The sequence below is a fragment of the Ictalurus furcatus genome, chromosome 16, assembly GCF_023375685.1.
Source record: "Ictalurus furcatus strain D&B chromosome 16, Billie_1.0, whole genome shotgun sequence".
Classification (NCBI taxonomy): Eukaryota; Metazoa; Chordata; class Actinopteri; order Siluriformes; family Ictaluridae; genus Ictalurus; species Ictalurus furcatus.
The window spans coordinates 3,895,953-4,014,385 of NC_071270.1; the positions used below are offsets into that span (position 1 = coordinate 3,895,953).

General features: G+C 39.4%; 9 protein-coding genes across 19 annotated transcripts; 8 read left to right on the plus strand and 1 right to left on the minus strand.

The window, feature by feature from the left end:
- Nucleotides 1–5,691: 5,691 nt before the first annotated feature.
- Nucleotides 5,692–14,810, minus strand: fgf18b (fibroblast growth factor 18b). The gene is made up of 5 exons (XM_053645857.1): nt 8,818–14,810; nt 7,836–7,875; nt 7,548–7,725; nt 6,685–6,791; nt 5,692–5,976 (listed from the first exon to the last, which is right to left on the minus strand). Exons 1-5 carry the CDS (start codon nt 8,847–8,849, stop codon nt 5,692–5,694), a joined length of 642 nt encoding a protein of 213 aa, XP_053501832.1. The 5' UTR covers nt 8,850–14,810.
- A 6,939-nt stretch (nt 14,811–21,749) lies between these two features.
- LOC128620847 (protocadherin alpha-C2) lies at nt 21,750–26,623 on the plus strand. The gene is made up of 2 exons (XM_053646183.1): nt 21,750–24,817; nt 25,800–26,623. Exons 1-2 carry the CDS (start codon nt 22,400–22,402, stop codon nt 25,821–25,823), a joined length of 2,442 nt encoding a protein of 813 aa, XP_053502158.1. The 5' UTR covers nt 21,750–22,399; the 3' UTR covers nt 25,824–26,623.
- Nucleotides 26,624–30,130: 3,507 nt separating this feature from the next.
- On the plus strand, nt 30,131–32,996 carry LOC128620846 (protocadherin alpha-8-like). The gene has a single exon (XM_053646182.1). The coding sequence runs from the start codon at nt 30,171–30,173 to the stop codon at nt 32,670–32,672; it is 2,502 nt and encodes an 833-aa protein (XP_053502157.1). The 5' UTR covers nt 30,131–30,170; the 3' UTR covers nt 32,673–32,996.
- Nucleotides 32,997–33,682: 686 nt separating this feature from the next.
- Nucleotides 33,683–117,291, plus strand: LOC128620531 (protocadherin alpha-C2). Of its 11 annotated transcripts, none has more exons than XM_053645668.1 (4): nt 33,683–36,353; nt 108,043–108,101; nt 110,920–111,008; nt 114,693–117,291. In XM_053645668.1, exons 1-4 carry the CDS (start codon nt 34,002–34,004, stop codon nt 115,001–115,003), a joined length of 2,811 nt encoding a protein of 936 aa, XP_053501643.1. In that variant the 5' UTR covers nt 33,683–34,001; the 3' UTR covers nt 115,004–117,291. The 11 variants fall into 11 exon arrangements, with proteins under 11 accessions (XP_053501643.1, XP_053501641.1, XP_053501638.1 ...); XM_053645666.1 differs by lacking the exon at nt 33,683–36,353 and adding an exon at nt 40,120–42,674; XM_053645663.1 differs by lacking the exon at nt 33,683–36,353 and adding an exon at nt 43,396–46,211.
- On the plus strand, nt 36,365–37,821 carry zgc:123181 (uncharacterized protein LOC735300 homolog). Its single transcript, XM_053645685.1, is given in 2 exon segments — nt 36,365–37,686; nt 37,688–37,821. Coding segments are annotated over 2 exon segments (660 nt in total). The 5' UTR covers nt 36,365–37,069; the 3' UTR covers nt 37,731–37,821.
- On the plus strand, nt 50,539–54,658 carry LOC128620548 (protocadherin alpha-2-like). The gene has a single exon (XM_053645683.1). The coding sequence runs from the start codon at nt 51,318–51,320 to the stop codon at nt 53,694–53,696; it is 2,379 nt and encodes a 792-aa protein (XP_053501658.1). The 5' UTR covers nt 50,539–51,317; the 3' UTR covers nt 53,697–54,658.
- LOC128620542 (protocadherin alpha-2-like) lies at nt 56,031–59,150 on the plus strand. Its single transcript, XM_053645679.1, has one exon. It carries the CDS (start codon nt 56,732–56,734, stop codon nt 59,141–59,143), a length of 2,412 nt encoding a protein of 803 aa, XP_053501654.1. The 5' UTR covers nt 56,031–56,731; the 3' UTR covers nt 59,144–59,150.
- LOC128620547 (protocadherin alpha-2-like) lies at nt 60,440–62,852 on the plus strand. The gene has a single exon (XM_053645682.1). It carries the CDS (start codon nt 60,459–60,461, stop codon nt 62,835–62,837), a length of 2,379 nt encoding a protein of 792 aa, XP_053501657.1. The 5' UTR covers nt 60,440–60,458; the 3' UTR covers nt 62,838–62,852.
- Nucleotides 74,392–78,114, plus strand: LOC128620549 (protocadherin alpha-2-like). The gene has a single exon (XM_053645684.1). It carries the CDS (start codon nt 74,768–74,770, stop codon nt 77,135–77,137), a length of 2,370 nt encoding a protein of 789 aa, XP_053501659.1. The 5' UTR covers nt 74,392–74,767; the 3' UTR covers nt 77,138–78,114.
- Nucleotides 117,292–118,433: the final 1,142 nt, after the last annotated feature.

Genomic DNA, 118,433 nt, shown 5'->3' on the forward strand with positions numbered 1-118,433 from the left:
ACAAATCGCATTGTTTGTTTTCTGTTAAACGAGGTAAAATTATAACCAAATAAAATCTGTATGCTTATTACAGATGCAAAGACACTTTTAAACGATTACAAAGCCCCAGCTTTAAACTTGCTAAATGTTTAAGGCTGTATCCGATGACACGTAATGCATCTTTAATCTGTGTAAGGAAATATGTATTTTATTTATTAACTGAAATCAGTTATGTCAGTGTAACATGACTCGTCAATGTCTAATTATGTTGATATCGTTATGAAATGAGAATATCAGTGTTTCAAAGGAAGAATCAAACTAGAGACACTAGACAGAAAATGCTGCCTGATCTGACAGGAATGCGGTGCGAGAAACGAACCGTAGAGAGAGAGACAGTTTCTCAGACAATTTCAGGCTCATATTAAACCCAGTCCTGTAATAAAAAGCCTTTCCCACTGTTGTGTGTAATTGAATTTAAGAATAATCTAATATAAGTCTTGGAAATCTGTTTTTCTACACCTGTATGTGTTTCATCTGATCTTTATCACATATTGGTTTCTCCCTTAAAGCTACAGTAAGATATTTTTCCGGATTTGGTACTTTGAAGACTTCGTTATCGTAAGAAATTGGTGGAAGACCATACTGTAAGGTGAGTTGTGCTGTGTTTCCATACCGTGCATAGATTAATCTTGATCGCCATGTATGAAAACTCGATATGCCTGAAAGACTTCCAACCTGACATTTTAAATTCATTTCTAAGAGGTTTTGATTTATGTTTAAGATTTATTTTTTTATTATTGGCATGATGAATAAATGGATGATTGGCTCTACAGAGGTGCCAACATTTATGCTTTAACTATAGCATTTGCTGAGGAGATACAGAGGATATCTGAAAATGACATTTTTCATGTTTCTCAGACCAAATTACTCCAAGAAGAAACACCGCTTCACCGAAAGGGAAAAGGATGCAGGGTGTGAAACAGGCATGTGTTTGATATGTGACAGCATCCTCAGTGCCAACAGCCTTTTATATTAGAATAGACAAGCTGATGTCTAATGATGTAGTGTTTAGTAGAAACTTTGGGTTGAAAATGCTCTAAATGTCCTCTAATCCTGTGTTCCTTCACATCACCAGGTCAGAGCTCATCTTCAGACCACTGAGCCATCAGATTATTCTGTATAAAAGGGATTATTTATAGGTGTTTAACTTTACATCACACACAGTGTGTTTTTTTTTATTTTATTTTATTTTATTTTTTAAACATTTTGTTTATTAAAAAAAAAAGAATTGCTTGAAGATTTGAACCATAATCCATATGTTAAAGCGCACACACATTTATCCACTGAGGCACTGGAGCAGACAGAGTGTTGGAGGTACGGGTCACACCTGGATAAAATGAGGGTGTAGTGTGTCAGTATTAACTATTGTAAAAACAAGCAATTTAATAGCTGATCCTTGGTGTTGTGGTTAAGTATGTGTCTCTTATCGCTGAGATTGATGGTTCAAAGCCAGCCATCTTCCTTTAGTCTCTCTTTAGTTTAGTCAGTAGTGTTGGCTCAGTTGGTTAGAAATGGTTTAAGATGGTTTAAATCCATCCTTGTTTCTTTTTTACCCCCATGGCTGAGCAAACATCAGAGCATATTTAAGGTAGTTTATCTTTCACTTTACATCGCCTATAAGCCAAGACTTTTAAACTACGATCCTCACACTGGATTTACCTGCGTACCTGTCACTTTCTGTCTGTAGAACTGTATACAGGTGAATTTTATACCAGCTATTCGGCTGAAGAGCAAGCTTAAATCTCTGTGGTGTAGTGTTACCGGTTTGACTCTCATCCAGGATTTAAGGAGCAATATATAACACTCATAGTAGCACAGCAAGTTGAGTTGTTGGAGCTTCTAATGATTCAAACTACTACTGTTGATTAGTGAGCATCTAAAATATCTCTCATGTTTACTAAACACTAAACATAAAGAATGATCTTGTTATTCACACTTATTATAGTCACTTTCATTTTTAACAGCAAAAACAAAACAAACAACAAAAAAAAAACACCAAATTACCTAGTGGAGCTTTAATGACTAATAACCGTTGTCAATAATAGTGAAAGTCAGAGCCTGTTGGTGTCCTCAAAGCCTACTTTTAGACTTGATCTCTGTCTGTTTTATATTTAGAAAGATGATGAAAGGAAAGCAGAGCAGAATTTATAAACTGTGCTGATGAAAATCCTCGTCATGAGCAGATAAATACGACGAACGCATTTGAGCTGATGGAGAGAATCTCAGGAATGTCTGAATTAGGGGTGTAACGGAACGCCGTGATAAGGAAATCTGAAATAGATTTATTGCTAACGTTATCTCCAGGTGCTGTTTTTCATTTTCATTTTCAAACAGAGAGAAAATGCTATTTCTATGCTATTTTGAGAAAGCCGCAGTGTTATATAATGTTCAACGTCGTGTTTTTTTTTTATCGGCGATGAAGTAAGCAGATAGACGTTCTGTCACGCCAGGAGCATGTAACTTCTCTGGAATGATAAAATTCTGAGTACAAAATGCAGTGAGTACATCAAGAAAATAAATATTTTTTTAATAGCATCCTGTATCAAAATATTTCATCTTTCAGTTTTAGCCCCAGTAACATTGGGACAAAAAAACAAAACAAAAAAAAAACTGTACATTGACTTTTATACTATACATTGAACACGTAGATCCAGGGTGGTACCCGTGTCAGTTTTATTAACTCGTACACGTTCAGATATGTGAAACAGATGCAAGGTTACTCTGCGGTAGGGTGGGCGATATTATATGATATATGATACTGCGATATAAATTACATCAAAATACACCTTTCTGTTCAAAAATCAATGTTATGAGAGTCTTTAAATATTGCAAAGTTTTCTATTTTTGCTTTACGCCACAGTGCTTCTGAATTCTGATTGGTCAGAAGGTGCAATAACAGAAGCTCTGACAGTAGTACAGCTGGATTTCTGCGAGGAGACATTTATTGAAGATTTATGGAAGGAGTCTCCAGTGTCAGTGCTTTGTAACAGTCGGAGATAAAGCTGTAACGTTTGCAATGTTTTCTGCTTTGAGGTTTCTTTGTAACATGACAAGCTGCGTCTTTTATTTTTTTATTTTTCTAAAAACAGTACGACAGACGGTGTTTTATTGCTTGCATATTAATTGAAAAGCGTCAACATTGTTAATGGAAGTTTCATTCAAGCTAGTGAGAATGACAGAAATTGGATTAAACCTAATGGTTCCCATTTTTATGTAGGAAAAAAAAAATTATGATGATGTTCCTGTAACATATCGTCCACCTTTATGCGCTTGCGGTTATTTCACAAGGTTGGAATAAGACCTAATGAACAGTGAGGGTGAATTCATAAAATACTAGTGACCGTTAGTGTATATTGAGTTAGTCTTAGGTACCACACTGCAGTTCTAAAACTGTGGACAATCTGTGAAGCTGTGAATATTTCCATAATGTCAGGGCCACATGCCTTTAAAAATGGGCTAGGTTTCCCAATATAATCCCTCCACGATAGTACAATACTCTTTCTTGCTTGGTTCAGGTTGTTTTAGGAGCTGAGAACAGAGAAAAAGTGGAAAAATGTGGATAATTTGGAGGTCAATGATTCTGAGGTTTGGACAACGAGAACGAGTCCAAGTCGAGTGTAAGCCATCTTATCCTCAAGGTTCAAGTCCATAAGCTGCTACAGGAGTTGAAGTTTAAGGCATTATCCAGGACAAATCCTTTATTATTTCATCTGCACTTTCTTTGAACTGGTTGTTGCATTACTTCTTATTATTTACAGATTCAGATTTGACCTTTTTATTTATTTATTTTTTTTTGCCACCACCTTCAGAGAAACCGCTCTAACACTTTACAGCCCAGCATTTGTGTCTAATTCTCGAATACTGCTGTGCTTTCGGGCTGTTTTGTAACTTTCCCCGGAGAAGAGCATCTGGCAAACGACTGAATGTAAATGTCAAATCACAAATGTTGTCACGGCGGGGGTACGTTGCCACCACTGATGATTTAATTTTTCAGCAGAACTCTGGGTTTGTTTAATGAATTGCAGTCAGCTGTGGTAGCATACTTTGACTAGCGTTATTTAAATGCTGAAGAAACAATTACTAACAGAGATGTTTTTGAACCTTTGGGCTCAAAAAATAATAATACCTCTCTAGTTTCAAGGGTGCCCCCTGCCAAAGCCTGAACCATTGTCTTTTACCACCAAAGGATATTAGAAAAACATATAACTTCTTTTTTTTTTTTTTTTTTTTTTTTTTACTCTGCATTTTACGGGGCCCCCTGGTGGCTCAGGGCCCATAAGCAGCTGATTAAATGTGGATAAAGCTCTGATTACTAACAACAGACAAGTTGAAGAGTCGAGCACTTGGAGAGTCTTATCATCTCAAGTCCAGATTGAGACTCAAGTCATAGTTAAGTGTGTCCAAGTCATGCACCAAATTCTGACTTAACTCCATGTCCAGGACTAGAGCAATACATTATGAGACTAAAATGTCTCAATATCATTCCAACAATGGTCCATAGACCAACAAACTCCAACAATTTTGCCAGAATGCAGATATTTTAAAAGGTCCAGAAACGAGGAGCTGAGTTTAAAAGAGGTTATAATTCAACGTATTTTTTCATCTGTACGTTTAAGCGTATTCATTTCCGCACCGTAATGTTAGTTGCAATGCAAAGTGCACTCCAAAGGATCTCCAAGGGTTCTCTGGATCGTTATTTGCTCAACTTGGAAGCTTTGTATAAAGAAAAACCTTGTGTCCTTGGGTTTGTCATAGAACATTTAAGGGTTCCCTCAGAAGAACCCTTAAAGTAGGGTTCTCAAGGTATTTTCCAGAGACACTCAGGGGTTTCTGAAGCATTATCCAGGGGTCCTTCGTTACAATTCTGGAAACCACAACCCATTGTAATTATTAGTCTCCTGTATATTTGAGTCACTAATCAAAAGTCGGACCAAATGCGTCCTGTCGGCAAATAAAATGCTGCATCGATGCAATAAATAGGCCAAATATTATCATACACATTTCAATGCAATTTCAATAGTAATAGGGTTATGCTCAGAGCAGAAATTATTTGATTGCTGGAGAACCCTTGCTTTAAGGTGCTAGATGTATGTTTTTTTCCCCCTAAGAGTGTTTACTCCATACTGAGCTGTATGAGCTCATTCCAACACGTTGCTGATAAACTACATTTTTATCTTGTCACGAATTTTCGCTACGATTCTTGTTCCATAATTCACTATATTAGCTACATTTGGCTGTCTGTTTTATTTCACATGCCTACGCATTTGTCCTACTGGTTAACATTTCAAGCGGGATTATTTTAACCCATGAAGGTCCTGTATGTGATTGGAATAATGTACACACGAGCCCTCCACAGAGTTTTGTATATCCGCGAAACTCACTGTCTATCGAGACTTGCTAAAAGCAGTGGATGCTGGAGAGGCTTTTCTCTCGACTTGCAGTGCTCTGTGTGCCCTTGTCACGAGTCATGAGTCTCCGAGTTCATTTCCTGGACTCATGCCCAGCCATCTTTGATTACACAGCATTTGTATTTGGTCTGATTTTGACCTCCGTCTGGAAGTGAAGTGACCTACACCTGGCTGGTTTGGTAAGGGTGACTCCTATCCAAGCATCCTCCGTGTCAGCATCTTTTATAGAAGCGTGTGATGCATGTTATGATTGTGCGTCAGGACTAGCGCTGGTCTCCTGCGTCCTCCTGTTCCTCTTGCTGACGGTGGTGAAGCTGCTGTGCTGCAGGTTCGGCTGCTCGCCGGGCGGAAAGCGTTTCATGAAGTGCACCTCTTGCTGGTTCGGGAGAGTCTGTGGCCCTCTGCGAGGTCGACCCTTTTTGGTGAAGCCAATGTACCAGCCAGTGTAACGTGCTGACATCCAGGCGGTGTAGTTGTTCTCCAGAACCATCTCAATGAAGACACACTCATCATTTGCACTGTTGGCTTTCTGTAGAGAAAACATGATGTAACACTTAATAAACTAAATAAAACGCTGTTGTGTTGTGCTGTTATAGGAAAATAATCAACGATGGGGTGGCGTGATGAAGTGGAGTTACAGTTACCATCAATTATTTTCCTACAGTACAACGGCACATCCCAAAGTCATTTATTCCTCTTATACCACAGCAATTTGTTTTGTTTTTGTTAGTTTTTTGTTTTTAATTTATGATAAGAAGGACACATAGTACTTTTAACCGTTTATAGTTACATTTATCGTTGTTGAATGTCCATGAAACAAGTTAGTTCCTGTTCCCAAGTAGGTTACAGCAGCTATAAACAGTCATTCTCTCACCAGTCTCTTTTTTCTCTCTCTTGAAGTTAATAAGACAAAACACTGCAGCGTGTCGAGTTACCGAGAAACCGCAAAAAGTATCGTAAACTCCTCTGTCCTGAAGATGTTCGAAAACTTACTGAAGCTGGAGGCTCCTTCCATAAACATCAAATAAACATCTCCTTATGCATGCATTTTTAAAAATATGTTTATGTGGAACATCTGCCCATGAGAGTCCATGTGAATTAGTTGTTACTATAGAAACGAGACCGTATCAGAACGAGCACATTAACATAAACGTGTGATTTGCACTACTTTCTGACCGATCACAATCTAGAGCTCAAATGTTTGTATTGTGTGTATTGTAACGTCAAACAAACTCACCCTGCCCACCAGTTTCCCCCGGCGGTTCATGCACAGGTAGAAGTTGGTCTCTTTGCCCCGAATTCGCACCTGACTCCCGAAGGTGTCGGCCTCCACCACGAGCTGGGCTTGTGAAGAGACACACATACAGACAGGCAGGAATATAGACAGACCAAGGATGTGCTAGATATGCTTGATTTTTTTTTTTGGGGGGGGGGATAATGTCTGCCAGAGAAAATATTGCCAGAGAATTTTTCTTGTTCTAGGCCAAGACACGGGCAACTCCCTATCTGCAACTATTCATCGCAACAGGGATCTGAGATAATCGACATTTGGTCCTTTACTGGATGCTGCCATCTTGACAAGTTCAGTCCTCACTGGCCAATACTGCCTTCTTTCTCTACTATCGTTCGATTCGGCTGACTGATAAGACTTTAATCCTCTTTGAGCTTTTCGGCGGCGTTTAAACCGTACTCTAGATGCATCTGATCACTCGAATTGTCCTTGGATGACGTCAAGGTCAGTTAGGATCAACTCCCCCACCCACATTTCTCGGTCTCATTTGTCTAACAGTCTTTGCCCTTGTATTTAGAGCAGGTAAGACAAAACAGGGCAAATGGAAATCCATAAAGGGGTCGATGAAATGGACGGTCATCCTCGACTGCTTTCTTTATCAACCATTTCTCTTTAATACGTCATTAAAATTTTGCTCCAGCTATACCTGTGTGTGTGTGTGTGTGTGTGTGTGTGTGTGTGCATGTAATATATATATATATATATATATATGTATATATAATGTACACACACACACACATATACATACAGTATATCCACATATATATTACATGACCTTGTTCATGTATTATAATACAAAATGCTCTTACCATATTTATTCCCATCTTCTCCAGTGGCGATGATTTTCCTTCCCAGCACCTGCACGTGTTTTCCGCTGGTCCTGCTGTACAGCTGGTACACCCGGTGATGCTTCCTGCTGAGACTGTCTCTCGCGCCTGTCTGAGTCTCCACGTGCTCTCCGAAATCAACATTATCCACCGCTAGCGCCTAAACCCCAATTCATATCATAGCCAATAATTCATCAGTATCAGTACACTTTGGGTGTGTGTTTGTGTGTGTGTGTGTGCAATACGTCATTACATCATAACCAATTTTACCTGCAGGAAGCTACACAGCAGCAATGCAATCTGAACACATCTGGAGGAAGACACAAACACAAAACTGATCAGATATTAAACCTTACATTGTGCTTAAGATGTCTTCCTCGTGAAGTGAGCATTAAGCAACTGGACTTCATCGGTGAACTTCAGTATTTATTTGCATTTGGGGGTATTTATACTTAACCTGAATTTGTTAATGAACATGAATTCTCCAAGAAAAAAAAAAAACTTTACATAGGGATTTTTTTTTTTCAGTTTTCTGTTCTCAGCTGCAGTAATTTCTAATTTCAGTGAGACTTCTACAATATTAAGCTTGTGTCAGTCCCACATTCACACAAAACACAAATTCCCAACAATAAACAAAACTTTTCTACTTTTTTGAATGAGAGATCTATCATCCAGAAATGCATGTTGTGAATCTGTTTGGTCTATGATCTCAGCTGTTACCTGAATACATTGAGTACAATGAGTACATTAAGTACATTAAACACACACACACACACACACACACACACACACACAAACTAATTGGGTGTATTAGGATATTAGGAACGCGGCATCTGCTGGCTCTTAATGTTCGACGTGAATGTGAAACACATGTAGTTCTACCCAAAGCCGCCAACCTTGAGAGCTCAGAAACAGGGAGATTTTCCAAACCCAAAGCTGGCAGACTCGCCTGTTTCTCGTCCAACGAAAGTTTTTTAGCCATGTTCACAAAACTCTAATGACTTTTCATTCATAAAAGTTACAAAATAATAAGCCAAGGCAAGCAAATGTGTCCCCCCACCCCCCCATCTTTTATTTTCTTTTGAGACAAGCTCGTGCCACCTGTCACATTCCCACGAGCCAGGTCAGATCAGATCCCGCAACTTTTCTTTTTTTTCTTTCTTTCTTTTTTTTTTTTTGCCCCTTCCTGGTTTACAGTGAGAACATTTCCTTGTGAAATTCTGTGTGAGAAAAACCGAAAAGCTGAACTTACGCGAGGAGAAGTGGAGGGAGGACGGAGCGCATCGCCGCGGTCGCTCCAAAAGCTGATTGTTTCCAGAAACGGAGCCTCCAGTTGCATCGATCCGGTTCGTAGCGCGTCCGTCTTCATGACATGGAGAACCGAAAACAAGCTGCGGGTTTAGATATGTGCGGAGGAACGCGGGAGATGCCAACCTGACAACCTGCAGTGGATGGAAGGAGAAGGACTAGGGGCGGGGCGCGCGCACGGCCGGATGAGGGATGAGGGGCGGGGCGTGTCCCGACAAGGGTGATGCGATATACCGTGAATACCGGTATCATCACTGAGGAGCAGACTGCAACAACACAAATTCTACTAGGAAACCCAGTTCTAACAGAGGCTGAGATTAAACACGATCTTCTCTAGGAGTTACTTTCCTTCTTCATTTTAAACATTTAAAGCAATTTCAAGAAAGAACGAAAGAAAAAAAAATAAATCAAGACACTGACTGCTCAGAAAGAATCAAGGACAAGTGAAAAGAAGACACCCTGTGTCCTAAAAAATAAAGGTAAAAATGAATGAAAGAAAAATAAATAAGAAAGAATGAAAAATTCAAGACAATACCTGCTCCATGAAAGAAAGAAAGAAAGAAAAAAAGAAAAAAGAATCAAGACAAAACCTGCTCCATGAAAGAAAGAAAGAAAGAAAGAAAGAAAGAAAAAAGAATCAAGACAATGCCTGCCTGAAGAACGAAAGTTAGAAAGAAAGAAAAATAAATAAAGAAAAAAAATAAGGCAATGCTTGCTCCATGAAAGAAAGAAAGAAAAAAGAATCAAGACAATGTCTGCTTGAAGAAAGAAAGTTAGAAAGAAAGGAAAATAAATAAGACAATGCCTGCTAGATGAAAGAAAGAAAGAAAGAAAAAAAGAAAGAAAGAAATGAAGAAAAAATAATCAAGACAATGTCTGCTTGAAGAAAGAAAGAAAGAAAGATAGAAAGAAAGAAAAAGAAAGAAAGAAAGAAAAAAAATAATCAAGACAATGCCTGCTCCATGAAAGAAAGAAGGAAAGAAAGAAAGAAAGAAAAAAAGAAAGAAAGAAAGAAAGAAAAAAGAATCAAGACAATGCCTGCTTAAAGGAAGAAAGAAAGCTTGAAAGAAAGAAAAAGAAAAAGAAAGAAAGAACGAATCAAGACAAGGCCTGCTTCAAGAAAGAAAGAAAGAAAGAAAAAAAGAAAGAAAGAATCAAGACAATGCCTGCTTCAAGAAAGAAATAAATAATATGAATTTCAAAAGAAAGAAAGAATGAAAGAAAGAAAGAAAGAATCAAGACAATGCCTGCTTCAAGAAAGAAAGAAAGAAAGAACAAATCAAGACAATGCCTGCTTCAAGAAAGAAAGAAAGAAAGAAAGGAAGAAGGAAAGAAACTGTAGTAAGAAGGCCCATTAGGACGGTGTTTTTGTGCATGAGATTAAGGCTAACAGAGACAGAGATTAAGCGTGATTATCTGTATGAGTTACTTTCCTTCTCTTTTTAAACACATCTTGAAAGCAGTTTTTCGCAGTGAGGGAGTGAGAAAGGTGAAACTCTATTAAAATAATGGCAAAATAGGAAAGAGAGTATGAGGGAGGTATGTAAGCAAAGAGCAATTCCAAAATGAACATTTGTCTGGGACTTTGGCAACGCTGTCGTTTCGGCCTTCTCTGAATTCTGCAGAACCGCAGACAGGCAGTGTAACCTTCCCTTGTACCCCACATCCAGAGCAGAGTGTGTGTGTGTGTGTGTGTGTGTGTGTGTGTGTGTGTGTATGTGAGAGAGAGAGAGAGAGAGAGAGAGAGAAAGAGGGAGAGAGAGAGGTGCACATTAATGGAGCTCCATCTTGCTTGCCAGCACTGAAAGGCCTAAATGCGCCATGTCACATTTCCTCTTTGGTCGTATTGTATTGTGGATCGTCCCCTGGACCTCACTGCAACATAAACATTCTATAGGATCCAGAGACAAACTCTAATCTCTGTGGTATTTCAGTGAAGCAGACTCGAGATAACTGCACAGTTACAGAGTCATAACATTCCTGCACAAATGTAATACTCTAAAGACAAGGTGCTGTGAAAAGATATATCGAGGGGAGGAGAAAGCTGTCAGACACTTTGAGACACTGGGAGAAACTAAGACAACTGTGAGACATTGAGAGAGCTGTGAGATACCGTGAGCCACTATGAGACACTGTGAGACACTGTGAGATGATGTGAGACACTGGAAAAGCTGTGAGACACTGTGAGATGATGTGAGACACTGCAAAAGCTGTGAGACACTGTGAAACACTAAGACAACTGTAAGATATTGAGAGAGCTGTGAGAGACTGTGAGACAGTGTGCGACACTGAGAGAGCAGTGAGACAGTGTGAGACAATGTAAGACATTGTGAGATAGTGAGCGAGCTATGAGAGCTGTAAGACACTGTTAGACACTCTGAGTTACTGTCACACACGGACAGCATTGAGACACTGTGAGGTACTGTTAGACACAGTGAGAGCTTTGAAACAATGTTAGACACTCTGAGATAATCAGATACTGTTAGACACTAAGAGCTGTTAGACACTCTGAGATAATCAGATACTGTTAGACACTGAGAGCTGTTAGACATTCTGAGATAATCAGATTCTGTTAGACATTGAGAGCTGTTAGACAATGAGATACAATGAGTCACTGAGAGATACTGTGAGAGCACTGAGACACTGAGATACAGTGAGACACTGTTAGACACTCTGAGATTCTGTGAGATACTGGGTGATACTGAGAGCTGTGAGACACTATGAGACACTATGAGACACAAGAAAGAAAGAAACTGACATCCTTCCCTTTTTTGTATCAAAGAAAATACAAAGACAAAAAGAAATTATAACACTCCCTATCTTGGGATGGAAGGAAAGAAAGAAAGAAAGAAAGAAAGAAAAACTGACACTCCTCTTCATAAAAAGAAAGAAAGAAAGAAAGAAAGAACTCATGACATTCCCTCTCCCAAAAAAGAAAGAAAAAAGAAAGGAAGAAAGAGAAAAAGGTAATTACGACACTCTGTCTCCAGAAAAAGAATAAAAGAAAGAACACATTTTACTTTTAATGTGTCATGTCTGAATCACTTTTTTTTTTTTTATTTGATTTTTTGTTGCTTCTTTGATCTGTAACTGAGATTGGTACTGCTGCACCAAAGCAGTGCTGTTGTGCAGGTCTGAATGAAGTGTGTGAGAGAGAGCGAGAGAGCGCAAGAGAGAGAGAGAGAGGGGGAGAGAGAGAGCAGTCGTGTTCTCTGCATAGTTTACCTTTTCTCTCAATGGAGTCAGTCTCACCTCTCGTGTCTCAAGTATGCACACTCATTTTTCTCCGGTCATTTCTCACTGAGACGTGTCCAAGTCGAGAGGTTTCAGACAAAATAGGAGTGTCTCCCCCTTCTGTTTGTCTCCCTCTGTCTCGCTCGCCCTCTTCCTCTTGGCTCATCTTCCCTCTTTCCAGACTTTGAAGGGAGCTCAGGCTTCTAATATAAGACAGGTCCCTACCACAACAAAGGAGGCAACGTTGACTTTGAATAAACACTTTCTCCTTTTTTTTATCCCTCCTCCCTGTCTGTCCCCCTCCACTCCCATTTTTCCCCTCTCTATGTTATTTTGCTTTTGGCTCTGTTGCGAAGTATGTGCACTTGTTATGTGTTCTCCATGGTAGCCAGGCTTCTGGAATAGATTAGGCCGGGAAAGAACGGGGGAAGCGGGGTAGGGGTAGGGGTGGAGGGGTGGAGGAGTGGAGGGATGGATGAGGGGAGGGAGAGCAGAGTGCTGAACTCGGTAGAGGGAGACAAAGGTGTGGAAGGGATGGAAGAAAGTGTGAAAAGAAGAGATAAATATAGACAGATGGGTGGAAGAAATAATGTGAACAGCTGAATAAACGCGTGGAAAAGTGTAGGCATGGTGGATGGAAGGATTGAGAGAGAGACAGAGATAGATAGAGAGAGAGAGAGAGAGAGAGAGAGAGAGAGAGAGAGAGAGAGAGAGCAGATCAGTGTAGGAGCAGCTCAGCATCATTACTAGGAGTTTGACCATCAAACCATCAAGAGAACCCATTTAGGAAGCTCAGAACTATCCAAAGAAGCCTTAAAGAACCCATGGATGATTTTTTTAAAATAGCTACATCTAGATGTCAATTTTTATTGTAGAAATGCCAAACAAGCCGAATTTAATCATAAACAGATATACAGGTTAGAAAAAAAGAAATAAAGAAAAAAAAGAGAAAGAATTGATACCTCGACACATGAAAAAGGAAGTAAGAAAGAAAGTAAAAAAGAATTGACATTTCTACTCCTAACACAGGAACAAAGAAAGAAACAAAGAAGGAAAATTTAAAGTAAGAAAGAAATAAAGAAAGCAAAAAAGAAGAATTTAGACATTCCCACTCCTGACAGAATGAAAGATATATATATACATATATATATATAAACATTGAAGAAAAATGTAAGGAAAGAGTCGATACTCGCTTTCTTGAAAAAGAAGAGAAGAGACTCGCTTTCCAGAGAAAGAAAAAAATGAAGACAACCCACTTCTAAGAGAGGAAGAAAGAAAGAACGAAAGAAAGAATGAAAGAAAGAAAGAATTAAGACATTCCCACTCCTAAGACAGAAGAAAGAAAGCAGCAATGAAGAAAAATTGAAAGAGAGAAAGACAACATTAAGAAAGAGAGAGAGACAATCTTACTCCTGAGACTGAAAAAAGAAAGAAAGACAGAAAAGGGAAACAAACAGAAAAAACCAAGGCAGCCCAGTTTAAGAAAGAAAGAAACAATTGACACTCCCTTTCCTGAACAAGAAGAGAAGAGAGGAGATGAGAAGAGACGAGATGAGACAAGACAAGATTAGAAGAGACTCCCTCTACAGAGAAAGAGAGAAACAAAAAAGGAAAATGAAAACACCCCAACTGTTCAGAAAGAAAGAAAGAAGTTAGATACATCATCAGCTTCCAAACAAGACAGAAAGAAGAAAAGTTACATGAAAATGTTTAAGTGTTGATGTGTGTGTGTGTGTGTGTGCTCTGCCGATGAATTCCATTCATTAGATGTAAGACATATTGTTCTTTGCTGTTCTGTGAGAGTACGTAAGTGGATTATTTCTACACTCTGTACACTGCTTTTTGTCAGAGTGTGTGTGATATTAAGGTTTAGACTCGATGCTTCTGTCTGTAATCTCCCAAATCCTATTGCACTCTCCGGGTTGTGGCTGTGCGCTTGGCCACTTCCTCAGCGCGCAACAGAACATGGTGAGCTGTCATCGCCCTCCACCCCGCTGCCCTTTTACTCTCCTCTGTGATGGCTGGCTTTAAAAAAAAAAACAACAAACCCACAAGTCTCCTTCCTCTCAGCTGGCAGGAGAGCGTTACCTCAGCCAGACAACTCACAAGTACATAAAAGGGCATTCTCGGTGCCTTTTTCTATTCGTTGTTGCGGTATTCTCGCGCGCGTGTGTGTGTGTGTGTAGTGTGCAAATCGCAAGCGTTCAGTAGCTGCACGGTGATGACTCACGCGCGCGCGCTCTGCGGCATCTCATGAGCGGTTCATGCGCGAGAATGACGCCGCTGTTGGGGAATCCGTTCTTCCATGCGAGCCATGATTCTGGGGGTTTAATTTATTCTTCCGAAAGTTTTCATCCTTATGAAATTCACATGAAGAAGCTGGCTTGGACTTTGTGAGTGTGTGTGTGTGTGTGTGTGTGTGTGTAGTCAAAGTGTGCACATAAGGGACCTGCACCAGAATGTGATCCTGGCAACTACTTTTTCTGTCATGTGAAAAGCAAATGGTTCCACTTTTGCATGACTAATAGTCAGTAATGTTCCTTTGTGGAAAGAAAAAAAAAGAAAGAAAAAAAGAGTTAAACATTCAAGCTGGATTGGCGTGAGTTCCTCAAAGCTCCTGACGCGCCAGCCAACTGTCATTCAAGTCCAATTTGGCCTGAGGACTAATGGCACATACACACATTGTTCACGAGGTGAAACGACGTCCAGATCCAAATCAAATTCGTATTAATAAGAATAATAATATGCATAATAATAAATATGGAGTGCAGTTGGACCCAGGAAAGCCGCCAAAAGAATAATTAGCATAGGATTGAATAATTATTGACTGATTTGATTAAGAAGTTAGCGAGAATGGAACATGGAGACACTGTTCAGCGTAGTCACGTGCTCTGTAACGCACATCTGGATTTCTGTAAAAGATAATACAAAACAAAACAACAAAACAAGGGGTGAAACAGAACATAAAGAAACCGGGAAATGGGGAAAAAATAAGTGGACTAACTTTTTTTTTTTTTTTAGATAATCAAATACGAATGAGCTCATGTGTTTTTATCACTAGATCATCCTGGAACACAACACAACCACCTGCACTTGACAAAACAACACATGTGCACTGCATTACAGAGAGAAATGATTTGTTTCTTTCTCTTTATAAACTTTTAAATAAGCTTTTATGAACTGTTAAAGGGTACAATGGGTGATTTCACTGTCTGATATGATTCGCTGATATTAAAAGACATTTTAAACACAAGTATCTAAGTTTCCTTTTCAACAACTTCAGAAAAAAAACATCTTTCCATCGGAGCTCACTATAACTCCACTTTACCTTCCTTTTCCACACGTCCCCCATTACAGGTTATGAATAAAATTAAATAAAAAACGTATTCATTCATTCATTCATTCATTCACCCCTGTGACCTCAAACTCATTCACCCCTGTGAAATATTTGAAACATTCCACGAGTCACATGTTCAACAGGAAGTTGCATCATCTGAACTTCACGTCGATTGTGGGAAGAAGAAAATTCATTCTTTCATTCTTTATTCTTTACTTCCAGAGATATTGTGATAATCGCTAAATGATTAGAGATTGGAAGTAAAGTATTAATAAAAAAGAAAAAGAAAAAGATATTTAATTATTTTAAGTCAATCATTAGACTGCCCTAAATGTCCACATGTGTGGATGTTAAGCACAGGAATCCTCGTCCTAGTCTGTCTTGTCTGCAGAACCTTTTCAGATGGCTCGAATTCATGTTTTCTTACGTTCTTAGATGATGAAAAATAATATCGAAGAAATACAAGGGATACATGGCATCACAATCATGAAATCGCCCAAGGGTCACCGTCTTTAGGCTTCAACTTACACTAATACACCAAACCCTCTCACATGACAGCATCAATCACTGTCTATTCTGTATAAACGCCCCATTACCAAGCCACTTCTTGAAGTAAACAAACCCCAAATGGTGGTGTTATTTTGTTAGATGAAGTGAGATGACTGAAAATGATAAATCAACACAAAATCTGCCATGTCACTCAAGCAGACTACCAATGTCATTTAATCTCAGCTTCTAAAATGGCCCTCAAATGACCAGGATCACTCCAATAAGACACACACACACACACACACACACACACACACACACACACACACCGTTTTAAAGTGAATGGTGCATTTTTGTGGTAAGATGCACTGAATTTACATAATTGCCTGTTAATATTGATGCTTCTTGAGCGTAACATTACATTTAGAGGAATTAAACAAGGCTGTTAGCTGCATACCTCAGTGGCTTCTGCTTATTTGAAAAAGCAGAACCACAGGACTGGTGGGTCCAAACACAGAGCAGAGGCAAGTGTGAGGCAAATGTGCTAACCACTAAGCCACCATTCCCCCCAAATAATAAAGCCTCCCTAATAATTATGACACTAGTATCAGATTGTATTTATTTAATTCATTTATTATTTAATCATTATCAACCCATCATCAGATGATAATTGTACTATATAGATTACTACCTTTGCATTTTTGTTTGTTACTTTATTATTATTATTATTACTGAGTAATGTTGTCTCCTCAGAGTTTCAGCGTTTCTGGTTCCATCCTGAGTTCAGGTTATTGTCTGTATGTAGTCACATATTTTTTCCTGTTGAATGTACACAGTTTCCTCCGTGTTCTCTGGTTTCCTTCTACTGTTCAAAACCATGCAGATTAAGTATGGTCATGCTAAATTGTCCCTAGGTGTGAAACAGTGTGTGAATGTGTGTGTACTGTACAGGATATCCTGTAATGGACTGGTGTTCCAATTCTCCTGCCTTGTGCACAGTGTTACTGGGATTGACTTCAGATCCACCGCGACCCCGACCAGGATAAAGCACTTCCTGGTGATGAACAGATTCATTGTTATTGTTGTTGCTGTAGTCGTTTAATTTCACCTACACAATTCATATAAAATCTCAGGTAAACAGAGAAGAAATAAACCCCTATCTCGCTAAGTTTGGTCCAGGAGATAAGAACATCACTGATATGACAAGTTATAAATAGCCCATGCTTTAAAATTCCTGATAAGATAATGACCTTCTAGTGGTGTTTGAATTGACCTCATAAATCTCCCTCTCTCTTTTATCGCAATCTTTCAGTTGATCAGATGGAGCGTTGGTGAGAGTTGGAATTTATCCTCATCATCTCTTCCACTCATCCACATTCACCTCTTCAGCTCAGTGTTATCTCTCACATTCCTCTTTTAATGTGTCTGTGTACCCCTGCTTTCACTCATCTCACAGGGAAACGTGTGTGTGTGCGTGTGTGTGTGTGTGTGTGTGTGTGTGTGTGTGTGTGTGTGTGTGTGTTTAAACCTTCACTTATGCCAGGAAATCAAAAATAATATCTCACATTTTATCGTCATAATGTCTTTGACCAAGCCTCCCCCCACTTTTCTCTCTCTGTCACTATGTGAGAGGTTACATGATCCGTGTGTGTGTGTGTGTGTGTGTGTGTGTGTGTGTGTGTGTGTGTGTGTGGTGTGTGTTGAGGGCAGTGCCTACATTCCTCTGGCATACTTCACATTCTCCATCAGTCTGTGGCACTCTGCCCCATCTCTGCATTAGAGCAGGATTAAATGATTGGCTCCCATAACACTGCAGGCAAGAGAGCCGTGACTAAACAGCTGAGCAAAAGTATTTGCCTCCTCCTAGTGGTGGAAGAAAACAAATGCAATTACTCCTAAACTCTCAGAATAAAACGGTACTACTCAAGTGACAAGGAAAGGTACAGTTTACAGTTCACCCCTGAGAGTGTAGCTAAATTATTAATTGTTTATCTGTTTGTGTCTGTTGTTTTATATTCTAAATGTTTTATTACAATATAATCAATAAAACTATACCAAATATGCACTTCCAAATATCTTCTTCTTCTGTATAACATTTAGAAGCTACACTATATGGTGGTCCAAAAGTATGTGGACACATGACCATCGCATCCATATGTTGTTCTTCCCCAAAACTGTTGCCCCAAAGTTGGAAGCACACAGTTGTCCAGAATGTCTTTGTGTGCTGTACCATTGTAATTTCCATTCACTGGAACTAAGAGGCCCAAACCTGTTCCAGCATGACAATGCCCCTGTGCACAAAGCAAGCTCCATGAAAACATGGGATGAACTGTAACTGGAGCCTCCTCGACGTCCCAACATCAGCGCCTGACCTCAACCTCATTAACACTCTTGTAGCTGAACAAACACAAATCCCTACAGCCACGCCTACAAAATCTAGTGGAAAGCCTTCCCAGAAGAGTGGAGCTCATTATAATAGTAAAGGGGGAATATATCTGAAATGAGATGTTCAATAAGCACATACAGTGATGCTTGAATGTGTGTGAACTGGTTAGAATTTTCGACATTTCTGCATAAATATGACCTAAAACATAATCAGATTTTCACAAGTCCTAAAAGTAGATATAGAGAACACAAATAGATGTAATGGTCAGTGAAAAGTAAAATATCTGTACTTGGTTCATATATAGAAATTTTGTCAGATGTCCTACACATAAATATACAGTATATACACTGTAAAACCGGATAGTTCATTTAACTAAAAAAATATGAGGAAACTAATTACCTCAAAATTTTTAAGTTGACAATCAATTTCTTTAAGCCAAATACACTCAAATGTAACAAAAATTTAACTCAAACTTTGTAATTTAAAATTATTTTTTGTTATATTTAAGTGTATTTGGCTTAAAGAAATTGATTTATCAACTTAAAATTTTGAGGTAATTAGTTTCCTCATATTTTTTGAGTTAAATGAATTTATCCGGTTTTACAGTGTAAACTACTATTTGTGTATACTGTACATATTAATTCCATGATTTGCTGTAGTATAAGAGGAATAAAACACAGTGAGATCGTTGTTATTGGAAAATACACCAAATAAATGTATATATCTTGTGTCTCAGTGTTTTATGATTATGGAAATATTTTTGATATCTTAGATATAGAATATAAATAAATCACATGTTTCAGGGATATGTTTAATTATGAAACACAAGAGCAAAGAAAAAAGTACAGGTATACTAACAATGCATGGTACAGTTTACTACCCTTTTTTCCTGAGAGAGTGATTGTACTGTATCTTCTGTGGCCTTGCATTTTGACTGTCCTGTCTACAAACATTTGTTTCTTGAAAAAAATAAAGATAACAAACAAACAAAACATAAAAAGAAACATTACTTACATTTGTGACCATTGTCTTGCATGGGATCCATGTAACTTTTTTCTTTCCTTTCCTTTTCTTTTGTTTTCTTTTCCTTTCCCGCTCAACTCATGGCATTTGCATCCTGCTGAATTTAAACCCTGTGGGTGCACACTTATCTAAGCACACTTGTAACCCATTTTGATAGCATTGTGTTTTTGTACACTCGTCCTCTCAGTTTGACATTTTTTAAATCAAATACCTAAATTAAGAATTTTAATATAAAGTCTGTCAGTTTTACCACGTTGTCGCTCTCAAGTGATGCCAACATGATGCTGTCCACGGTGCTGAAACTGGCACAGCATGGATGACCGAGTGGTACTGGGCAGGGCTGCTCAACATTTTTGTAGCTAGGGACCCCTTAAACGTAAAATACATAAATATCCAATAACCCGTTTAGATTTATTTCATTAAAAATATTTAAATGTGTGCAGCAATTGCAGCAAACAGCAAACATACTATTTATATGTGTCATGTACCATCAGATAAGGAACTCTGGACTACAGTTCCCAGCAGCCACCCGCACCACACCAGCATGTCACATGATCAACTGCACTTGAACTTCATTCATGTTAATCAGCACTTACGGGTATTTATAGCCACAGTTTGCACTACACTGGTTGTCTTATTTTGCCGTTGTTGTGTTATCTCGTTTCTCTGCCTGGATTCCATAGTTTGTGTATTAAATCATTTGTGTTCGTACTTTTGTTTTATTTCTATTAAATCTGCACTTGCATCCTACTAGCATCTTGTTGCGTGACAATATGGCTACTTGTGTTTTTGAGTTATTGAGGTGTGGAATAAACCCACTGAGTTTGAGGGACTAGTCAAACAGGTTAATATATATATATATATTATACACATGGAAACATTAAAAAGAGAAAAGCTCATTTATCCAAATTCAAGCTTTGAAGCATGAAGGCAAAATGGACTGTATGTACTTTCACGGAAAAATAGGTATGGGGTGGGCAATCTTATCCGGAAAGGGCCGGTGTGGGTGCAGGTTTTCAGTCCAACCAAGCAGGAGGCACACCTGATTCCACCTGTTTAATCAGTTGATCTTGGCTTTCAATAGATTCAGGTGTGGCTTCTGCTTGGTTGGAATGAAAACCTGCACCCACACCCGCCCTTTCCGGATGGGACACCCCTGATGGGACGACCCGGAACACCCCTGTGTACCATTCATTGTCACAGGTGGTACCATCAAACATGGGGAAGTGTACTCTAAATGTTAATTACAATCCAATTATACCTTAAATCTTTTTTAAAGGTCACCATAATCCACATTTCAAGGTAAAAGATGCATATTTAAATGTAGAAAAACATAACAGTAGCACTCCAAAGACAAGGGAAGGTAACATTTAGTACCCTTTTTCCAAAGAGGGTGAATCTGACCAATAGGCTTAATGAGGTCTCACAACTTGTATGCATACAGGTCCTCAAAAAAAAAGAACATCAATCCTCTCACTAATTTGCTCCACTGAATGCATTACCATAAATATTATAGTAAAATCTGCAAATGAGCATTAAAACTGATCTGGCTTAGGTACTTTTTCACTAATTCATTATCTATATCAGCTTGTAGGGAGAATTTAAGGTGAGTAATATATTGGGACATTTTTGGAATATCTAGGTTATCAAAGCCTTCTTTTCATTATTGAAACAACCTAAACACACTGCACATACCCCAATCAGCCATAGCATTAAAATCATCTGCCTAATAGTGTGTAGGTTCCCATAAGGAATCGACGCTCACGCACCCAGCCGTCCACACGATGTAAAAGAACACGTGATTCATCAGACCAGGCCACCTTCTTCCACTGCTCCATGGTCCAGTTCTGATGCTCACGTGCCCATTGTAGGCGCTTTCGACAGTGGACAGGGGTCAGCATGGGCACTCTGCAGCTACACAGCGCCCCATATGCAGCAAGCTCTGATGCACTGTGTGTTCTGACTCCTTTCTATCAGAGCCAGCATGAACTTTTTCAGCAATTTGTGCTACAGTAGCTCTTCTGTGGGAATGGACCAGACGAGCTAGCCTTTGCTCACCACGGGCATCAGTGAGCCATGGGCGCCCATGACCCTGTTGCCGGTTCACCGGTTATCCTTCCTTGGACCACTTTTGGTAGGTACTAACAACTGCATACCGGGATCACCCACAAGACCTATTGTTTTGGACATGCTCTGATCCAGTCGTCTAGACATCACAATTTGGCCCTTGTCAAAGTCGCTCAGACCCTTACACTTGCCCATTTTTCCTGCTTCCAGCATGTCAACTTGGAGAACTGACTGTTCACATGCTGCCTAATAAATATATCCCTCTTCTTGGCAGGTTCCCTTGTAACTATATAATCAATGTTATTCACGTCACCTGTCAGTGTTTTAATGTTATGGCTGATCGGTGTATCTGAAATTCTCACGGAGTTGACAAATATGGAAAGGAATAATATTGTTTGCATTTTGTTCTGCCTGTATACGTGCATATATATTTTTTCGTTTGCAGTTATATTTGATCAAAATGTCTTGATTTATTACACATCAGTTACAATCCGCTGTGTCGTTAGTTAAAGGTACTTAAAGAGCAGCATAATTGTTTAGCAATTATTTACAAGTTGCAGTATTTTGTTCGCACGGTGTCGCTGCTCTGTGAAAAAGCTCTCTTCTGAGATATAAATATAAAAGGGGATTGTGGAAGATTTTTTTCTCTCATACTGTTTGGAGACCAGCTTTTATTTTTCCTTCACATGGACAGAAACAGAGGATGTTAGAGAGGGTACTGTTCCTAGCTCAGCTCTAATGGGTCGTTATTATCCATCAGGGGGAGGAGTATGTGTGTGTGTGTGTGTGTGTGTGTGTGTATTGTTGAGGAAGCCATGACAGTCGTGGATGCTCTGCAGACAGACACACACCCTTTAAGGATTATGCAGGGTTATTTTTTTGTAAACACAGTAGGATTATATCATACTTATATTTTAATTGCGCATTGAACGCAGTTAGTTTGCAGGTCGTGTTTATTCGAATCGCTAATCTGCGCATTTTCTGTTCGCAATGGATCCGCGAGCTTTCGCCTTTTGCAGGAGGTCATGGCACGTCAGATTTGTTATGTTTTCCGCGCTATGGGGCTCAGCTTTCACCGTGACGCGGTACTCCATCCCGGAGGAAACAGCAGAACGAACTGTGGTGGCACATTTAGCCGCAGATTTGGGTCTGGAAGCGCGCAGCCTCGCGGAGCGCAACGTGAAGCTCGACTACATCCACAGCAAAAAATACCTGGACATTAACAAAGAGACCGGAGAAATGTTAATCACCGAAAAGATCGACAGAGAGCACCTCTGTCCCGCAAAGACGTCCTCATCGTGCTTCCTTAAAATGGATGTTGTGATCGAGAATCCGTTACGCATATTCAACCTCGAACTGGAAATCATGGACATAAACGATAACGCCCCTCAGTTCAGGAGAGAGCGCATACCGCTGGATATCTCGGAATCAGCGAGGCCTGGGGAGAAATTTTCTTTAACCAACGCAGTCGATGCTGATGTTGGAGAAAACTCTATCAAGACTTACTTCCTGAGCCAAAGTGACGAGTTCACTATTGAGATCCAGACAGGAAGCGACGGCACGAAATACGTGGACCTCGTTCTCGAAGCACCTCTGGACAGAGAGAAGCAGACTGTGCATAGTCTCATCCTCACAGCCGTGGACGGTGGCACACCGGCGCGGACTGGCACTGCCACCGTCATCGTGAAAGTACTAGACACCAATGACAACGCTCCTCAGTTTGACAGGCAGGTGTATTCAGTCGATCTGGTTGAAAATGCCCCGGTTGGTACGCTGGTCATGCAGCTCAATGCAACAGACATAGATGAAGGCACCAATGCTGAGGTTGCTTACTCATACACGCTGTACACGTCTGAAAAAACACAGGAAAAATTCTCGCTGAATCCCAAAAGTGGAGAAATCCGAGTGAAAGGTGTGATCGATTATGAGGAGATGAGAAGTTTTGAAATGTATGTCGAAGCCAAAGACAAAGCGATAACTCCACTTTCGGCACAATGCAAAATATTGGTTTTTATCGCGGACTTAAATGATAATTATCCTGACATCACGGTTAAATCATTCAAAAGCTCAGTTAAGGAGAATGCACCCATGGGAACGGTGATAGCCGTGGTCAGTGTGAGTGACAGAGACTCTGGAGACAATGGCAAAGTTTTTCTTTCGTTACGCGACGCTGAGGAGTTGCCTTTCCTTCTAAACAAATCATCCGAGGATTACTTCGAACTAACTGTCAAAGATCCATTAGACCGCGAGAAAAACTCTAGTTATGAGATCACACTCCATGTTACGGATAGAGGAACGCCTCCACTCACTGACAGCGAGACTATTAGCTTGGAGATCCTGGATGTGAATGACAATGCTCCTGTGTTTCCTCAGTCCTTTTACACGATTCATCTGCCTGAAAACAATGAGCCAGGTGAGCTTCTCTGCTCTCTCACTGCACACGACCCGGACCTGAATGAAAACCAGTATCTGGTCTATTTCATAGTGGAGAAAGAGATCTCCAACACCTCTGTGTCTATGTTGTTCTCAGTGAACCCGGAAAATGGGAACCTGCATGCACTGCGTGCCTTCGACTATGAGCGTGAGAAGGAGTTTCTCTTTCACATAGAAGCTCGAGACTCTGGTGTCCCACCTCTCAGTAGCAATGCCACGGTACGTGTGATCATTCTTGACCAGAATGACAACGCGCCTCAAATCGTGTCACCGTGGAGGGCTCATGACTCTGTCGTCGACCAGGTGATCTCAAGGGCTGCTGATCAGGGCTCGCTGGTGGCGAAGGTAATCGCACTGGATGCGGACTCAGCGCAGAACTCGCGTGTCACCTACCAGTTCCTCCAGGTCACCGATTCGTCGCTGTTCACTTTGGACCACTACAATGGTGAGGTGCGGACAGCTCGCATGTTCACCTACCGAGATCCCAAACACCAACGGCTCGTGATTGTAGCCAAAGATAATGGAGATCCACCACGCTCTGCCACGGTCACCATCAAAGTTTCCACTGTGGAGCAAGTAGTGGTCACGCAGTTAACAGAGACAACTGAGATGCCGATGGAATTTGACCTGTTCACAGATTTGAACCTGTATCTCTTGCTCAGTCTGGGGTCCGTGTCTTTTCTGCTGCTCATCACCATTTTAGTCATCATTGTTCTGAAGTGCCAGAAGCCCAAACCCTCCAAAGCAGCTGTTCACGGTCGAAACAGTGTTACCAGCCAGAGGAACTCAACGATCGGTGACTCCACCCTCATCTCCAGTGACGCTTACTGGTACAGTCTGTTTTTAGCTGAAACAAGGAAAGGAAAGGTCGTGGTTCGCCAGCCATTGCCCAATGGCAGTGGCTTCATCGTGTCCAGTATACCACGGAGTGTAGCTCTCACGACCACCAGTGAATCCAGATCTTCCACACTGCAGGTACATCATTCAAATACAAATAATTATTAAACACATACTGTAAGAATGTCAATATTGGAAACTTCTAACTATTAGCATCGTTATGAGGCCGAGTTACGGGTTTGATTAGAGATGATAGAAAGAGAGCAAGCCAAGAAAGTTCCAAGAAACATTGTATAACTCTTATTGTGGAAGGCAAAGGCACAAAACGTTGCTACATTGATATTTGCTACATAAATTTGGGCCTGCTAATAGGATAATGCTGTGAATTATAAATGTGAATACCATTAACATTTACATTCTAGCCAAAAAAAGGTTTTAAATATAGGTAGTTTGAGAATCCTGATGCCTGAATGATGTTTTAACACTCCAGTGCTTGTTTTCCCACCTACAAAAATATGACTGCAACAGTACCTGAAGACGTTTTGGTTTCAGAAGTGCTGAGGTGATTCTGAGGTGTTTTGTATTTTGCACTAATTCTACATAAACATAACACTAGTGTGAGTATAAATGTGCACTTTTAGAAGAATTAAAAAAAAGGGCTCGGGCTCATTGGGGGTTCGTTGGATGATTGGGTTGTTTTGGAACCCTTTCTCATAGACACATTATTCACATCAGTACACAACAAACACTTGATTGAGTTAGCTGTGATAGTGAAATGTATTCTGGATATATTCAAATAAAGCTGTTGTAACTGTACTGGGTTTAGACTTAAGGCTAAATCAGGGCTGAGTTAAGTGTACCGATAGAGAGAGTACCGTTCAGTGTGATGCTCTTAATGCATTTACTGATGGTCTTGGTGCTATGATGCTTTTGTGACACTCCACCAAGATCTATAATGCTAATAAATCTATTGACCAGTATGATCCCACCACCAGTAAGAGTACTATCAGAGTACATAAAATACTTGTGTTTTGGCCAAAACAAACAGTCTGAATATTGCACTAATTATGACAGTGTGTTTTCTTTATTTTGACTGACCATCCTTTCTGTTTCCTGACAGGAATCCAGTAGTGATCTACCTTGATCCTGAGTCTTCCGAAACAGATCCACATTCTGGGAGAACGCTTATCTTGATCTAGTTGGAGAGGTCATGAGAATTCAGTTCTGATGAACTCTTATGACACATGAAATCCCTCATCTTATTGACCCGCCGTATTTCTCGTCAACCTGTAACCGCAACAGCGACTTTGCTTGGCTAAGACTTTGTGTGACTTAAATAAGTCATGAAAGGACTCTGAATATCAAGAGGAAGAAAGAAGATGGTCGAAATATACCATACACCCTGGATTTGTGACAGGACGAGGAAAGATACTCATTCAAAAAATATTTTTGACTTTTTTTTGTTTACTTGGAAAACGACTTGATCTATTATGCATGCTAAACCAGTGCTACTCTGGTCAAGCACTCTGAACTGGACAAAAATTAATTTCATGTAAAATATAATCTGAAGAGCACAATTTCCTGAACCAGGCATGTGGCTTTTTGTTTGATTATATGATAAACAGAACATGATCTATGGATCATACAAACATACAAATTCAAACAAGGAAATGAAGTTGGATTTTATTCGATTTTCAATGACAGATACAGTCGAAAAAGACGGTATAAACTTTAACCCTACCCCTAACCTTAATATTGTAACTTCTCATGCAAAACATGATACGTGAATTGTTATAAATTTGTGTGTCATATGCAAATTGATCCAATAGGCTGATTTTTTTTTTTAAATAATAAGGCTAGATATTGACTATGAATTTATAAAACTATAAAATATAATTATAAATTGAACTATAAAAAACATTATTATTATTATTATTATTATTATTATTATTATTATTATTAGTAGTAGTATTGTATTACCACAATTATTATACAAGCAGTCCAGTGACAAACTCCTGTAATCCTCCTCTGTTGGCATAAAAAAAACAACACCATTCGAACAGTGTTTGTAGCATATAATTATGATGAAAGCCTGGAATATATACACATATAGCTCAGGTCAAATAAATGCTAACACTACCTGTCAGTATACAATACTTTCTACCTGCGTCTGCTTCAGATCTGCTGCTCTTAAGACTATTTTAGTTTACATTACAAGACCTTAATCGAATTTTTCAAACTCTGCTGCTTCCGATGCATCGAGACTACCCAACAAATCTGTGCAGCTAATGTGAAGAAATAACACATCCAGCCATGCACAGGTATGTGTGTAGCTCCAAAGCTTTAAAGAAGCAATAAGTAGCATTAGAATATTAGCTAAAGTAAAACAAAAAACCTCCAGAGAACGAGAGAGAGAGAGAGAGAGAGAGAGAGAGAGAGAGAAAGAATATTCGGAATGCTGAGTTTACTCTAAATACATTTCTTTCCAAATCAGAAGCATAAAAACCATGTTAAATTATTTCCTAGAATCCTACTCAGTATTTATCAGGAAGTTACAGATTTGTTTACTTCTGAAACGAGCGGAATAGTTAAGCACGTCTTTATTGGCACAATTAATCAAAACGTCCTGCAATAATGTCTGAAATGTATACCAAACATTCAAAACATATTGAATATGCTTACAGCAGAATGTGTTGTACATGGTTAGTCATGTGATCAGCAAACAGCCAATAATATGACACTAGTTGTGACTAAAATACTACTTACTGCTTCTTTAGATATTGTATGATCAGACTGTTTTTGTATAAAGAGCTGTATCGCTTTGGAATTTTTTGGCAACATGTAAGCGGGTTTTTGACATTTTTTAAATGTTTTATAGATGTACGAAGGGCAAACACTTGTGTACATATGTATTATTAAGCTAAGAAGTGTATTGTGTATGCTACTGCTTTGTGTTAAGTGCATTATGTTCCACATTGTATTCATGCTGCAGTGTTCAAAAATGCCAAAATGATAAAAACGCCAGCTGTGTTTCATAAATGAAAAGATGAGACGTGGAGGACAGGAAATGAAGAGTGACTGGAAAAGAGAAAGTACAACGTGTATTAGAAATGTGGGCCATGTGTTGCAGTTAAATCCACATTGCATCTCAATGAACAGGAAACCCGCCTTATAATTAAAAAGTATGGATATACTGTATATGTGAATGAAATTGTCTGTATACAGTATATGGCACAATGTTAACAATAATACATTTGGTGCAAGCGCTTGTGCTGTGGCATTTTACACAAAATTCTATATATAATTCTATATATAAAAACATTGTTATTTAATCAGTGATATAGTTTGATGGGGAACTGTACACTGAAACAATCGGTTTCCAAATAAAAGCATCCAAGTGGCCAGACGTGGAAAAGGAAAAGGTTACAGTGAAATGTAAGAAAGACAAAACTGTGCCTTTTTTTTTTTTTTAGGTTCTGTGCTTTGCGAATGAGCACAGAAGTGGTTGGTGCCTAATGTTGGATGTGTGACTAAAATCTGAACAGTGTGTAAAGCGTGCCATCTGGACCAAGTGAAAATGATATGAACAAGAGTTTCCTAAACGTATTTGTATTTAAAACAAATTTATGACAAAAAAGCCTCTGGTTATTGTTATTGTTCCCAGAATTATTAGTGTATGCTCTCAAAATTCAGTATTTATTTACATTTTTATGGCCTAAGTGCAGATCCTGAGTTCACTTTGTCATTGGATAGTGAGATGTTTGCCAGTGGATGTATGGACATAATATTTCCTTTCAAAATCATCGGTATTAGAATGTTATTTCTTCTTTAAAGTTGCTCGTGTAAATACAGGAAAATAAATAAAGCAACATTTATAAATTGCTTTAGTTTTCTCTTGTCCTGGTTATTTTATTTTATCTTTATAGTTTGATTCATAAATATATTCTAAATGATCCAAATGTAAATCTCATTTCATTTTACTGATACAATTATAAATATGAACGCCTATATTTCCTACATCACATGATAACAACTGCAGTGTGCATTCAGTGGGCTAAAGTCAGGACCTACCACTCTCACCATGGCAACAGTCACCATGACAACCCCTCTGTCTCTCCTGATTTAGAGCAACATACCTTTTACCTTCTTTATTTAGTCATTCAGTGTGAACACACGCACACACACACACACACACACACACACACACACACACACACACACACACACACACACACAGAGCTCAGTTTCTTCTGTATTGCTCCTCGTTTTTTCTTTTTTCCAAGTGTGTGTGTGTGTGTGTGTGTGTGTGTGTGTGTGAGATGGAGAGAGAGAGAGAGAGAGAGAGGGTTACACCACTAGGCGGAACTGTTGGACAAGTTTAGACGAATTGACGCAGCAAAAAATATAGGCTATAAATAAAAAATAAACAATAAAAAAACTGGGAAATTAACTGAAAAAGCTCACATTAAATGCAAATCTTTAAAGAAAATTCACCCTCTTTTTATTTTCACCGATGATTAACCAGATTTATTATTCATCCAGAAATGAATTCTATATGCTATAAATGCTCAGAAGTGTTTCATTAAACTAAGTAATCTCAAGACCTGCTTTGGAGTTATTAGAAACATATCGAATAAGACAAACTGAAACTTTTTTCAGGGATGACAGGCAAATTGTATTGTAACATGTATCTATGCATTTATATGTAGACAAGATGAAGAATGGATCCATTTTAATCTTAAATGGTCTCTTTAATCGGAGAATAAAGTACCAAATATAACAAGTATCAAATATTTCACACACTGTGTGAAACCTGAGTTTCCTGTGTTAGACCTGGTACAAACACCAGTATTTAAAATGAATTTTAAAAAAAGCAAATCATACTCAGGTATTTTAATAATTAAAAATATTTTTTTTATTAGAAAATATTTTCACAAAGAAAACGTTTGTAACTAATAGAATATAAAATATAATATAAAGAATTCACTTTTAAAAGTTGGACAAAAAATTGATTGTTAAAGGAGATTTATAAATTAGGCTAATCATCAATTTTCCTGAAATCTTGTCCTAAAATCACCCAAGAACTGGAGCCTATGTAAAAAAAAAAAAAATTCAGACAGACAGATAGATAGATAGATAGATAGATAGATAGATAGATAGATAGATAGATAGATAGGAACTATCCGTGGTGCTGAACTTGTTTGCAGGCTTTGAACTTGCATTGATTCATGAATTCACGCATACTTTATTTATGGAAACACATCCACGAGAGAAATTAGTAATAATTCTAGTCAGTGAAATAACCATACGATGGCACTGTCTACTAAGAAATCAGAAGGCTGTTCTCTTTTGGGCTTCTCCTCTTATTATGAACGAATGCACGCCCAGTTACAGCTCAGTCAGGGGTGATAGAATCGTCTTATGTTTATCTGAACTGAGCCAGAAATTTATTTTAAATATTTAAACTTAATATACAACGAAAACGTTGTAGATGATGGCTTCATCTCATGAGGTTGGACGTTTCTGGATTGTCTCTGCGTATTTACTGGCCTTTTGTGCACGGTATGGCTTTTCCCGACAGATCCTTTACGCCGTGTCTGAAGAGGTGAGTCCGGGGACGTTTGTCGGAAATTTAGCCAGGGATTTAAACCTAAAAGTGGACGAGCTCGAGTCTCGCATGCTGCGAATCGTTTCGGGATCAACAAAGAAACATTTTGATGTGAATACAAAAACCGGTGCTTTGTACGTCCTGGACACGATAGACAGAGAGGAGCTATGTCCGAATAGCAACGCGTGCACGGAAAGCTTGGAAGCCATACTTAACAATCCTTTAAATGTTTATAGCATTGAGGTGAAGATTCTGGACATTAACGACAACAAACCTGCTTTTTCCGTAAAATCGCAAAATATCCGGATATCTGAGCTTACAATTCCAGGGGCTAAATTTGCTCTTCTTGCAGCGGAAGATCCAGATGTAGGAAGCAATTCTGTTTCCACATACAAGCTCTCAACAAACCCGTTTTTTAACTTGGAGGTGAATGCCGAGGCAGACAGTGCACCATATCCAGAGCTGGTGCTGCAAAAAGCGCTAGACAGAGAAAAACAAGCCGAACTCCAGCTCGTCCTGACCGCACTGGATGGTGGAAAGCCACAGAGATCTGGCACCACAAACATTATCATCACCATTTTAGACGCGAACGACAACGCGCCGGTTTTTGCAAAGCAATTGTTTAAAGCTCAGGTTTTAGAGAACACAGCTGTGGGTGCAGTGATATTAAAGCTCAATGCTACCGATCCTGACGAGGGCGTCAATGGAGAAATTATTTACACATTTAAACAAGGTCAGAAAGGGATTGCGGACAAATTCGCTCTGAACAGCAACACTGGAGAGATAACAGTCGCAGGAATTTTGGATTATGAAGAAGCAAACGCGTATGAGATTCTCGTCGAGGCCCGGGATAGGGGACAAAGTCCACTGGCGTCGCACTGTAAAGTGTTAGTGGAGATACTGGATCTCAATGACCACGCACCGGATATTAAGCTCTCGTCTCTTTTGGACAACGTGAGAGAAGACACCAAGAAAGGCACCGTGATTGCGTTTATCACCGTGCAAGACAAGGATGGAGGTAAAAATGGAAAAGTGCACTGTTTCGTATCTCAGAATTCTCCATTTGTATTAGAGTCCACACAGGGGAAATATTATTCACTGGTCCTCAATGGCGCTCTTGACAGGGAAGAAAACACACTGTATAATGTCTCAATAACAGCCACAGATGAAGGAGTCCCTCCTCTCTCCAGCACCGCTGTCCTGACTGTCCATATTTCGGATGTAAATGATAACGCACCTCGTTTCCCTGAATCTTCCCTGAATGTTTATGTTGAAGAGAACAGTCCAGCAGGTGCTCTAATAGCAAGTGTCTCTGCACAAGATATTGACTTTGGTGAAAATGCTCAAATAAGTTATTCATTACTTAGCAACGCTAACATGCCTTTGTCTTCAGCTGTCAGCATCAACTCTGTCACTGGAGAAATGTACAGCATGCAGTCTTTCAACTTTGAGGAGATAAAAACCTTCCAGTTTAAAGTTCAAGCCACTGACTCTGGTGTCCCTCCACTAAGTAGTAACATCACTGTAAATGTTTTTATCCTGGATGACAATGACAACAGTCCAGTTTTTCTCCCTCCTTATTCTGAACCTGGATCAGTAAACAGTGAGAACATTCCCTACTCTGCCGAAGCGGGGTATTTTGTGGCTAAAGTCAGAGCTGTAGACGCTGATTCAGGTTATAATGCACTATTATCTTATCACATCACCGAACCAAAGGGAACGAATCTCTTCCGAATCGGAACCAGTACAGGAGAAATAAGGACTAAAAGACGAATGAGTGACAATGACTTAAAAGCTCACCCGCTTATTATTACTGTCTCAGATAATGGAGAACCTTCACTGTCCACAACTATGAGTATTGAAGTTGTGGTTGTGGAAAATATGGACAGCGTGCAGCCTTCACTAAGACAAGTGCCAGTAAAGGAGGAGAATTTTTCTAATCTGAATCTCTGTCTGCTCATCGCTATCGTCTCAGTGTCAGTGATATTTTTACTGAGCCTCATCGCTTTAATAGCAGCTAAATGCTACGGGACAGACGGCGGTTTCAGCAGCTCCAGCGCTCCAGTGGTCACTACACACCCTGACGGGAGCTGGTCTTACTCTAAATCCACTCAGCAGTATGATGTGTGTTTTAGCTCAGACACACTGAAGAGTGACGTAGTGGTTTTCCCGTCACCGTTTCCGCCTGCAGACGCAGAGCTGATCAGCATTAATGGAGGAGACACATTTAACACCACACAAACTCTTCCGAGTACTACAAAGGTAAGCGATTTATATATGTATATTTTTGCCTATAGGCAGCAGACTTTTGTAAAATGTGTTAATAAGGTTTTGACACCTTATTCACCTTATGACTTTGTAATGCGGAATTGTGCACATTTTTAGGAGCTCACCCGAAACAACTAATATGAAACATACAGCTAAGAGTAGGGGACGTACTGGCAGTTTGTCTTAGGACCTTATTTGATTATAAAGCAAATTAAATAGTTCTCACTTGATATATTTTCTTTGCAAGAAATCGTTTCGGAGGAAATCAAGAGTATTTCAGCACTATTTGCTGGTCAGCGACAGTCACCAACAACTACTAAAGTCAACTCTTTCTTTCTTTCTTTCTTTCTTTCCCCTATGATTTTACAATATAACCTGTTTTACACACAATTAGGACATTTGTATTTTTAATCTCAGTACGACTTAGTCTTCAAATACACATTTTGCTTTTTGCAGTTTTAACTTCGCTTTTTCTGCCTTACAAATATCTAACAAACCATGTTAACCCCCCCCCCCCCCACACCCCACACACACACACCCGCCTCCGACTGGGTGTTAAGTTAGGGTTGACAGCTGTATTGCCGGTGTTGCTATAGCATGCTAATCGCTTTGTGAAAGGTTCGTTTTCAGTGTTTCTGACCAAGTTAAATGGTTTCCTAAACTTGCCTTTCATGAACAAAATGTGTGACTGATACGATTCCAAATTTGTAAACGATTCGTATAACTTTGTTAACTCCATGCACCAATGTGTACATTATATAATGACATCTATAATGGGCCTTAACACTAAGTTAAAGGCAGTATTATAGACCTCCGAAAATTATTTTCACGTTTAATTGATACTTTTTCTGTATGCAAATATTTTGTATGTTACTCATGCAACTTAGTTTTCTTTGGTTGATATAATCTATGACTAATGACTTTGATAAATTTTTCTTAATATATTTGTTCGAATTATATTGATTAAAACTGAAAACAAGCTTATGCCAACTTCTGGAATTGTTTAATTTTTCTATTTATTACATTTCGTTTATTTTAAAATGAAATGATGTCAGATTTTAGTTTTTTTAACAAACAGTAACCGCTGTGTATGATGCAACTGCTATTTTGTTTCTGATAAGGAATGTCAGACTTTGTAAGATTATTTCTCTTGTTTAAAGCTTGCAGAATGTCTTGTTCATATCTCGCGTGTCCACACGATGGCACTGTCTATCTGCAAATCCAGTTTAGAGCTCTCCGAGCTGTACTGTTATTCCAGGAGAACAAAATGTTAATAACTGTCTTGCTCGGTTGCACTACAGCCATTCTCGTCACAGCTCGGCCTAACGTGGATTACAGTCAGTTTTTTCCCCCATTCTATTCGTTTTCTTGCTGTTTCTCAGCTGTTGTTGCGGAGCAGTTTATTTATTTTGAAGGACAGATAAAAAAAATATAAACGTGTTTAAGATGAAGGAACGGTTTTGGATAGTATATCTGCTCTGGACGTTGCTTTGTATTCAGGGCGTTTCATCCGGCCATGTTGCGTATTCCATTTCCGAGGAGGTGAGTCCAGGGACAGTTGTTGGTAATTTGGCCAAGGACCTGAGTCTTAATGTTGCTGATTTGGAGTCGCGTCGCCTTCATATCGTATCCGGAGCGTCGAACAAACATTTCGATGTAGATATAAGAACCGGGGCTCTGTTCGTGTTGGAGGCGATAGACAGAGAGCAGATGTGTCCAAACAGTGACACTTGTACAGAGTCTCTGGAAGCGATTGTTAATAATCCTTTACAGATGCACAGCGTGGAGGTAAAAATACTTGATATTAACGATCACTCGCCGGTATTTCCCGGGAAATCACAGACGATTAATATTGCAGAGTCTGTGATGATAGGAGCTAAATTTCCCCTGCTTGGTGCTGAAGATCCAGACATTGAAAGCAACTCCATCAGTTCATACAAACTGTCTCAGAATGTTTTTTTCAGCTTGGAAGTGCACACAGATGCCGACCAAGGTCCTTCAGCCGAACTGGTGCTGATGAAAAATCTTGACCGAGAAAAACAATCCATCGTCCGGCTTGTGCTGACTGCAGTTGACGGAGGCAAACCACCACGATCTGGTACAGCAGAAATTATTGTGAATATTTTGGATGCTAATGACAACGCGCCTGTGTTTTCTAAAACTGTGTACAAAGTTTTGGTTCAAGAAAATGTTATTGCCGGGACGTCCATTTTAAAGCTAAATGCTACCGATATCGATGAAGGAGTCAATAGTGATCTTACATATTCATTTAAACAAGGTCAAAAAGGAATATCTGATAAATTCGCTATTGATGCAAGCACAGGGGACATCTCAGTAATAGGAACATTAGATTACGAGACCACAAACGCGTACGAAATTCGTGTTGAAGCCCGAGATGGAGGTCATACACCCCTCGCATCTCATTCTAAAGTCCTAGTGGAGGTAGTGGATGTGAACGATAACGCACCGGATATTAAGCTCTCGTCTCTTTTGGACAACGTGAGAGAAGACGCCAAGAAAGGCACCGTGATTGCATTAATCACAGTTCAGGACAAGGATGGAGGTAAAAATGGAAAAGTGCGCTGTTTCGTATCTCAGAATTCTCCATTTGTATTAGAGTCCACACAGGGGAAATATTATTCACTGGTCCTCAATGGCGCTCTTGACAGGGAAGAAAACACACTGTATAATGTCTCAATAACAGCCACAGATGAAGGAGTCCCTCCTCTCTCCAGCACCGCTGTCCTGACTGTCCATATTTCAGATGTAAATGATAACGCACCTCGTTTCCCTGAATCTTCTATGAATGTTTATGTTAAAGAGAACAGTCCAGCAGGTGCTTTAATAGCAAGTGTCTATGCACAAGATATTGACTTTGGTGAAAATGCTCAAATAACTTATTCAGTTAGCAGCATTTTTTTATATTCAACTGTCAGCATCAACTCTGTCACTGGAGAAATGTACAGCATGCAGTCTTTCAACTTTGAGGAGATAAAAACCTTCCAGTTTAAGGTTCAAGCCACTGACTCTGGTGTCCCTCCACTAAGTAGTAACATCACTGTAAATGTTTTTATCCTGGATGAGAATGACAATAGTCCTGTTATTTTGCCACCTTACGCTGAAACTGGATCAGTAAAAACTGAGAACATTCCCTACTCTGCTGAAGCGGGGTATTTTGTGGCTAAAGTCAGAGCTGTAGACGCTGATTCAGGTTATAATGCACTATTATCTTATCACATAACTGAACCAAAGGGAACGAATCTCTTCCGAATCGGAACCAGCACAGGAGAAATAAGGACTAAAAGACGAATGAGTGACAATGACTTAAAAGCTCACCCGCTTATCATTACTGTCTCGGATAATGGAGAACCTTCACTATCAGCAACACTGACTATTGATGTAGTAGTTGTGGAAAGTTTAGATGATGTGCGACCGTCTCTAAGACAAGTGCCAGTAAAGGAGGAGAATTTTTCTAATCTGAATCTGTATCTGCTCATCGCTATTGTCTCAGTGTCAGTGATATTTTTACTGAGCCTCATCGCTTTAATAGTAGCTAAATGCTATGGGGCAGACGTCGGTTTCAGCAGCTCCAGCGCTCCAGTGGTCACTACACACCCTGACGGGAGCTGGTCTTACTCTAAATCCACTCAGCAGTATGATGTGTGTTTTAGCTCAGACACACTGAAGAGTGACGTAGTGGTTTTCCCCTCGCCGTTTCCGCCTGCAGACGCAGAGCTGATCAGCATTAATGGAGGAGACACTTTTAACACCACACAAACTCTTCCGAGTACTACAAAGGTAATGGATTTATATTTTACTTGGCCTTTTCCCCATTTTATTTATTTGCATTCAGCTCTCTTTTTTACCGTCTTGATACGCGGTTGTCATTGTGTAGCAAGCTATTTCCAGCCCATTTCAGAAAGGACTGAACTTGAAATACATGTGGTACTGCTGCTATTTCACTCTTTAAATATAGATGATAGCGTCATACTGATTGTTAAAAGGTAACCACGACAAGCAGTTCATCCAAATTCCCGCGAGCATTTTGCTTTCTCAGATGAGGAATGATTGTTCTGCTGTTTCTGTGGACTACATTAAACTATGTTATTATTACTAAAGTACACATAAAATATACATACCCTATAAAAGTATATATAGTTGGTATTTAGGTTTTCTTTCTTTCCTTCTTCTTCTTCATCTTCTAGCTTTTTCTTTTTCTAACCCTTCATTCGACAATACTAAGTGTTTATCTTAAAAAACAAAACAAAAAAAGAAGCAGATTGTAAACCTACCTGGATGGACCACGTGGGGTCGCTGTAGACCGTAAAGTGTAGTTTACATATTATTTAATGCAGGTCATTTTACTAACCCGTCCCTACGAATGCTTCACAGAACCTCCTGGCAGGAGTGAAATGTCTGCGTTTGGTTATGCTTTTATTGCAAACGGCGTCTTTACATCTTTGTTGTTGTTGTTTTTTTAAACATACAATTTGAAGTCGTCCTTCTGCTTTAGGATGGATGCTATTTTTGTGTCTCGGTCCACTTGGATTCTGCTCTCTGTTCTTTTGTTGGATTTATCTTCTGGTCAGATCGTGTATTCGGTCTCGGAGGAAGTAAACGAGGGAACCGTTGTTGGGAATGTAGCAAAGGATCTGCACATCAGCGTTCAGGATCTTGAGACTCGAATGTTTCAGATGATTTCCGCATCTAACAAAAAGTATTTTGAGGTCAATCTGAAGACCGGGACGTTGTTTGTTAATGAAAGGATTGATCGAGAGGCGTTGTGCTCCCCAGCTCGCAAATGTTCCGTCCATATAGAGGCTATGGTTCACAACCCGCTAAGGATGTTTCGTATTGAGGTAAATATATTAGACATAAACGATAATGCTCCGTCTTTTCCTAGCAGTAGCCAGATACTGAACATAACGGAGGTTTCTGCACCTGGAGAGAAATTCGCATTGTCTTTGGCTGAGGATCCAGACACGGAAAGCAATACAGTGAAAACCTATAAATTAACCCCTAATGAACACTTTTCTTTAGATGTACAAAATGGGGAGGAGATGATCTCCGTCGAGCTAGTGTTACAGAAAGCTTTAGATCGAGAAACGCAGCCAGTGATTCATATGGCCCTAACTGCTTTTGATGGAGGAAAACCTCCGATGTCTGGGACATTAGAGATCGTTGTAAATGTTTTGGATTTTAACGATAACCCCCCAGTTTTCAGTCAACCGCTTTACAAAGTTAAAGTGAATGAGAATTCCGCTTTTGGCACGCAGGTCATTTCCCTTTCAGCAACAGATTTAGATGAGGGAGTTAACAGTGAAATTGCGTATGCTATAGTCAGGCAAGGCAATCTTAAAGGCTCGGATCTGTTTTCAATCCACCCTGAAAGTGGAATTATAACAGTCAAAGGTGAAATCGATTATGAGGAAAACGCTGCTGTTGAATTGAGAGTTGAAGCTAAGGATAAGGGCCAACCTCCTAAAAGTTCTCAATGCAAAGTGTTAGTTGAAATTATTGATATGAATGACAATCCACCTGAAATAGTGATGACCTCACTCACGAGTAATGTCAGAGAGGACTCTAAAGACGGCACAGCGGTGGCTGTATTTACAGTTTCTGATAAAGATGGAGGCAAAAATGGAGTGGTGCATTGCAACATTTTAAGCCCTGTTCCTTTTAAAATAGAGTCTTCCTATAGAAATTATTATTCATTAGTTGTAAACGGACCATTGGACAGGGAGAAAGTTGCTGCGTATAATATTACGATAAAAGCCACAGATGAAGGAAGTCCATCACTGTCTAGCATCAGTGTCTTAAGAGTTCATATTGGTGATGTCAATGATCATGCTCCTGTCTTTTCAAAACCCGTCATCAATGTTTATATTAAGGAAAACAGTCCAGCTGGGATTGTAATAGCGCAAGTAAGCGCACACGATGCGGATGTGAACGAAAACGCGCATATATCATATGTGTTTCTTGGTACAGGGAAAGCCGACATTCCCTTAGAGATAAACTCGGAAAATGGCGATATATACAGCAAACGATCGTTTAATTATGAGGAGATCAAAATGTTCCAAGTTCGAGTTCAGGCCAGTGACTCCGGAGCTCCACCTCTGAGCAGCAATCTGACCGTGAAAGTTTTTATAATTGACGAAAATGACAACGCCCCGGCGGTTCTACCGCCTTACTCCGAGTCAGGTTCCGTCAACACTGAGAACATTCCCTATTCTGCTGAAGCGGGGCATTTTGTGGCTAAAGTCAGAGCTGTAGACGCTGATTCAGGTTATAATGCACTATTATCTTATCACATGACCGAACCAAAGGGAACGAATCTCTTCCGAATCGGAACCAGCACAGGAGAAATAAGGACTAAAAGACGAATGAGTGACAATGACTTAAAAGCTCACCCGCTTATCATTACTGTCTCGGATAATGGAGAACCTTCACTGTCCACAACTATGAGTGTTGAAGTTGTGGTTATGGAAAATATGGACAGCGTGCAGCCTTCACTAAGACAAGTGCCAGTAAAGGAGGATCATTTTTCTAATCTGAATCTCTATCTGCTCATCGCTATCGTCTCAGTGTCAGTGATATTTTTACTGAGCCTCCTCGCTTTAATAGCAGTTAAATGCTATGGGGCAGACGTCGGTTTCAGCAGCTCCAGCGCTCTACACACTACACACCCTGACGGGAGCTGGTCTTACTCTAAATCCACTCAGCAGTATGATGTGTGTTTTAGCTCAGACACACTGAAGAGTGACGTAGTGGTTTTCCCCTCGCCGTTTCCGCCTGCAGACGCAGAGCTGATCAGCATTAATGGAGGACACACTTTTAACAGCACACAAACTCTTCCAAGTACTACAAAGGTAGGATTTTTAAAATATATATTTATATACTGTTTAGGGAGACTTTATGTAGGCAGCAGATTTATGTACAATTCTTTGTCACTTTGTTTTGTACAATTCTTTATGTACAATTTATGTACAATTCTTTGTCACTTTGTTTTGCGGAACGACATGGCTTCACTTTAGCAACTTGCGAAAGAATCGTACGAATCAACTCCAATATCTATCTATAACATATTTTTTTGTGTATTAATTTATTTTGGATTTGAAAACACATTTTCTTTCAATTCGCGTTTTAAAGAATTATTTTCAACACTTCAGCTATGGACAGCGTTCATTAGGATAGAGTGTGGTTGTACATCTTTTATTTACACCACTAGGCTAAAAATAAATGACAAAAATAATTAACTAGGGTAAAATAATACTTCAACAGCCTTTATACATGCGTCAGTCAAGACAATTATCTTCCGACAGCATTTTGAACTTTTTTGTTCTTGTTGTCTTTGTTGCTAACTATATCTAATTATATCTAATTATAATAGGATGTCATAACATGAGATTATGCAGAATTTCTGGATGTTATAATTCAATTTTACTGCAAAAAAAATAAAAAATCATGAAGTGATAACTAAAGCAAAGCAAAAGCATTTAATGTAGGCTTTAAAGAGAATCTGGTTTTAAATGGACACAAGAGGCCGGTGTTGACCGTGACACTGATAGTGAACACGTTCCCATTCAGACTCCACCTGTATTTACATGCACCAGAAAGGGGGAAGGCCAGGCAGACACCCTTCTGTAACCGAGCACAGGAAGACGTTTTTACTCTCCTAATTTCGAGCTTAACTGCACTGTAGCCGTGCGCAGAATTGAATTTTTATGTTTTATATGTCTACACGCTATTACTAATTGAACTATGGATGTCCTCTTTTACAAATCGCATATGTTTTTTCGGATTGTCCTGCCTCTTTGTTTGTGGGATTTGTCCTCCGCTCAGATTGTCTATTCCGTGACAGAGGAGGTAAATAAGGGCACCATTGTTGGAAATATGGCGAAGGATCTTAACCTGAATGTCCGGGAATTGGAATCGCGCATGTTTCAGATTGTTGCTGGGTCCAACAAGAAGTATTTTGATGTCAATTCAAAGACGGGTGAGTTATATGTAGACGAGAGAATCGATCGAGAGGATCTTTGTCCTGCGAGTCAGACGTGTTCTTTACACCTTGAAGCAATTGCGCAGAATCCTTTAAGGCTGTTCAGTGTTAGTGTTAATATATTGGATGTAAACGATAACGCTCCATCGTTTCCATATAAAATATACAATCTAAACATTACAGAACATGCATTTCCTGGGGATAGATACCCTTTGCCGAGGGCGAGCGATGCAGATGTCGGTGTTAACTCGATTAAAACCTATAAACTGAGCTCGAATGAATATTTTTCCCTAAACATTCAGAGCGGCACAGAACAGAATATGTCCCCACAGTTAATTTTACAGAAAGCCTTAGACAGGGAGAAGCAGACGATGGTTAAACTCGTGCTCACTGCCATGGATGGAGGAAAACCAGCTAGGTCTGGCACTCTTGATGTAACTGTTAGTGTAATCGATGTAAACGACAACACTCCAACATTCAGCAAGGAGCTGTATAAAGTCAGTGTCCCTGAAAACACGGTGTTGGGAAGCCAGATTATAAAACTCAACGCCAGTGACACAGACGCGGGAATGAATGGAGAAATCGATTATTCACTGATAAGCCACGGAAAAGAAAAGTCGAGCGACATTTTTCAAATAAACCCAGTCACGGGTGAAATCTCACTGAAAGGACATTTGGACAGAGAGGACACTGCTGCGTTTGAGCTTCACGCACAGGCTCAGGACAAGGGCTCTTCACCTCGGGCTTCTCACTGCAAAGTTTTAGTCGAAGTGCTCGACGTGAACGACAACGCACCTGCCATTTCCCTCACATCTCTCTCCAGCACTGTGAGAGAAGACGCGACTTCTGGCACCGTGGTTGGACTGATAACGATTGCTGATAACGACGTAGGCCAGAACGGAGATATCAGTGCTGGGATTAAAGGATCCAGTCCATTTATTCTACAACCATCTTACAAAAACTATTATTCGTTAGTAGTGGGTGGACCTCTGGACAGAGAAAAGATGCCTGAATATAACATCACTGTTACGGCTACTGATAAAGGCTCCCCGCCGCTTCGCAGCAATATGTTTCTTACTATTCACATTTCTGATGTAAACGACAATGCGCCTCGTTTTCCAGACAAAACCATGGATTTCTACGTGAAGGAAAACAGTCCTGCTGGAAATATCATAGCAACCGTGACAGCGAAGGATGCAGATATGAACGAAAACGCTCAACTTGTATACACTTTAATATCTAGGAACTATTTAACTTCTATGGTAGACGTTAATTCTGCAAATGGTGATATATATAGTAAACAGTCATTTGATTATGAGGCGATTAAGTCATTTCAGTTTCAAATTCAGGCCACTGACTCTGGTGTCCCAGCTCTCACCAGCAACGCAACTGTGAACATTTTTATACTGGATGAAAATGACAACAATCCTCTTATTTTACCTCCTTATTCTGAACTTGGATCAGTAAATACTGAGAACATTCCCTACTCTGCTGAAGCGGGGTATTTTGTGGCTAAAGTCAGAGCTGTAGACGCTGATTCAGGTTATAATGCACTATTATCTTATCACATGACCGAACCAAAGGGAACGAATCTCTTCCGAATCGGAACCAGCACAGGAGAAATAAGGACTAAAAGACGAATGAGTGACAATGACTTAAAAGCTCACCCGCTTATCATTACTGTCTCGGATAATGGAGACCCAATCCTGTCAACGACTCTGTCTATGGAAGTTGTAGTCATGGAAATTACAGATGAACTTCAGACAAACATTAGAAGAGTGCCAGTAAAGGAGGAGAATTTTTCTAATCTGAATCTCTATCTGCTCATCGCTATTGTCTCAGTGTCAGCGATATTTCTACTGAGCCTCATGGCTTTAATAGTAGCTAAATGCTACGGGACACATTACAGCTCCAGCGCTCCAGTGGTCACTACACACCCTGACGGGAGCTGGTCTTACTCTAAATCCACTCAGCAGTATGATGTGTGTTTTAGCTCAGACACACTGAAGAGTGATGTAGTGGTTTTCCCCTCACCGTTTCCGCCTGCAGACGCAGAGCTGATCAGCATTAATGGAGGAGACACTTTTAACAGCACACAAACTCTTCCGAGTACTACAAAGGTAAGAAGAGCGTTTGAACTTAATTCGAAATGAACAACTAATCTCCCATCATAATACACCAAAATACTGCGAAATAGCTTTTATATAGTGTAGATACGATATATGCTTTCTACTTGCAAATATATTTTGTTGTTCGTCCTTAATTACGTGTCTTTTATTGATTTTATGACTTAATAGTCACTTCAGTACAATGGACAGCGACTGGAGTAACAAAGGGACAGATAACTTTGATAGTTAAACTCAGTTAAATTCTATTGCTACTATACTAGCACAAAATAGTGTAACGAAGAACCTACTCACTAACTCCACATGTGCAACATCAAAACAAAATAAATAAATAAAAATCACGGAATACAATGTACATAAACAACAGAGACACAATTCAGAATTAATGAAGAATGCTGCTAATTGCATTTTCTGGTAGCACAATAAGAATATTAACTATACTTAACAGACCATAGATATTACATCTATACGGAAATTAAATAAGAAACAGTAGAGTTGCAACCAAGAGTAAACACTGAAAAAAGTAAGAATATTTTCTGACATTTCAGTAATGGCGTTGTATGAACAGCAATACTGCAACATTATGTATGTATATATATATATATATATATATATATATATATATATATATATATATATATATATATATATATATAATTTGCATAAATTGGCTTCATCCTACGTGTTACTTGAGGTGCTGTTGCATAACTTTGAATTTCAATACGGCAGTAATTTTCTTCTCACGTTTTCTCACTGTACCTGATGAAAGGAGACTGGTGCTGCTTATGGTTTATTTATTTATTTATTTATTTATTTATGTAATTATTTACCGTGGTTAACTGATTTCAGTGCTTTTAAAATACTACGTTTGATGTGCATGAAATTAGTGAACAAAAACTTAAAAAAAAAGAAGAAGAAGAAGAAGAAGAAGCAGAAGAAAAAGGCTAGATAATTCTCCGTTGCACCACATGGGGTCGCTGCAGACCGCGACATGGCAATATTATTCCACCTTTTCTTCATTGCACCACCCTAAAAAAATCAGGGATTCTATAAAACGCATTTGCAGATGGGACACGACATCTCTAGGGGTTTATTGTGTTGTTGAATCTGAACGCTCGTGTAATTATTTCATTTAATTCTTTTTAAGACAGCGAGGGACACATCGCTATGCATTTCTCAGGATGTTTCATATCGGTCATTTTAACGCTTCTTTGTTTATGGGAGGTGTCATCTGGTCAGATTGTGTATTCCGTTTCAGAGGAAGTGAAAAAAGGGACGGTTGTCGGGAACATCGCTAAAGATTTGAACATTAATGTGCAAGACTTGGAATCTCGACTGTTTCAGATCGTGTCTGGATCTAATAAGAAGTATTTCGATGTGAATCTGAAGACGGGAGCGCTGTTCGTAAGTGAGCGAATTGACCGTGAGGAATTTTGCACTTTAGACCAGAAATGCGTCTTGAATCTCGAGGCCCTTGCTCAGAACCCTCATCATCTTTATAGGATTGAGATAACGATCGTAGACATAAATGATAACGCACCTCATTTCCCACTGCACACGTTCAAGCTGAATATTACCGAAAACGCTAGCCCTGGAGAGAGATTTCTTCTTCCGGTAGCTGAGGATGACGATATAGGTAGTAATGCGCTGAAAGATTACCGGCTGAGTACAAATGAGTTCTTCTCTATAGATGTACAGAATGATGAGCAGAGTATGTCGGCTGAGTTGGTGCTGCAAAAGGTTCTAGATAGAGAAAAACAGTCATCTCTTCGCTTGCTGCTTAGCGCTCTGGATGGAGGAAAACCTCCCAAGTCAGGGACCTTGAATATAATTATAGATGTCATAGATGTCAACGACAACAGTCCAGTTTTTAGCGTGCCTCTTTATAAAGTAAAAGTGAAAGAAAATGTTTCATTAGGGACTAAAATTCTCTCTGTCTCCGCCTCTGATTTAGATGAGGGCATACACAGTGACATAGTGTACTCGATTTTAGGACACGGAAAGTCAAAAAAACATTTGTTCACCATAATCCCCGAAACTGGTCAGATTGTAGTAAATGGACAACTTGATTATGAAGAAAATCGAGCCGTTGAGTTGAGAGTTCAAGCAAGAGATAAAGGCATTCCTCCGCAGAGTTCACAGTGTAAAGTTTTAGTAGAAGTTTTAGATGAAAATGACAATCCTCCGGAAATTAAAACGACTCCATTACTAGACAGCGTAAAAGAGAACACTAAACTTGGGACTGCTGTTGCTTTAGTTACAGTCTCTGATAATGATGGAGGCAAAAATGGCATTGTGCACGTGTCTATCAAGGGCTCTTTTCCTTTTAAATTAGAACTATCGTATAAAAACCATTACTCTTTGCTGGTAGACGGGCCTTTGGACAGAGAAAATATTTCTCAGTATAACATTCCTCTTGCGGCTGTAGATGAAGGAACTCCGCCTCTTTCCAGCAGCGCTATAATAACTATCAACATTGCTGATGTTAATGATAACGCTCCACGTTTCCCCACACCACTTGTAAACGCTTACATAAGAGAAAACGGACAAGTTGGAGATCGTGTGGTGAGAGTTTCGGCAGAGGATTCAGATCTTGGTAAAAACGCTGAAGTTTCATACTCACTGTTAGAGAATTCCAGCGACGGTGTTCGGGTATCACTGATGATAAACGTCAATTCTGTGAATGGTGAAATATATACCACGCAGTCTTTTAACTACGAAGGAATAAAACGACTTCAGTTTATAGTAGTGGCTACAGACTCGGGAGTCCCTCCACTAAGTAGTAACGTGACTGTGAACATTTTTATCCTGGATGAGAATGACAACAGTCCAGTTTTTCTCCCTCCTTATTCTGAACCTGGATCAGTAAACACCGAGAACATTCCCTACTCTGCTGAAGCGGGGTATTTTGTGGCTAAAGTCAGAGCTGTAGACGCTGATTCAGGTTATAATGCACTATTATCTTATCACATCACCGAACCAAAGGGAACGAATCTCTTCCGAATCGGAACCAGTACAGGAGAAATAAGGACTAAAAGACGAATGAGTGACAATGACTTAAAAGCTCACCCGCTTATCATTACTGTCTCGGATAATGGAGAACCTTCACTGTCCACAACTATGAGTATTGAAGTTGTGGTTATGGAAAATATGGACAGCCTGCAGACTTCACTAAGACAAGTGCCAGTAAAGGAGGAGAATTTTTCTAATCTGAATCTTTACCTGCTCATCGCTATCGTCTCAGTGTCAGTGATATTTTTACTGAGCCTCGTCGCTTTAATAGCAGCTAAATGCTATGGGACAGACGGCGGTTTCAGCATCTCCAGCGCTCCAGTGGTCACTACACACCCTGACGGGAGCTGGTCTTACTCTAAATCCACTCAGCAGTATGATGTGTGTTTTAGCTCAGACACACTGAAGAGTGACGTAGTGGTTTTCCCCTCGCCGTTTCCGCCTGCAGACGCAGAGCTGATCAGCATTAATGGAGGAGACACTTTTAACACCACACAAACTCTTCCGAGTACGACAAAGGTAAGTTCAACTTCCTTTTGAATTTACGTGATCTTACTTATTTATTTATTTTTTTTTTTATCAAAAAAGTTTCCTTGACATCACAACCTTTAAGAGCGTTCGGGCTATCTATCTATTTTTGTTTGCTCTTTTGCGCGACGTCACTGTTTAAACAATTCAGTTGTGTGTTGCACTGTGTAGGGAGGGCTTTTGAATTTGTAAGAATTCTGTATGTTTCGTTTTAATTTTTTATGTCTTGGTCTGGTACAATCCTTTGTTTCATTTGTTTCAGTTACAGCTATTAAGATTGTTACTTCGTGGTTTAGAAATAATTTTGAATGTAGAAAATAAAAACTTTTACATTTGGAAAGAGTCAGTGAGTGATCTTGATATTTTCTTGAATTAGCCACGACAGACAATATATTCGAACACACACACACACACACACACACACACACACACACACACACACAACACACACACAGTATGTTTTAGCCTTTAGCCTTCTGGTGGCTATTATAAACAATGTTGAAACATATCCATGTGACATAACGTATCTTGTACAATCATGCAAAGAGCAGTGGGTAAACTAAATAACCGCTTTACCTATTCACTTACATAAACTAAATCATGCCAAAGAAGTTTGTGTTTTTGCTTTTCACAATTAACTAGAAAAAAACTAAAATATTTTTGCATCAATAAAATATTATTAAAATATAAAATATATTATTGCATATTTAAAAAGACGTTTGGATAGTCAACTAAACTGCTGTAGGGGAAATGATATTTTGAAATTGTTTATTTGAATCAGCATATTTAAATGTTAAATTTTAAATACCACGAACAACAATAATGATTTTACTTATGCACAGACTCTTTGAACGAGAAATGGGATATTAGAAGAAATTCGGTTTTATAACTTTACAAGCAAATAAATATTATTAAAACTACTAGGCCTACGTAAAAAATAAGAAGGATCTTAAAGTAAGGAAAAGACGTAAGTATTTTCCCCTGAAATTACTCTATTCTTAAAATTAGAAAGCTCTCAATTATGGGTTTTAAGGTACTCATATATTTCACATTTCTTTTGTCGAGCATCTGTTTTGCATTAACACTCCTAAAACCAACTTCAGCCTCAAGGAGTCGCTGGTGACCGTGACATTGAAAGCTCACATCTCATTAGCAGCTCCCCACCTTCTCTGCTGCATAATCACTAAGAGGTGGAGTGTAAAGCAAGCTAACACTAGAGACAATAGTCGAAAGGAAGTATCTGGATCGGCACACGACCCGTCTATATGGATTAAGAATAGCACGTCATTTAATAGTCGATGAGAATGATACCGTGTAAACACCACGAAGCCATGAGTTTTCTATCTGGCGGACCATCTGCGTGGATTAGGGCGCTGCCGCTGCTGCTGTTTTGTTTATCGGGTTTGTCTCACGGTCAGATTTCTTACTCCATCTCGGAGGAGGTGAAGAAAGGAACCGTGGTTGGAAATATAGCCAAGGACCTCAGCATTGACGTTCAGGAGCTGCAATCACGCGGGTTTCAGCTTGTGGCTGGATCAAATAAGAAGCATTTTGATTTAAATCCTAAAACTGGCGCTCTGGTTGTCCACGACAGAATCGACAGAGAGGGGCTGTGTGAGAGCAAGCAGAAATGCTCCCTTAACATTGAGCTAATGGCACAAAATCCTGTAAAGCTTTACCGCGTTGAGGTAAGCATTACAGACATTAACGACAACTCGCCGAAGTTTCCACTGCAAAAGCTAGTGAAGAATATCACAGAGAACGTTATAACTGGAGATCGGTTTGCTCTGTCTGCGGCCCGTGACATAGATGTCGGTATAAACGCAGTGAAAAGCTACACTCTGAGCCCCAATGAACATTTTTCTCTGGAGGTTCAAACCTACGGACAGCAGAGTCTTTCTCCGGAATTAGTGTTGCAAAAACCTTTAGACAGAGAGAAGCAGTCTGTGATTAATCTCATACTGACTGCTGTAGATGGGGGGAAACCTCCAAGATCCGGGACACTTGATATAAAAATTTATGTTTTGGATATAAATGATAATAATCCCATATTTAGTAAACCTCTGTATAAAGTTAAGACAAAAGAAAATGCGTCTTTCGGAACGAACATTTTGACTGTCACTGCAACCGACTCTGATGAAGGTGTAAACGGAGAAATTATTTATTCACTTGTAGGTCAAAACGAAAATTCAGCATCGGATTTATTTTCTATAAATAACATAACAGGAGAGATACAAGTTAAAGGAAATATTGATTACGAAGAAACCCCTGCGATTGAATTGAGAATACAAGCGCAGGACAAAAGCGTCTCACCAAGACACACTAACTGTAAAGTGTTAATTGAAGTAGTGGATGTGAATGACAATGCACCAGAGATATCAGTCACTCTTCTCATGAGCTCTGTAAGCGAGGACATCAAACCTGGTACAGATGTTGCATTAATCACTGTATCAGATAAAGACAGTGGAACGAATGGTAAAGTAGATTGTAAAATTCTAGCACCGAGTCCTTTTAAATTACAGTCATCATACAAGAACTACTATTCTCTTGTTGTGAATGAAGCTCTGGACAGAGAGCGGGTCTCCCAGTATGATGTCACAGTTCTAGCTAATGATGAGGGAACTCCTTCCCTCTCCAGCAGTAACGTTATAACAGTTCATGTCTCTGATGTGAATGATAACGCGCCTTTATTTCCTGCACCGGTGATAAATATTAGCGTGAAAGAGAATAGTCCAGTTGGAGGGCTGATGGCATCACTAACGGCACGAGACTTAGACATCGGTGAAAATGCCCTAGTTTCGTATTCTTTAATTAATGCAGAGGGCAGCAGAGTGTCAAATCTGATGAACATTAACTCACACACCGGTGAACTGTACAGCCTGAAGTCTTTCGATTACGAAGAAACCAAACGACTTCAGTTTAAAGTTCAAGCCACTGACTCTGGTGTCCCTCCACTAAGTAGTAACGTGACTGTGAACATTTTTATCCTGGATGAGAATGACAACAGTCCAGTTTTTCTCCCTCCTTATTCTGAACCTGGATCAGTAAACACTGAGAACATTCCCTACTCTGCTGAAGCGGGGTATTTTGTGGCTAAAGTCAGAGCTGTAGACGCTGATTCAGGTTATAATGCACTATTGTCTTATCACATGACCGAACCAAAGGGAACGAATCTCTTCCGAATCGGAACCAGCACAGGAGAAATAAGGACTAAAAGACGAATGAGTGACAATGACTTAAAAGCTCACCCGCTTATCATTACTGTCTCGGATAATGGAGAACCTTCACTGTCCACAACTATGAGTATTGAAGTTGTGGTTGTGGAAAATATGGACAGCGTGCAGCCTTCACTAAGACAAGTGCCAGTAAAGGAGGAGAATTTTTCTAATCTGAATCTCTATCTGCTCATCGCTATTGTCTCACTGTCAGTGATATTTTTACTGAGCCTCATCGCTTTAATAGCAGCTAAATGCTACGGGACAGACGGCAGTTTCAGCAGCTCCAGCGCTCCAGAGGTCACTACACACCCTGACGGGAGCTGGTCTTACTCTAAATCCACTCAGCAGTATGATGTGTGTTTTAGCTCAGACACACTGAAGAGTGACGTAGTGGTTTTCCCCTCACCGTTTCCGCCTGCAGACGCAGAGCTGATCAGCATTAATGGAGGAGACACTTTTACTCAAAATCAAACTCTTCCCAGCACTGGGAAGGTAAGACCATGCTTATTTTAGCCTCTTTCTATTTTTTTTAGAGAGCTTAGAGTTTATTGTAAACTCTGTTCCCATGCTGTTTTGTGTGTCATTACATGGTTGTGGGTTTGAAGTACACAAACATTTCCAATTCACCTTCCAACTCGGGTAATTCCATTTCCCATTGCTTAACATGTTTCCGAATTTTTCCAACGTAGATGAAGGGTTCTGTCTAGTCTTCTACAGTAAATATCTACAAGGTCTATATCCATAAAGTTGTTTTTCTGGATCACTACGGTAGTCCTCATATATTTATTTTGACAGGTTCCCTTTTTGTCAGCAGTTGTTTGTCGTGATAATATAAATGGGAGGGTTTTTTTAAATAAAAAAAAATAAAATAATAATATCTGTATCTAGCGTCAGTTATTTCGGTGTAAATATGTTTTGTTCAATTTAATATACCGTAAATATTACAGAACGTTTATCGTGTTTCTTACAGTTTTGGAGTAAAATCAGCACCACAAAGTTGGACAGCGATGTGTTTCGCTTTCATAAACCGAATTTGGAAATGTTCATATAAGCCGTAACTGTAGGAGAAAAAAGAAAAATAGAACACAAGAAAGAAAAAACACACACTTTTTTATATTTTCTTACCCATTATAGGCAGAGCGTTTTGTCATTATTTTTAATTACTTGGTCTTTCAATGGTTTTCTAATACACACAAAAATGTGTGACTAACAAACACGTAGTAAATTGTTAAATAATTGTTTCCATGTTTTTTTCTGAATTTGTTGAAAAACAACTCATGCTAGGTTTATGCTTAAACACGCTCAACTTATATTTGAAATTACAGTTATAAAATATTACAGAAAAATATTTTATAAGAAAAGTCTAGAGTTATATAGCAAATGTTTTAATAAATGTTTAAATAAACCAACTTATTCCAAAAGGGTTAACAATAGCAAGGCATTTTTAGTAATGACACGTCAAATTATCTTGTGAAGATTATAAAATTGTATAATAATACAAGCTCTAATACACTTCCGAAAAACTACAAACGTTTATTTTTTTGTAACTAAGGGTTGATATCTCTTATATTTTCTTAAAAGTACAAGGCGTTAACAGTGATATACACTTCGAATTTCTGGTATTTCAATGTAGTATTCATTAAAATAGTTTTCTCAGTTGAAATGTCAGATTGTTATTTCCACACAAGATGTCGCTGTAGACCGTGAGTTGGAGATATTGGCATATTATTAATACTCCGCCTAACGCAGAACAGGACAACAGAGCGTCACATACTTCTGAGTTCAGCAGGCCTCGAGTATTTTCCGTTTTATTTCCGGCATTGGATTAAATAAAAGCACTCTTTCAACTTATTTTTTGAATTTCCAGTAAAAAGAAGTGATGGTTGTATCGGAAAATGCTCGCTCTGCCTGGATGAAGGCTCTGATGCTGCTTTGTTTATGGGATTTGTGTTACGGTCAGATTTCCTACACGGTTTCAGAGGAGGCCAAGAAGGGAACCGTTGTTGGAAATCTAGCGAAGGATCTCAATCTCAGTGTGCAGGAACTGGAATCTCGCATGTTTCAGCTTGTGACTGGATCTAACGCCAAGTATTTCGAGGTAAATCGGAAAACCGGAATATTATTAGTTAATGACAGAATAGACCGAGAGGAGCTGTGTGAAAGCAAAATGAAATGCCTACTGAATGTCGAAGCGATGATCCACAATCCTCACAAGCTCTACCGTCTTGAAATTAATATACTAGACATTAATGATAACTCTCCGGTGTTTCCTCGTCAATCAGTTGCTTTGAATATTACTGAAAATATGCTTCCTGGAGATCGTTTTTCAGTACCCACGGCGCGTGACATGGACATCGGTAGTAATTCAGTGAAAACTTATAAAATGAATTCTAATGAATATTTTTCACTGGACATGCAGAGTGATTCGGCTGAGCTCGTGCTTCAGAAATCTTTGGACCGAGAGAGAGAATCGGTGATCAAGCTCGTGTTGACTGCTGTAGACGGCGGGACTCCTCCCAGATCTGGAACTATGCAGATAGTTATCAATGTGCTGGATATAAACGACAACAGCCCTGTTTTTACGAAGCCTCTTTACAAAGTAAAGGTCCATGAGAATGTAGCTGTAGGAATTAAAATCCTGATGGTTTCCGCAGAAGATGCTGACGAAGGGGTTAATGGTGAAGTGTCATACTTGATTATCGGTGATGAGGAAAACTCAGCAATAGACTTATTCTCCATAAATCGTGTTTCTGGAGACATTACTGTTGAAGCTAATATTGATTATGAGGAACATCCTGCAGTTGAACTGCGAATTCAGGCTCAGGACAAAGGACATTCTCCAAGAATGTCGAGATGTAAAGTGTTAATTGAAGTAGTGGATGTGAATGACAATGCACCAGAGATATCAGTCACTCTTCTTATGAGCTCTGTAAGCGAGGACATCAAACCTGGTACAGATGTTGCATTAATCACTGTATCAGATAAAGACAGTGGAACGAATGGTAAAATAGATTGTAAAATTCTAGCACCGAGTCCTTTTAAATTACAACTATCATATAAAAACTCTTACGCTCTTGTTGTGAATGAAGCTCTGGACAGAGAGCGGGTCTCCCAATATAATGTCACAGTTCTAGCTAATGATGAGGGAACTCCTTCCCTCTCGAGCAGTAACGTTATAACAGTTCATGTCTCTGATGTGAATGATAACGCGCCTTTATTCCCTGCACCGGTGATAAATTTTAGCGTGAAAGAGAATAGTCCAGTAGGAGTGCTGATGGCATCACTAACGGCACTAGATTTAGACATCGGTGAAAATGCCCTTGTTTCGTATTCATTAATTCACGCAGAGGGCAGCAGAGTGTCAAATCTGATGAACATTAACTTACACACCGGTGAACTGTACAGCCTGAAGTCTTTCGATTACGAAGAAACCAAACGACTTCAGTTTAAAGTTCAAGCCACTGACTCTGGTGTCCCTCCACTAAGTAGTAACGTGACTGTGAACATTTTTATCCTGGATGAAAATGACAACAGTCCAGTTTTTCTCCCTCCTTATTCTGAACCTGGATCAGTAAACAGTGAGAACATTCCCTACTCTGCTGAAGCGGGGCATTTTGTGGCTAAAGTCAGAGCTGTAGACGCTGATTCAGGTTATAATGCACTATTATCTTATCACATGACCGAACCAAAGGGAACGAATCTCTTCCGAATCGGAACCAGCACAGGAGAAATAAGGACTAAAAGACGAATGAGTGACAATGACTTAAAAGCTCACCCGCTTATCATTACTGTCTCGGATAATGGAGAACCTTCACTGTCCACAACTATGAGTATTGAAGTTGTGGTTGTGGAAAATATGGACAGCGTGCAGCCTTCACTAAGACAAGTGCCAGTAAAGGAGGAGAATTTTTCTAATCTGAATCTCTATCTGCTCATCGCTATCGTCTCAGTGTCAGTGATATTTTTACTGAGCCTCATCGCTTTAATAGTAGCTAAATGCTACGGGACAGACGGCGGTTTCAGCAGCTCCAGCGCTCCAGTGGTCACTACACACCCTGACGGGAGCTGGTCTTACTCTAAATCCACTCAGCAGTATGATGTGTGTTTTAGTTCAGACACACTGAAGAGTGACGTAGTGGTTTTCCCTTCGCCGTTTCCGCCTGCAGACGCAGAGCTGATCAGCATTAATGGAGGAGACACTTTTACTCGAAATCAAACTCTTCCCAGCACTGGGAAGGTAAGACCATGCTTAATTTAGCCTCTTTCTAATTTTTAAGCGTTTTAGTCTCTTGTTTACTCTGTTTTTTTTTGTTGTTGTTGTGTGTCATTAAACCACTTGTGGCTTTGATAGTAGCCTGCACAAAGTTTTCCAATGGCACGTCCATCTCACCTGAATTTCATCTGCTTTTACTCATAATTGTACGAGTTCTCTTAAAATAGATGAAGCTTGCTATTTAGTTCTGCACAGTATTGTTGTCGATCTTCTGCGGCTCTGAAGTCAGTTGTCTAATTCATTATGTCAGTTCTTATATGTTAATTTTGACGGAGAGAAGTTTTTCCACAGGGTTTGTTGGGGTGATAGTGTTGAAGTCATGTATTCATGTCGGATTTGCTTTTAAAATAAATATAAGCAGAGTTTTAAAGAACGTTTGTCGGGTTTCTTCCTGTTTTGAATTGAAATCAGCACCACAGAGTTGGACAGCGACACGTGTCATGACTTTACACGGTACTATATGGGAAATATTGCTGAGAAAAAGCTTCAAAATAGAGCAAATGAAGCAAAAGCAAGCGACACACAACGTAGCAATTTAGGAACTTTTTTACTGACTTGGTGAAAGATTTTTAATATTTATAAGACAGTGTCCTGATAGTGCAGGACATTTTTGGCTTCTTCAGCCTGCACTGGCCCTGACAGCTAACAAACTTAAACTATGAACTTAATTAAGCAATCTGTCTTGTATTTTTAGAGAGATTACATAGCAGAACTCACGGAGACTGGATTCAGAAGAAGCAGGTTTATTCAGCAATCAGCAAGACAGCAAAATGAACCCAGCTGGACCCAGTCGGGCCCAGGGGTACACGCCATATGGAAATATAGCATGCACCAAAATACAAAACGTTTACAATGTGTCTTATATAGAATTAAAGCATCCATGTACATTAGGGTGTGCCCTTATCTTAATTCTGCACACCTTTTTTTCACTTACGTCTTTCTAATCGGCCTCGAGTTTTTAGTGAGACTTTTTTGCCTGCATCTGCTCTTCTCTTTCAAGCGGACGTCATGAGTGCATGCGGTCCTTATCTATTCCTGTGCAATGGCATCTCTCTTTTTTTCTCGACTGTGTTCTGGGCGGGTGCTTTATATGTTTCATTTGTTTAATGTCTTTTAATGTTATCCTTGCATCTAAATGTACAATCCAAAACCATCTACACTGGTTTTTCTAGGCAGAACCCTGGACCTCCTATTAAAAGGAAAAAAGATAAATACTTTTTCCCAAACATACTTTACTGTGCTTTTCATAAAGAAAAGATACGCATATATCAAATGGTACACAGACTCCCAGTAGCCCCTGGACAGTGAACTGTAAAATTATGTATCTCCCAAGATCTTATGTAAAACGCATGATCGTTAAAAAGTAATTCGTTTATGTGTATTTATTAAACTACACAAAGTTTTCAAAACTACTTTTTGTGTATGTGTGTGTGTGTGAGTGTGTGTGGGCGTGTCTATTTTACATACGCATGAATTTTCTTATCTATCCCTGCAGTCTCACTTCGCTCGGGTCCTTTCGACACTAAGTTTTTTTCAACTATTGTAAAGGAGGGTTTATCTTTTTAATGTCTATATTTTCTATTTCAATCTAATATAATTTTCCAAAAAAAGAAAAAAAAGGCAAGTGATTTAAAAGATATATCCCAAGTTTTCCAAAAAGCGGTCTTTTAACAAGCACCTTAATAAGATAAATGTATTCCATCTAAAAAAATATATATTGAAATAATTAGATTTTTTTTTTTATTGCAATTGTTATTAATCGCAAGTTTTAGAGTTTGAGTGAGTACATTAGCCAGGAATCAATTTCAATAGGAGATGAGGACACACATTTGTTATTTTAATAATTTAAGAAAATGGATAAATTAGATTGCATTTTATAAAACTAGATATACGTTTCAGTTTCTTCTCTTGCAGCAAACCTGTGGTACTTCATGTCCCATTACCTCAATATCTCTGAGATCAGAATGTAGCGATCTGACTTCCCCAACAGAAACGGGGGAAATGCTTAACTGTGATTGGTTCTATTCTATTTTTAGCCAGCTGGTAGCCAATACAATGCGATTACACAAACTTAATTTGCATATTTGTTACTTGGCGTGGTTAAATATAGAATTGTAAATATCATCATTCTGTTGACGTTTTATGAACATCTTTGCAGCACAAGTGCAGCGCAAAACATGTAATTTGACATGGAATAGTACTGTTTTGCCGAGTCTTTGCCGTTTTTGTACTTTAAAGATGTTAATAAAGTTTATATTATATTATATTATATTATGTTAATTGTCCACAAGTATACGATGGAATTGGAAGCTATTTCAGGGGAGTTCAAACCCGAAACTCACCCCCTCCCTCAGCCCTTTGCTACGCAACTGGCGGTATTGTTCAGTTATTCAAATATTACTGCAATAACATGGCAAAGTTTAATAACTTCATACTTTCACTTTGTCCATTTGTGTCCTATAATCGTATTTGTTTCATATTTATATTATATTCATATGATTATGCAATTAGTCAAGTTAGTGATAAAACACCACAATTACAAAATGCGACTGTAAAAATCTGAATTTTAATACGAGGCTTATTTGGAATGAGAATTTAAACACTAATGTGATCCTTATAATGAAATCGAACAGAATAGATTAGACTTAATTCCTGAAAATACACAAAAGGTTATTTGTGTAACTGAGAGTTTAACATCTCCACATTTAGCTCACCACCAATTCATCATGTCAAGAATTAATCACACACAAAACACATTATTTGATGCAACTTTCATAACGATAGTTTTGACTGACAATTTCAGATTGTTATTTCCACACAAGATGTCGCTGTAGACCGTGAGTTGGAGTTATTGACACAATATTAATACTCCGCCTAACGCAGAAAAGAAGAACAGAGCGTCACATACTTCTGACATCAGCAGAGCTCGTGTATTTTTCTTTTTCCTGCAGACACTGGATTAAATAAAAGAACACTTTCGACTTGTTTTTTGTTGTTGTGAATATCCAGTAAAGGAAGCGATGGTTGTATCGGACAGCACTCGCTCTGCCTGGATGAAGGCTCTGCTGCTGCTTTGTTTATGGGATTTGTGTTACGGTCAGATTTCCTACTCGGTTTCAGAGGAGGCCAAGAAGGGAACCGTTGTTGGAAATCTAGCGAAGGATCTCAATCTCAGTGTGCAGGAACTGGAGTCGCGCATGTTTCAGCTTGTTACTGGATCTAACGCCAAGTATTTCGAGGTAAATCGGAAAACAGGCATTTTATTGGTTAATGACAGAATAGACCGAGAGGAGCTGTGTGAAAGCAAACAGAAATGCGTACTGAATGTCGAAGCGATCATCCACAATCCTCACAAGCTCTACCGTGTGGAAATTAATATAGTAGACATTAATGATAACTCTCCGGTGTTTCCCCGTCAATCAGTTGCTTTGAATATTAGTGAAAATGTGCTTCCGGGAGATCGATTTCCATTAACTAAAGCACGTGACATGGACATCGATAATAACTCAGTGAAAACCTATAAAATGAGCACAAATGAATATTTCTCATTGGACATACAGAGTGATTCGGCTGAACTGGTCCTTCAGAAATCTCTGGACCGAGAGAGAGAATCGGTGATCAAGCTCGTGCTGACTGCTGTAGACGGCGGGACTCCTCCCAGATCTGGAACAATGCAGATCGTTATAAACGTATTGGATGCAAATGATAACAGCCCTGTTTTCACCACACCTCTGTATAAAATCAAGGTGAATGAGAATGCACCCACAGGAACAAAACTTCTCACGGTTTCCGCATCAGATGCAGATGAGGGTATTAACAGCGAGCTGTCGTACTCCATTATTACCGATGACGAACACTCGGCGTTAGACTTGTTCTCCATAAATCCTGTTTCTGGTGATATTATTGTCAAAGGTAATATTAATCATGAGGACAGTCCCGCCGTGGAGCTTAGAATTCAGGCTCAGGACAAAGGACATCCACCAAGAATGTCACGATGCAAAGTATTAATTGAAGTAGTGGATGTGAATGACAATGCACCAGAGATATCAGTCACTCTTCTCATGAGCTTTGTAAGCGAGGACATCAAACCTGGCACAGATGTTGCATTAATCACTGTATCAGATAAAGACAGCGGAACGAATGGTAAAGTAGATTGTAAAATTCTAGCACCGAGTCCTTTTAAATTACAACTATCATATAAAAACTCTTACGCTCTTGTTGTCAATGAAGCTTTGGACAGAGAGCGGGTCTCCCAATATGATGTTACAGTTCTAGCTAATGATGAGGGAACTCCTTCCCTCTCGAGCAGTAACGTTATAACAGTTCATGTCTCTGATGTGAATGATAACGCGCCTTTATTTCCTGCACCGATGATAAATATTGGCGTGAAAGAGAATAGTCCAGTTGGAGGGCTGATGGCATCACTAACGGCACGAGACTTAGACATCGGTGAAAATGCCCTTGTTTCGTATTCTTTAATTGATGCAGAGGGCAGCAGAGTATCAAATCTGATGAACATTAACGCACACACCGGTGAACTGTACAGCCTGAAGTCTTTCGATTACGAAGAAACCAAACGACTTCAGTTTAAAGTTCAAGCCACTGACTCTGGTGTCCCTCCACTAAGTAGTAACGTGACTGTGAACATTTTTATCCTGGATGAGAATGACAACAGTCCAGTTTTTCTCCCTCCTTATTCTGAACCTGGATCAGTAAACAGTGAGAACATTCCCTACTCTGCTGAAGCGGGGTATTTTGTGGCTAAAGTCAGAGCTGTAGACGCTGATTCAGGTTATAATGCACTATTGTCTTATCACATGACCGAACCAAAGGGAACGAATCTCTTCCGAATCGGAACCAGCACAGGAGAAATAAGGACTAAAAGACGAATGAGTGACAATGACTTAAAAGCTCACCCGCTTATCATTACTGTCTCGGATAATGGAGAACCTTCACTGTCCACAACTATGAGTATTGAAGTTGTGGTTATGGAAAATATGGACAGCGTGCAGCCTTCACTAAGACAAGTGCCAGTAAAGGAGGAGAATTTTTCTAATCTGAATCTCTATCTGCTCATTGCTGTTGTCTCAGTGTCAGTGATATTTTTAGTTAGCCTCGTCGGTTTAATAGTAGCTAAATGCTACGGGACAGACGGCGGTTTCAGCAGCTCCAGCGCTCCAGTGGTCACTACACACCCTGACGGGAGCTGGTCTTACTCTAAATCCACTCAGCAGTATGATGTGTGTTTTAGCTCAGACACACTGAAGAGTGACGTAGTGGTTTTCCCCTCACCGTTTCCGCCTGCAGACGCAGAGCTGATCAGCATTAATGGAGGAGACACTTTTACTCGAAATCAAACTCTTCCCAGCACTGGGAAGGTAAGACCCCGTTTAATTTGGTATATTCCAATGTTTTTGAGCCGTTATAGTTGATTGTAAACTCTGTTCCATGCGGTGTTGTGTGTAAATTAACAGTTTGGGGTTGAAGTACTCAAACATTTCCATTTGAACTTCCAACGTGCTTGAAATCCATTTCCCGTTACTTATAATTTTACGAGTTTTCTCACCATAGCTTAAGCTTCCGTCTAGTCTTCTAAAGTAATTATTTACAAAGTCTGTAGCTCTGAAGATACTTTTCTGGTCTATTTTGGGAATGTTTTATGTTTATTTTGACCACATGTGGGTTATTTTCATTAGTTGTTTGTTGTGATAATGTTGATGGGAAGTTTTTTTTTTAATCAAAGCATTTGTATCCAAGACTAGTTGTATGGTGTATATATGTTTTCTCATATTTAGGATAAAGCAAAGTTTAAAGAGCGTTTCTGGTGTTTAGTCCAGTTTTGGTGTAAAATCTGCACCACAGAGTTGGACAACAGCTTGTTTCACTTTTATAAACGGAGCTATGGAAAATATTGGTGACATAAAGCCGTAATTCTAGGAAGAAGAAAAACAGGAACAAAAGGAAGGGAAAAACAATGTATTATATTTTCTAATCTATTATAGACAGAGCGTTATGCCATTCATTTAATTAATTTGCACTTTTACATAACTTTGTAATATACAAGAATTATGTGTGACTAACAAAAGTCTGTAAATTGTTTAAAAATTATTTACATGCTTTTTCTGAATTCGTGGGAAAACAACGCTTGTAGGATTAAGCTTAAATATTGTCTATTTATGTTATATGAAAATATATTTATAGAATATTAGCCTACAGCCTAAATTAATTTAGTAAGGAAAGACGGGAGTTACATGGCAAATGTTTAAATAAACCATCTGATTCCAAACGGGTTAATAACAGTACGATATTTTTAGTAAAGACACTTCAAATAATCTTGTGACGTCATAATAAGTGTATATAGGCCCTATTATACTTTCAAAAAATTACATATGTTTATTTTTTTGTAAGTAAGGCTTAATATCTCGTTTATCTTCTTTGAAAACCAACATGTTAACAGTGATTTATAGTTAGTATTTCGGTTATTTATAAAAATTATAATGCAACTTTCATAAAAGTAGTTTTCAGCTGTAATGTCAGATTGTTATTTTCACACAAGATGTCGCTGTAGACCGTGAGTTGGAGATATTGGCATATTACTAATACTCCGCCTAACGCAGAACAGGACAACAGAGCGTCACATACTTCTGAGTTCAGCAGGCCTCGTGTATTTTCCGTTTTACTGCCGGCATTGGATTAAATAAAAGCACTCTTTCGACTTATTTTTTGAATATCCAGTAAAAAGAAGTGATGGTTGTATCGGACAGTGCTTGCTCTGCCTGGATGAAGGCTCTGCTGCTGCTTTGTTTATGGGATTTGTGTTACAGTCAGATTTCCTACTCGGTTTCAGAGGAGGCCAAGAAGGGAACCGTTGCTGGAAATCTAGCGAAGGATCTCAATCTCAGTGTGCAGGAACTGGAGACGCGCATGTTTCAGCTTGTGTCTGGATCTAACGCCAAGTATTTCGAGGTAAATCGGAAAACCGGCATTTTATTAGTTAATGACAGAATAGACCGAGAGGAGCTGTGTGAAAGCAAAATGAAATGCGTACTGAATGTTGAAGCGATGATCCACAATCCTCATAAGCTCTACCGTGTTGAAATTAATATACTAGACATTAATGATAACTCTCCGGTGTTTCCAGATCAAACATTTGTTTTGAACATTAGTGAAAATGTGCTTCCGGGAGATCGTTTTTCAGTAGCCATAGCGCGTGATATGGACATCGGTATTAATTCCGTAAGGACTTATCAAATAAATTCAAATGAATATTTTTCGCTGGACATGCAGAGTGATTCACCTGAACTCTTACTTCAAAAATCTTTGGATCGAGAGAGAGAATCGGTGATCAAGCTCGTGCTGACTGCTGTAGACGGCGGGACTCCTCCCAGATCCGGAACAATGCAGATAATTATCAATATACAGGACATAAATGACAACTACCCAGTGTTCAGTAAACCTCTGTATAAAGTGAAAGTCCATGAGAATGCAGTTGTGGGAACTAAAATCCTTACCGTTTCTGCTGCAGATGCAGACGAGGGAAATAACGGTGAAGTTACGTACTCAATTTTAAATGATGTTCGAAATTCTGGATTAAACTTATTCTCCGTGGATCTGGTTTCTGGAGATATTACTGTTAAAAATACTATTGATTTTGAGGACAATCCTGCTGTGGAGGTGAGAATCCAGGCTCAGGACAAAGGACAGTTTCCCCGAAGATCTACATGTAAAGTGTTAATTGAAGTAGTGGATGTGAATGACAATGCACCAGAGATATCAGTCACTCTTCTCATGAGCTCCATTAGCGAGGACATCAAACCTGGTACAGATGTTGCATTAATCACTGTATCAGATAAAGACAGTGGAAATAATGGTAAAGTAGATTGTAAAATTCTAGCACCGAGTCCTTTTAAATTACAGCTATCATATAAAAACTCTTACGCTCTTGTTGTGAATGAAGCTCTTGACAGAGAGCGGGTCTCCCAATATAATGTCACAGTTCTAGCTAAGGATGAGGGAACTCCTTCCCTCTCGAGCAGTAACGTTATAACAGTTCATGTCTCTGATGTGAATGATAACGCACCTTTATTTCCTGCACCGATGATAAATATTGGCGTGAAAGAGAATAGTCCAGTTGGAGGACTGATGGCATCACTAACGGCACGAGACTTAGACATCGGTGAAAATGCCCTTGTTTCGTATTCATTAATTGATGCAGAGGGCAGCAGGGTGTCAAATCTGATGAACATTAACTCACACACCGGTGAACTGTACAGCCTGAAGTCTTTCGATTACGAAGCAACCAAACGACTTCAGTTTAAAGTTCAAGCCACTGACTCTGGTGTCCCTCCACTAAGTAGTAACGTGACTGTGAACATTTTTATCCTGGATGAGAATGACAACAGTCCAGTTTTTCTCCCTCCTTATTCTGAACCTGGATCAGTAAACAGTGAGAACATTCCCTACTCTGCCGAAGCGGGGTATTTTGTGGCTAAAGTCAGAGCTGTAGACGCTGATTCAGGTTATAATGCACTATTATCTTATCACATGACCGAACCAAAGGGAACGAATCTCTTCCGAATCGGAACCAGCACAGGAGAAATAAGGACTAAAAGACGAATGAGTGACAATGACTTAAAAGCTCATCTGCTTATCATTACTGTCTCGGATAATGGAGAACCTTCACTGTCCACAACTATGAGTATTGAAGTTGTGGTTATGGAAAATATGGACAGCGTGCAGCCTTCACTAAGACAAGTGCCAGTAAAGGAGGAGAATTTTTCTAATCTGAATCTCTATCTACTCATCGCTATTGTATCAGTGTCAGTGATATTTTTACTGAGCCTCGTCGCTTTAATAGCAGCTAAATGCTACGGGACAGACGGCGGTTTCAGCAGCTCCAGCGCTCCAGTGGTCACTACACACCCTGACGGGAGCTGGTCTTACTCTAAATCCACTCAGCAGTATGATGTGTGTTTTAGCTCAGACACACTGAAGAGTGACGTAGTGGTTTTCCCCTCGCCGTTTCCGCCTGCAGACGCAGAGCTGATCAGCTTTAATGAAAGAGACACTTTTACTCGAAATCAAACTCTTCCCAACAATGGGAAGGTAAGACCATGCTTATTTTAGCCTATTTCTATTTTTTTAGAGAGCTTATAGTTATTTGTAAACTCTGTCCCATGCGGTTTTGTGTGTCATTACATGGTTGTGGGTTTGAAGTACACAAACATTTCCAATTCAACTTCCAACTCGGGTAATTCCATTTCCCATTGCTTAAAATGTTTCCGAATTTTTCCAACGTAGATGAAGCGTTCTGTCTAGTCTTCTACAGTAAATATCTATAAAGTTATTTTTCTGGATCACTCTGGTAGTTCTCATATATTTATTTTGACAAGTTCCGTTCTTGTCAGCAGTCCTTTCTCGTGATACTAAAAATGGGAGTTTTTTTATTTATTTATTTTTTAAAATTAATATCTGTATCTAAGATCAGTTCTTTGGGTGTAAACATGTTCTGTTCCATTTAATATACAGTAAAGTTAGCAGAACTTTTATTGTGTTTCTTCCAGTTTGTGGAGTAAAATCAGCACCACAAAGTTCGACAGTGAAAGTGTTTCGCTTTCATAAACGGAGTTTGGAAATGTTGAGATAAACCGTAACTGTAGGAGAAAAAAGGAAAATAGAACACAAGAAAGAAAAACACACACGTTTTTATATTTTCTCACCCATTATAAGCAGAGCGTTTTGTCATTATTTTTAATTACTTGGTCTTTCAATAGTTTTCTAATACACACAAAAAATGTGTGCCTAACAAACACGTGGTAAATTGTTTAATAATTGTGTCCATGTTTTTTTCTGAATTTGTTGAAAATCAACGCTTGCTAGGTTTAAGCTTAAACACTCTCAACTTACGATATCTGAAGTTACAGTTCTAAAATATTACAGAAAAAACATTTAATAAGGAAGTCAAGAGTTACATAGCAAATGTTTTAATAAATGTTTAAATAAACCATCTTATTCCAAAAGGCTTAACAACAGCAGGACATTTTTAGTAATGACACTTCAAATTATCTTGTGAAGATTATAAAACTGTATAATAATACAGGCTCTAATACACTTCTCAAAAACTACAAAGGTTCATTTTTTTGTAACTAAGGGTTGATATCTCTTATATTTTCGTAAAAATACAAGGCGTTAACAGTGATATACACTTCGAATTTCTGGTATTTCAGTGCAGTATTCATTAAAATAGTTTTATCAGTTGGAATATCAGATTGTCATTTCCACACAAGATGTCGCTGTAGACCGTGAGTTGGAGTTATTGGCACATTATTAATACTCCGCCTAACGCAGAACAGGACAACAGAGCGTCACATACTTCTGACAGCAGCAGGCTTCGTGTATTTTAATTTTTCCTGCAGACACTGGATTAAATAAACGAACACTTTCGACTTGTTTTTTGTTGTTGTGAATATCCAGTAAAGGAAGCGATGGTTGTATCGGACAGTACTCGCTCTGCCTGGATGAAGGCTCTGCTGCTGCTTTGTTTATGGGATTTGTGTTACGGTCAGATTTCCTACTCGGTTTCAGAGGAGGCCAAGAAGGGAACCGTTGTTGGGAATATAGCGAAGGATCTCAATCTCAGTGTGCAGGAACTGGAGTCGCGCATGTTTCAGCTTGTGACTGGATCTAACGCCAAGTATTTCGAGGTAAATCGGAAAACCGGCATTTTATTAGTTAAAGACAGAATAGACCGAGAAGAGCTGTGTGAAAGCAAACAGAAATGCGTACTGAATGTTGAAGCGATGATCCACAATCCTCACAAGCTCTACCGTATTGAAATTAATATACTAGACATTAATGATAACTCTCCGGTGTTTCCCCGTCAAATATTTGATTTGGAAATTAGTGAAAATGTGCTTCCTGGAGATCGGTTTCCAGTAATCAAGGCTAGAGACATCGATGTTGATAATAATGCAGTGAAAACCTATAAAATAAACTCAAATGAGTATTTTTCACTGGACATGCAGAGTGATTCGGCTGAGCTCGTGCTTCAGAAATCTTTGGACCGGGAGAGAGAATCGGTGATCAAGCTCATGATGACTGCTGTAGACGGCGGGACTCCTCCCAAATCTGGAACAATGCAGATAGTTATAAACGTGTCGGATGCAAATGATAATAGCCCTGTGTTCACCAACCCGCTGTACAAAATTAAGATCCAGGAGAATGCACAAATAGGAACTAAAGTTCTCACCGTTTCCGCTGCAGATGCAGACGAGGGTGTTAACAGTGAAATGTCATACTCGATCGTTAGTGATGAGGAAAACTCGGCGATAGACTTATTCTCCATAAATCCTGTTTCTGGTGAGATCACTATCAAAGGAAATATTGATCATGAGGAAATTCCCGCGATAGAAATGAGAATCCAGGCTCAGGACAAAGGACATCCTCCAAGAAGATCTCGTTGTAAAGTGTTAATTGAAGTAGAGGATGTGAATGACAATGCACCAGAGATATCAGTCACTCTTCTCATGAGCTCTGTAAGCGAGGACATCAAACCTGGTACAGATGCTGCATTAATCACTGTATCAGATAAAGACAGTGGAACAAATGGTAAAGTAGATTGTAAAATTCTAGCACCGAGTCCTTTTAAATTACAACTATCATATAAAAACTCTTACGCTCTTGTTGTGAATGAAGCTGTGGACAGAGAGCGGGTCACCGAATATAATGTCACAGTTCTAGCTAATGATGAGGGAACTCCTTCCCTCTCGAGCAGTTACGTTATAACAGTTCATGTCTCTGATGTGAATGATAACGCACCTTTATTTCCTGCACCAGTGATAAATATTAGCGTGAAAGAGAATAGTCCAGTTGGAGGGCTGATGGCATCACTAACGGCACGAGACTTAGACATCGGTGAAAATGCCCTTGTTTCGTATTCTTTAATTGATACAGTGAGCAACAGAGTGTCAAATCTGATGAACATTAACTCACACACCGGTGAACTGTACAGCCTGAAGTCTTTCGATTACGAAGAAACCAAACGACTTCAGTTTAAAGTTCAAGCCACTGACTCTGGTGTCCCTCCACTAAGTAGTAACGTGACTGTGAATATTTTTATCCTGGATGAGAATGACAACAGTCCAGTTTTTCTCCCTCCTTATTCTGAACCTGGATCAGTAAACACTGAGAACATTCCCTACTCTGCTGAAGCGGGGTATTTTGTGGCTAAAGTCAGAGCTGTAGACGCTGATTCAGGTTATAATGCACTATTGTCTTATCACATGACCGAACCAAAGGGAACGAATCTCTTCCGAATCGGAACCAGCACAGGAGAAATAAGGACTAAAAGACGAATGAGTGACAATGACTTAAAAGCTCACCCGCTTATCATTACTGTCTCGGATAATGGAGAACCTTCACTGTCCACAACTATGAGTATTGAAGTTGTGGTTATGGAAAATATGGACAGCGTGCAGCCTTCACTAAGACAAGTGCCAGTAAAGGAGGAGAATTTTTCTAATCTGAATCTCTATCTACTCATCTCTGTTGTCTCAGTCTCAGTGATATTTTTACTGAGCCTCGTCGCTTTAATAGTAGCTAAATGCTATGGGACAGACGTCGGTTTCAGCAGCTCCAGCGCTCCAGTGGTCACTACACACCCTGACGGGAGCTGGTCTTACTCTAAATCCACTCAGCAGTATGATGTGTGTTTTAGCTCAGACACACTGAAGAGTGACGTAGTGGTTTTCCCCTCACCGTTTCCGCCTGCAGACGCAGAGCTGATCAGCATTAATGGAGGAGACACTTTTACTCGAAATCAAACTCTTCCCAGCAGTGGGAAGGTAAGACCATGGTTAATTTAGTCTCTTTCTAATTTTAAGCGTTTTAGTCTCTTGTTTACTCTTTTTTTGTTGTTGTGTGTCATTAAACCACTTATGGCTTTGAAGTACACAAAGTTTTTCAATAGCACGTCCATCTCATCTGAATTTCATCTGCTTTTACTTATAATTGTACGAGTTCTATTAAAATAGATGAAGCATGCTATTTACTTCTGCACAGTAATGTCGATCTTCTGCGGCTCTGAAGTCAGTTGTCTAATTCATTATGCCAGTTCTAATATCTTCATTTTGACGGAGAGAAGTTTTTCCACAAGGTTTGTTGGGGTGATAGTGTTGAAGTCATGTATTCATGTCAGATTTGCTTTTAAAATAAATACAAGCAAAGTTTTAAAGAACGTTTGTCGGCTTTCTTCCTATTTTGAATCGTATTCAGCACCACAGAGTTCGACAGCGACACGTGTCACGTCTTTACACGATACTATATGGGAAACATTGTGAGAAAAAGCTTCAAAATGGAGCGAATGAAGGAAAAGCAAGCGACACACAACGTAGCAATTTAGGAACTTTTTACTGACTTGGTGAAAGATTTTTAATATTTATAAATCACTGTCCTGATGGGAAACAGCACGATGGCAAGTGATTTAAAAGATATATCCCAAGATTTCCGAAAATGTGTCTTTTAACAAGCACCTTAATAAGATAAATGTATTCCATCTAAAAAAAAAAAAATTGAAATAAACAGATTTTTTTTATTGCAATTGTTATTAATCGCAAGTTTTAGAGTTTGAGTGAGTGAGTACCGTAGCCAGGAATCAATTTCAGTAGGAGATGAGGACACACATTTGTTATTTTAATAATTTAAGAAAATGGATAAATTAGATTGCATTTTATAAAACTAGATATACGGTTCAGTTTCTTCTCTTGCAGTAAACCTGTGGTACTTCATGTCCCATTACCTCAATATCTCTGAGATCAGAATGTAGCGATCTGACTTCCCCAACAGAAACGGGGAAAATGCTTAACTCTGATTGGTTCTATTCAATTTTTTAGCCAGCTGGTAGCCAATACAATGCGATTACACAAACTTAATTTACATATTTGTTACTTGGCGTGATTAATTATAGAATTGTAAATATCATCATTCTGTTGACGTTTTATGAACATCATTGCAGCACAAGTGCAGAGCAAAACATGTAATTTGACACTGAATAGTACTGTTTTGCCGAGTATTTGCCGAGTATTTGTACTTTAAAGATGTTAATAAAGTTTATATTATATTATATTATATTATATTATATTATATTATATTATGTTAATTATCCACAAATATACGATGGAATTGGAAGCTATTTCAGGGGAGTTCAAACCCGAAACTCACCCCCTCCCTCAGCCCTTTGCTACGCAACTGGCGGTATTGTTCAGTTATTCAAATATTACTGCAATAACATGGCAAAGTTTAATAACTTCATACTTTCACTTTGTCCATTTGTGTCCTATAATCATATTTGTTTCATATTTATATTATATTCATATGATTATGCAATTAGTCAAGATAGTGATAAAACACTATAATTACAAAATGCGATTGTAAAAATCTGAATTTTAATACGAGGCTTATTTGGAATGAGAATTTAAACACTAATATGATCCTTATAATGAAATCCAACAGAATCTATTAGACTTAATTGCTGAAAATACACAAAAGGTTATTTGTGTAACTGAGAGATTAACATCTCCACATTTAGCTCACCACCAATTCATCATGTCAAGAATTAATCACACACAAAACACATTATTTGATGCAACTTTCATAACGATAGTTTTGACTGATAATGTAAGATTGTTATTTCCACACAAGATGTCGCTGTAGACCGTGTGTTGGAGTTATTGACACAATATTAATACTCCGCCTAACGCAGAAAAGAAGAACAGAGCGTCACATACTTCTGACATCAGCAGAGCTCGTGTATTTTCCGTTTTATTTCAGACACTGGATTAAATAAAAGAACACTTTCGACTTGTTTTTTTGTTGTTGTGAATATCCAATAAAGGAAGCAATGGTTGTATCGGACAGTGCTCTCTCTGCCTGGATGAAGGCTCTGCTGCTGCTTTGTTTATGGGATTTGTGTTACGGTCAGATTTCCTACTCGGTTTCAGAGGAGGCCAAGAAGGGAACCGTTGTTGGAAATCTAGCGAAGGATCTCAATCTCAGTGTGCAGGAACTGGAGTCGCGCATGTTTCAGCTTGTGACTGGATCTAATGCCAAATATTTCGAGGTAAATCGGAAAACCAGCATTTTATTAGTTAATGACAGAATAGACCGAGAGGAACTGTGTGAAAGCAAACAGAAATGCGTACTGAATGTCGAAGCGATGATCCACAATCCTCACAAGCTCTACCGTATTGAAATTAATATACTAGACATTAATGATAATTCTCCAGTGTTTCCAGATCAAACACTCCTTTTGGAAATTAGTGAAAATGTGCTTCTGGGAGATCGGTTTCCCTTAATCACGGCGAGTGACATAGACATCGGTAGCAATTCAGTGAAAACTTATAAAATAAACACAAGTGAATATTTTTCACTGGACGTGCAGAGCGATTCTGTTGAGCTCGTGCTTCAGAAATCTCTGGACCGAGAGAGAGAATCGGTGATCAAGCTCGTGCTGACTGCTGTAGACGGCGGGACTCCTCCCAGATCCGGAACAATGCAGATAGCTATCAATGTGCAGGATATAAATGATAACAACCCAGTGTTCACTAAACCTCTGTATAAAGTGAAAGTCCATGAGAATTCATCTGTAGGAACTAAAATCCTGACAGTATCCGCATCAGATGCAGACGAGGGTGTGAACGCTGAAGTGTCATACTCAATTGTAAGTGATGCCCGAATTTCGGCGTTAGACTTATTATCCGTAAATCCTGTTTCTGGTGATATCACTGTCAAAGGTAATATTGATTATGAACAAAATCAAGCAATCGAACTGAGAATTCAGGCTCAGGACAAAGGACAACCTCCAAGAAAGTCTCGGTGTAAAGTGTTAATTGAAGTAGTAGATGTGAATGACAATGCACCAGAGATATCAGTTACTCTGCTCATAAGCGCCGTAAGCGAGGACATCAAACCTGGTACAGATGTTGCATTAATCACTGTATCAGATAAAGACAGTGGAACGAATGGTAAAGTAGATTGTAAAATTCTAGCACCGAGTCCTTTTAAATTACAGCTATCATATAAAAATTCTTACGCTCTTGTTGTGAATGAAGCTCTTGACAGAGAGCGGGTCTCCCAATATAATGTCACAGTTCTAGCTAATGATGAGGGAACTCCTTCCCTCTCGAGCAGTATCGTTATAACAGTTCATGTCTCTGATGTGAATGATAACGCGCCTTTATTTTCTGCACCGGTGATAAATATTAGCTTGAAAGAGAATAGTCCAGTTGGAGGGCTGATGGCATCACTAACGGCACGAGACTTAGACATCGGTGAAAATGCCCTTGTTTCGTATTCTTTAATTGATACAGTGAGCAGCAGAGTGTCAAATCTGATGAACATTAACTCACACACCGGTGAACTGTACAGCCTGAAGTCTTTCGATTATGAAGAAACCAAACGACTTCAGTTTAAAGTTCAAGCCACTGACTCTGGTGTCCCTCCACTAAGTAGTAACGTGACTGTGAATATTTTTATCCTGGATGAGAATGACAACAGTCCAGTTTTTCTCCCTCCTTATTCTGAACCTGGATCAGTAAACAGTGAGAACATTCCCTACTCTGCTGAAGCGGGGTATTTTGTGGCTAAAGTTAGAGCTGTAGACGCTGATTCAGGTTATAATGCACTATTATCTTACCACATGACCGAACCAAAGGGAACGAATCTCTTCCGAATCGGAACCAGCACAGGAGAAATAAGGACTAAAAGACGAATGAGTGACAATGACTTAAAAGCTCACCCACTTATCATTACTGTCTCGGATAATGGAGAACCTTCACTGTCCACAACTATGAGTATTGAAGTTGTGGTTGTGGAAAATATGGACAGCGTGCAGCCTTCACTAAGACAAGTGCCAGTAAAGGAAAATAATTTTTCTAATCTGAATCTCTACCTGCTCATCGCTATTGTCTCAGTGTCAGTGATATTTTTACTGAGCCTCATCGCTTTAATAGCAGCTAAATGCTATGGGACAGACGGCGGTTTCAGCAGCTCCAGCGGTCCAGTGGTCTCTACACACCCTGACGGGAGCTGGTCTTACTCTAAATCCACTCAGCAGTATGATGTGTGTTTTAGCTCAGACACACTGAAGAGTGACGTAGTGGTTTTCCCCTCGCCGTTTCCGCCTGCAGATGCAGAGCTGATCAGCATTAATGGAGGAGACACTTTTACTCGAAACCAAACTCTTCCCAGCACTGGGAAGGTAAGACCATGTTTACTTTAGTCTCCTTCCAATTTGTAAGCGTTTTTAGTCTCTTGGGAACTCTCTTCCATGTTGTGTTGTGGGTGATTTGAAGTAATCAAACTTTTCCAGTTGTATTTCCTACTCACCTCAATTTCATCTCATTTTGCATAAATGTTTGCGAGTTCTCTAACAGATGATAAAGCTTCCTATCTGGTAGTGCATAGCAATTATTCACTTTTTTTGTAAACCTGACTTCAACTTTCTGGTTCATTAACACAGTTCAGTCTTGACAACTCTTGGATTGGATTTAAGAGTTTATCTGAATGGAAATGGAATGTACATAGGTTTGGCCTGGTGGACATGTTCAGACATGAAAATAAGAGAATCATGCTGCTACTGTGAAAGGTCCGGTAGGAAGAACCTCCCCATAGCAGATCTGTATGGTGGTGCAGTGGAGGAGGAGGGTAGCCATCCCCATGTTTTGCCTCTTCGAGATAAGGTTGTAGATATTTTAGTCCAGGATTGTTTGGAGGCCGGGAGGGGGGGGGGGGGGGGCATGCAATAATGATGGGGTAGATTTCAGTTTAGGAGGTAGGCTGTGGATCTCTTGGGGCCATATGTCTGCAAACCATTTATTCCCGAATATCCTTCCGAACCAGATGGAAGAAGATGTGCTGGTAAAAAATTGGAGAGAACTGGAGGATTCAAAGTATCCTCCAGGTATGTGTACAGTAGAAATGCAATGTTTGGAGAGTTTGGGAAATTGACTACATCATCTTGTAAATGGAGAAGTAAGGAAAAATGGTACTTATTTAGAAGGATCCAGCAATTTGGGGCTGCTATGGCAGCCAAAAGTTAAGAACACTGAGAAAGTACATTTCTCCACCTGATGCCAAAAAGGTGCCATTGGGAGGGGTAGAAGGGCATAGTTTTGAAAGCATGTCAGCTTTTTGTAGCCAGGCACCTTTACCTGTGATTTTAATGAATTGGATGGCATGATCTATGAAAGCTTATGACATGGAGAATATATCTTTGGGGATAAGGCTGTTAATACTGGGGGTTGCACTGTTGTGCAGGGATGACAGTTTAATGATAAGTCTTTTCTTACCAAAGTATTTTCTCATGCCAATGCCTATTGGATTAGTGTGAAAAATAGGGAATGGGGAACAGCTGAAAGGACTGATTAAATACCCTTGGCCAATTTGTTTTGAATTAAGGTGTCAACTACTTCAGGATCTTTTAAGGAGGGAGAGAGGTCTTTGCACACACAGATGGAGAATTGGATAAAGTTAAGTCCAGCCAAAAAACTTTGAGTAAATCCACTTATGAGGAAATTTACAAAACAGCGGTAGGGTGGAAAGAAAGATCATTAGAGAGTTTGTGGATATTGATGAGTGTAGAGGGATGTTTATTCATCTTTTTTGAAGGGTTAATTGGAGGTAGTTTGAACCTGTGGGGACAAACAGCTTTGGGATGAATGTTACCACATATAAGCACAACTATGAAGAAATTTACATCTAATATAAGGACACACAGATTAATTGAAATTAATACAGATATGAGGCGCAGTGCTTGAATTCTGCTAGCGACAGACTTTTGAAGAATCTGAGGTCACATACTATTAGAACTACTGAGATATCCCCACAGCCGACGATACGTTCATCCAGGACACCAGAAGAGCAGAGCAGGATTTTGACTAGGTTGATGTCATTACCTGCTATGATCTGACTTCTCATGTTGTAGGGGATAGCTACTGGTGGTGGGATGAATGGGGCTACACTATATGACGCAGGGAGAGGTGTCGTGAGGCTGTGATTTGGTGACATTTCATCTGGGGGATCTCTGGGGTGGTCTGGGAGGAAAGCTGCGAGTAGCATGGATGAGTGGATTAAAATTTTGTAGAGCTGAAACTTTGTTAACCAGTCTATAAATTGAGTCTTTCGAAGAGCACTGCGAGCACAGGGTCCGGAGTCTCCAGGAGTTCTGTACGGGGTCTTTTGGCTGCCAAAGTGTTTGGTGTCCGAACAGTATGTTTCTACTTAGCTTTAGACTTAGCTGGAATGGTGCTGGATGGTGGAGGAAGAGGAGTCTGGGCGTGGTTAGCAGATGAGAGGAAAAACGGTAACTAATACTTTATGAGATAAGCTGATTGGAGGAGTAATGTTGCGGTTAAACAAATGTTCCAAGATCCTAGGTACTGGCCATTCATGGATGAAGGTGTGGCGTTGAGTCAGTGGAGCACTCCGTCATCTGGAGGGGAAAGCAGACAGAGGGTCCGCTTCATCTGTAGTGCTTAGGGTCTCTGCCTCAGGTTCTGGATCAGAGCTGGGTTCATCGAGGGATAAGACCTCGTCGATGTCTTGTTGAGACATTCTTGATGAGTGTAGGAATATTTGTATGAAGCGCTAGATTTAAAGTTATCATAGTGCAAGGAGGTCATGCACAGTGAGTTAGTCGGGGTAATAAAGGGTTGCATGGATAGAGAACGTGGCAGATAGGCTGCTATGTGGCGATGAGGGAACTAATCAGCAAACGGCTAGAGTTTCATTTCTGAACTGGGCATGTATTATATGTTTATTTTAACCAATCACAGTTTTAGACAGTGTTTGCTTGCGTTGGCATATACTGCATGTAGGAAGGTTTTAGATAATACAAGTTGTTTGGTTTAAAGTGTCTCACTATAATATAAAACGTGTCTCAGAAATAAAAAAGTTGAGTAAAGCTAAACAGAAAAGCTCTCACTCTGTCAGGGTGACGGTGGATCCGCACCCAGTGTTCCCGGGAACACTGGGTGTGAGGTGAAAATACACAGTCCACAGTGAGGAGAAAACCCCTTCACTGTGAAAAAAATCACTTGTACATTTACTATTTCTAAGTCAAATTTAAACAGTTTTAAATAACTATTATCAGGTTTAGTCGAGTTGTAGACTGAAATTAGCACCACGAAGTTGGACAGCGACACGTTTCAGTTTTATCAACGGATCATTGGACAAAATTGAAGACAAAAGTCACAAATACAGAAGAAAGAAAGAAAAAGAAAGAAAGACAGATATGAAAATACACAAGTTTGTATATTTTCTTACTTTTTAGAGACAAAGCGTTCTCGCCATTTTAAATGCAATGGTCTTTTAAATTTCATTCTATTATACAAGGAGAACATAGAAGTAACAAACCGTTGTAAATGGTTTTAAAAGTCGATCCGTGCTTTTCTCATAAGTGGTGATACACAACAATGTTTGCTAACTTTAAACTTCCTCAAGTTGGAAACGATATTTATGAAACATTATGGAAGAATAGATTTAATGATAAAAGTCTATAGTTAAAAAGCATTTTTTTAAAATACATGAAATTAATTTTCTTACTCAAAGGTGGTTACTAAAAATGACAAATTTTAGTAAGGACAGTTCAAACAACACTGAAAAGGTTGTACTGATGGTGGAATTGTATAGGCAATGTTAAACTACTGTAAAGCTACGATGGTTTATTTCTGTAACTGGTTTATTTTCGGTCAAAATTAATGTGTTAAACATCATTAGTCATTTTACTCACGGGGCATTTCGCTTATTTGATAGAACTTTCATGAAACTAGTTTTCAGCTGTAATGACATTGTTATTTCCACACAAGATGTCGCTGTAGACCGTGAGTTGGAGTTATTGGCACATTATTAATACTCCGCCTAAAGCAGAAAAGGACAACAGAGTGTCATATACTTCTGAGTTCAGCAGGCCTCGTGTATTTTCCGTTTCACTGCCGGCATTGGATTAAATAAAAGCACTCTTTCGACTTATTTTATTTTTGAATATCCAGTAAAAGGAAGCGATGGTTGTATCGGACAGTGCTCGCTCTGCCTGGATGAAGGCTCTGCTGCTGCTTTGTTTATGGGATTTGTGTTACGGTCAGATTTCCTACTCGGTTTCAGAGGAGGCCAAGAAGGGAACCGTTGTTGGAAATCTAGCGAAGGATCTCAATCTCAATGTGCAGGAACTGGACTCGCGCATGTTTCAGCTTGTGACTGGATCTAACGCCAAGTATTTCGAGGTAAATCGGAAAACCGGCATTTTATTAGTTAATGACAGAATAGACCGAGAGGAGCTGTGTGAAAGCAAACAGAAATGCGTACTGAATGTCGAAGCGATGATCCACAATCCTCACAAGCTCTATCGTATTGAAATTAATATACTGGACATTAATGATAACTCCCCGGTGTTTCCAGATCAAACATTTGTTTTGGATATCATTGAGAATATGCTTCCTGGAGATCGGTTTCCCTTAACTACTGCGAGTGACATGGACATCGGTAGTAACTCAGTGAAAACCTATAAAATAAACACAAATGAATATTTTTCACTGGACATGCAGAGTAATTCTGCTGAACTAGTTCTTCAGAAATATCTGGACAGAGAGAGAGAATCGGTGATCAAGCTCGTGCTGGCTGCTGTAGACGGCGGGACTCCTCCCAGATCCGGAACAATGCAGATAGTTATCAATGTGCTGGATATAAACGACAACAGCCCCGTTTTTACGAAGCCTCTTTACAAAGTCAGTGTCCATGAGAATGCAGGTGTTGGGACTAAAATCCTGACCGTTTCCGCAACAGATGCAGACGAAGGAAATAACGGGGAAGTGTCATACTCTTTTAGAAGCGATTCCCGAAACTCAGCGTTAGACTTATTCTCCATAAATCCTGTTTCTGGTGATATCACTGTGAAAGGTAATATTGATTATGAAGAAAATCCAGCCATCGAACTGAGAATTCAGGCTCAGGACAAAGGACAGTCTCCAAGAAGATCCATATGTAAAGTGTTAATTGAAGTAGTGGATGTGAATGACAATGCACCAGAGATATCAGTTACTCTGCTCATGAGCTCCGTAAGCGAGGACATCAAACCTGGTACAGATGTTGCATTAATCACTGTATCAGATAAAGACAGTGGAACGAATGGTAAAGTAGATTGCAAAATTATAGCACCGAGTTCATTTAAATTACAGCTATCATATAAAAATTCTTACGCCCTTGTTGTGAATGAAGCTCTGGACAGAGAGCGGGTCTCCCTATATGATGTCACAGTTCTAGCTAATGATGAGGGAACTCCTTCCCTCTCGAGCAGTAACGTTATAACAGTTCATGTCTCTGATGTGAATGATAACGCGCCTTTATTTCCTGCACCGGTGATAAATATTAGCGTGAAAGAGAATAGTCCAGTTGGAGGGCTGATGGCATCACTAACGGCACGAGACTTAGACATCGGTGAAAATGCCCTTGTTTCGTATTCATTAATTGATGCAGAAGGCAGCAGAGTGTCAAATCTGATGAACATTAACTCACACACCGGTGAACTGTACAGCCTGAAGTCTTTCGATTACGAAGAAACCAAACGACTTCAGTTTAAAGTTCAAGCCACTGACTCTGGTGTCCCTCCACTAAGTAGTAACGTGACTGTGAATATTTTTATCCTGGATGAGAATGACAACAGTCCAGTTTTTCTCCCTCCTTATTCTGAACCTGGATCAGTAAACACTGAGAACATTCCTTACTCTGCTGAAGCGGGGTATTTTGTGGCTAAAATCAGAGCTGTAGACGCTGATTCAGGTTATAATGCACTATTGTCTTATCACATGACCGAACCAAAGGGAACGAATCTCTTCCGAATCGGAACCAGCACAGGAGAAATAAGGACTAAAAGACGAATGAGTGACAATGACTTAAAAGCTCACCCGCTTATCATTATTGTCTCGGACAATGGAGAACCTTCACTGTCCACAACTATGAGTACTGAAGTTGTGGTTGTGGAAAATATGGACAGCGTGCAGCCTTCACTAAAACAAGTGCCAGTAAAGGAGGAGAATTTTTCTAATCTGAATCTCTATCTACTCATCGCTATCGTCTCAGTGTCAGTGATATTTTTACTGAGCCTCATCGCTTTAATAGCAGCTAAATGCTACGGGACAGACGGCGGTTTCAGCAGCTCCAGCGCTCCAGTGGTCACTACACACCCTGACGGGAGCTGGTCTTACTCTAAATCCACTCAGCAGTATGATGTGTGTTTTAGCTCAGACACACTGAAGAGTGACGTAGTGGTCTTCCCCTCGCCGTTTCCGCCTGCAGACGCAGAGCTGATCAGCATTAATGGAGGAGACACTTTTACTCGAAATCAAACTCTTCCCAGCACTGGGAAGGTAAGACCATGATTAGCTTATTATATTTAATTTATTTGTAGTCTCTTGTAAACTCTCTTCCATGTTGTGGTGTCGGTGCTTTAATGTACAGAAACATTTCCTATTGCATTTCTTACTCACCTCTAATTCGTCTCCTTTTGTTTAAATGTTTACGAATTCTCTAAACGTTGATAAAGCTTACCATCTAGTCTCGCAAAGCAAGTACCGTGATTTTTTTTCTAGACCTGACCTTAAGTTTCTGTTTTACTATCACAGTTCGTATATACTGAGTTTATTTTGACCAATCACGGTTTTCGACAGCCTTTGTTTGCATTGGCATTATTGCAGGCAGGAACGGTTTAGCTTAGACAAGCTGTTTGGCTTTAAATGTGTTTCAGTGTAATAAAAATTGTATTTCAGAAATAACAAGGTGGAGTAAAGCTAAACAGAAAAGCACTCACTCAGTCAGTGTGGTGGTGGATCCGCAATCTATCCCGAAATCACAGTGTGTGAGACGGGAATACATTCTCCGTGGCAGGCCAGTCCATCACAGTGAAGAGAAAAGCTTCATAAAATAAATTCAGTTGGACATTTCCTATTTCTAGGCCAAATATTTTGTTCGGGCCGTTCTTATAATGTTAAATAAAAACAGTTTTCAATAACATTTATCGTCTTCGTCCATGATTAGATTGAAATCAGCACCACGAATGTGGACAGCAACACGTTTCAGTTTTATCAACGGAACATTGGATAATATTGCAGAGAATAGTCACAATAACAGGCGAAATAACGAAAAAAACTTAAGAAAGAAAGAAAGGAAATGACAGAAGTTTGTATATTTTCTTACCCCATAGAGGCAGAGCGTTGGCGGCATTTTTTTTTAAATACCATGGTGTTTTAAAAGTCTTTATAATATACAAGAACAACATGTGAGTAACAAAACATAATACATGGTTTTAAAAGTCTATCCGTGCTTTTCGCAAACACAAAAACGCTTGGTAATTTACACTTCCTCAAGTTCGAAATTATATTCATGAAATATTATGGAAAAATTTATTTAATGATAAAAGTCAATCGTTATATATATATATATATATATATATATATATATATATATATATATATATATATATATATATATATATATATATGTGTGTGTGTGTGTGTGTGTGTGTGTGTGAATTAACTTTCTGATTCAAAGCTGATTAATATAAATATGACACATTTTTAGTAAAACAGTTCAAATAACATTGACAAGGTAAATTGATGAATAAACTTACAGGCTATACGTCTATAAAACTACAAGGGTTTATTTCTCTAACTGAAAGTGAAAAGCTCGCTTTTATTTTCGGTCAAAATCAAAGTGTTAAACATTATTAGTCATGTCATACGCGGTTGATTTCGGTTGTTTGTACTACTTTCATGAAACTAGTTTTCAGCTATAAAGTCAGATTGTCATTTCCACACAAGATGTCGCTGTAGACCGTGAGTTGGAGTTATTGGCACATTATTAATACTCCGCCTAACGCAGAACAACAGAACAGAGCGTCACATACTTCTGACATCAGCAGGCCTCGTGCTCGTGTATTTTTCTCCTTCTTGCAGACACTGGATTAAATAAAAGCACTCTTTCGACTTATTTTATTTTTGAATATCCAGTAAAAGGAAGCGATGGTTGTATCGGACAGTGCTCGCTCTGCCTGGATGAAGGCTCTGCTGCTGCTTTGTTTATGGGATTTGTGTTACGGTCAGATTTCCTACACGGTTTCAGAGGAGGCCAAGAAGGGAACCGTTGTTGGAAATCTAGCGAAGGATCTCAATCTCAGTGTACAAGAACTGGAGTCGCGCATGTTTCAGCTTGTTACTGGATCTAACGCCAAGTATTTCGAGGTAAATCGGAAAACCAGCATTTTATTAGTTAATGACAGAATAGACCGAGAGGAGCTGTGTGAAAGCAAACAGAAATGCGTACTGAATGTCGAAGCGATGATCCACAATCCTCACAAGCTCTACCGTATTGAAATTAATATACTAGACATTAATGATAACTCTCCGGTGTTTCCAGATCAAACACTTGTTTTGGACATTATTGAGAATATGCTTCCTGGAGATCGCTTTCCCTTAACAACTGCGAGTGACATGGACATCGGTAGTAATTCTGTGAAAACCTATAAAATAAACACAAATGAATATTTTTCCTTGGACATGCAGAGTGATTCTGTTGAGCTCGTGCTTCAGAAATCTCTGGACAGAGAGAGAGAATCGGTGATCCAGTTCGTGCTGGCTGCTGTAGACGGCGGGACTCCTCCCAGATCCGGAACAATGCAGATAGTTATCAATGTGCTGGACATAAACGACAACAGCCCCGTTTTTACGAAGGCTCTTTACAAAGTCAGTGTCCATGAGAATGCAGGTGTCGGGACTAAAATCCTCACCGTTTCCGCAACAGATGCAGACGAGGGGAATAACGGTGAAGTTTCATACTCTATTATAAGTGATTCCCGAAACTCAGCGTTAGACTTAATCTCCATAAATCCTGTTTCTGGTGATATCACTGTGAAAGGTAATATTGATTATGAAGAAAATCCAGCCATCGAACTGCGAATCCAGGCTCAGGACAAAGGACATCATCCAAGAAAGTCTCGATGTAAAGTATTGATTGAAGTAGTGGATGTGAATGACAATGCACCAGAGATATCAGTTACTCTGCTCATGAGCTCCGTAAGCGAGGACATCAAACCTGGTACAGATGTTGCATTAGTCACTGTATCAGATAAAGACAGTGGAACGAATGGTAAAGTAGATTGTAAAATTCTAGCACCGAGTGCTTTTAAATTACAGCTATCATATCAAAACTCTTACGCCCTTGTTGTGAATGAAGCTCTGGACAGAGAGCGGGTCTCCCAATATGATGTCACAGTTCTAGCTAATGATGAGGGAACTCCTTCCCTCTCGAGCAGTAACGTTATAACAGTTCATGTCTCTGATGTGAATGATAACGCGCCTTTATTTCCTCCACCAGTGATAAATATTAGCGTGAAAGAGAATAGTCCAGTTGGACGGCTGATGGCATCACTAACGGCACGAGACTTAGACATCGGTGAAAATGCCATTGTTTCGTATTCATTAATTGATGCAGAAGGCAGCAGAGTGTCAAATCTGATGAACATTAACTCACACACCGGTGAACTGTACAGCCTGAAGTCTTTCGATTACGAAGAAACCAAACGACTTCAGTTTAAAGTTCAAGCCACTGACTCTGGTGTCCCTCCACTAAGTAGTAACGTGACTGTGAATATTTTTATCCTGGATGAGAATGACAACAGTCCAGTTTTTCTCCCTCCTTATTCTGAACCTGGATCAGTAAACAGTGAGAACATTCCCTACTCTGCCGAAGCGGGGTATTTTGTGGCTAAAGTCAGAGCTGTAGACGCTGATTCAGGTTATAATGCACTATTATCTTATCACATGACCGAACCAAAGGGAACGAATCTCTTCCGAATCGGAACCAGCACAGGAGAAATAAGGACTAAAAGACGAATGAGTGACAATGACTTAAAAGCTCACCCGCTTATCATTACTGTCTCGGATAATGGAGAACCTTCACTGTCCACAACTATGAGTATTGAAGTTGTGGTTGTGGAAAATATGGACAGCGTGCAGCCTTCACTAAAACAAGTGCCAATAAAGGAGGAGAATTTTTCTAATCTGAATCTCTATCTACTCATCGCTATTGTCTCAGTATCAGTGATATTTTTACTGAGCCTCATCGCTTTAATAGCAGCTAAATGCTACGGGACAGACGGCGGTTTCAGCAGCTCCAGCGCTCCAGTGGTCACTACACACCCTGACGGGAGCTGGTCTTATTCTAAATCCACTCAGCAGTATGATGTGTGTTTTAGCTCAGACACACTGAAGAGTGACGTAGTGGTCTTCCCCTCGCCGTTTCCGCCTGCAGACGCAGAGCTGATCAGCATTAATGGAGGAGACACTTTTACTCGAAATCAAACTCTTCCCAGCACTGGGAAGGTAAGACCATAAGTAGCTTATTATATTTCATTTCTTTGTAGTCTCTTGTAAACTCTCTTCCATGTTGTGGTGTCGGTGCTTTAATGTACGGAAAAATTTCCAATTGCATTTCTTACTCACCTCTAATTTGTCTCCTTTTGTTTAAATCTTTTCGAATTCTCTAAACGTTGATAAAGCTTACCATCTAGTCTCGCAAAGCAAGTACCGTGATTTTTTTTCTAGACCTGACCTTAAGTTTCTGTTTTACTATCACAGTTCGTATATACTGAGTTTATTTTGACCAATCACGGTTTTCGACAGCCTTTGTTTGCATTGGCATTATTGCAGGCAGGAACGGTTTAGCTTAGACAAGCTGTTTGGCTTTAAATGTGTTTCAGTGTAATAAAAATTGTATTTCAGAAATAACAAGGTGGAGTAAAGCTAAACAGAAAAGCACTCACTCAGTCAGTGTGGTGGTGGATCCGCAATCTATCCCGAAATCACAGTGTGTGAGACGGGAATACATTCTCCGTGGCAGGCCAGTCCATCACAGTGAAGAGAAAAGCTTCATAAAATAAATTCAGTTGGACATTTCCTATTTCTAGGCCAAATATTTTGTTCGGGCCGTTCTTATAATGTTAAATAAAAACAGTTTTCAATAACATTTATCGTCTTCGTCCATGATTAGATTGAAATCAGCACCACGAATGTGGACAGCAACACGTTTCAGTTTTATCAACGGAACATTGGATAATATTGCAGAGAATAGTCACAATAACAGGCGAAATAACGAAAAAAACTTAAGAAAGAAGGAAAGAAAGGAAATGACAGAAGTTCTTATATTTTCTTACCCCATAGAGGCAGAGCATTGGCGGCATTTTTGTTTAAATACCATGGTGTTTAAAAGTCTTTATAATATACAAGAACAACATGTGAGTAACAAAACATAGTACATAGTTTTAAAAGTCTATCCGTGCTTTTCGAAAACACAAAAACGCTTGGTAATTTATATTTCCTCAAGTTCGAAATTATATTCATGAAATATTATGGGAAAATGTATTTAATGATAATAGTAAATCGTTATTTATATATATATATATATATATATATATATATATATATATATATATATATATATATATATATATATATATATATATATATATATGAATTAACTTTCTGATTCAAAGCTGATTAATATAAATATGACACATTTTTAGTAAAAACAGTTCAAATAACTTTGACAAGGTAAATTGATGTATAAACTTACAGGCTATACTTCCATAAAACTACAATGGTTTATTTCTCTAACTGAAAGTGAAATGCTCGCTTTTATTTTCGGTCAAAATCAAATTGTTAAACATTATTAGTCATGTCATACACTGTTGATTTCGGTTGTTTGATACTACTTTCATAAAACTAGTTTTCAGCTGTAAAGTCAGATTGTCATTTCCACACAAGATGTCGCTGTAGACCGTGAGTTGGAGTTATTGGCACATTATTAATACTCCGCCTAACGCAGAACAACAGAACAGAGCGTCACATACTTCTGACATCAGCAGGCCTCGTGCTCGTGTATTTTTCTTCTTCTTGCAGACATTGGATTAAATACAAGCACTCATTCTACTTGTTTTTTTTTTTTTGAATATCCAGTAAAAGGAAGTGATGGTTGTATCGGACAGTGCTCGCTCTGTCTGGATGAAGGCTCTGCTGCTGCTTTGCTTATGGGATTTGTGTTACGGTCAGATTTCCTACTCGGTTTCAGAGGAGGCCAAGAAGGGAACCATTGTTGGAAATCTAGCGAAGGATCTCAATCTCAGTGTGCAGGAACTGGAGTCGCGCATGTTTCAGCTTGTGACTGGATCTAACGCCAAGAATTTCGAGGTAAATCGGAAAACCGGCATTTTATTAGTTAATGACAGAATAGACCGAGAGGAGCTGTGTGAAAGCAAACAGAAATGCGTACTGAATGTCGAAGCGATGATTCACAATCCTCACAAGCTCTACCGTGTTGAAATTAATATACTAGACATTAATGATAATTCTCCGGTGTTTCCTCGTCAATCAGCCGCTTTGAATATTAGTGAAAATGTGCTTCCGGGAGATCGGTTTCCATTAACTAAAGCACGTGACATGGACATCGGTAGTAACTCAGTGAAAACCTACAAAATAAACACAAATGAACATTTTTCCCTGGACATGCAGAGTGATTCACCTGAGCTTGTGCTTCAGAAATCTTTGGACCGAGAGAGAGAATCGGTGATCAGGCTCGTGTTGACTGCTGTAGACGGCGGGACTCCTCCCAGATCCGGAACTATGCAGATAATTATAAACGTGCAGGATATAAATGATAACAACCCAGTCTTCACTAAACCTCTGTATAAAGTTAAGGTCCATGAGAATGCATCTGTAGGAACTAAAATCCTGACAGTTTCCGCAGAAGATGCTGACGAGGGGATTAACGGTGACGTGTCATACTTGATTGTTAGTGATGAGGAAAACTCAGCGATAGACTTATTCTCCATAAATCCTGTTTCTGGGGACATTACTGTTAAAGCCAATATTGATTATGAGGAGCACCCTGCAGTTGAACTGCGAATCCAGGCTCAGGACAAAGGACATTCTCCCCGACGATCTACATGTAAAGTGTTAATTGAAGTAGTGGACGTGAATGACAATGCACCAGAGATATCAGTCACTCTTCTCATGAGTTCTGTAAGCGAGGACATCAAACCTGGTACAGATGTTGCATTAATCACTGTATCAGATAAAGACAGTGGAACGAACGGTAAAGTAGATTGTAAAATTATAGCACCGAGTGCTTTTAAATTACAGCTATCATATAAAAATTCTTACGCTCTTGTTGTGAATGAAGCTCTGGACAGAGAGCGGGTCTCCCAATATAATGTCACAGTTCTAGCTAATGATGAGGGAACTCCTTCTCTCTCGAGCAGTAAAGTTATAACCGTTCGTGTATCTGATGTGAATGATAACGCGCCTTTATTTCCTGCACCGGTGATAAATATTAGCGTGAAAGAGAATAGTCCAGTTGGAGGGCTGTTGGCATCACTAATGGCACGAGACTTAGACATCGGTGAAAATGCCCTTGTTTCGTATTCTTTAATTGATACAGTGAGCAGCAGAGTGTCAAATCTGATGAACATTAACTCACACACCGGTGAACTGTACAGCCTGACATCTTTCGATTATGAAGAAACCAAACGACTTCAGTTTAAAGTTCAAGCCACTGACTCTGGTGTCCCTCCACTAAGTAGTAACGTGACTGTGAATATTTTTATCCTGGATGAGAATGACAACAGTCCAGTTTTTCTTCCTCCTTATTCTGAACCTGGATCAGTAAACAGTGAGAACATTCCCTACTCTGCTGAAGCGGGGTATTTTGTGGCTAAAATCAGAGTTGTAGACGGTGATTCAGGTTATAATGCACTATTATCTTACCACATGACCGAACCAAAGGGAACGAATCTCTTCCGAATCGGAACCAGCACAGGAGAAATAAGGACTAAAAGACGAATGAGTGACAATGACTTAAAAGCTCACCCGCTTATCATTACTGTCTCGGATAATGGAGAACCTTCACTGTCCACAACTATGAGTATTGAAGTTGTGGTTGTGGAAAATATGGACAGCGTGCAGCCTTCACTAAGACAAGTGCCAGTAAAGGAGGAGAATTTTTCTAATCTGAATCTCTATCTACTCATCGCTATTGTCTCAGTGTCAGTGATATTTTTACTGAGCCTCGTCGCTTTAATAGTAGCTAAATGCTATGGGACAGACGTCGGTTTCAGCAGCTCCAGCGGTCCAGTGGTCACTACACACCCTGACGGGAGCTGGTCTTACTCTAAATCCACTCAGCAGTATGATGTGTGTTTTAGCTCAGACACACTGAAGAGTGACGTAGTGGTTTTCCCCTCACCGTTTCCGCCTGCAGACGCAGAGCTGATCAGCATTAATGGAGGAGATACTTTTACTCGAAATCAAACTCTTCCCAGCACTGGGAAGGTAAGACCATGCTTAAATCAGTCTAAAGTTACGCACCCCTGCGTCTGTGACGTTTAATTTTTAGCAGCACTATTTTATGCCGTTAATTAAAATACGGTAATGTGGCGCATGTATTTGTTATTGTGGATTTATTAATATTTTTTTCTAATTATTTCGAAATAATGTATTCAGTGTTTTATTATTATTTATGTTTCATAAACCATATAGGCATGTCTTTCGTGTCCTACTAAGCCTGTGTTTCCCTATTAAAGTTTGTGCTTTAACGTTTCCTATGTAACATGATGAGATATTAGGGAACTGGTGGCCACAAAAACAAAACAAAATAAAACAAAAGAGAACAAAACAGACCAGAACGGACCAGAACGGAACAGACCAGAACGGAACAGAACAAAACAAAACATTATTTCTCTTTTCAGCACCATGGACAGGGGTGGTCCCGTTTTTTGTTTTTGTTAAATTATCCTTTGTAAAAGTTATAGCTCTTTTACTGGATCTGCCTCCTCCGTCTTATTTGTTTCTCATTTGGACGCTCATTTCAGAGTTCACATCTGTAGTAATTTTGTGCTCTTTTGTGCTTTTGATTTTTTGTGGTTTAATATGATCATCTATAAATTCATTATTATTATTATTATTATTATTATTATTATTATTATTATTATTATTATTATTATTATTATTATTATTATTCGTAGTAGTAGTAGTGTTTTAAGTAGTATTTAAAAAGCAGAAAAGAAATAAATAATACACTTCGGCCTTAATAGCGATTCATCACGCGAGGTCGCTACAGACCGTAACTTTGAAGGCTGCCCTATTTCATATATGTTTCTCCGCCTTTCAAACTGACGTTGTAATAGGGAGTGTGTTTGTTCAGGGGAGAGGAAGGTTTACTAAAGCCATCGTGCGATGTTGTCCGACTGTGATTATATCCAGATATTATTTTGCGCCTATTGTGAATAAATCTTCTGTATTAATGCTTGAACTGCAGACATGGATGTCTCGGGATATTTATGCGGCTGGATTTTACTCTGCGTGTGTTTATGGGAAACATCGCTCGGTCAGATTATCTATTCCGTTTCGGAGGAGGTGAACAAGGGAACGGTTGTTGGAAATATCGCCAAAGACCTGAAGATCAGCGTTCATGAACTCGAGTCGCGTGTGTTGCAGATTGTTTCTGGATCTTCAAACAAGAAATATTTCGATGTGAATTTAAAAACCGGGGCGCTGTTTGTGAACGACAGAATTGACCGTGAGGAGTTTTGTGAGCGCAGTCAGAGATGCGTTTTGAACGTCGAGGCCCTCGCTCAAAACCCACATAGCCTTTATAGGATTGAAATTAACATTTTGGATATCAACGATAACACTCCTAAATTTCTGGATAGCACTTTAACAATGAATATAGCTGAAGATGCAAGTCCTGGTGACAGATTTCATCTGCCTGTGGCCGAAGATGCTGATGTTGGCAGTAATTCACTAAAATACTACAAATTAAGTACCAATGAATATTTTTCCATTGATGCGTCGGGTGCCGAGCAGAGTCTGTCTGCTGAGCTGGTTTTAGAGAAGGCTTTAGATAGAGAGAAACAATCTGTCATCCATCTAGTGCTGACTGCTCTTGATGGAGGAAAACCTCCAAAGTCAGGAGAATTGCATATTACTATCAATGTTCTGGATGTGAATGATAATAAGCCTGTATTTAGTAAATCTCTCTACAAAGTTAGCATTAAAGAAAATGCTTCAATAGGCACTAAAATTATGTCTCTTACTGCCACTGATTTAGATGAAGGCACCAACAGTGACATTATTTATTCGTTCATTGGACGTGGAAATGTCAAAACAGATGGCTTATTTGAAGTCATTCCTGAGACTGGAGATATTATAGTCAAAGGCCAAATCGATTATGAAGAAAATCCTGCTATTGAATTAAGAGTTCAAGCAAGAGACAAAGGAAGTCCTCCTAAAAGTGCTCAATGCAAAGTCTTAGTGGAAGTTTTGGATGAGAATGACAATGCTCCAGAAATTCTAATAACTCCACTGCTAGACCATGTGAAAGAGGATGCCAAACCAGGAGCTGCTGTTGCTTTAGTTACAGTCTCTGATAAAGATGGAGGGAAGAACGGCATTGTACATTCTTCTGTTAAAGGCTTTTTCCCCTTCAAATTGGAGTCTTCATATAGCAACCATTACTCGCTAGTAGTAGATGGGCCACTGGACAGAGAGAGTATTTCCGAGTATAGCATTACTATTTTGGCTAGAGATGAAGGCACTCCTTCACTTTCCAGCAGCAGCGTATTCAGTGTTCAGATCTCTGATGTTAATGATAATGCACCACAGTTTTCAATGTCCATTATCGATGCTTATATAAGGGAAAATAGTCAAATTGGCAGTCAAGTTGCCAAGGTGGTGGCAAATGATGCAGATCTTGGAGTAAATGCTGAACTTTCATACTCACTGTTAGAGAATAGCAATGGAGACATTCCCTTATCAACAATGTTTCACCTGAATTCTTTAAATGGTAAAATAGTAACAATGCAGACTTTTAACTATGAGACAACGAAAAGAGTTCAATTTCATGTTCAAGCAACTGACACTGGTGTCCCTCCTCTTAGTAGTAATGTCACTGTAGATGTTTTTATCCTGGATGAGAATGACAACAGTCCAGTTTTTCTCCCTCCTTATTCTGAACCTGGATCAGTAAACAGTGAGAACATTCCCTACTCTGCTGAAGCGGGGTATTTTGTGGCTAAAGTCAGAGCTGTAGACGGTGATTCAGGTTATAATGCACTATTATCTTATCACATGACCGAACCAAAGGGAACGAATCTCTTCCGAATCGGAACCAGCACGGGAGAAATAAGGACTAAAAGACGAATGAGTGACAATGACTTAAAAGCTCACCCGCTTATCATTACTGTCTCGGATAATGGAGAACCTTCACTGTCCACAACTATGAGTATTGAAGTTGTGGTTGTGGAAAATATGGACAGCGTGCAGCCTTCACTAAGACAAGTGCCAGTAAAGGAGGAGAATTTTTCTAATCTGAATCTCTATCTACTCATCGCTATTGTCTCAGTGTCAGTGATATTTTTATTGAGCCTCCTCGCTTTAATAGCAGCTAAATGCTATGGGACAGACGGCGGTTTCAGCAGCTCCAGCGCTCCAGTGGTCACTACACACCCTGACGGGAGCTGGTCTTACTCTAAATCCACTCAGCAGTATGATGTGTGTTTTAGCTCAGACACACTGAAGAGTGACGTAGTGGTTTTCCCCTCACCGTTTCCTCCTGCAGACGCAGAGCTGATCAGCATTAAAGGAGGAGACACTTTTAACAGCACACAAACTCTTCCAAGTACTACAAAGGTAAGCTTCCTGTTTGCCTTTGAGCTCTGTCTTGATGTGGTCATTCAGATATGGGCTAAGGAAGTCTTTCCAAAAAGCCTTGTTCTGGAAACCTTTGGAGGAAACAATCATTTATAGTATGTGGTTGCAAGAGCTTCGGCTTATTAATGTCTCTGCTTAGCCTTTAGTTGTGTTAGAATTTTTTTTTGTGGTACAATCTAATGTGATAGTTCTGATTTTGTTATCTTTAAGATATTGGCTTATTTTGTAATGGCTGACTTGACTGATGTGTGCAGCACAAAAATGCCATCATGTGTCACAAAAAAGTGATTTAAATATTCTTTAATAGTCTGGTTTGGTCGAGTAAGTGTTCTCTGAGCTTGTTAGGATTCTCTTTCCAGATAAATACAATTTTCACTTACTGAGATGACAGTGGAAATGTGTGGTTTGCATTCAAGATGACAGTGGAAATGTGTGGTTTGCATTCGTGTTATTTTAATTCTCTGTAAGTTTGTTGTGTTTGGCTAGATATTCATTACATTACATGTAATGTTCTCTACAGCTTTTAATGTTTATACTTGTGATCATTTATTGTGACTTATTTTTCATACCAAAAGTCTGTGGTGTTGTAGTCAATATGCAATAATTTTCCATTTCACTGTAAGCATAATACCTATTAGAAATGTTAAGGGGACTACTACTAATACTAGCATCACCACCACTACCATTGCTGCTACTGCCACCACCACCACCACCAATAACAACAACAACAACAGCATCAGCAGCAGCAGCAATAATAATAATAATAATAATAATAATAATAATAATAATAATAATAATACTTTGGGATATCATTAAGTATTTTACCTGCTGATTCATTTACAGTTTTTTTGTGTGTTTGTTTTTACATCAATACTCAGAAACGCCTCATAACTAATCACTAAAGATAAACTAAATACAAACAGTATCCGACTGGAAAGTGATTGCTCCACTTCTTTTATATTTAATCCATTATTAATCTGAGAATTATGTATCAATCTTGATGTTTAAGGCTGGTAGCAGTGTACACACACGCGGTGTCACTGTTGACCGTGAAATGGAAATCTTTGGCTCATTATCATGCGTCCCATCCCTCCTTCTGAATAGTGAAATCGAAAGGTGGGTAAGACTCAGACGGGAATATAGCCTGATGCTAACCAATAGCCCAAGCCTCTGATATGAAATCATGCCGTTTCTTATCTAAAGGTTTTTATTTGTTATTTTTTTTTATTTTTTTTTTTTTAAGTAAACACATTTAAGGCTCAGAAGCGATGATCTTTACAGTCAGTGGATCGTCTGCCTGGATCAGGGCGCTCCCGCTGCTGCTGTTTTGTTTATGGGGTTTGTCTCGCGGTCAGATTTCGTACTCCATCTCTGAGGAGGTGAAAAAGGGAACCGTGGTTGGAAATATAGCCAAGGACCTTAACGTTGACGTTGCTGAACTGCAATCGCGTATGTTTCAAGTTGTGGCTGGATCTAATAAGAGGTATTTTGATCTAAATCCCAAAACTGGTGCCCTGGTTGTTAACGATAGAATCGACAGAGAGGAGCTGTGCGAGGGTAAGCAAAAATGTTTCTTAAATATGGAAGCGATGGCACACAACCCTTTGACCCTCTACCGCATTGAGGTGAATATTCTAGACATTAACGACAACTCGCCGGTTTTCCCGGTTCAGACGCTCGAGTTGAATATTACTGAAAATGTTCTTGCTGGAGACAGATTCTCTCTACATCTGGCTGATGACATGGATGTAGGCGTAAACACGGTGAAGAGCTACAAGCTCAGTCCAAATGAACATTTTTCACTGGATGCACAGAACACTGGAGAAAGTGTTTCAGCAGAACTGGTACTGCAGAAAGCTTTAGATCGCGAGAAACAATCGGTGATAAAACTTATCCTGACCGCTGTGGACGGTGGGAAACCACCCCGAACTGGAACGTCAGAGATAATAGTTCATGTTTTGGACATTAACGACAACAACCCAGTGTTCAGTAAACCTCTTTATAAAGTCAAAGTGCATGAGAATGCACCAATTGGCAGTAAAATCCTGACTGTCTCTGCTACGGATGCTGATGAAGGTGTTAACGGTGGCGTCGTGTATTCTTTTGTAGGTCGTGACAGAAACTCGTTAGTGAATTTATTTTATATAAATCCGAGTTCAGGCGACATTACAATAAGAGGCAATATTGACTATGAAGAAAACCCTGCGATTGAATTGAGAGTACAAGCTCAAGACAAGGGTCACTCTCCAAGACATACTAATTGTAAAGTGTTAATTGAAGTAGTGGATGTGAATGACAATGCACCCGAGATTTCAGTTACTCTGCTCATGAGCTCGGTACCCGAGGACATCAAACCTGGCACAGGTTTTGCATTAATTACCGCTGCAGATAAAGACGGCGGGACGAATGGGAAAGTGGATTGTAAAATAACTGGAACGAGTTCTTTTACACTACAGTCGTCATATAAAAACTCGTATTCGGTTGTAGTTAGTGAGCCATTGGATAGAGAAGAAATATCCCATTATAACATCACGATTCTTGCTAAAGATGAGGGCACGCCGCCGCTGTCTAGCACTACTGTTTTACATATTCACGTTTCCGATGTGAATGACAACGCTCCGCTATTTCCGGCACCGATAATTAACATCAACGTGCATGAGAACAGTCCAGCCGGAGGCTTGTTATCTATTCTGACAGCGCATGATCGAGATGACGGGGAAAATGCGCACATTTCTTATTCTCTGATGAATGGAGACGGTGCTAGTGTGGTGGTATCAACAATAATGAACATTAACTCACACACTGGTGAACTGTACGGTCTGCAGTCTCTTAATTGTGAAGAAACAAAATATATTCAGTTTAAAGTTCAAGCCACTGACTCTGGTGTCCCTCCTCTTAGTAGTAATGTCACTGTAAATATTTTTGTCCTGGATGAGAATGACAACAGTCCAGTTTTTCTGCCTCCTTATTCTGAACCTGGATCAGTAAACAGTGAGAACATTCCCTACTCTGCTGAAGCGGGGTATTTTGTGGCTAAAGTCAGAGCTGTAGACGCTGATTCAGGTTATAATGCACTATTATCTTATCACATCACCGAACCAAAGGGAACGAATCTCTTCCGAATCGGAACCAGTACAGGAGAAATAAGGACTAAAAGACGAATGAGTGACAATGACTTAAAAACTTATCCACTTATCATAACAGTGTCTGATCATGGAGAACCATCACTCTCAGCAAGTATGAGTATTGAAGTTGTGGTTGTGGAAAATATAAACACAATACAGCCTTCACTAAGGCAAGTGCCAGTAAAGGAGGAGAATTTTTCTAATCTGAATCTCTATCTGCTCATCGCTATCGTCTCAGTGTCAGTGATATTTTTACTGAGCCTAATCGTTTTAATAGCAGCTAAATGCTACGGGACAGACGGCGGTTTCAGCAGCTCCAGCGCTCCAGTGGTCACTACACACCCTGACGGGAGCTGGTCTTACTCTAAATCCACTCAGCAGTATGATGTGTGTTTTAGCTCAGACACACTGAAGAGTGACGTAGTGGTTTTCCCCTCGCCGTTTCCGCCTGCAGACGCAGATCTGATCAGCATTAATGGAAGAGACACTTTTAACAGCACACAAACTCTTCCTAGCACTGGGAAGGTAAGGTTATAAATTAAATGCTCTGCATGGTTCATTCATTATATTAAAGGTGCAGGGGGATGAAAATAAAATTTCGTACATCATAACAAGTCATTTGGTATCGTCACATGAGTGTCATTAACTTACAGAAGAAGTCAAATGAAAATTAGTCAATAAAGGTTATACTTTACTACCCCTTACACCTTTAAAATCCAACAAAGCATGATAGGTCTGAAGGTAGTTTTAATGAGGAACATGCTGTGGTTTCAGTAAGGATATAACCTGAAACATTTTATGCATGCTATAGCTTTTACCTGGCAATACACAGTGCTCTTGGAGGGACACGTGATTAATGATTAGCATACACGAAATGTGAACAAGCATATAAAATGACTTGCAGGGGTGTTGTAAATTTATACTCCCTCCCCAACAGGGTTTTTAGATTGATAGTACTCTTACTCTCTGATCCACTGAACCAGTATGAGGATATATGTATTGATAAAATCTTCAAAGCACTTTTGTAAGTGGCTCTGGATAAGGGTGCATGCCAAATGCAATAAACGTAAATGTAAGTAGGAGTACTAGCTATGTTAAACACTGAAGTCCTGTCACTATCGTACAACTGTGGCACATTGAAAGTAAACACTTCAACTCTTGCCACTTTGTACAAGTGATATCACACATCACAGCATCAATATAATAATGATAATAACATTATTAGTATGCTTAAGGCCGTGGTCACACTACACTTTAAGCATGCGTATTTTTGTCGGACACCGCTTTGAATATGGACGGGAACAGTATATGACATCATCCGTCACAACTTTCGCTGCTTCACACACAAGTTGATTTCTAATCTTACAAAGCTGTGTTGTAAATTACAGGATAGCTCGATACCGCTAAAATTAGCGCTTCCATTTTTGAATTTCTTTTTTTTTTTTACGAAATAGGTCAGTGACGTCACGATCATCTATTGGTCACACGTCTTCACATAATACGATTACGCAGGTCTACGCAGGAGCGTGCGTTTCCGGTCTGCCGCTTTCGGATGCGTTTGAATGGAAGTCAATGGAGCACTAAAGCCTAGTTTGACCGCGGCCTAATTTAACAATGTTATATTTAATGTGACAATGTTATATTTTTATGAGTAGTGGGTGTCTGTTTGAGCAAGTATAATCAAAGCTACACAGCATAGTATAGTACATTATAGTACATTAAATTACATTACATTTACAGCATTTGGCAGACGCCCTTATCCAGAGCGACTTACATTTATCTAGTTTATACAACTGAGCAATTGAGGGTTAAGGGCCTAACAGTAGTAGCTTGAACTCCTGACCTTCTGATCAGTAACCCAGAGCCTTTAACCACTGAGCCACCAACTATAGTATAGTATAGTATAGTATAGTATAGTATAGTATAGTATTATAGACCTATAGTATAGTATAGTATAGTATAGTGTTGAATAATATAGAATAGTAGGCTATAGTATTGTAGCCTACTGGAAGGACACTAATGTGCAGTAAAGTACAGTGCAATATAGTATAGTATTGCATAGTACAGTATCCTACAGTATAGAATATTGTGGCTTAACAGCGGGTTGTAGCCTGTATAATAGACTTTGTTTGATTAACATACATATTTATTTCAATTTTTATACATACAGTAGTCTAGAATATAACACAGCATAGTACAGCATAGTATAATAAAGTACAGTATAGTGTGGCATAATATAAAATAGTATTCTAAAGCATTACACATACTGTAAAATACAATGTAGTATAACATAGTATGGATTGGTATTGCATAGCATAGCATAGTATAGTATAGTATAGTATTGTATAGTACATTATAGCATTGCATTTTGTAGCATAATATAGTATAATGTGGTATAATATAAAATAGTTTACCAGTACAGAAAATACAGTAAAGTGCAGTGCAGTATGGTATAGTGTGGCAGATTATAGTCAATTATAGTACATTATAGTATAGTATAGTACATTGTAGTATAGTATAGAATGTCTACTCAGTTAAATACTGTATGGTATATTGTACTGTACTTTGCAGTACTTAAATATATAACAAGTAATAATTACAGCACTACATATCAGAGAAACAACTAGATAAATGAAGAAAGTACAAATTAGCAATAATTAAAACTGATTTAAGAAATATATTTGGATATTTAAGGTTTTCTGTAATGAACCTTTAAGTTTTCTTGCCCACGTGGTGTCACTGCAGACCGCGACTTTTTTTTGTAATCCACCCTGTTTCCTCCTTGTGCTGCTTTATGTGACGTTAAGGATTTGCAGTCGAAGTGAGACACGATTTGACACGTACTAGAGGATGATGTATTTTCTGGATTGTCGCTGATTAGCGGGATATTTACATCTGCACATCGCCTGTCTGCGTTGGAACATAGGATGGCTGACACAAAATATCGTATGCATTGGATGCTTCTTATTCTGTGTCATTTGCTGTTCTTGGGTGCTGGAGTGAATGGTCAGATCGCTTATTCTGTGTCCGAGGAAGTAAATATCGGGACTGTTGTTGGTAATTTGGTGAAGGATATGAATCTAAACGTAGACGATTTGGATGCGCGAGCATTTCAGCTCGTGCCTGGGTCGAAGAGCAGGTATTTTTACGTGAATCTTGAAACTGGCGTTTTGTGCGTTATGGAAAGAATTGACCGTGAGGAGCTCTGCCCTAATGCCCCCACTTGCTCTTTAAATTTCGAAGCCATAGTGAATCACCCTCTGAGTCTGTACCGAGTCACGGTTAATGTTGTAGACGTTAATGATCATTCTCCCGTGTTTCCACTGAAAGCTCAGATGTTGAATATATCTGAGTCAGTGCAGCTAGGAGCTAGATTTTCGTTACTTAGTGCATTTGATGCTGATGTTGGTTCTCTGTCAGTAAAAAGCTATAAACTGAGTCCGAGCGAACAGTTTTCATTGGATGTAAACAGCGGAGGAGAACACATCATGTCTGCTGAACTTTTCCTTCGGAAAGCTTTAGATAGAGAGAAAGAACCTGTAATCAGACTCGTTTTGACTGCGTTTGATGGAGGAAAACCGCCTAGGTCTGGATCACTGCAAATTATAGTTAACGTTTTAGACATAAACGACAACGCCCCTGTGTTTAGCAGTGCTCTTTTCAAAGTACGTGTGATTGAGAATGCACCACCAGGAACCACGATAATAAAATTAAACGCTAGTGATTTAGATGAAGGCCCAAATGGGGAAATCAAATATCTTTTCAGCACTCACGGCCAGGAAAAGAACCTGGATACATTTTCAATTACTTCCGATACTGGCGAAATTATAGTGAAGGGAATCATTGACTTTGAAGATAAAGCTTTCTTCGAGTTAAGAGTTGAAGCCCATGACAAAGGCCATTCCCCAATGACAGCTAACTGTAAAGTCCTTCTTGAAATAATAGATGTTAATGACAACGCACCAGAAATTAGCATAACGCAATTACTGATGAGTCTAAGGGAAGATGCAAAACGTGGCACCGCTGTAGCGCTAGTTACCGTTTCAGATAAGGACGGAGGAACCAACGGGAAAGTGAGCTGCAAGTTGATTGGTGAGCTGCCATTCAAACTCGAGTCGAACTATAAAAACTACTACTCTGTAGTACTCAATGGTCAGCTCGACAGAGAAAACATTTCTCAGTACAACATAACTATCATAGCGACAGATGAAGGAACTCCACCGCTCTCCAGCGTCAGTGTGATTCACGTTCAAGTTTCAGACGTGAATGACAACGCTCCAAGTTTTAGCGAGACGAAAATAAACGTGTATGTTAAAGAAAACGTGCCGCCTGGGACACTTTTGTACTCACTGTCAGCGATCGATCGAGATTCGAATGAAAACGCTGAAGTTTTCTATTCTGTTTTGGAAAACAAATCAGCTGGGGTGTCCGCCATAAATATCAACTCGCTAACGGGCCAACTGTATAGTCTACAATCCTTTAATTACGAGGAAATCAAGATTTTCAGTTTTCAAGTTCAGGCTGTAGACTCTGGTGTTCCTCCTCTCAACAGCACAGCCACTATAGACGTTTTCATCCTGGATGAGAATGACAACAATCCTGTTATTTTGCCACCTTATTCTGAACCTGGATCAGTAAACACTGAGAACATTCCCTATTCTGCTGACGCGGGGTATTTTGTAGCCAAAATCAGAGCTGTAGACGCTGATTCAGGTTATAATGCACTATTATCTTATCACATAACTGAACATAAAGGAACGAATCTCTTCCGAATCGGAACCAGCACAGGAGAAATAAGGACTAAAAGACGAATGAGTGACAATGACTTAAAAGCTCACCCGCTTATCATTACTGTCTCGGATAATGGAGAACCTTCATTGTCCACAACTATGAGTATTGAAGTTGTGGTTGTGGAAAGTTTGGATGATGTGCGAAAGTCTCTAAAGAAAATGCCGATTAACGAGGACGGTTTTATAAATCTAAATCTCTATCTGTTCATTGCTATTGTCTCGGTGTCAGTGATCTTTTTACTGAGCCTCATCGCTTTAATAGCAGCTAAATTCTACGGGACAGACGGCGGTTTCAGCAGCTCCAGCGCTCCAGTGGTCACTACACACCCTGACGGGAGCTGGTCTTACTCTAAATCCACTCAGCAGTTTGATATGTGTTTTAGCTCAGACACACTGAAGAGTGACGTAGTGGTTTTCCCCTCACCGTTTCCGCCAGCAGACGCAGAGCTGATCAGCATTAATGGAGGATACACTTTTAACACCACACAAACTCTTCCAAGCACTGGGAAGGTGAGCACAATCGAGGTTTTGGTTGGTTGGTTGGTTGATTGATTCATTCATTCGACATTTTAATGCGTCATGAACCGCATTATGTTTTCATTTACGAGTTTAATTTCAGCACCACCGCTTTGGACAGCGACTTGTCTTGCAGTTTCGCCTTTGTGCTGTTTAACTTAAAGTTAGAAAAAGTATAAGTTACAGACCAACACAAGTTACAACTTATAGTGCAAAAAATTGTAGATAGATAAAAAAAAATACATGCATACAAAAAAAAATTATGAATACAGAAAATATAATCCCCCGTCCTAAACGTGACTCTTTCTGATAAGGAAACACTGTTGTAGAGGGACAGCCAAATAACAGTTATGGGTTCTAAACGTAGAAATATATGCAGTTATAAACAGTCAGTAAGCTTATCTGCTTGCTGACAGGCAGGAACAGCACAACATTTCACTGTTACAGACTGTGACACCACAATTCCTAATCACATTAACCACATTAACTCACCTCACCAGTTGGGAGATTGAGTATGCAAATTTGTTTGTGGTCACAGCATCACAAACATGAGCAATCCAGCAATAAATCATATTAGCTATAGGCAGTTATTAATATGGTTTAAACCTCAATAATATTTGATATATTTCATAGAATATTGGACTGTTATCTTAATACAGCAAGGAAAGATTGATTTCCATTACCTTTGTTTTGTTTTTGTTTCCCAGCAATGATTGATAAGCTTATGATAATCATTCATCACTAAACTAAATCATGATTGCAATACATTTTAATGCAACTAAATAGAAAATAGAAAAAATAAATAATCTTAAATATAATAATATTTATAAAATAATATTAAAGAAATAAAAACATAAACGCAAAAAATTGTGAGCTACTGTATATCTATGTGAGAGAGGGCAGGGATTAAAATATTCCATGCAGATTGAGTATATTTTTGCTTAAGGGAAATAGAGGAACAGGATTATAGACAGAAAACAGATAGAGAATTACAGAATGTGCATGTGCCTATGCTTGCGTGCATGCATGAAATCACCTATGACCTATCACACCTTACAAATATGTTAATACCAAAATTACATCATCAGTTATTATTGGTCTTTTGATTTTGAGATGTGATAGTGGAACTGGCTTATAAAGCTCACAAACAATCTGTCCTCACACGAGACTTCTTATAGATGCCACCATATTTGCATTTTCCACTGCTATCAAAGATTGTAAGGAAAGTGAGTGGGAGGTGAGGTTTGAGGCTGAACTGAGTGGTGTGGGTTAGACTGGGGTGGAGGCTGAAAAAATGGTTTGTAGTATAAGGTGAACATGTAAACCTATAGGAATTGTATAACACTTTATATGAATCCCATGCTTATAATGAATTATAGCCCCATTATAATTATTTATAAGCAAGTATTACTGCTCTATACATACATTATAAAGACACATAAAGACCTATACTTCGTTATAATAACAGTTATAGCTACATTTATATTATTGTTATAATTACTTATGTGATACACTTGCTTTTTCAGTGCCCATGCTCATAATTCATTTTACACCAATTTCTAAGTCCTAGGCTATAATTCATTATAAGCATGGGCTTCATAGAAAGTGTTACCTTTTTTTTCCCTTCAAATCTAGTGCCTGATGAATTCAGTTTTAGCACCATGAGCAGAAGTGACCCATGAAATGAAAGACTGATTGAGTAAGACTGACCTTGAGCTGCACTCCCAGTGCTCAGGCCCATATCAAGTCCTTGACACGGATCAGACTAGTGGAAATGAGGCAGAGCTTGGGTCCACATGGCCTGGCTGGAAGAATGAGATATGGATTAGAGCTCTGTGAGGATAGTTTGCAGTCCCAGTCCAAATAATAGTGAATAGCCAGCATCCTCTTGTATATTCTGCATCCTGTTATATATCCTCATAATTTTTCGCATTTTCCCTGATTTTTTTTCTTCTGTAAAACAGACTTTCATGTCTCATTAGCATTTTTTTTCTTCCTATGCTGAGATTCATCTCTTGAAGCATTGTTTTTTCACTTTAAAATAAAAGAAGTCAGCTCTCTGAAGTCTCTTGTTATGCAAATTACACAGTGTGAATTAATAACTGTGGTTACCTCTGGCACTTCCTTTCTTCCTTTCTTTTATCACGAAATGAGGATATTATTAATAAATACTCACAAACACTGTTTAGTATCCAGGTCACATTAGCAGAACTTTAATTAATTATACAATTAATATATTTTTATCTTTATATCCATCAATTCTCAGCTCTAGGTTTAACTTTTTTATGCACTCCTTATGTTTGTTGCAGCACAGAACTGTGTAACAGTGAGTGTAACAGATTGCATGTATTTTAATCTTAGCTTGTGTTTTCAGTTGGCGTAATGGCAAACTGAGTCATACTTTACACACACAGAGGAAGTGTTGCACCAGTTTCTACAATCATGTGCTTAATGAAACTGTAGGCATGCTGAGAGGTAGACTATGAGAGTGAGTGTGTGTGCTTCTTATCTCAAGTATTACTGTCTCTAGGTAAACAGATCAAATAATTGATACCACATCAAACCATCTGAGACGACTGTGTCTCAAGGTGAAGCCCTGATCTCTTCCCTTATAAGGAAATCTGAAACAAATGGTTAAAGGACCATAATACTTTATTTTTTCTGTTGAATTAGTCTTTAAGTATCTTTCTACATGTTTGAGCTTTCTTGCTTATAGTAGATGATAAGATGATAAGATCTGGTCTATGTGCATTGTTCTATTACCATGACATAGTTTAAGCAGTAGGTGTAGACTGGATTTTTCCAGTAAGAGGTCGTGTTGATGGGTGAATAGCATTAGATAATTCTGCAGTGTGTGAGTTTGGTATGGGTTTCTCTGCAGAGGGCTGCAGGTGGCAGACTGAGTTAAGATGAACAGACTACAGCCTGAAGGCAGGAAGTGCTCACTAGCTCCCTCTATCAGTAGTGGTGGTGCCTGCTTGCTATTTAACAGCACATCAGATCCTCACTATAAAATTCAGCTCATGTTGGACCAGTAGGGGTCACTTTTATTTCACGGCATTGCTTTATTCTGTCTCTCTGTCTAGCTCCCTCTGACTCTATTTGTATGTGAATTAATTGATTTGCCTCAAAGGACAAGTACTTTTTCCATATTTTCCACTCTTATTAAACTATACATTAAGATCATGTGCTGATATTTCACTCAAGAGGAAGAAAAAAAAGATAACATTAAAGTGAATATTTTAATGTAGTATGAATGGAAGCAATAGTGGAAATATACACCAAGGGAATGCTTCTTGTGGATCTTAGTCACATTGTTGTGAGAAAGGGAATGAGGAAGCTGGATGACTCAGAGCTGGGAGTGGACATACTGGTGTGAACAGCAGTCAGGTCATTGTTCATCCTCCATCATCTTGTTTGCCTATGACAATGTGTAATGAGGCTTTCAGGTCACTCACCGGTGAATGATGAATTATAGGGCAGAGGGGGATCAGGTGAATCTCTGTGCATGTGCTCAGGGGACAGTTGGAAAGCAGGTACTGATCCAGGAAAGGCGCTGAAGCTCATCTGTTTGAAGGGGATGAAAACACAGTTTTAGAATAACAATAACCAGTTTTTCTTAATGCGAATGCTTTTTTCTTTCTTGCATATTAATCCATAATAAATAGCATATTGTCTTTGATGGCATCCAGCAATTATTGATAATATCGCCTCCAATGGCATCATGCTTGTCATCTCATAGATCACTAACTACCCAAGCCGAGTCTCTGTTCTAACTCAGTGGACCTGCATCGTACATCAACCAATGTAATATAACATATTTAATATATGTTTCAAGACTGGGGGTTCTTTTAATTAACAGTCTGGTTCAGCTGACTGGAGAAAGCAGAGAGAAAAAAACAGGGAGGGAAGGAAGGGAAAAATAAATCTGAGTGAAGGAAAGAAGGTGGGGGAGAGACAGACAGGGGAGAAATTGAGCAGGAAGAGAAGTGATGCATTAGAGAGAGAGGTGCTTTTTTAAGCTTTCTAAAAGTGGCCTGTGTGCCTGGGTGCATCCTTGCTGGGGGCAGTTCCGGTTCAGCCTGTCTGTGCTGCCTCTCTCAGATGGGTTCACTTCTGTCCAAATTCAGCACACTTACATAAGGGAGGTCAGGAAAAGGCAAGGGACTCATTTATTTTTAATGACGAGACAGGAAGCATCAGAACACATTCAGGAGACAGAAAAAAATATGAATGAGTATAACTTTATAAAAATATATAATAATTGCAGTAAGAATGTCAGGCATGCTTATAAAAACTGATAACTGCCCATAGAAGCTTTCCCAATCACCTCTATATATCACAGACACATTTCTCTGTCTTGTTATTTAAGTGACATGAAGTTTGAAGATGGACTGAAAAGCCTTCTCCTTCGAGAAATGTTTGGATGCTCACTTCATGTGAAATTTTATTTATTTCCAGAGAGAGACCCCAATGTCTTAATCCGTCTTCCCCAGATTGAAGCAAATATCATTTGATGAGATCATTAAAAGAAAGGGTATACAGCTGAGGGAGGGAAAATGTTGCCTGTGTTCCACACTGCAGGAGTCAGGTATGTGTGTGTGTGTGTGTGTGTGGCCTGCTGGTGTGTGTAATTTAGGTTTACACCCATTTACCACCCACTATCAGAATCAAATAAAAACACACAGGTCTCTGCAGCTAAAAATGCACTACACCTGCAAATGTCACAGTTAATTGTTTATTACATACCAAAAAGCCAGATGCCAATGAATGTCAATGAAATGCCAGTTTAATTATGATTTTTTTTTCATGTCAGCTTGTTGCATGAAAAAGTGATGGACACCAGAGTTGTTTTCAAGCTACTTTATTTCGAAACAGCATTTTTGGCAATTTTTTGCATCAGACAGCTTGGTAATTTCATTACTGAACAGAAGGATGTAGAACAGAAGGCCAGAGAAGGACACAGCGGGAGGTGGGAGGCATATATATATATATATATATATATATATATATATATATATATATATATATATATATATATAATGTATTCAGTTAGTTGCATGGTCATTGACGTTGAGGAACTAGCAAGGTGTTTAACAATTTATAGGCACTTCATTGCCACAATATGAGCCTGATGGAAAATAATGCAATGCATATGCAATAGAGCGGTTATGGGTGACACTGTGAAAGATTTGGGGCTGGACGTTGCAAAGCTGTCTTTTTGTCAGCAAAAGTTGTGATAATTGACATGTTCATCAGTGCTTGCGCTGCACATCACTGGTAAAAGTTTCCTAACTTGTATGGACTACATGCAACGTGTGTCATATTTCCGGATCTGAAGTGGCCACTGCCTGCTACCACACCCCCATTTTTACCGACTCATTATAAAATAGTTATATTATTTTAATAGTATCAAAAGTTTAATAGTAACTTTTGAGTTTATCATTGGAGTTGTGGTTGCTCCGCAAAATGTTCCATTTTTCGGTTTTCACAATATTGACGAATTCTTTTTTTAATCACCTATGCAGTTAGGGGAAGAAAAAAAAACATTTCTTGTGTTGAAGCAGCTCCCAAAGAAATTATTATTACGTTATATTAATCAAAAAGTAATTTTAAAAAGCTGTCACTGGAACTTTCACTACATTAATTTAAAGTATTCATATTGTAGAGGGAGTAGTCGATTTTATTCTTGTATTTCCATTATTATCTGAATAATAAAACTTGTGAGAATTCAGAGTTTTCGGCAGGGTTGGGGGTTTTCAAAAATACAAAGAAAGATGCGATTTATAAATAATGTGATTAAGAAAATGTGATTAAAAAAGATTTCTGCCAGGGCGTGATCAAGACTCGCATGTTAAGTGTTATTGAAGGAAAAGCAGTTAATGCGTTAGTGTGCTTATGATAGAGTAAAAACGCAAACGTATTGCCTTTACACACATTAAAGTCAGGTTTCCACGTAGATTGAATTATTTGAAGGAAAGCCTGCTTTATTTGCGAGGTCTTTGAGCGCTGCTGTGTTGCACGTTTTGAAAAAGCATGGAAGCATAGAAATAAGGTGTAATCATAAGTAGAAGAGAAAAGGGGAGGGGTGGTGTGGGCGTGCGTGTGTGTGAGAAAGAGAGAGAGAGAGAGAGAGAGCACCAGCGGCAGGGAAACACACCCGTTAACGGCGCGCGAAGGCAAAAAAAAAAAAGGAAAAGAAAAAACAAAGAAGAAAAAAAGGCGAGCGAGAGCGCGGACAAAGAAAACATGGACGCAGCCACTCAGTATATCCGTGCACATCTACAACTGAATTTGCTACCAAACCGTCGAGTACAAGAAATGGAGAACAATTAGGCCAAATTAATGCCGTGGTGGGAAGCGAGTCATTGCTGCAAAGAGAGCTGTTTTTTTAATCCGTCTGAGGATTCCGGGAGCTTGCGATGGCTGTTGCAGGGAGATGTTGCAGCTGTGGGGAAAATGTGCCTCTTCTGTCATTTTTGACATTTTTGCTCTGTTGTGGCCTTGCACTTGGACAAATACGCTATTCATTTCAAGAGGAATCTGACAAAGGAACGGTCGTGGGTGACATTGCGCAAGATTTGGGGCTGGACGTTGCAAAGCTCTCGGCTCGGAGTATCAGGGTAACGGCCGATGGAGGAAAACGGTATGTGGACGTGAATCCGAAAAACGGAAAACTGTTCGTAAACGAACGAATCGACCGAGAGGCGCTGTGTGACAGGACCGGCGGGTGCGTTTTAAATTTCGATTTGCTTCTCGAGAACCCATCCGAGGTACACAGCATCGAGGTGGAGGTGGTCGACGCGAACGACAACGCGCCGCAATTCCCGAGAGATGAGTACCAGTTGGAAATAACGGAGTCGGCGTCGCCCACTTCTCGTTTTCCTGTCGAGCACGCGCTGGATCCTGATGTCGGGACCAACTCGGTCCGATTTTACCGGCTCGGGCCAAACGAGCATTTTGCGCTCGATTCCAACAAACCGTCGCCCAACAGCAAGCACGTCGAGCTCGTGCTAAAAAAGCCTCTGGACCGCGAGCAGACGCCGTATCATCAGTTGATTCTGACAGCGTCTGACGGCGGCACACCAGCGCTGACAGGTACGGCGAAAATTAATGTGCGCGTCTTAGACTCGAATGACAACAATCCAGTGTTCGACAGCTCCGTGTACAAAGTGAAACTGCTGGAAAATTCACCGAAAGACACACTCGTTATTAAATTAAACGCCACGGATCAGGATGAGGGCACAAACGGCGAGGTGTTCTATTCGTTTAGCAGTTACACTCCGGAAAGGGTCAGGCAGGTGTTCAGCATGGACACCAACACTGGAGAAATCCGAGTCCGGAGCAATGTGGACTATGAGGATACCAACTCGTATGAGATGTACATTCAGGCCATGGACAAAGGACCGGCTGCAGTTGCGGCCCACTGCAAAGTGGTGGTTGAGGTGGTGGATGTGAATGATAATGTTCCAGAGATTGTTCTCTCATCCTTGTCCAGCCCGGTGCGTGAGGATGCCCGTGCTGACACCGTTGTGGCCTTGATCAGTGTCACAGACCGGGACTCTGGCCCAAATAAGCAAGTGACGCTGGAGATCCCACTTGGCCTTCCTTTCAAAATCAAGTCCTTCCGGAACTACTACACATTAGTAACCTCTGCCTTCTTGGACCGTGAGACCACAGCAGCCTATAACGTGACCCTCAGTGCCACAGACGGTGGCACACCTCCACTCTCCTCCCGGAAAACCATTCAGGTGGATGTGGCAGATGTTAATGACAATCCACCACGGTTTGAACAGACCTCTTACACTGTGTATGTTATGGAGAACAACGCACCTGGAGCCTCTCTTTGCACTGTCAAAGCTCTTGACTCAGATGTCAATGAGAACGCCCGCATCACCTACACTGTTCTGAATGACAACAACCATGGCATTCCTGTCACTTCCTACGTTTCCATCAAGCCAGACACAGGTGTGGCTTATGCTCTCCGTTCCTTTGATTATGAGTCACTAAGGGAGTTTCACTTTCAGGTAAAAGCACAGGATGGGGGCATTCCACCCCTCAGCCGTGTGGCCACTGTATATATCTATGTAATGGACCAAAATGACCACCCTCCAGAGATTGTGAACCCTCCAGCCAATGGGACACGTTCTACAGAGACAGTGTTGAAGAACATTGAAGCAGGTGCTCTGGTCACCAAGGTGGTAGCATATGATGCAGATGCTGGACAGAATGCTTGGCTTATTTATGTTTTGGATCAGTCTACTGATCTGGAGCTGTTCAAAGTGCATGAGCACACGGGGGAGATCCGTACAACACGCAGAGTCCTGGAAGACAACTCGACCTCGTTCAGTCTCATTGTGCTGGTGAAAGACCATGGAGATCCCCCACTCTCCTCTACTGCCACCATCAACATTGCTGTCATGGAAGTCCCACCTAAAGTCACCCCTGACCCCAAGAGGATAATGCGCCCTCACAGCACACCTCTCTTTTCTAATGTAACACTCTACCTAATTGTAGCACTCAGTGCCACAACTTTCGTGTTTCTGGTCACAGTGGTGGTATTGGCCATAGTGCGGTGTCATGCCTATTGTACCCAACCTGGCTCATGTTCACCCTGCTGTGTGTCTCAGAAGGGCACACAAGATGGTGGGTCTGGAGGAGGTGCAGGTGGAGGGTCTCAAGGCAACAACAACGTGGTCCTCCGCCGAGATCTCAAAGTCGAACCTCACTATATTGAGGTTCGCGGAAATGGCTCTCTGACTAAGACCTACTGTTACAAAACCTGCTTGACTGCCACATCAGGCAGTGACACGTTCATGTTCTACAACACGGGCCGGCCCATCAGTGGTACCTGGGGTTCAGAGCGCTTCTTCACAAGTGGCAGTGGCTTTGTGCGCAGGCTCAGCATGCCAGATGCAGCAGTACAGGTGTGTGAGTTATTAGATGATTGCATATATACATATATGTATATGCACTCTGTCTGGATGTTCTCGTAGGCAATAATGTTAAATAGTCCTTAAAGAGCTTATAGTTGATTATAGAACATGTACAATTACATTACATTTACATGTGTTATATTCACCACATCTGTGATAGATCTATGTACACGTGCAGGCCATTTGACCTTGGTTTTCCTGGTTGCTTGGTGTATTTCAAATCTGAAGAATTTCCGCAACTGTGGTGCAATACTGAGGAATTAGGGATTTGCTTTTGTACTTGCCTTAACACTTTCTCTTGAGCTGATCCTTCCCATCATTCATATGTATATATGCACCACAAGTTTTATATTAATGGCAACAATTAGTCTGCAATTACATAGTACATCAGGTGCATGCTCCATATCTTTACTTTTGGTTTACATATTACTTATTGGATTCATCTATGTCTTCACTTTTTTCTAATGCATCTCTTGTGTTTATTCGGAAGAAAATGTCATTTATTGTGGTATAAGAATGAATACTTTCAAATGTCAGCATATATCTACAAATAAATAGAAAACTGAACTATATGAACTACAAAAAAGTGTCCACCATCTGCCTGACACACAAACTGAAACATCAAAAAAGCCTTTAAAGTCTGTTTTAGTGCTCTTTTTCTCCTAGTGCTGGTTGATTGCCAGTAGCTGCCAAATCATACAACAGCTTAAAAAAGCTGTACCCTGTATAGGTTCAAAAAATATCTGTAGTCTCTAATATAAAAAGATGAATTGGCATCCGTGGTTTGTTGTACATTCTTGCATACTTTCAAAATGAATGTTGGCATTGTGAACAGTGTTTACGTACCATGTGGCCATGTCTAATTGCTGTGAAGTCATGTTCAGTGGAATGGACAGGAATAATGTAGGTCTGTTGTAATTGACTCTAACGTGAACTGGTTATTTGTTGCCTCATGGAAAATTTCCTTGTATATATGGTAAAATCCTGACAGGATTGCAATATTGGGATGAAGGATGAGTAGTCAGGGACTCGGATGGCTGCTCAGTCTCACAATAAGTACTGTATGTGGAAAACAGCAATTCAGTTCATTAGAAGCTTTAAGATACGGCCGTTATCCGCCGTATAGGAGAAATTAACCTTCTCTGTCGGGTAAATTAGATTGTGTGGTTTGTGCACATGCTCCCTCCCCCCTGAATTCACCTGATTAAAGAATATTATTTAACCAATTTATCTGGGTCACTCGGTAATGCCTCAGCGTAGCACATACTCCTAGACCCAGTTCTTTACTAGGACAAATATAAAAAGACTGGCTGATGATATTCTTCACAAAGTTGCTTAAGTATATCAGTAGTTCAGTGTGGACATTTTGGCCAAATTGTGAAGTGTACTTGTACGGCTTTTGGTCTGTACATTCACGGTCTCTGTAGATAATTTAAATGCACTCTCTGTTTTATTGCATTATGCTGGTCTGCAGAAGCAGAGCATATTTATCTTATGTGTTCAGGGTTTCATAATGGGAATATTGTCTGGGTTTGCAGAACCCAACATTTGGTTCCGATGCTGATGGTGGTTAGTGTGATCTCAGTGGCTTTGTGGATGATGCTCTTGGGGTGGGGGATGCTATAGTATCACATTACTAGGCATCAGCTGGTTACTTAAGATGATGTCATTCTATTTAGAGGAAGTAAATTGGATAAATGAAGGGGGCTTGTAGGAGGAGTACATATGTTGGTGTCCAGATGAAAAGGAGTGAGCATGCAAATGAAAAGGAAATGGGTTTTGGGGAATATGGTGCATATGTGGAATGCGTGAGGGTCTGAGGTTAAGGGTGAAGGTTGGGATAAAAAAAAAATGTAGACCCATCTGCTGGATAACTGATGTGACAGTAATTCACCAGAGTAGCCTCTGGCTCTTTCAAGAGCTTATGAGGTCCTAAATGAATGCACATACAGACAAACACACACAAATACATCCACATGAACAAACTGCAACTCCTTAAATCACAGTCCAAAGCTTATAAGAGGCTCTGTTAGATACAGCTTGTATCAGAATGCAGAGAGGAGACTCGTTCAGAGCTCCATGATTTATTGATGAAAATCTATCTAACCCTGTTCCACCCCTCTCTCTTTCTCTTTCTGTCTCTACCTCTCTGTCTTTCTCAGCCCAAGGGACCGAATGCTGACTGGCGGTACTCTGCATCTTTGAGGGCAGGAGTGCAGAGGTAAGCACTTTTGTTTTTAATCTCTCCAAACTGTTTCAGTCTTCGCTTACTCAAAGTGGTATAGAAATCCAATCCTTCATGTCGCTTTTATGTTTAAAAAAATATATTTATGCTACTGTACATATTCTGCTCTTCGTTTCCAAGAATCTTAAGTATCTATTTTACTCAGCTTTCTGACTTGAGAATGCTACATTTTTACTACAGTGTAGTGTATTTTATAGGGCAAGTTGAGCTAAAAAAAAACAACAACACTATATTGAAAATAGAGAACAGTGGGGGAGAGAGGGATGGAGATGAGATTTATGACTTGCAGTACTGAAAAGAATTAGACACGATGACCTCCAGAAGCTGCCTCAAATCTACATGACCACTAGTCCTATAATAGCCAACAGCTCTGTCTGCTTTCATTACAAACACACACACACACACACACACACACACACACACTCAAGCAGATCTGGCAGCTCAGGGCCTCTTCTCGGCAGTGCGGATATCTGCAGTGATGGAGGATATCATCAGTATTCTCTGAACCACATTCTCAGTCCTTCAATGCTGAGCATGAAGGACAAATTGCCTGTCTCTCTCTTTCTCTCTCTCTCTCTCTCTCTCATACACACACACACACACACACACACAAAAATGATGCCCCTTTTCATAATCAAACACTTCCTTCTCAATTACAGTGTGCATTTATCTCATTTATCTCATCACAGACTCTCATACACACACACACACACACACATTCCTGAAGGGCAGTCTGTTTCATGCTTTAGTATTGTGAGCATGTTAACACACACACACACACACATAAACACCTCTGAGAAGAGATGATGTATATTCTTTATGTACGACATTTATACAACTTGTTCCTTACATTTTATTAGAGCATAATCAGTGTTAGTGTTACTGGCAAAGCTGAATGGCAATTAAATAAGGAATAATATTAAGTAATTGTTCCACCAAGCACTTTTGTAGTTAAGGACGCATTAACTGGCTGCTCTCAGATCCTAATGGGCCTCGAAATTAGTGCTTTATTAAATGCAGGTGCACTTGCAGTGTAAACCCAATAAAAGATACAGACTGGGAGACCTAGGAACAGTTGTAAGGCAAATTACAATTACAATACAAGGGTTTTGAGCGAACTTGAGTGATCTGACCAGGTCTGACCAATTATGATTAGATCCACATTGATAGTGCAGTAATAATTTCACAAACATTTCTCAAGTCGCATTTCATTTATTTATTTTCCTTACTTATAATTTCTAACTGTAACATCTTTGAAAGTTCATGATTTAAACTTCAGTTCTAAAAATGCTAAAGTATAAGGCAATATCATGTAAAGTATGACGGCAGAGCAAGGAACCAAAGTAGCAAAGCCGTCCATGCTCTCTGATTGGGAGGGACATACTCTCTCGCCCTTGTCGATCAAAGTGTCTCTGGCCAATCATTGGGTGGCTGTAAGCTCATGTATGCAGAAGAAGATGCATATGATTGGTATCTTTTGTATGATAGGGGAGAGATGGCTGGGAGGGTGGCAATTGGTGTGGGTCCAAACTGTGGAAAAAATTGGGGCCAGGGTGAGGATAAAACGGGTGCCACAAATGATTTTAAGATTTTGTCTGAGCATACATGATATAGGGGGTTCAGGAACGCTATTAAAATTTTACAACTACATTACTATATGCTCATGTGAAGATTTACAGCAGTTATCTTGCTAGAGTCTTTATCCAAGAGTCAACCGACCACAGACTACCTTTCTCTTTCACATCTGTTCTATTCTAGAAATCTGTATCTTTGTAACCAGTGTAAAGTCCAGCACCATTATCCAGTACTCACTCTGATTTGTTGTTTCAGATAATTGAGTTTGAAGCTCTCAAGTTCTCTGGCATTATATTTAATGTGAACCTTGTGTTCCAGCAAATCACAGGCTAATTTTCAGCTGTAACAGTATTAGAAAAATCCACCATAGCCTGAGTCTACCTCTCTCTCTCTCACACACACAGAGCATATGCAAAGAAAAAGTTCCAATGTGATTTTAACAGGCCGGACACACCCTGTGCTGCATTGCAGATACATCGCTATACATGCTGCTTCTGTGAGTCTCATATATTCATTATAAATTTATGGATGCTTGGTGCTGGAGTTTAATTGCTGTAGGAGTAAACACTGAGGTTGTATGAGGACAGAAGGCTTTTGATCAGCCAGCATTTTAATGCACATGAGCGGCTCTGGAGTGGAGGGTGCATCATTTAAATTTTTGAAACATTTACAGTCTTAGAGATAATAGTGAAATAGGCTGGAAGGAAATAAAGGAAAATTACGTATAGGAAAAATTACTGGCAGTAATGGTGGGTTTAAAATAAAAGAAAATATAATGAAACACAACATCATCTTTGATTTTCCGTTCACCTCTTAGCACTATTTCCCTTTCCATCAAAACTCATGTCACTAGGCTTTCCTGTCAGCTTGTGTCTCAGGACTCAAAGTGCAACAGAAACATGCCATGATGGCCCATGGTGACTCTGTGTGTCATCTCACATACATAAACACACACACACACACACACACACACATCAGATCACATACATGCTTGCTAACATGCAACTTCAGAGTCTGGCACACTGACAAAATCACACACATACACATGCATACACAGCAACAGGGAATCATCCATGCATGTAACGTGTGTGCACATGCATGCACATGCACATTCACATATACACATATGCTATTTAATTCTCAACAAGTGTTGATAAATTTTCTATAACAGCAGCTCTGACAGTTGTGCAGCTATAAATCACAATTATTTATGTTGCAGCTCTGTTCACATGGAGGAGGCCTCAGCTGTGATGCAGGGAGCACAAGGTGTGCTGGTGCAGAATTGGCCTACAGTGTCCAGTGCTGCAGGTAAAACTTCACATTTTCGTTTTTTGACACTTTCACATAGAAATTTTCACATGAAATGACCTTAGAGGAGGAAGAGATTTCTCATGGAGCCTCAGACTTACCTTGCGTTCACACTAGCAAGAGATAAAGTGACAAGTGACCGTTTGTTTGCTATGTACGTATGTGTCACTGACCTGAGATTTCAGCAGCAGAATCAAATGACAAAGCGACAGCATGACACAGACACATGTATTAGGATTTTCTCAAATTTATGCAAATAAGGTATGATGATGATTTCCCAGACCAATCCTATGGCTTGTGTGGGCCGACGTTTCTTCACTTCTCCACTCACAACTTTAGTTCCTACCTGCAAGTTCTCATTTACTGTTTGACTCCAAAAAAATGGGGGAATAATGACCTTATAACTATGGTTTCATCTTATCCTGTCATATTCGACCTGCATTAAATGAATATAGAGACATTACGAAGAAAAATAAAGCTTGCAAGGAAGTATCAGAGATGGTTGGTGTCTCTAAAGAGTTATTGTAACTTGTAAGCTGTTAATCTACTAATGAAGCACATTCAAAGTGTGGTATCTAGCAGGTAAACAGCCTTCACACTGATAAATGCATTATTAAATTGTGTTTAACTAGTTTGAAGATGATGTGTGTATATATAGACACAAACAGTGGTGTCTCTGGTAAGTGTAAATAGCTAGTACATTTAGCTAGCACTGATAATCTAATAATAAATCTAATATGAAGTCTGGCATGTAATGTAAATCAAACAAACAGTTTTTACACTTTCTAAAAAAAATTATTAGTATCCGTCCTAAATAGATGTTAAATAAAAGTAAACCATACATGGTAGTAATTCTTGTGTTGTATGCCATAAATGTTGGCTACTAATCATCAGAACTGAAAACCCACAAGCGACAAGCTACATGAGTGACATGAGCAATGCATGCTAGTGTGAACTCAGAAATATTGTCTCCTACACTATGTATCGTTTACCTCACAGCTAACCAGAGACCATTCCGGCAAGGGTAATGACTGAAGCATCATCTAATTGTCCCGTTTGTTGATGGCAGAATTTACTCTGTAATCTAGTGAAGTGATCCGTTTTAAGTGTCTACAGCTACACCTCGTAATTAGTCTGTGCTTAATTATTAGCTGGTACTGTGATTCAGGATAGGATATTTTTGGGAGAAAGCTTCTTGCGTTCGTTTTAGTTCATAATACTTACTGAATTGAAATGAATGATTTTATTACTATTAACATACATTCCAGCATCATTCACAGTGGTTGTTGATGATATGCTGAACAGGAATTACTTGTTTATGATTACTTGTTCAGCCTTCTGATCCAAAAGTCCATCCTACTTGGCCTTGAATTTGTACAGAGCATCTGGTTTGGATATTTGGATGACACAATACAGGGCTAGGATTCGGTCAGAAAGTTTGTTGGGTTCATATTTGGTATTCTGTACAGATAGAGACAGACACAGGGGTATTGATCTGCAAGCTCATTAAGGAGATTAGACAGAAGCGGGAGGGGAGGATGACTGAAATATTGACATTATGATCGAGTATACCAGACTTGACCTGTAGGAGTGTGTATATGGACAGACCGGGTGGAAAATATTTATGCACTGCTTTCTATATTATTTCCAAAGCAGGTATCGACTTAGATGTAGATGTACAGATGTCTTGTGTAAACACTGTTTTAGCATCCAGCAGATGGTAACATATTCAGATCGATTCTCCTGTGCAGAAACAATCTTTGCTTAAAAAAACAGGAGCTGGGAAGGAGAGACACGAAGCAGAATGGAGAAAAATAAGATGGAACAAATGAATAACTGAAGAGTAAGTGAGTAAGAGTAAAAGGAAGTGAAAGAGGTTGCTCATTCTATTGAGAGTTATATATAGAGGATAAAGAGTGGGTGATGAGAGAACGTGGGGGGTTTGAGAGGAATGCTCGAGGAGTGGCAGGCCCCTGCGGTGGTCCTGTTGCTAGGGAACAATGTGTGCGTTGTTGCCAGGCAACAGCACTGAACTTGAAGAGACTGCTGCAGTAGCAGGGAGTGGGCGAGGAGATGAGGGAGGCAGTTTCCATGGCAACCATTCATTTTTGGAGAGAAAGAGGAGAAGGAAGGATCAGAGAGGACAGCCTGGTGTAGTGGATGAGTAAAGGGGCCAGTAGGCTAAACATATGCTTATTTAAGAAATAAGGATATGATGTGTTCAGTGTAAATATAGTGTAAATTCGTACACTACAAGTCATATTGGCAACAACAAAAAAAATAAGAATGTAGGACCTTTGGGTGCCAAAATGGGGATATCATCAATTTTAACCAAGTTCGTCTGCGTACCATAGCAACCTTCTTACTGAGATTTATAGGAATCAACTCAACAGTATATATCTGCATGGAGAGATATGGAGAGAAAAAAAAACTGTATGAGGGTGAGTTATATTTAACAAAAACCTGGCATAGCTTCATCAGCTTGGATGCTGCTGGCACTGTCTCACACCTGGAGCACATTCACACTAAACTGGCAGGAATGCACTGAGCAGCCAGACAGCGACAGAACAAGAGATGTGATACAAAGAGAAAGGTTGGCAACGAGTTAGAAAGGGGACACACACACACACACACACACACACACACACACACACACAGACACTCTTGCCATAACTGATGTCAGGAAAATCATGTCAGGAAAATCATGTTAGGGGTCTGTACCTTCTGAAGACTTGATAATTCTGATCAGAACAAGAGGTTTCGCTGGGCATTTCGCTTGAGAATATGCTATCACTTTGTGCTGCCAAGTGCATCCTATTTAGCCAAATTAAATCCATCAAGCCCAAGGGTATATGCAGAATGCCTGGGTAGAATGTGTGTGAAAACGCGAGAAGGAGAGAGTACTTTCCAGGTCTGGCATGAACCTAAATTGAAGTACTTAAATCATCCGAGCCCATCGGAATACTAAACACAAACACAGATCAAACAGCGCAGTCACAATTAATTAAAAAATGTTCTAAAATATGTGCCGGAAAAATGCATACAAGTCAGTTAGTTAGCTTAATTAATGCAATAACCTTGTTTCATTGCATTAATAAGCTTCTAGCATTCACTTTGTCTTTATACTTGTAATGGGGCAAACTTTTTTCACTAAGTATAAATCTCTATATGGATGGAATATTGTGAATATTAATAATAGTATAGAATTAGAACACTATTCCAAAGGAGGTGGAAAGGTGGAGTGGCATTTTTTATAAATAAAAAAACATAATATAAACTTGCTATCATATAAAATAATGAAAAATACATTCCAAGACAGACTGGAATATATTTATTTTATGTTAAGCTTGAATGGTGCTCACTGCTTTCACCAAACCCATCTGTTGTGATCAGCACTAGCGAATATAACAAGAGGGTTTCGATCACTGGTGTTGAGTCGTCACTGATACAGGCATTGTTGAATTAAAGGTTGAATGAACTTTTTTGAAGCCCAAAGTAAAAAAAAAATTAAGTAAAACTCTACAGCCTTTTAAAAGTGAGGACAATGCACCATTTGGGACAGAAAATATGTTGCAGCGAAAATCTAAAAGTGATATCATTCATCATAACATTATGACAAATTACCTTTTTATCACAAATTAATTATGGCAAATAACTTTCTATCTCTCTATCTCACACACACAGATGGAGAGGCTGAAGGACAGCTCTCTCCTCCTGTCGGAGCTGGGATCAACAGTAATAGCTGGAGCTTCCGTTATGGTGCTGGACCAGGCTACGGTCCTCCACAGGCCCTGAAGCCAGGCGAGATCCCTCCTGAAGCCTTCATCATTCCTGGCTCGCCTGCTATCATCTCCATCCGGCAAGACCCAGGAGCCATGGATGACAAGGGGGACTTTATTAGCTTTGGCAAGAAAGAGGATCCCAAGAAGAAGAAAAAGAAGAAGAAGGAGAAAAAGGACAAAAAGGAAAAGGGCAAAGATGATGGCGAGGAGTAAAGGAGAATTTGGTTGTTTCAAAAACAATCTACCTAGTGAACTCACAGAAATGAAAAATCAAGAAAAATCGGAAAAGTAATACAGCATAGAGCGGAGAGTCCTTTAATTGCAGCTCTCAATGTGGGGATATTGATTTGCCAGCCCCGCCCAGTGCTGATCATTCTCTCTTCTCTTTGTACCCAACCTCAAATGGCTCCAATCTTTAAACCATGACGGCTCCCAGTAGGCAATAAATTGGCTATTTCACTACTCAGTGTGTCCAGGAAGTTTTCACTCCTTGTGTTTCTATGAGGTAGTTATAAATCTAACGACAATACATTATAGCATTTATTCCAAATATATCCATAAATTGCATATATCTGTAAGTCTAATATATATGAGTGGAGTCTTTTTCTGATTCTAGACATCCTCCCGACTCCATTACTATGCCAGGAATTTGTACCGTAAACAACAAAAAAGTGAATGAAATATGATCTGGGCAGCATTATGTGTATGTGTGTGATGCGGAGGAGAACCATTCAGGGGTAGTACAATAGTCATGTTTAAACTGAATAATTTCAGGGTTTGTGCTCACAGAGCCCCCTGCTGCCTTTGAGTGGCACACTAATGCTGAATCCTCATGTGTGCTCTACTACTTGCAAAAAAAACCCCTCCAAAACCGACATTTAAATTCTTCTTCGCTTGAAAGTATATTTCTAAACACACACACTTGCTCCATATGTTGAATTCATGGTCAGATCTAGTAGTAAAGTAGAATCCACTGTCCAATAAGTCCGATATTAATAGACCATATTAAGGCCGTTGTAGGAGCACAGCCTCTTATGTCATATACGCAGGAATGTTGCTTGTTGCTTCATTTCAAAGTAGGCCTGTTAAACTTTCACCTCTGCTGTGACTCACCCCTCAGTATGCCAGACCTTTGGCTTTCAGTGCTTGTAAGTTTTGCTCACACTCTTTAGGTCCTCCTCCATGTTTACAGCCGTGCACAAACAGAACTGCCCTCTTGTGGCCGTGATGTGGGACTGAATAACGGAGATAAACCCACTCCTTGACTTGTAACCTCTACACTCAGATCAAGCCTCAGCACTGTTACTGGAACTTTCTATCCTTCCCCAGGGAGCATACGTACACGAGCCACTTCCATCCAAGTAAAGCAATTGCTCAAGCAGCAGTGAAAAGTGTTCTGACTTGTTCTTTTGAGGAGGTGGTGTAGACATAAATATTCAATTTTGAGGAGTGTGGTTTGGTATACAGAGATGTACAGACAGCTGAATATGGTAATAAACCAAGCCGAGCTGCATGATAGCACTGGAGACCTCAGCAGAAGGTTTCATGTCTGTGATTTCTTTTTTTTCCTTTCTTGAGGGATTCCTGATCCCTCTACTTTAATTTTTTTCCAAAATGTTACTTTAATTTGTCTTGGCAGTAGGGCTATTGATCAAGGTATAGGATGGATGTTAGTGCTGCTATAATCGATAACACACACACACACACACGTGCACACACACACACACACACACACACACACACACACACACACACACACACAGTACAGCCTTCTTCAGGTGTGGTTTAGTGCTGTCAGATCACTAAGTGACTGCTTGCATGTGTGATACACAGATTAAATAAACGATTATATAGATATAGATATATATAGATATGCTTTTCATATTTATTTTTAACCATTCCTCTTGTAATTAGAGACATGCATCGTCTCTAATGAAACACGTAGACATGTATCTAATTGCTCATTCAGATTCAACTGTACAAGCACATACTGTAGGTCATTGATGCAAAACCACCAGGGGAACAATGTTGTCCCTATGACATCATTGTTAACCTTAACATGATAGATATATGTATTGCTGTAGTGATATGCTATAATTCTTTTTTTAAACCATAAATATATTTGAAAATCATGAACAAACCAAGTAATGTGGAACTGCTTCATATATCCCCTCCTATGATATCAACCTTGTTTTCCATTAAAACGATTTTAAAAAATCACAATAAAAACATCAAAATGATAAATGCAACAAAAAAAAAACTGTCTATGTACTCTGCTTGTGTGTAGTGAATGTTTATTAAGTCGATCAATGCTGAGATGGCAATTTGCTCTTGACTTTGACGGTGCAAATCTATTGAACAACCTTTTTTTGTACACCTGCTCATCAGTGTAGTCGTGAAATAGCGTTTTTTTCCTTTTCTTTCCCCCCTTTTTTATATCACTTTATGAAATCTATTAATGTGTTTTGTTTATAAACCACAAATAAATTTTTTTCATAAGTACCAACAATTGTTCATGTACTATTTTTCTGTTGTTTTTTTTTTTTAATGTGTAATAGACAAATAATGTTTCCATTTGTTTTTAATTAAACTTTATGGAGTCATAAGAAGCAGGCAGATGATGAAACAGATATAATCTTGCACTTTATGCACTGGAGCAAAACACAAACTTGTAATATCAGTACTACTACAATAGAAGAGGCTTCACTTAACAAGCTGAGAGTCTATAATAATGATATATGAAATCATCTGAAAATAGGAAATCATCTCATTTCATTTTTTTATGACTGCTTATAAATCCATACAATGGCTTAAACCAAGACCTAAAAAAGGGCATACAGAACTTTAGGAAACTATTGCAACATTTTTTTTTTTTTTTTTTTGTATCACATACAGATAGTTCTTATTTGCTGTGCATTATAGTATTTCTATACTAAGTCTATTGCCTGAGTGTTAGACAATTAAGAGTGTTAAAGTTTAATACATGAATATATAATTATTCTAAAATGTACTATTAAGTACAAACATTATTACCTTCCATTATGCAAAATAACATTGTTAATCAGTTAAACATAGGACAAAATATTAGATTTTTAAAAGATAGGTTATCTGTGAGTGCTCTTGAAATGTTGTGGATGCCTAGCACTGTTCAGTTCAAGTCTAGCCCCAAAACCAATTTCCAGGTATGAGACCTAAAGTGCAAACGTGTCTACATTTGCACATAATTAAACACTTTAGGTGTTGATGACACACTGAGACTTACGGATAGATTTATTTCTTACTTTTACATTCCATGGAATTTGTTACAGTATGTTTTTGCCTAATACAAATTCCCAGGATCCAATAGATACCATGTGATTATTTTGTTTGTTCTTTAAATGTTTGATTGATTTTTTTTTCAATAACCCAAAAATTTTAAACTACCATTAGACAGTAAAGTTGGTCAAACTTAAATCCTTCTGGGAATGTTGAGCATGAACATGTTTATGATATATATGTGATAGAATATGGACCATGCATTTTATGGTAAATATTATATACAGTACAATATTGCCCAGTTGGGAATATTATTTAAAGGATATGCACAAAGCCTAAATAACCACAATTAATATAATACCGATGAACAAGTACAATACCGCTCCAC

Bases quoted from the DNA above. Each gene is read 5' to 3' on its own strand.
- fgf18b (XM_053645857.1), bottom strand. From the start codon at position 8,849: ATGCGCTCCGTCCTCCCTCCACTTCTCCTCGC. The intron at 7,876-8,817 runs GTAAGTTCAGCT...GTCTTCCTCCAG, and splicing joins CTCCCTCCACTTCTCCTCGC to ATGTGTTCAGATTGCATTGC. The intron at 7,726-7,835 runs GTAAAATTGGTT...ATTGGGGTTTAG, and splicing joins TGCTGTGTAGCTTCCTGCAG to GCGCTAGCGGTGGATAATGT.
- LOC128620531 (XM_053645657.1), top strand. From the start codon at position 103,367: ATGGCTGTTGCAGGGAGATGTTGCAGCTGTGGGGAAAATGTGCCTCTT. The intron at 108,102-110,919 runs GTAAGCACTTTT...TTTATGTTGCAG, and splicing joins TTGAGGGCAGGAGTGCAGAG to CTCTGTTCACATGGAGGAGG. The intron at 111,009-114,692 runs GTAAAACTTCAC...TCACACACACAG, and splicing joins TACAGTGTCCAGTGCTGCAG to ATGGAGAGGCTGAAGGACAG.
- LOC128620547 (XM_053645682.1), top strand. From the start codon at position 60,459: ATGGTTGTATCGGACAGTGCTTGCTCTGCCTGGATGAAGGCTCTGCTG.
- LOC128620542 (XM_053645679.1), top strand. From the start codon at position 56,732: ATGGTTGTATCGGACAGCACTCGCTCTGCCTGGATGAAGGCTCTGCTG.
- LOC128620847 (XM_053646183.1), top strand. From the start codon at position 22,400: ATGGATCCGCGAGCTTTCGCCTTTTGCAGGAGGTCATGGCACGTCAGA. The intron at 24,818-25,799 runs GTACATCATTCA...GTTTCCTGACAG, and splicing joins CCAGATCTTCCACACTGCAG to GAATCCAGTAGTGATCTACC.
- LOC128620548 (XM_053645683.1), top strand. From the start codon at position 51,318: ATGGTTGTATCGGAAAATGCTCGCTCTGCCTGGATGAAGGCTCTGATG.
- LOC128620846 (XM_053646182.1), top strand. From the start codon at position 30,171: ATGATGGCTTCATCTCATGAGGTTGGACGTTTCTGGATTGTCTCTGCG.
- LOC128620549 (XM_053645684.1), top strand. From the start codon at position 74,768: ATGGTTGTATCGGACAGTGCTCGCTCTGCCTGGATGAAGGCTCTGCTG.